The sequence below is a fragment of the Apodemus sylvaticus genome, chromosome 5 (assembly GCF_947179515.1).
Source record: "Apodemus sylvaticus chromosome 5, mApoSyl1.1, whole genome shotgun sequence".
In the NCBI taxonomy this organism is placed as follows: domain Eukaryota; kingdom Metazoa; phylum Chordata; class Mammalia; order Rodentia; family Muridae; genus Apodemus; species Apodemus sylvaticus.
The window spans coordinates 45544167-45688345 of NC_067476.1; the positions used below are offsets into that span (position 1 = coordinate 45544167).

At 38.7% G+C, this 144179-nt stretch overlaps 1 protein-coding gene across 6 annotated transcripts; it reads right to left on the minus strand.

The window, feature by feature from the left end:
- Nucleotides 1–31231: 31231 nt before the first annotated feature.
- LOC127685410 (sodium channel protein type 3 subunit alpha) lies at nucleotides 31232–110823 on the minus strand. 6 transcript variants are annotated; one of them, XM_052182596.1, is made up of 26 exons: nucleotides 110560–110823; nucleotides 104631–104749; nucleotides 103245–103334; nucleotides 100834–100962; nucleotides 100028–100119; nucleotides 98940–99212; nucleotides 98465–98528; nucleotides 94866–95007; nucleotides 93904–94110; nucleotides 88112–88402; nucleotides 81478–81678; nucleotides 80177–80309; nucleotides 79085–79323; nucleotides 72577–72750; nucleotides 71123–71479; nucleotides 68740–69210; nucleotides 57875–57995; nucleotides 56579–56733; nucleotides 55662–55835; nucleotides 45246–45368; nucleotides 40294–40566; nucleotides 38910–38963; nucleotides 37953–38090; nucleotides 36804–36908; nucleotides 34424–34694; nucleotides 31232–32427 (listed from the first exon to the last, which is right to left on the minus strand). In XM_052182596.1, exons 1-26 carry the CDS (start codon nucleotides 110821–110823, stop codon nucleotides 31232–31234), a joined length of 5856 nt encoding a protein of 1951 aa, XP_052038556.1. The 6 variants fall into 6 exon arrangements, with proteins under 6 accessions (XP_052038556.1, XP_052038554.1, XP_052038552.1 ...); XM_052182594.1 differs by having other exon boundaries at nucleotides 81331–81678; XM_052182592.1 differs by having other exon boundaries at nucleotides 81331–81678; nucleotides 88112–88398; nucleotides 93897–94110.
- Nucleotides 110824–144179: the final 33356 nt, after the last annotated feature.

A 144179-nucleotide genomic window follows, 5' to 3' on the forward strand; every position in this document is an offset into this window, starting at 1 on the left:
GAGAACCCTGTGAGGCACAATGCCAACTTGCCATGCTGCTTTCTAATTGGATTTAAGGCCTCATGTCTGATCAAAATGCTAAGAAGGTCACAGACAATCCAGGGGAACCTAATACTGTTGCTTTGCTTTGCTAAAGGCACACAGTATCAACTTACCTTCTAAATATGTCTGTTAATACCCATGCATTAGTGCTGCTATCAGCCTTGGTCAGAGAAACATCTGTCTGCAGCTGGTGATGGTTAATGCAGGTGTTCATAACTTGCCCAAATGCTCCAGATTCCGTGACTGTTCAGTGTTCAGCCTTAAATGGGACATCTTATAGCCACCCCCTTCAAGGCTCAGGGAAGATCATGAAAGAGTAGTTAGAAAGAATATAAGAACCAGAAGATGGAAAGACTGCTGTGAGATGCTATCTTCTGGATGTGATGAGGTTATAGTACCCATGAACTCACATCACAGTAATGGCTAGCTGAACAAGATAGGGGTGGCGGGGATCAACTTTTCATCATGGGTAAGGAGATAGCTTGTAAGTCCTCATCCATCTCTGAGAAGTTGTAAGCAGTTAGTTGTTGCTGATAGACTGAAAGTCACATTCCTCAATGATGTACCCACAGGTAAATTGTCCTTATTCAAGAAAACACCCCTCCATACATACAAACGCTGACAACCCTAATTAAATGCAGTGGGCTAAACTTATTATTTAAATGGAATTTGCAGCAATTGAAGGCATCTTCTTTAGAAGGGCATCCATATCAACGCTGGTTCTGAAGCAGTCTGTCTTTGTTAAATCTGTTTGCTGAGAATTTGTTTCCATGAGAGAGACACCTCATTTATCTGTGCTTTAGTTTATTGGTATGTAAAGAGAGAGAAATTGTAGTACCTATTTCATAGGATAAGGATTCTAAAAGAAAATAGATATAGGTCTTTGCATTGATCTTTCCAGACAATAAAATGACACAACAGGCTATATGTCATTATTGTGTGAAAATCATAGTAAAAAGAATTAGACAGCCAAAACTTCTCTAGTGTAAACAGAACACAGTCAACTGGTTGAGAATATAGATTAGACAGGCTGAATTCTCTTTCTCCTTTCCTATAGCGTAAATTTGGAAAAGTACTGAATCTCTTTTACATTATAAAATGAAAAAAAAAACACACAAAATATTCAATACACTAGTAGGATGCTCCTCTGTTCTCCTTTATTTTACCCATTTAAAGTTTTCATGCTGAAAGTCCTGGGCCTCAACAACTCCCTAGTCAGAGACTGATAATTACCACTGACTATCCTGTAACAGAGATCAGAATAGCTCACAAGTGCCTAACATATGACGTGAACACCTGTGTTTTAAGATATTGCACTGTTTATATTTTGGTGATAAGCCTTCCAAAATCAGTCTGTAAACTAACAAGATGTTCCAGTTTTGATAATCACATTTCAAGTACAAAAGAACCACTGTTGCCTCTTGACCATGTTATCGGGCAGGGCCGATCGAGAGCCATGCATGCTTCCCTGGAAGAGGAATGGAGAGTAGAGTCTTCCTTATTCTCTCTCTAAATGGTGACCATTTCTCATCTTTGTTGTTTCACGTACTCACTCAAAACTTCCAAATCCAGGAATTCTGTGACGTCAGATTTATACTATCATTTCATGTTGTAAAAAATGTGTTGTTGTATCTCACGCTTTAGATTAAGTGATTAAAAAACCAAAAACCAAAACCAAACCAAACCAAAACAACAACAACAACAACAAATCCTTGATCAATGCAGTTTTGCTCATTGGCTTTCCTAAGAGAAATCATGCAATAGTGGACGGTGGTATTAGGAAACCTACAGTTTAAACCATTAAACCATTCATTCTATTGCTCACTTACTTTTTCAAGTAGTTCAAACTCAGTCATGCTCAGAAGCTGTCCTGAGCTTGAGAGCCACCTGGAACTTTTGATTCCTCTAACAGTAATGTTTACCAGAAGTGATTATTGAACTCATCATGAAATACAAAGCCATGGCAACCAGAATTTAGTGCTTTTAGATACTTGTGTTGGTTATTTATACCCTGCATGGCTATGATTAGGCCATGAAGTATTTCTTATGGGATCTTAATGGACGTCAGAAGTCCTTTCTGAATTATTGCTAAATATTAGGCATCAGAATTTTGATTTATGGACTTATGACTGATTACGTACTTAGTAATCTACATAAAGAAGAGAATAAAGTGGTACTTTTAAAAATGCTTTTAATGCTTAATCCAGGTTTGAACATGAAAAGAAAATAGTCTTTTAACTTGAAAAATATATTATTCCCTCTAATTATATCCATTTAGTAAAAACAGGAAAACTAACTCAAGATAGATGATATTTTCTACCTATCTGTAGGCTTATTACATGTTCTATGGTAATAGAAAATCTGGTTTCTGATTATTTTCGGGTTATTTTAGATGAAAGGTACAAGAGGCAGACACTCTGGCTCAGAACGGCAGGTGCCATCTGGAATGCCAATGCTAATTGATTATTAGTGGCTGCAGGATGGTTTTTACCAGGGAGAACTGTGAGCTATGGAGTAGTTCTCCAGGAAGGATCAACTGCAGATGTCAGTAAGAGTCACGGAGAGTGTGGGTGCCAATGAACACCCTAACCTCTCATTAAGCTCAAGCCCCACAAAAGTGAGGGCGGCAGAGTCATTATTTCCACAAACTGTCTGGAGCTTCAGGCAGAAGTTTAGATGAAAAAAGGAAAAACCCAACCTATTCAGGTCTTAGCCTAGAGGAACAGAATTCTGTTGGAATTCTGAAAAACATGGTGGAACCTCGGTCGATAAGCTCACATGTTAATAAGTGCCACTGCTGGGGGAGGCACTTTGCCTGGGCAGCCTATAACACTGTGCATTTGGGGCACTTTTTGAGTGTGGAATGATGGTGTTAGGGAAAGTCAACTTTGAAAACCAAAAATTTCAGAAAATAACAATTATGCATAAGAGAATACGAAAATATTCAAAATTCATTTTTACCAGTATATTAGAGGAGGTCAGTTATATTGGGGTCATTTTACTAAAAGACAATATTTGAAATATAAGCTACAAGTGACTTATTCAATTTAATGTCATCATTTATTAGATAGATGGAGCTGGGGATACAGCTGGCCTCGCATGCATAAAACAGGGTTTTACACCAGCTCTGAAACAGGCAAGCAAAATCAAACAGCTAAACAAAAGCAACAATGACAACAGAAAACCGAATAGATAAAACGTCTAAAGAGTGAAGTTCAAGGTTCGAGAGTGTGTGCACAGTAGAATTGTGTGCCGAGTCAGAATCAGAGGTGGCTATTTATACCAGGCTATTTGAGAAGGTATTTTCTCTTACAGTTTGTGTAAAGAACTTTCCTCTCCTCTCTTCCATCCCCTCTGCTCCCTTCTCCTCCCCTTCCCCTTCATTTCCCTCCTCCCTCCCTCTCTCTTTCTCTCTCTCTCTTTCTCGCTCTATCTTCTTCCTTCCTTTTTTTGTTTTATTTAGTTTGAGACAGGATGTTTCTTTGTAACAGCTCTGGATGTCCTGGAACTCACCCTGTAGATCAGGCTGCCCTCGAACTCAGAGATCCACCAGCCTCTGCCTTCCAAGTGCTGAGATTTAAGACCTGTGCTATCATGCCCTGGCTTGTGTAGGGAAACTACTTTGGACAGTTTCCTATTGACTTGAAAGAGCCCTGACAATGTCCTTCTGTTGCTATTGTTTATATTTGAAAGTAGTTACCTTCCTCTCCCACTTTTGTTTTGTTTATCCCCTGAAGCTCTGTATTTGATTCTGAAATTGTGACATCAAACCTGAGAAAAACATTAAGTGAAAGGAGCTTTGTTTGGGTTCCTGGTTTCAGAGCCTTTAGCTTGTCAGCAGGATCCATTGTCTACAGAGGCCCATGGGAAGAGAGGAGCCTCACGGTAGAAGAGTGTGGTGAATGAATGCTGCTGAGTTCATAAAACCCAGGGAGCAGTGAAAGGGAGGCACTGAAAACAAGGTGACCTGCATGACCTGATTTCTTTAAATAGACCCACTTCCCAGATTCCAGCACCTAATAGTGCCACTGACTTATGAATTCATCGATTAAAGTATGTTGGACAATTTATAGTCCGAGAACTTCTTTCAAAGCATTATATCTTAAAACAAAACATTACATTTGGGGACCAAGCCCTTCCTTAGCACATGAATTTGTATTTTTTTTAAATTAGGTTTTCAATGGGGAGTATTATTTTGTACGCAAACGCTAACATTTTTTTCAATAGAGTCAAACCATTATCTTTTGCATATTACTTAATCTCTTTATTTAGAAGCAATTTCAGCATAGCCATATTTTGGATGAGGAAGATCCTTAATCAGTCCAAATGACCTTGTTGTACTATGTAATTTAGTATTCATTTTGCTCTATTGTTTTTTACAGTTCTGTGATTGGATGATTCACTGGGGACAAGACTGCATATAATTACACACAAAATGTCAATCACTTTGGGAGAATGTTTTAAAATATACTTTTAGTCAGAAGTTGATAGTTTTTTATTCTGCATTTTTTTAAAAAAAATTCTGACACTATGGATATGGACACTGAAGAATTGAACTAGAAAGCAAAAAACCCATGAATGCTATACTAATATATTAGTTATGTAGCTAATTATGTCATTATATATTTTGATATAATTATAATATTTTATATATTCATAGTTTTATATAATTATATTAGTATAATTAGTCACATAGCTAATTACATTAATTATATATAACTAATATCTTAGTTATATAAATAATATGGATAAAGTCCTTTTGGAATGTGGGAACCCCTCATTGAATAAGATCTGAAGAAGCTCCCCTACCTGCTTCACTGGCCTGCTTGCTTCTCTGTCAGGCTTGCCAGGCAGGCGCCCAGAGAAAGCCTGATGGGGGGGGGGGGGGTTGCAGAATAACAAGATGAGTGTGGAAGAACGTTGGAGGAGGTGATCTGTTCTTTGTGATCCAAAGATCTTCCCTCTTTGCATGGCCAAATGTTTTGTTCTAATTCAAGCTGAAGTTAATAGTTACTTCCTTGATGGATGATTCCTTAAGTAGATTTTTCTCAAAACACTAATGCACCTTAGAAAGACTGTTGATGCCTTTTCTATCCCACAAGGCTGCACAGCACCTGCTGACACGATGAAAGGTAGCCAGTTGTTCATTTCAAGCTTGATTTCTTTATAACTTGCAACAAAGGTGTATGGAGTCTTCAGAAATTCAGCCTTAACAACTACTTCCAACAAAGAAGAATGGCAAGAGTCTGTATTGCCTTGCAGATCTTGGAGGTGTCCATGAATGATTCATAAGGATGTATCTTTATAAGACATTAGGATTTTTTCTTTAATAACCTATGGATTTTAGAAATAGCATTCTTTAGACAACTCTGATGTATCCACTGTGCATAATGGCATTGTTGTTATGTGTACAACCAATTGCTCTCTGATTACCTTTGGGAAGGAATTCATACTCTGAACTGTAAACCCAGTTTTAAAAAAAGTGTTTAAAGAGAGGTTGTAAGCCCTTGAGGTGTGGACACATACTATTGCTATTAACTAAATTGGCATTGCATCAAATTGCCTTCTAGATATTTATGTTTGTAAGCATAGACAAGTGTTATTCTCATCCTTAATTAGAGAAGCCTTTCCTAGCAAAGGTTGAATGCAGAAGTGCATGGTTGTTCAAGATCTGAGAAAGGATGATAATACTCAGTCATAAACAAGACATATATACTGCCCCCTCTAAGGCACAGAGAATATTATGGAAGAAGAGACAGAAAAAAAATATAAGAGCCAAAGATAGGAAGAAGATGCTGTGAAATGCCGTCTTCTGAGCAAGACACAGAAATTGTAATTGTAATTTCATAGCTGAAGCCACCTGCATGTACAAGACGACCTCCAGACATTTAATCCCATATTTGGAGAGGAGTCCAGGGTGTCCTACCAGTCCCTGTTGAACTATTAGCCACTGATGGATTCTGGGGAAAGACAGCCATTGTCTTTAGTTGCATACCCGCTGGTGAGCTTACCAGGTTCCAAATGATAGGAACAAACCCATGGTCACATAAAGAACCCTGGTTCAACTCAGCAAGTCACAAAACAAAAGTTTGTAAATGTGGGAAAAGATCTTGTGCTAAGGAGAGGATGATGACAGGGTGGGAAGGGAAAAAGAGGATGGGGTGAAAAATAATCACAATGTATTAAATATGTGAGTAATGTTTCCAAAGAGCTAATTTAATTAACCCATTAATACATACACATAGCACCACAGTCTTTTTGCATCCTTTTATGATACTCTTCATTATTTTAAGGTCACAAAAAATTGAAAACCCTGAATTAGCCTTTTGAAACAGTTACACACACAGCTCTCTGTTGTAACTCTCCTTCATCAGAAAATATATTGGACTATATGCTATGTTATTCATTGCTTTAGGCATTTTGAGAATATTATGAATAAGCTACATGATTATCTGTGTATGAGATACATTGCTTTATAGTTTAGTATCAACTAAACATAGTTACATATATGCATGTCTGTGCTTGTACATATGTGTGTTTAGGTATGTAGGATATTGGGTGGTTCTGAGTGAGTGTTTGGTCACTCTTGTATTATGTTTCTTAATAAAGGATACCTTATATAATGTATCAGGTATATATATATATATATATATATATATATATATATATATATACATATATACACACAGGATAAGTAATGAGGTAAGTGGATCTCGGAAATTAAAGATTATACAGATGGAGAATGACTGACCAGGCAAAAATATGGGTCTTAAAGCTGTTGGGACTATATCCAGTGACTCCCTGAGAGTCCAGGCTAGAAGGCTGTCATTTAAAATTTCAATTGAGTATGTTAATAGAAAGACACTTTCAGGCAAGCAAGATGGTTTAGTGGGTAAAGGTACTTGCTTCCAAGCCTGATGACTTGGATTTCATCCTAAGATCCACACATGGAAGCAGGAAGCCATTTTTGCAATCTGCCTTCTGACTTTCACATGGGCTCTGCTCTGTGGCACAGAAGCCACTCCCTGAAAATAAATAGAAAATAAAATAATATACTGGAGCCCATATCAAAAGAAAAGAAAGTTAGTTTTTGTATAATCAGGTCATATAGTTTTCATTTCTATAATTATCCATTGTAGACTCAAATACCTTGAAATTCTGAAGGAGATGCTGATCTACGGTATGGAGGTGAATACCAATATTCTGTGTACCTCTGTGTTGAGTTGTTGGACAAATTACCTGTTTCCAGTGGCTGGACTGCCCACCTTCCCCACAGTAGTATACAGATTTGTACTTTTGTGTGGATTTTCTACCTTGGACCTTTTCTAATGGCAAAGGCTTTATTTCTATGTGTTTGTTCGATGACACATAGTTTGCATTTTTCTAAAAATGTGTATAATACTGAAGCTGCCAGAAGCAAGGTTAAGTTAGTGGATGATGAGATAATAACAGAAAGACAGGAAGGACTTCAAAGTCAGTGGCCTGCATTGCACTTAGGTAAGAGCTCAGACAGAACTGTCAGGGGTGAAATACACACTAGAAGAGGCTGTGACCAGCTCCTGATTTCACTTTGGCTGTTTAACAATTTATCAGTGGCTGTTATTTATCAGTTTCATAACTGAAAACTCTTAGTTACAGTGTTGCAGCTATGCAAGAGCAGATCTAAAGGACATGAAAAGATGATGACATCAGACAGCTAATGAGTTCAAGATAATGAAAGAAGCAAGGATTAGTATGTTAAAAATGCCATTAAACTTCAAAAAAACAATCAAATGAGCATACGTCAGTGTGGTGGCGGTGATTCATTTTCTGTCTTCACTGGTGAATAGAGATTTGCTTCTCATGGGAGAATACTTCCCAAGCTTGTGAGAGTTAATTGCATTGAGCTGTTTTGGATTGTGAGCTTAACACACACCGAATGTTAAGCTGTCCATACTACAATCTTTTGTTGAAACTGGAAGGCAGAGAAACCATTCCCATGTTCATTTAAAATTTAATTGCATTTTGAAGAAGCTCAGAAGTTTCTAGCCAAGATTCACAGATATTAGAATCTAGGTCATGAGTCTAGTCATATGAATTACGCATGCAGGGTTGCTCTCCAATAGTTTATAAGAAATAATATAAATAACTCTCCCCTAAAGCTTAGCAAACCTGTAACAATATTAAGAGAATTATACTAGGCAAGAACGTGTGTTAATCCGGATCATCTTGTTCCACGAATTCTGTATGGTGTGTTCCAGGGAGCAGGTGGCTTTAAAAAGCATGTTTCCTCAAGAACTGCTCTAGCTGTAGTGCAAAAGGGAGACTCTAGACTCTTAATATTATTTCGCAGAAGACAGCCACCTCCAGCTGTATGTCAAGCCAGTCCAGTTAGGCAATTAATTGCTTCTTCTTCCTCCTCCTCCTCCTCTTCTTCCTCTTCTTCATAATTATCCTAGAAGTAAGAAAAGAATAAAGTAAATCAAGTTCCTTTCTGTTTTAGATGTATGTCACACCGAATTTGACATGGCATATTATTTTAATCAATTTCTTATTCTTACTTAATCTTATCTGAGTGCCAAATCAAAAAAGGACTATGAGTTTCCTTGAATTTATTGGGCACGCCATTTTCGATGTGGTTTTTGAGGTTTTCAGAGAGAATTCCAATAAGTAGAGAGAGGCATACAATGCATCCTCTTTTTCCTTTCTCCATTCCCCTTGGTCCTTTTTGGTGTGTGTATCATATTTATGTGACAACAATAACCTGATGAAGTGTATAGAGCAAATAGTAAGCAACAGCTAATGTAAATTTTGATGGTTCTGTTGCTTCATCAAGATGTAATGACAATTAGTGGCACTGTTTATGTGTCACATTGAGGGACTGGGCACGTTTCTCTACTCCCAGATGGAAAACTTCACACATTAGCAAGATAAGAAGAAATTGCTAAGTATTTTTCCTTATATTAAGAGAATAATAGAGTGTAAAGTAGCAGGATCAAAGGCAGAATATCAAAACCTTTACAAAAGCTTAGTAGTGTTTCAGAGTCAATTACAAAAGGGGGACAATGAAAAACAGAGAGAGAGAGAGAGAGAGAGAGAGAGAGAGAGAGAGAGAGAGAGAGAGAGAGAAAGGAAGAAGAGGAAGAAGGAAGATAATGAAGAGGAGGAGGAGAAAGAGGAGGAAGAGGAAGAGGAGGAGAAAGAGGAGAAGGAAGAGGAGGAGGAAGAGAAGCAGAAATAGGAGGAGGAGGAGGAGGAGGAGGACGGGGAGGAGGAGGAGGAGGAGGAGGAGGAGAGATTTGGGTTTTTTCTTCCCTAGAGATGGGGTTCCACTATGTAACTCTAGCTGGCTAGGAACTCTCCATGTAGACCAGACTGGCCTTGAACTCACAGAGCTTCACCAACCTCTACCTTCTTCACCTTAGAGATAAAGGTGTGTGCAACCACAGCAATATGTTTAGAAGGCTTAAAAAAAAGCTTTTCTGATTTACATTTGTAATTTAATAATAGAAATTACTAAGCCCATACTGTGTGGTGGCACGTGTAGCACCGGTATCAGCACTGTGAGTAGCAGCACAAAAGCTGAAGAGTGAAAGATAGGCTTTAGTTCCAGTTCAGAGTAGTCACAAATCGATAATTCCATTTTAAATCTTTTGGTGTATGTATGTGTATGTATATGATGTACTTGTGTTCGTGTACATGCATGTATTTATGTATGTATGCATGTGTTTGTGATTGTGTATGTATATGTATGTATGTGTATGTATGACATATAAGTATATAAATGTATATGGTATACATGAATATATCTATGTATTTGTACATATTTGTATGTATATATGTATTTATGTATGTATAGGTATATAAGTATATATGCATGTGTTTTAGAAAGCTTAAAGTGGTAGTTCCATATGGAATTTTTTTTCTTAAGAAATTTGAGATTTCATAGGAAGACACCCAGAAGCCTGCCTGCCGTGTGGCCAGCCTACTGAAGGAGCTAGTGCCTTGTGCAAGTGTGTGGTAGAGAGGTGGGAGAGAAAGTAAAGCAGAATGGCTTTAGCACTATGAAATGAGTCAGAACTAGAGACTTGAGAAGGTGAAGAACAGCCTGGTGAGAAGACCTTGCACTGCCATCTGAGGCCATGGAGAAGTCCTGGCCCGTGCTGTCGCTCTGGGCCATGTCTGGGTCTGAGCCATGCAGAAGCAGGGGTCTGTGTCGATGTCTGTGGCCTATGTTACCACCAAAGGCTATGTGGACATCTCTAGTCTGGGCCCCCATCTGGGTCCATGGTGATGTCCAAGGGTTGTTCAGAGCTAGCCCAAGCCCTCACTGACTGCAGCATTTGAGAGAACACCATGGACCTTGTCTGGGTAGTACAGTAGAGCTGGTCCTGGTGACAAGGCACAGGTGAGTCAGCCCAAACTCTCTATGGAGAACCGGCCCTGGATGAGCTAGCCTTGGCAGTGATGGAGAGCTCATCCTGGTGCTATAGGTACAGGAAAGCTGGCAAGGTAACTTACTTCACTGCCATCCAGGCCCAGTTCCAGGGCATTGAGTTGGCCAACCCCAACATCTACCCCATCGATGAGCTACTGAAGCACGTGAAGGGACCAGTCCTGCCAATCAAAAGCTTCAGGATCTCCACAACACAGGGCAACAAAAGAATATCTGAGAGGAGTCTGGGTGAGGATCCAGAATTGATAGTGAGGCAGAAGCCAGAGGTCTAGAACCAGACCAATGACTCATTGCAATGAACATTTGCAGGGAACGATGTTTGGACAAAAGGGCATATTGTGTGATACACTACGACACACTGCAGCTTTCACAGTAAGATTTTTTCATTTATTTGTTTATTTTTAATTTTCTTTGGGAAGGAGGGAAGATACATAGGAATGGAGAGATGAATGGGATTGGGGTACATGGTGTGAAATTCTCAAAGGACCCATAAAAAGCTTTTTTAAAAAGTTTGAGATTTATTTATTTTTATCATATGTATCTGGGTGTTATGCCTGCATGTATATCTGTGTACCATGGCCAGAATGGCTGGCCAGAGAAGGTATCTGACCAACTAAAATTATAGTTAACTGGTGATTGTTATTATAAAATCAAACCAAGAACAATATACTTTGCAGGTTAAAGTTTCATTTTGTAGTTAAAGAATAAGTTTCTGCTTGTCCTGTGCTAAGGCCTTGCAAGTTAAGGTTTCTATTTGTAATTAGAAATAAACTGATGCAAACCGCAGAACATGTTTTCAACTTACACTAAACTTGAAATCCCATTCCCATGATGTTTCTCTCCTTGCATCAATCTTACAATGGGTAGCAGACACCTTCTCACCGCTGTAAACACTTTAAATCTCCTATAAAGAAGACTTCAAGAGGCTGTCAGGAGCTGCTCTCTAGAATCCTGACTTAGGGTGAGGCAGCCTGATTTACCAGTCCTTGTGTACCCCAAAATAAAACAATTGAACAGTTGTGGGTTTGGTCTTTCTCCTCCTAAGTCTCAGATTAACAGTTACCTGCCATGCGGGTGCTAGGAATCGAACCAAGGCCTCTGGGAGAGCAGCCAGTGCTCTTAACTCCTTCTGTGTAAGTGCATCAGATGACAGTGATGAAGGGCCTTGTATGACAGTTATGCTTCTTGACCCTGTCCTCCCGGCCCCACCCCATTTAATCTTTCTTTATTCATTTTTCTTTTTCCTCCTTTATATCACTGTATTTTCTTCCTTTCCCATGGGAAGATTCTCTTTCTCCCACAGCGGGCTCTGACCAGTGTCCTTCTCTGAGTATTCCAAACGAAATTGACATATCTAATGATTTGCAGTGACCATCTTCATATGGGAGAGCACATGTAATGTTTATCTTTTTGGCTCTGTGCTACCTCACTCATGGTGATTGTCCAGTTCCATTCTTTGACCCGAGAACGCTTTAACTTCATTTTTTAAAAAGAGCTGAAAGCTTACGACATGCTCATTCCATTCCATCAGTTAGTTAATGGACATCTAGACTTCTCCAGCTCCTTCTTATTGTGAATGGAGCATCAGACGAACTGGAAAAGGCAAGCATCCCTACAGGACCCTGGTAGCACAGACAGTTATGCTGATAATTGACAAATGGGACCACAGGAAAATAGAAAGCTTCTGTATAGTAAAGGACACCATCATTCGAGTGAAGAGATAGCGTATGGCATGGGAATGAAACCTTTACCAGATATACATCTCACAGAGGTTTATGTGTCTGGAATATGAAAAAAAAAGCTATAAGTCAAGAAAATAAACAACCCTTAAAAAACAAACAAACTAGAACACAGAACTTAAATGTCCAGCATCTTTACCCACCAGGGAAATTCAACTTGAAATTACTTTGAGGTTTCATTGTATCCCAATCAGAATGGATAAGATAAGATATATACAAACAAACAAACACCCAGTGTCAGCATTTGCTGGTGTGGCTCTGAGGAAAGGGGACCATTCCCTTCACTGCTGGTGAGAGTGCAGACCAGTACAGCTATTATGGAAATGAGTGTGGAGGGTTTCTCAAAAAGGCGGATATAGATCTACCGCATGATTCAGCTATTCCACCATTGGGAATGTACTCCACAGGACTCTACCTCTTACCACAGAGATACTTGTCCTGAGGTTTGTGCTTGTTTCTGTTGTTTTATGCTTATTGTTTGCTGTTGTGCCTCCCCTCCGCCCCCGGGGAGATTAGACGTGCTTAACTAACTTGAGCCACCTCTAGGTCTTCATATAGAAGAGGAGGGAAATACCAATTGTATCCCCTCTAACTACCCTGTTCCACCTAAAGGGGAAGATTGGAAATTATGAGGTATGTAATGTAAGCGTAAAACTTAGGTTCACTTACATAAAGGCTGAGACCTGATTCAACACTGGTGATCTGCTCCTCACCATCTTTGACTAGGACTGGAGCCTGAAGGGTGTTTACCACAATCTGAATGCCTCTTGCCTCTCCCCAACGTCCCCCCTCATTATTGCATTACTGAAGGCCAGTTTGTCAGTCCTCAAGTTCAGCCAACTATGTCTGTCCTTTAACAAAAAAATTAAGTCAACTACTGGAAATTAAAACAAACAAACAATCAATCCAGTGTGAAGAGAAAGGAGGAAACAGTACACACAGAGGTAGATATGCAGGATGTAGCAATCATCACACTCATATCTTTAACTAAGAAAAGCTATGCAATCATCACTCTAGTAACTTTAACCAAGAACACCTAAGCAAACATCACACTCATAACTTTAATTGAGAACATTTATGCAATCAATATACTACTAACTTTGACTAAGAACACCCATGCTACAATCACTCCAGTAACTTTAAGAACACCTATGCAATCATCACTCTAGTAACTTTAAGAACATCTATGCTTAGGAGTTATGGGAACAAAACTGGACACACAGAAGGACACGAGGGTAATGTAATCAGGGACACAGACATTTTGAAATAGAACAGAAAAGATACTGGTAGGCAGAGGCAACCTATAGAATACAAAAGCCTTTGGTAAACATATCGGTGGACTGCATATAGCTGTAGATTCCATGAGCTTGAGAACATTGCGATAAAAACTACCAAAATTAAAAGAAAAAAAAAAGATTAAAAGAAAAATAGGAGAATGAAGTGGAACTATCTTTCTTGAAAAAACCTGAGCAGAAAAAACAAACAAACAAAAACAAAAAAACCTTAAGCACATCTCTCTGTCCCCTTTAACACAAATTCTTAAATTCTATTAAAACACCTTCTAAATAAACCACAACTTCACTTCATTAAAAAATGGAGCACATATCCAGGTCAGTATATGTGGAGGAGGTATGAAAATGAAGCATAGGTATACAGTGAGAATATTATATGGGAACGTGAGGGAGACTGAAAAGGCATGTCTGAAACAAAATATGGTTGGGAGGTTCCCTCATGTTAAAAATATATGAGGTGAGAAATTTGAATGGAAATTATGTACTGAAACACGTCAATCTGAAATGTGTCTGGAGAAGACAAAAGGATAGAGCTGCTTAGAGGCTCAGTGGTGGGAAGAATGGTTGGGCTGAGCACAGAGGACCCGTCAGAGTTGCACAGGGTTGCCATGGAGGCACAGGCATTGCCTCTGTCTGAGGCCGTAGGATACACAGAAGCAAGAGTGAACCCTAATGTTCCTGGGGACTCAGGAGGCTAACAACATGTCGCCATAGCCTCCTTCAAGCGACAAGTATGCATCCCATGCTTTTGGCTCAGTTTTCTTCTGAACATTTAACCGGTTCCCCAAAATCAAATTCATTTTTCTTTAAATTTTCTGGGGTAAAAGCTGATACTCTTTATTCAGTCAGGAAAAAAAATGTGATTGGACAAAATTTCTTGTATCTTCTCAGAGAAGGGAGCCAGCCTTCCTCTTCTTCTTCTTCTTTTTTTATTCTGTGTATCATTTTTTTATTTAGATATTTTCTTTATTTACATTTCAAATGTTATCCCCTTTCTTTCCTGGTTTCCTCTCTAAAAACACCCTATCCCCTCCTCTCCTCCTTGTGCTCACTAACCCATCCACTCTACTTCCCTGTCCTGCTATTCCCCTATACTGGGGCATCAAGCCTTCTCAAGGTCAAGGGCCTCTCCCTTTGATGTCCAACAAGGCCGTCCTCTGCTACATATGTGGTTGGAGCCATGGGTCTCTCCATGTGTACTCTTTGGTTAGTAGTTTAGTCCCTCGGAGCTCTGGGGGTACTGGTTGGTTCATATTGTTGTTCCTCCTATGGGGCTGCAAACCCCTTCAGCTCCTCAGGGTCCTTTCTCTACCTTAGGAGCGAGCCTTCTTTAACTAGCAGCCCTCAGTTTGTATTGACAGAGCTGTATACACTCCAAGTGTGAAGTATGTTCTCAGATTCACACAGCTAGACACTGGATCCACTCGCCATGGCCAACCTTGTCTTGATAAAATGCGGAGCCTTATCCAAGTGAGTCATGCTTCTGGTGACCACAAAGCGAGTCTCTTCCCTGACCTCTGCAGCAACAAATTTTTGTGCGAGGAAAGACGGAATGTTTCATGAGTGTGTGGGTTGTAAACAGAACAAAGGGGTTATCTGCTATTCCAGCTAAAAATAAATTGTAGTTAGCAACAGCATTCACATGAAGGCTCAGTTCCAGGGATGCTTCAGATAATAAATTGTTTAGAAATTTTTCTAAAGATGAATTCAAGCATAATAGAAAATTAGAGCCTTTCCTTCCCTAAGATCTTCACTCAGGTTGTGAGTTTTTCCATGTATCCTACTAATTGTAGACTTACTGTATCTCCTCATGCAATAATATGATTGTAACATTTCCTCAGATCTTGTTACGGAATATTAAGTGCCCCTCAAGGATTTAAATCCACTTTCCAGCCAGGAACTAATAGTAATGCTTTGAGTGCCGTCCGCCCAAGGTTATTGCTGTACACGTCAAGCAGGGATTTATTATTTAGCTCTCTTGCTTAGTGAATTCAGGACACAGTGTAGAAAAAAACAACAAAACAAAAACAAAAACAACAAAAACAAAAAACAATTCTGTGGTAACATTTGGAAATAAATCCATGGTGTAATACTGAGAATCTTTATTTTGTCAATATGCATGGGGATGTCTTTATACAGTTGGTATGAAGAGGTTGTCATTTATGTATGAATTTTGAAATGAGAACAGAAGCATTATTGCAATGATTTCTCTAACAGGCAACCAGTGGGCCACAGGACACTGAGTACATGTGTGATGTCATTCATGATGTCTGTAGAAGGTTGTTTGTAGGTTTTCTTCTGGCTGTTGGCATGCTTATGTGTTATGTATGTATAATATAGAACATATAGAAATATGCATATGTCTGTGTATATTAGTGGACCATATGATTTCTTACCTCATAATCAAAGTACATTCATCAAGTCTGTGTACATGGAACATGTAGACTGATATTTTATTTCTCAACAGTCTTAAAGGCTTTTATCAGGACTCTGCTATATTCTTAACAAATAAAATTTCAAGAACTCCCCTGTGTTTGTGTTTACATTTATTGCTGTTTGCTTAGTCAAGATATTAAAACTCAGAAAAATTAAAGTTGGTGCATTTATTGATTTAATTTAAAATAATAAACCTACTAAATAGCCTTGCAGGTGACAATGTTTGTGTGTCTAAGAAAGAACTCCACACTTTAAAAGAAAGAAAATGTGTTAAGAAGAGCTGTTGGACATTCTTACATCATCTCCTCAGTGTGTGATTTAATAGGAATGAGCTGCATTCCTATATCTCCTTTTATTCTATCAATATATTGATTTGGTTGAAGCTTATGAAGAACAGGGAGAAGAGGGAGAAATTTCATAGTCTTCCAGATACCTGTCAATATTGTTCTTTGTAGCTACCCTAAGATGTGGCAAGTATGTGCTCATTGAAAGCTCTTATTATTATCAAACTTTTATTTCTCCATCACACATACAACCTACTGAAAAAAACTGCCATTTGTTTTTGAGGCCATCTTGCTGGCCTTGAACTTACAATCCAGCTCACACTAGCACTGACTTTGGGCCTTCTGCTTCTGCTGCCCACATGCTGTGATTAAAGCCATATTCCAGCCTCCCTTCCTTTCCTTTTGCTTTGCCATTGGAAAGCTTCTTGAGTCACAGATGATTTATATTTTTCTTAAAAGTACAGTCTTGCCCTGGTCAACAGGTAGACAGCTTCAGTGATTTTTTTTCCAGATTTTCCAAGAATGATGCATTTTATTATGCAATACCAAATCCACCTTTGCCAGTATCATCATTGGATTTGTGAGAAAAGTTGACCCGGAAGCTGTCGAGCTCATGACAGCAAATACGAGTATCCAAAATCTTTATTTTTGCTTTAAGGTTTGAGTTTTATCATTAGTTGAGAAAAATAGTGTCATCTGTTCCCCTTGAAGTGACACCTTACTTCATTCTCTTTCATGAAAACACCTGTCAAGTAGCAGAGTCTGAATAAGCCTGCCTTGTCTCTCAGGGCTTTCAAGTAAAATGCTGTTCTGTGGCAAATGCAGCTGGCTGGCTTTGCAGCTCATACACAACCGCTTTTCCTCAGGTGACACATGCCACAGAAAGCTCCTCCTGGACTCACCATTTTGTGGCACAATTATTTCACATTTCAAGTGTGTGTGTGTGTGGGGGGGGTAAAATCTTGAAAGAAAAGAAAATCAGTGGCCAAATTCATGAAACAATTTTTTTGTGGCTGCATCTGGCCCGGTTTTAAATCAAATAGGAGTGAAAAAAATATTAAATGAGCAGCACACACATCACTAGCCCTGTGTGCCCATCATGGATTATACTGTCTTGACTCAAACGTGGGAAGCTAGCAGCTCTGCACATCAAAGTTTCTATGCAAATGTCAACAGCAGTGAAGGAAAATAGCTTTGACTCTGGTGACCTCTTAGAGAAGTGTTAGGGATCTCTAGGGGTCCAGGCTACAAGGTCTGAGGGTTGCTGCTCTACTGGGGTATCTACAGTGGTAGTCATCGTCAAAGATTTCATGTGTCATTCCTTTTCATACTTCTGTGAGGTGACAAGGCTCAAAGGGAGAGATATGCAGTCAGAAGCCAGGGACTTAGTCACTGACGGTCTTCCTTACTCTTCATATCTATCTGCCTAGAGTGTGACAGGGAAACAACAGTCCAGAACTGTCTCTAAATCCCTTCTTCCCCGAGACCTTTCCATGTGGGGCTAACTTCTTCATGTGCAGGTCTACGGATGCTTAATTTTCATGGAACAAGGCTGCTCTCTTTGGCTACATTCAGAATTTCTCAAAATACCCAACTCTTGAAATCTTTTGCTTAGGGACGTCACAGAACACAGAAGCATTCTGTGGAGAACATAGCCTTACTTCTCATTTGGAGGAGCAGAACTAGATGTTGAACATCTGACTAAACAAACAGTGTAATCTGGGATGGGCCCCTCCTCAGACTTCCCCAAATTCTAGATTTGATTTCTTTGTCTGTAAGATAGGAATTATTGTAGATCTTACTTTTTTATTCTAAAATACTTTTAGTTTCTGATAGTGATGTATTACCCAATATTGCCTATAGTTTCAGTTCAGTGTATATTTTACATTTAAAAAAAATTTTTTTTTGGTGTGTATTTCCAAAGACGGGGGAGGGGGAGAGAGTTTGCATGATGTATATGTGTAAGTGAGTGTGCCATAGCTCGTGTGGAGATTAGAGGCTGTTGTGGAGTGGGCTCGCTCCTCCCACTTTTATGTGAATTCTGGGGATCACACTCAGCTCACCGGGATGGCTTGGCAAGGTATGCTAAGCCAGCCCACAGACCCGGTGCATTCTTTCAGAATTCTACCAAAGTCAGAATCTTTGGATTTGACTTTTCTTCATTCCCTCATTGTTTTTCTCTCATTCCCTCATTCGTTTTCTCTTCCAGTTGCTCCATTGGAAATTCAGAGGAGTGCTACTGACTGTGATTCTTCCCACCACTGCCAATACATCCACTGCTATTTAATACTGAGTGCATCTCAACTCAGTCATTGCTAACGAGTTTGGATGTCACGGTCAATCAGGACAGGATCCATAGACTCTGGAAGGGAACAATTTAAGACATAAGGCAATGATGACCAATACATTGTGCTGACATAAAAATAGATAGTGATGATAGAGTTAACCTGTTAACCATTAAGCAACCCTATTCCTCCAACTCCAACCTTGACATATGTGGTTGAATGCTAGTTAGTTTTCAAGTTGACATAAGCTTTGAGAAGAGAGAATCTCAATGGAAAAAAAAATGCCCCAACAAGATTGGCCTATGGGCAAGTACAGGAGGCATTTTCTTGATCAATCATTGAAGTAAAAGGCCCAGCTTACTTTCCACGGTGACACCTCTTCAATGGTGGTCCTGGAGTCTTAGAAGACAGAGAAAGCCATGAGGAGCAAGCCAGGAGTTAGCATTCCTCCACTGTCTCTGCGTCACTCCCTGACTCCAGGTTGTACCTTAAGCCCCTGGACTAGCTTCTCTAGATGACAGACTACAAGCTGAGAGATGAAATAAACTCTTTCCTCCCCAAGTTACTTTTGGTCACAGTGTTTTATCACAGCAACAGAAACCTAACTAAGAAATGCGCTTTGAATGGAAATATCTCCCATAGTCTTACATAGTTGAACATTTGGTCTAGGGTTGGTGGCATCATTGGGGAAGGTTTAGGAGGTGCATCCGTGTGGGAGGATCTGTGCCACCCGAGGTGAGGTGGGATCTGAGAGTTTGAAGATTCATGCCATTTGCAGTTTGATCTTCGCGTCACAGTTCACACTTAAGGTTGAAATGTGAGCTCTTAGCTTCCTGCTCCTGCCACCATTCCTGCTACCCCCACCTCCACTCTGCAATCATGGTCTTTAACCCTTTGGGACCGTCTATGTAAAAATATACCTGATGGATGTGAAGTAACATTAAACATGATGTCATTGAAAATGTTGACTGAAAAAATATTACTGCTCTAGTTGGCATGTCTGCTAGCTTTAGAGATTATACCCAAACTGGCTTGAGTTTGGGCAGATTTTGGCAGAAACGCAAGCTGCATTTGAACGTTGTCTTTCCTAATGGCTTTGTGATGCTGAAACTCCATTCTTGCATATATATAAATATGGTTTATAAGACTTACTTCAGCGGGGTTATATAAGAGATAGAATAAATTTTATGAACATTAGACATAGAGTTTCCTGGTCTATAGTAGCTATTTGCTATTTTTCTATTGACAAATGTATAACCATTGGTAAGGTAAAGGAGGAGACATTTTACATTTATATGTTACCACTGCTGAGCCATTAGGTCTATTTACAAAACCACACATGTAGAAACTTCTGCTTTTCACAATTGTGGAGCAAATAATGACACATTCTAGTGCAACATCCTGAGGCAGAAAAATCTGGAACCCTCTGCATAGAGACTGTTTCCAGTTGGAAGATCAATTCTTCAATGCATTCTAGAAAACACATCTGAAGTGTAGGAGGATTGATCTTTTAAAACTGGCCTATGGGATCCATTATCCTATTTCATCAATGATTACTGCCCCTTACGTGCTATCTAAGGCACAGCACTTTGGGTTGAAAGTGAATTTTATTTTATTTTTTTAAGAAGAGTTGCAATCATGTTACTAGGAATAGAGAATAAAATAGAAGACTAGAGCCCAGTGGTCCCACCACCATACATGTAAAGACTACATGTAAAGAATAAAGGAACTTGGAAATGTGTTACCCTGAAATCTACTGCAATCTTGAAATCTACCATCTATACACACAGATGAGAATTATATCTGCAAATAATTTTGCATCTAGTACACATAAAGACGAATCCTAATTCCAGTGTTCAGACATCTATGACATTCTTTGTTTTGGAATTACTTAAAAATAGTATCGGGGAAGCTGAATAGCTTCTGCTCTCTTAGCTTTCATATGAAAAGTACAAATTAAGAGATCATTGAGTATTTAACGTTAAGAGCAGAGTGTTGGAGTAAAATTTGGAAGTAGGAGAGGGGAAATGTGCACAAACCTATTGTGACTGGGGGAAGCCAAGCTGCCTGGAGGAGGAACAGACAGCTTAACCTGTTGAGTTGCCCACAGGTTGTGTAGTATGCTAGAGGTTGCCAACTTTCCTGGGCTCTCAACCATGCTGGTGTGGGCTTTTGGTGATGAAGCTATCTTTGAGTCCTTTCTGCTCCAGGAATGAACCCCAAATAGTATTCCTTTAAGTAACCCCAATAAAGCTTACGGTTTTACCAAGATGGATTTCGAAGGCATCCTTCCTTTGGTCTGCCATCAGTTCCTTGTATAGGGCCAGTAGATAATTGTTCATGTCTCCTCAGAAATAGTGTCATGTAACCGATATAGGTGTTGTGTTTAGAGCTCAGTCCTATGCAGTCTCTTATTGTTTTCATGTTGACCAACTGTATATGTTAATTGTCATATACTGGTAAAAGAAGCTTCTCTGGGGAAGATTGAGAGATGTGCTAATCTATGGGTGTAAATATAATAATTAGAGGTAGTTTATTACTATGTCCATTTATTAGACTAATAATAGTATTAAGTTATGTCTTAAGATTTATGGCCTAGTCAGGAAAGACTGGTTTTGGCTCAGTTAACAGTACCATAGAATAACTTCTATCTTGTGGAGCAGGTTTTGAATTCAACCAGAAACAAGCTATTACTTTCAAAACATTCATGCTACTATTGCACCAGTGGTCATATCTTGCCAAGCCAGTCACTATTCTAGTTCACATAGGCTTCACTTGTAAGTCAGACTCTTGATAAATTTGCCCTCTTGGTAGTGTGTGTAGTACTTTTCAACAATGTGAAACCTAGCTAATGGGAGCGAAGCTTCCAGGTTGGTAGCAGCTTCGCTTTGAATTATGAGTCCAGTATGTGGCGCCTTCAGCAATAGTACCTTATCATCAGGTTCTGGAGAGTAACAACGTAGTGAAAATAGTACTGTCTGGTAGGGGTGTCTATGTGCCTTCAATAGACAGCCACTCCAAATGAGTCAACTCAAATAAAAAGAGGTTTTTAATTGGTAGCCTCTGGTGTCTGCATGAAGCATTATGAACCTGTTACAGGATAACTTTTAAAATCCCCCATATCTATGTAAAGTATATATTTTAGGCAACTTCTACAGTAGTAAGTTTCTATATGACACTCATGGAGGACTTTAATATTAATTATATTTGCCACACTTCCTCCCATCCCCTTCACTACAATCTGCATCTCATTTAACCCAGCTGTTTCTCCCCTTCCCCCTCCATACCACCTGCCTTCTATCTTTCTTGCTTTGAAATACCATTGGAGGACCCTGTGGTCATTTGAATGGAAGTGGCCCCCATAAACTCATAGGAGTTGTCATTATTAGGAAGTGTAACCATATTGGAATAGGTGTGGCCTTGTTGGAGGAAGTGTGTCATTTGGGGTGGGCTTTGAAGACTCAGATGTAGAACTCCCAGCTCCTTCTCCAGCACCACATCTGCCTGCATGCCACCATTCTTCCCACCATGATGATAAAGGACTAAATCTCGGAACCTGCAAGCCACCCTCAATTCGATGTTTTTCTGTATAAGAGTTGTAGAGGTCATGGTGTCTCCTCACAGCAATATAAACCCTAATTGAGACAGACCCTCACTAGACTCTCAACTTTAACGGCTACTCCAATTTAAAAACACACATATCTAATATTAAAAGCTAATATTTACATGTGAGAGAGAACTTGTGACATTTGTCTTCCTGACTCAGAGTTACCTCATTCAGAATGATTATTTCTGCCCCCATCCATTTACTTATGTGTCTACAAAGAGGAATTAGTGTGCAGAGGCCCAGTCAGGCTGCCCTCCTGGTGCAGGAGGCTTCCATTCTACGTAGGTGGGCCTAATTAGGGGAAAACAGGTTCTTATTTTTTGTGGCACACAGTTGATTGAATAATGTATAAACTAAGAAATCTATCTATCTATCTATCTATCTATCTATCTATCTATCTATCTATCTATCTATCTATCTATTTATCTAGTATCCAGGAAAAAAGATTTTGTGAATTTTCTTGTGGAATTAGTTTCAAGAGAAGTAGTTGGCCACACTCAGATAGTTTGCATGAAAGAAGTTTTACATTTATATGCCCATAATTTTATACTTGTATTTTCATTGAAGGATACAGGGTAGCATAATAAACATTGAAGATATTCCAGCAAGCTTTCTAACTAAAAGTATCTGTGTTTAGAATTTGACATGACTATACACAAAAAGAGGAACTATGATTTGTACTACTAGTCTAAACAGTTGATTATGGCCTTAATTATTTGCTCATATTTTTGCTTTTAATTACAACTATTGGGTTTTATATGGAGAGATTAAATTATTTCAGATAGGTAGTAGCTTTTCTCTTATTGGGGCTTAGAAGAAATAAATGTCTTTTCTAATGATAGCACTTTGATCTATTTAAATTTTATCTAGGTACAGAGATGTAAGGAGTTTCATTTTTGTTCCTAATTATGTTGTATGTGTGTGTGTGTGTGTGTGTGTGTGCGCGCGTGTGTAAATGTATGTTCTTGTGTTTATGTGTTTGTATGTCTATACCATGCATGCACATCTGTGTGTTTTTGTGTGCACATGTGAATGATTGTGTTTTTTTCTCTTCTCTTTCAGTACACTAGGTTACTGATTGCCTTTTCACTGCCAGCACCAAAAAGGCTGACTGTTGTGTTCCCATATTGCTTCCAAACCAGCCGTGCTGGTTTCAGCTCAGAGGGTAGAGGAGGAGGGCCTTCCTTGTCTCCTTGACAACCATGTGTCCTCTAGGGAAGCTGCTTGGAGTTACACATCTTCTAAGAGCTAAGGAGAGGCCATTTTGGGGAATGATATCACCTTAATTCCCTGCTTTTAAAGCAATTTGCCAAATTATGTGCACATTTACACAATGCTGTATATTTTTTGCAAAATTCTATTACCCCAAATCCATGCCACAGGAACCTTACTTCACCAGCAAGAAAGCTGCATTCCAGGTCTCTTTTTCTAGCATCTGGTGTGGATTTTCACACCCCTCCACCTCCTGTGCTAAGTTTAACTGGGTTTCCAGTCCTCTAATGCACTGTGCTGATTCAAATATTAATGGACCTTAGAAAGCCAAATGTTCCCTTAGATGAATACTTGAAAGAAAAAAGCATCCAGATTTTTTTTTTTTTGCTTAAACAAAATTTTGTGGGCAATTTGAAATGATGGTACTAAAAAGTGTCTGTTGATGCAATCTTATGTCAGCACCTACATCCCAAAATGCTTATTAACCACGAAAGCCATAAGAGACCATGGCACTGTCTGTGTGATGCTGGTTCTTGCAATGTCTTTGGCATTTGCTTACCATATAATAAATTTATTATACCACATAAAAATAAATTTATTATACCATATAATAAATTTAAAAAATAAGACCGGTACATTTCTAAGCATTACTAGACTTTCATAAATACTGTTGTCTTCCTTCAGTGTCTAATAGATGAGGTGTTAATTGTGATGTTCAAAAACTACACACACGTTTAGGTTTCTCTGTCTGCTTGAGTTATGAAAACTATTTGTATAAAGTACTTGTCTGTTTCATCCTATGACTTGTTAAATTTCTCTTCACATTTTCCTAATTCATTTTCACTATCAATTTGACACCATTTACACTCTCTTTAGGGAAGAAAACATTGATTGAGGAATTGTCTAGATAAGATCAGTCTGTGGAACATTGTCATCAATATTGATTGACTCAGGAGGGCTCAGTCCACTGTGGGCAGTACTAATCCCTAGGCAGGGATTTGGATTAATTAGAAAGTTATCTAAACCAGAGCCTGTGACTGAGCCAGCAGCTGACATACATACACATTTTCTGTTTCAAGTTCCTGCTTGAGTTCCTGTCCTGATTTCCCTCAATGATAGACTGTAACAAATAAGGTGAAGCAAACCATTTCTTCCCCTAAATTACTTTTGGTCCTCACTCGGATAACAGGCATCACTGCCTTGCAGGTTAATACTCAGAAGCTACAGTCCAAGCAAGCCAAGGATACACCTTAAGCTGGTAGCCGAACTTGTCAATTTAAGAGTGATTCACATGGTATTGATTTGGGAGGCATGGAAGATATGGGAGTAGGGGTGCGGGGAACATAAAGTAGCTTATGTTTGGCACCTTTAACAGGTTTGGAATCTATAGAGATGGAGAGGCTCTTAAAGGTCATTTTTGAAGGAGAAGCAGCCATTGCAGGAGCTGACCCAGAGCTTTGGGACATCTAACAAGGAGAGCAGTTGATGGGAAGTGGTGCCAGCTTAAACCTGGGAGACAAGCTGAGATGCCACAGATAAGATGGCAGAGCATCAGTATTGAGGCTGCCCAAACCTCTTCGAGCTCGGAAGACTGCACACGCATATATTTTAAAGTTTAATGTATTACACTTAGGGCTTTTAGAAGTCATACAACAATTTTTCTTTTAATAATGCAAACACACTGTTTTTAACTTTGCTGGCATTTTCTGGTAATTTTTTCTATTATATTAGTTATCATTTCATAGCTGTGCCTAAATCACCCATGAAACAACCTAAGGAGCAAATGATTTGTCTCACCGTTTCAGATAGTTTCTTTGTTATGCTACAACCTGCAGGCCCTAACCACCTAGCTGAAATACACACCCCACCCCATGTGTGCTTAGTAATCCCCTAGGCGTTTTAGTTCAATTAAAATTAACCATTGCAGCAGGTCATCCAAAGCAAGCAGTCTCTTGAGAGCAAGAACTTCAGATCCCTCTCACCTTGTTCCCCTAGCTTGAGAGACTTTCTCTGGAATGATTGTGAGTTCATCCACGCATGACTGCAGCATATTTAAAACCTTTTTATCTCTCTCCTTAAATATCTGATGGCCCCAAGGCTTTAGGGTAGTTGTCTCATCACTATGCTAAATCCTGAAATTATCCTCACCCTGCCAGTGTACCTGTGAATTATTAAAATGAAGATCTACTTAAGTGATAGCTATTATTTCTAATCCATAGATATGAGGTATACAGTATTTTTCTTGTGTGTGTGTGTGTGTGTGTTTATCATTTTTTCACCTGATTATAGGATGGGCTGTGTGAATGTAGGTGATAATAAGATGAAGAGTTATTTTCATAAAATATTTAAAAACTATTATTTTCATTCACATTTCTCAAATAATTGGTTCTACTACTTGTGTATCTAAATACTGACAGTAATATACTCCACTGATCATAGTCGAAGAAAGAGATAGAGGAGAGGAAATTAACAACTTGTATTCCATATCTTGTGTACACTATGACCTATTAACAGAGTTAAATGAAAAAGGAAGTGGTGATAACACGGGTTCATAAACGCCAGCGCACATGCGCAGTACAACCATTGGAGAAGGATCGCTCTCCATTGGTTAAAGTCCGAGTTTTCTTAAAGGCTGATAACATTTGATATGGCCTTAGGACAGAGGGTTATGATTTGTCCAGAAAAAAAAAAAAACGTAAAAAGAGACGGGGAGGAAAGTACATACAGGTGAAGAAGTAGCAACTACAGATGGAGATAGGGCAGAGCATTGGGATATTGGCACAGTTTGAGGGCTGGTGGGGCATGGGCTTGCAGTGTTTGAAAGACGGTGGTGGTGGAGCATCTGCAGAGGACATTATACAGTTAATTCTTACTCCACCACAAGGCGAATTGATTTTCTAGGTGTTTGAGTCCTGCTTAGTTTTTAGGGTTTTAGATATGTCCTTCAATAGGTCTTTAGAATTATGGAGGACAGAAAGGCTCTGGGGAGAGCGAAAAGATATACTGCAAACAGAAGGACCATAGGATGTGATGGATGCATCAAAATATTACCTACCTTGGCTACAGGAAAATATTGATATGGGTTCCGTTAGAATGACATACATGTAATTACGTGATCCATAATTCTTTTGTAATAAAAGTTATAGTTGAAAACATGAATTAATTCAACCTCTTGGAGTGGTATGTTAAATGTTTTTTAATGACAACCAAGTTTATCCCTCTGGGACAATTTTCCAAATGACTATTGGTTTACTAGCTTTGATACATTCTATTGTAGACCAGATGCTGTCTGCTAGAATTTTGTAATATACAAAAGAAACAGTAAACCTTCTTTCAATTATTTAGAGTGTCCTTCAACTCTAAGAAGACATTTTTAATCATTTGATTAATGTCAGATTAAATGGTATGTTTCTGACTACCATTTGTTTTCTGAGTAATTTTTTAAAGGCAGATTGACAATATACATTTTTCTTTGTTTTGTTTTTTTGTTTTTGTTTTTGTATTTTTTCTGAGACAGGGTTTCTCTGTATAGCCCTGGCTGCCCTGGAACTCACTCTGTAGACCAGGCTGGCCTCGAACTCAGAAATCCGCCTGCCTCTGCCTCCCAGAGTGCTGGGATTACAGGTGCATGCGCCACCACTGCCCGGGCTAATACACATTTTTCTAGGTAAATGTTATGTCTTTAAAGAACACAATTCACTTTCGATATGCAATTTGAATTTGAACAGAAAAATTGAAGACGTGATCATGACAGAAAAATACAGACTATAAACTGAAATATCAACAGCAATAACAACAATAATAAGATAACTTGCAGAGGAAGTTTGGAAGTTGACCTCTACTTGAAGTTTATATAATGAACAGAAGAGGCGTAGGAAAGCCCAATATACAAACTTGGAAGAGGTAGGTGTTATGTAAATGTTAAGTCAAGGGCTATACATCTTGTGGCCCAATGCCTGGGATTCTTCCCTCCGCTGTCCCTTTGTCTTGGGAAAAGGGGGGCTTGCCTGGATCTGTGGTACTTCTTTTTCTCTAATTTTGCCCCCCCCCCCCCCATACTGACCCAAAGTCAACGCATACTTTTCTCTGACACTCTTGGCTTTCTTCATTTCTCTGACTCTCACACAGAACTTTCTGTCTCCCCAACTCTACCTCCTTCCTCCAGAAGCTATTTAGAATTACAGATTGCCCAGACCATTGTTTGTCTTTCAGACTGCAGTAAAAATTGTTGTCAACCTTCCTTCTGAGTATTTTTCTAGTTTTTATATTATTGTTGTTATTATTATCGTTTATTATGAGATTAAAAAGTCAAATGGGACCTTTTGACTATCTGGTAACAACATATAGAGAACCGGCTCAATTCAAGGTCACCGTGTTATGAGAGAAGGAGAGAGAGAGAGAGAGAGAGAGAGAGAGAGAGAGAGAGAGAGAGAGAGAGAGCTGAAATTCTACTGAATTATAGCTTTAATCTGATACCAAAAATGGAGCTGAAGACAAGGTCAGACTTCTGGCCCTGATCACATCACATTTTTATAAAATGACATCGTTGACTTCCTCAACAATTAATCTGAGAGGGCACACGCACAGACGTGGTTTTCATGGTGCTTATCACAGCCTATTTACTTGAAATGTCAGTCAGAGGCATTATTTTACATCGTTCAGTATCCTTGGCTACAATTATTGAAAATCAGAATGCCCATTTCCTTCACATTTCCCCAAAACAAAACAAAACAAAACAAAAAATCCCTAGCTATTTATACTGATATCCCTTGTTACTAAAACTAAAGTTTTCTTCTTGTCATAGTATTGTTGCTTCTGGGAGGAAGGATTTGATTGAGCCACCATTATTTTTCACATGAAATTCCAAAATAAAACAAAAAAATTTAGCTGGAATGATTCTTTTTATGTACAAAAGCAGTTATTTTAAAAGTCTATCAAATTATATCTATGCCTCTATGGATATATATATATTGGATATATATAATGGATAATAACATTTTTCTAGGAAGGTATCATTCAGAGGTGTTCTCTTCTCAACTGAAGCCATTACACACTATTTTCAATGACAGTGACTCTGATGTAATGCATATTAATTGGTTGCTTCCAAAGGTTTGGTTACTGATTATATATGACGATGCTTTAAAATACTTAGGATTTTACAAATCAGTATTTGACTTCTCTGGTATTGGTCAAACTTGTAAATTGACTTGACTAGGAAGAAGCCAATAAATGAATACCATTAGTCACGTTATGGAATTTATTTTGGGGGCAATTATGAAATACATATTTAGATCTAAGTTTTTGTGAAAGTATTCATTACAACTTGAGTTTTCTGTTGAGATAAAGGTTCTGTACTGAAGTGACAAAAATGTAAGAAACCCTGAAAAGCTAACATAAATTCTTAATCCCTGTGTCCCTAATACTTGACAGGCTACATGGTGTGTTAGGAAATGAACCATGAATGTCCACCATGTTAGGACACAACATGATGGATACCAGAAGCATCGAGATTAGATTCTTAGTAATTGAACAAATTAACTGAAATTGACAGTCAGTGGTGAGGGTTACTGCCAGTATTGTCAATCCCGAAGGTTTGATCATATGGGCTACTTCTTTGATGAAGGAATAGTTCACAAAACTGCTTTTAACTAGTCTTTATTTTGACAAACTTCTCAGTAGATAATGTAGCAGGGTGTTACAAAACTCATGTGAACTTCTATGAGTACAAATGTTGAATCAAATACAAGTTTTCTTGAGTTGTGTGAATTTTTACCTGTGGATAACTTAAAAAAAAAGAAAAAGAAAAAACAAACTCAGTCCACAAATGAGATACAGTAAAAAATGAAATATTTATTCTTTTGGCTCAATAATGAAGTAGCTCACCATTCTTTTAGTAGTAGCAATTCCCTGCATGCAGTTCATCGGTACACTATAGTAAATAGTTTGTAAAAGGAATGAACATTAAACTTTTGGTTTGTGAAAAAAGAAGAAAAAGAAGAAAAGAGTTGTATCATGTTAGGCAATTGTACAACTTTCCGACTTTGTTCCTGGTTAAAAAGGACAGAGCCTGTGTTATATCCATGATAGCTTCGGTGCAGCAGGATTTAAAAAAATAAGCCTGGTCTGCATATGCAAATACTACAAAAGTTGAGTTAAAAAAAAACAAACTTCCGTGAGTGAAGGATTCTCTGCAGGCAACCAGAGTTGGTAGAAAATGGTCAGGGTTTGAGATTTTGACCAACATATCTCTTATTAGAATGGTAGAAAATATATAACAAAGAAATCCATAAAACCATTGTCTAACTTTTATTTTAGGAAATTATCTGCTGAAAAGTCTTTTGGATGCAAAAGTTTGGAGTTTTGATTTAAAAATAAGAAGCAAAAGGATAAGGTAAAATAAGTTGCCATGTCATTGACCTGAAAATAATTTTCTTATGTACAAATGCTGACAAAGAAAAAACTGATTATATTTTACATTATTTATATTTAAACAAATTTTGGACTTTTTTTTTCTTTTAAGCAAACTATGAAGTATAGGATTTGGTAATAGGCCCTATACAGTGTGTCTCCTTTAAATTAATAAAGACACATTGTGATTCTCAAGTTCAATAAACAATGCAAAAATAAAGGTGTTTTAAAGTAATATCCGTGAGAATTTTTGACATGTAGACAGAGAGCAGATTGAATTCATTCTACCACCAACATGTGACTCTTCTTACCAAAACTGTGATAAATGGGTTGATTAAACTAGAGCAGCATAGGCAATATTATCATGCATTAGTGATAGCCACCCAACTATTTCTGTGTAATGAATGGTACAGGATACCTCCCTGTTGGAAGCTTGCAAAAGACACATATACTGTGGTACATATTTGATTTAATAGAATTTGTGTATTAGGCTATATATACGTTTATATATATTTGCCCAAACATGCACCACAGGATAAAATAACTATTTACATAACAGAGGGTGTTTAATTGACATAAATTGTCAGTTTTGCTGAGAGCAGAAGATGACAAAGAAATACTACCACATGAAGTGGAACAACTATTCTAAAGTGATACTTTGGATAGATTTTTTTTTTCAGAACAGAAATATTAGGTAAGTTTTTTTTTTTGAGGGAGGACATTTAACTAAAATTAAATATAGAACTCTGAAACTTAGAATAAAATTTGCACTTGTTGAAAGAAAATATTTTGCATAAAAATAATCCTTTAAATATTAGAGGAGTCTTTACAGGCACATAACTGCTCAGATATAAACAAACATAAGAGGCTAAAATACTCGTAAGCTAACACCATCCAGAAAGTGGAAGTATTTGAAACCGTTAACATTAGAATTAGAATTTTTCCTTATTTTTGAGCAATAGTTTTGTCTCTCAGGCAAAATATTTTTTTTATGATTACTGGAGAAACTTGTGGACTTAGCAACACGGGATTCTTATATATATATTTTTTCCCTTAACGTAAACTTCATTTACAAAAATAGTGACATAGTATTATGAACAGACTATGAAGTGGGGACCAGGAAGATACACCGGGGACAGATTTTGTAAAAATATGGCAAATGTGAATGTTAAAAATAGATGACAGGAGCGCTGTACTAATGGTGTTTGGTGGCGTGATGACGGTCACTTTCACAATGGAGTTCCCCTCAGCAGTGTCAGCTGGTAATGAAAGCAGCAACCTCATGTCAATGTTGATACCCTGTCTCACAGAGTGGCAGTGACAGAGGTCACTGTCTGGTATAGGCACTGACCTTGAGTATTTGTTGAAACAGTCAGTTTGGCATGGACCTCTCCTTAGAGTCCAGTTGACACAGACACTTTACCTTCAGAGGCTGTAAACAATTGATTGCAAAGACATTTCTTTGTTTCTTTTTTTTTTTTTTTTTTATTTTTACTTTTGATTCTCTCTGACCTCTTTCCCTTTGCTTTCTTTCTCTGGTTTGTCTTTCTCAAACTTTTCCTTATCTGGTTTTGTTACACTGTCATAGGAAGGAGGAGAGGTGGTAGAGGAACTCCCATCTGTCTTTTCTGGGGTGGAATTCCCATTTAATTTGTCAATAACCATATCTCCTTTTATAGGCAAGTCAATCCTCCCCTTGATTGTCTCTTTGTCATATTTACTTGATATGTTTTTTAACCTTTGCTTTAAAAGATAACATCTGTAATTACGTTGAATGATAGCAGCAGACACCTCCTCTTGTTTGCGTTTCAGAGTGGTGGTAATGGGCTCATAAGAGACCTTGGAGGGGTTGGAAGCCATGAACCGATCTTCCATCTGGATTCTAAGGGCGTCCATCTCTCCACTCTCGCCCAGGACCCGCTTTGTAAAAGCAAATAAGATGTCCAGGCAGTGGATGCGGTCTCCACTCACCATGGGCAGGTCCATGGCTATGAGCTGGACTTTGTTTGGCTTTGCGATGAGGAGGGGAGGATCCAGGGCAGCTGCAAAGTCAGAGAGCTTGCAGAACTCTATGAACTGAGTGGCGTCAGGGTCGAACTTCTCCCAGACCTCGTAGAACATCTCAAAGTCGTCCTCACTCAGGGGCTCTGCACTTTCTTCTGTGGCAACGCTGAAATTCTCCAGGATGACAGCGATGTACATGTTCACCACAACCAGGAAGGATATGATAATGTAGCTGACAAAAAAGAAAATCCCCACAGATGGGTTCCCACAGTCCCCCTTCACCGAGCTTCCAGGGTGAATTGCATCTGGGTCACAGTCCGGAGGTGCACTGTTGAGGATGGGGGCCAGCAGTCCATCCCAGCCCGCAGAGGTGGTGATTTGGAACAGGCAGATCATGCTGTTGCCGAAGGTCTCAAAATTGAACATGTCATCAATTCCAGCCTCCTTTTTAACATAGGCAAAGTTGGACATGCCAAAGATGGCGTAGATGAACATGACCAGGAAAAGCAGGAGGCCGATGTTGAACAGCGCTGGAAGAGACATCATGAGAGCAAAGAGCAGAGTGCGGATCCCCTTGGCGCCTTTGATCAGGCGTAGGATTCGTCCAATCCTGGCCAGGCGGATGACTCGGAACAGGGTAGGGGACACGAAATACTTCTCTATCAGCTCAGCAAGGAACATTCCTGTGGAGAATTAGAGAATCCAGATGAACAGTGAGTAATAGTGATGTTTATAGGAACGTTGTATGTGTGTTCCTCCTTTCAAAAAATAAACTTACAAAAACCTGAACCACACATTTGAATCCGTTCTAACATTGACATTTAAATATTTAAGAGTTTTACTAAAACGATTCTATAACACGATTTTATAAAGAAATATGATTTTTAAATAAAATCCAAAATAATCTATTTATTACTATTCCGATTCAAGGTTATTCTTATTATACTTCACTACTATACATAAAATGTGGCAATGAAAATAAAAATTATATCTGAAATAAGTTAATTCACTGTTCTCAATGAGAGTGACATTCTTTAGTTTGAGAAAGTATACCACATCTAAGCTAAGAAGTTTTTCCATTTGGAGCATTATAATATTCTCATTCTCCTTTTCTTCTTGTTTAAATCCCATCCATCTTATAAGAGCCCTGGTAAATGCCTTTGCTCTTTGTTATGAAAGACTGTTGAGTGCTTTGGGCAGTCTGGGCTATCTCCTCTTGATTTTCTTTGAATGAGACTGGTTCTCATAGGCTCATATACGTGAATGCTTGTTGTCCAGTTACGGGAACTGTTTTGGAAGGGTTAAGGGTTATGGTCTTGGTGGAGTAGCTTGGCTTTGTTGGAGTGTTAAATGTGGCCTTGTTGGAGGTGCAGCTTTGTTGAGTAGGTGTGGCTTTGTTGAATGGGTGTGGCCTTGTCGTGGCTTTTGGAGTAGCTGTAGGTTTGTTAGAGTTGGTACATTCCTTTGAGGGTTTTTTTTTTTTTTAAATAGATAATTTCTTTATATCTCTCTGATGGGAACTGGAGAGATGGGTCAGCAGTTAAGAACACTGACTGCTCTTCCAGAGGACCAAAGTTCAATTCCTCATGGCACTTCACAATTGTCTGTATTTCCAAATTCTGACACCCTCATATAGACAGACATACAGGCAAAGAAAAATGCATATAAAATAAAAATAATTATTTTTTATAAAGTCTCTCTGATGATGATTGTGTTAGATTCCAGTCTATGGTATAGTAGAATATTATCAGGAATCATTCATTGACTTTATTTTGCCAGTCCTGTCTAGGGATTTGAGGTTTCTAAAGTCCATACCAGGCCCAATCTCTCTCTCTCTCTCTCTCTCTCTCTCTCTCTCTCTCTCTCTCTCTCTCTCTCTCTCTCCTTCCTGTGCATCAGGCTGTAAAGCCTTCAGCTAATGCCCCAGTGCTATGCCTTTCTTCTCCTGCCATGACGATCACAAGCTAACCCTCTAAAACTCTAAGCAAGTCCCTAAGTAAATACTTTCTCTTATAAGCATAGTGCCATAGTGCCTTCGCAACACTAAGACAGTGACCAAGACAAGTACTAACATTGCTGTGTTACCGTGATGTGTTTTAACAGCATGTGCTCCACCCCTAAACTGACTCTGTTTACCACTAGCAAAACATTGTGGTTTGAGTAGAAACCATTCCAATGGGCTCAAGTGTTTGGACCCTTGCTATATAGCTGGGTATTATGGAAAATTGTAGAATATTCAGGAGGTAAAGTTTTATTGGGACAAATGGGTTTGGGGGGAACAGGGCTTGGTGTTTTATATGACATCACATTTTCCTGTTCTTACTTTCATTCCCAAATGTAGGTAGCTGTACCTTGGGCCCCATGCCAGGCTTTCCACATCAAGATGGAGTGCATCCCAACTACTGTGAGCCAGAGTATTTCCTTCCTTTGTTAAGTTGCTTCTTGTTGGTTATCATATCACAGCAAGGAGAAAGCTTCCCCAATCCAATATTGATAATTTAACTCTAGTTTTATGAACAGTACAAGTTTTAGAATTTCATTGAAATATGTTAGCATTGAAAATTTCACTCTGCACACCCTACTGTTCTCCAACTGCATCTCTATGTCAAGCTACAGGCAGGACGTGGGGCAAATTTCTCTAGAAGGGCATGTCTCTGTAACTGAAAGGACTGTTCTTACCTACAATTGAGAGAATCACCACGACAAAGTCAAAGATGTTCCACCCTATTGTGAAGTAGTAGTATCTGAGAGAGATGAGCTTCAACAGAAACTCCCCAGTGAAGAGGACAATGAACACCAGGTTGATTCGGGACAAAACCAGGGTCATGTACTTGCTCTGGTCGTCCGTTTCCACCATCATGGTCACCATGTTGAGGCAGATGAGGATCATGATGCTGATGTCAAACACTTGTCTTGTTACAAAATCAAAGACCATCCCTTGAAATTTGTTCTAGAAAGAGAAGAGATAAGGTTAGTGCGCACATTGCACAATCAGTGGTCTAGTTACACTGCAAATAAGGTCTTTCCGCACGTGGCCCTGGGGTACACTAAATAACCTGTAAGCTCATTTTTTACTTCCTTGTTTTATTAAATGAGAGACACCACACCACATGCCAGTTTATTTGGGTCTCATAGGAAAAGAGAGCAAAATAATCCAGAAACTGGTGGCAACTGGCTGAATACTTAAAGGTCATTTGATTAATTATAATCATTTTTATAAAAATGATTTCAATTAGTAGTGAAGATTTAAGAAAAGGTAAATATAGACTTTCAGATGAATAATTTTAATTTATTAATGTTTTAAAAATTTTCTATTATTCTTTATTTTACCCCTCAAATAATGATAGTTAAATTTATTTAGTTCTACCATTTCTAGTTCTGTATGCTTGGGGGTTTGTTAATTTATCTGTTTTCCTTTTTTATCTTTCCCTATTTATGTTTCAATAAAAGTGCATGATAAGAGGAGAGAGATGGCTCAGTGGCTAAGAACACTGCCTGGTTTTCCAGAGGACCAAGGTTCAATTCTCAGCACCCTCATGATTGCTCACAACTTTTGGTAATTTTAGTTCCATGGGCCTGGACTCCATCCTCTACAGTCCATGGGTACAGGCATGTACACAGATCACAGACATATCCATAAGCAAATTATCAGCCCCCACATATCTTTAAAAAAATGCCTGAGAAACACTTATATAATTAATACCCATTTCAGAAAATATATGATTTTAAAGTCCTGTGTGAATACAAATGTTATATGTGGTTTTGTTAGCTAATTAAAATAATTTATAATAAAGGCACAAAATCCCATGGCTTATGAAAAAATCCAAGGTCATAAACTGACCATGTTTCCAGATATCAGTGACCTTTGGTGAAGCAGGTTCATCCATTCCCTTTCTGTGTGAGGTACCTTCCCATCCTTTCTCCCTACCTTACATCTCTCAGTTTTAATTACTTTTAAATATATAGTGAGGTGGAGTCACTGATAGGGTTCATGACCCTTTCGGTTATGAATTTTGCTGATCACAGGCTTCATGAACAGGGGGTACAGTTATGTTATGGGCCTCAGCTGCCTTACTATTTTCCCCGATCTGAGAAGGTAGGTGAGTTAGGGTACAGTTCTGTGAACATGACCTACCATCATCATGCCATTTCACATTAGGAAGCAATATAGACTATGCATTTGAGTGACCTTTATTCTTTTTCAGTGAAACATAATTCTTGAGCCGGTTTTCCTTTCTAAGAAAATTTGGGAATATTTTCTAGCCTCAAGAATGAGGAAACCGAGAAAAATAAATGGTTTTCTCATGTGTAGAACATAAACTTATTATATTTTAAGTTATAGATAATACAAAGAGAAAGAATGTCATGAATCTAGATAGATAGGGGAGCGTAGAAAAGAGAAATGATATAAGGGATTGCAGAGAGAGCTGTGGAGTATGTGTGATATGAGGTGAAATAGGAGGTTACTATTTACAGGGAGGGAGGCACCTAGACTGAAGGATAGATACATAGATCTAAGGAGAGGGCAGAAGGAGATAGAAGTTATAACAAAGCCTAATGATACATATTATGAAAATGCTATAAAATACTGTTTACTTTGTATGGTACCATAAATGGTAATAAAAGAAAGAATAGCTAAAATGAGCTTTATTACAGGGAGGGAAAGAAAGGAAAGGAAGAAGCCAGAACGTGGAGGAAAGATGTGGGGACGGGAAGGGCCATCTGGGAGCCTGCATCCTCTTAAAAAGGACACGTCAATATGGTAAGAGGGGCAGTACCACACGTGTCAGCAGCAGGGGGTGACTCTTGCTTGGGTGCCAGTTCTTTGGAACTCTTGAGTTGGAGATCTCAGCTCACCAACTATCAAGAACGTCCCAGTATGTTAGGAACTGGACACCTGCCACCAGGCATTGCAGCAGCTGTAGAGTCTGCTGCACAATATGGGATTCGTGATTAGATTGGTATGATAGATTGCTGCATCACCCAATATGCTCAGATCCAGATACTAGAACGGAAACACTGTCTTAGAATTTTAATGAGTACAAAATAGCCTTCTTACTGCAGGTCGAGGGATGGGCTTCTGAGGTTTTTTGGAGCCCAGTTTCTTCATTGCATTGTAGTATTTTTTCTGTTCTTCTGTCATAAAGATGTCTTGACCTCCGAAGTAAACACACAGAATAGTATGGTTACAATCCCAACCTGTGTTACAACAGTATTTTAACTGAAGTAATTCTGGGCCTTCCTTTAGTCTTGTCTCAATTTTAACTGGAAATTATCTTGCTAAATATAGATTTATTTTTCTGCTTTTCCCATTTATGTGAAAAGCCGAAGACTTTAATATTATGCAAAGCCTATAAGCACATAAAATTCCTATTAGTCCAGCATCCTAATTGGATCATATTATGTTCACAATGAATTTTAAGGTCCTTAAATATATTTTCAGGGAGCCAAATATGTTTTCTTCCTCTCTTGCTGTTTATAGTTTTACTGCTGTAATTAACCTTTTTTCTAAAAAACTAATTTTGTGTGCCAAACAATGTGATAGGCGTAAGAATTACATAGATATATAACATGGTATCATGCTCTTTAAGGGGGCAGGTAGAAAAAATGTAAAATACTGTGCAAAGGGGGTTGAGGTTAAAAATAAATGAAGCAAATGAACAGGAGGAAGGAAGGAAAGTCATTGTAAACACAGCAAACATTGAGAGAGCCAGGCTTAAGCTTAAGACTTTAATGTACAATAAAGAGTTTGCTTGGTAATGCATCTCAGGAAGAGAAAATATCACTTATAAAGCCACGGGGAAACCATTGTGTGGCTGAGTTCAGAAAAGGTCAGGAAGTCTTGTGTAGGTGCCTTGTAACAAGTGCTGTTGGTGATGTGGGTGGCTGAGGGGATGGGATAAAAATGAGGTGTGAGAGATGAGAAATTGGGGAGGGTCATTCCTGCAAGACCCCATACACCATGCTAAGCATGGATAATCTGTGATGTACTGAGGTAATGGTTATATTACAGAATCAGAAAGACAGCTGTAACCACGGAAGAAAAGAAAGAGGCCCACTGGGAAGGGCCAGCAGATTACTGGCCATGGAGTAAGACTGAAAAATCATATACACACAATCTAAGTATGTCATGACCCCAGTGGTCTGGTTGGCTATATGACAGACTGGCTCTTTGTGTATGGAAGGGTGGGAGGTAGGAAATACTCATCTTCTTCTTTTGCTGGTTGAAGTTGTCTATGATGACACCGATGAATAGATTTAGAGTGAAGAAGGACCCAAAGATAATGAAGATGACAAAGTACAGATACATGTACAGATTTTCTTCATACACAGGCTGCAGCTTGACCTAAACAATGGTGAAAATATTTAATATCATTAGCAAAGAGGACTCTTGGACTAAATACTGTAGTGAGTGCTGTTACTTAATATGAACTTATCAAGTCTTTAGATATCATTTTACAAAAATGATTGTTTTCTCACACTATCATGAAATTTGAAACTTTTACTTTCGAAATCTAATATGGTTTTCCATTGTAGCCTGCCTGACAAATATTTCCCAGCACAAGTAAAACTGATACAAATTCAGCTAACAATTTGGGCCTCTTATTTTATTATTATTATCACCATCATCATTATTATTTTAACATTTTTGGTAATACCTTCACTTTGTCTTTGGAAAAACTTTAATAGCAGAAAATCATCTAAGAGAAAAATACAAGATAAGCAGACATGTTTTAGCTGCTTTTTATTTTTTTCTTTGTATTTCTGAGTTTGACTTTCCTTGAAGTCTGCTGGCTTGTCTGTGCTCTAATGTTCCCAGAAGCTGTCTCATAGGCTGGCTGATCATGATCTCCAAAGAAACAGAGAAGCAAATGATTCCTTCACACTGAGCTACCTTCCTACTCTGAATAGTTCTATTTGTAGGGCTAATATGATGTCTTATACTTCATGTAATTTGAGAATTTTTCACAGTAGACATGTTATCTATTACTCATCATACCTACAGCAACCAAGCTACTATCCACACTGTGAACACTCTGCCAATCATATCTTATGTATTGGTAAATATATATGCAATGTAGATTCTGAGTCTCTCGGTTCACTTCTCACCAGTGTTTACCATGGACAACCTAGTAACTGTAAAGAGCGCCCAAGAGCTACTTACATCTCGCGAATCAACAGCTGCATACATAATATCCATCCAGCCTTTGAACGTGGCCTGTATTCAATATACAGTAGAATTATTTATGAATATCTCACTCAAACTCACTGCATTTACCAGACATTAATACAACAGCATTTTTATAAGTATCTTGTCATACAATACCATGACATTTTCTACACAGGTGTTCAAATGAGTTGAATGATGTGTTACCAAGGATATTCCTACTACTAAGTAACAAAATTTGTATTTAGGATTTAGGATTTCTTTTCTCTTCTTTTCTTGGGAACTATTCTATGATATTCTTTTTCTACAGTAAAACATAATGGAGGCTTGACTAATGAAAATCTCATCTTAATTTTATCTTAAAACCTTCCAATAAGAAAATAATATCTGTGGTTGAAAGCTATAGTTGTATCCAAGCACAATTCATTTTCACTAATAACTGGTCAGCAAATATGCTATCATGATGTTAAAAAAATTAAGCATTACATATTTTGAAAAGAATCTGTTGAGATTTGCATAGCTGCATATAATATCATCACATTATTTTAGACACTACTATGGAAAGTCTGTGGCTAAAAAGTCATACACATAGTTCATTCATATAATATATAATTGATATTTCGATATACACAATTTTTTACAGAAAATTAAAAATCAAAACAGTGATTAACAATATCACAAGAAAACTATAGGAAGAAGAAATAAATCCTGTGAAGACATTAAAAATTGCATTCCTAGAGAAATAAAACAACAGCAACGTCTTCCTAAGAGCCAAATAACTAACTTGAGGGGTTATCAAATACCTTTCTACTGTTTTTTTCTATATTCTTTGTTTACATTCCAAATGCTTTCCCCTTTCCCAGTCCCCTCCTCCCCATATGTCCCATAAGCCCTCTTCTCTCCACCCATTCCCCAATCACTCCCTCCCATTTCTCTGTCCTGGTATTCCCCTACAATGGTGGATCAAGCCTTTCCAGGACCTGGGCCCTCTCCTTCCTTCTTCTTGGGAATCATTTGATATGCTAATTGTGTCTTGAGAATTCAGAGATTCTGGGCTAATTAATATCCACTTATCAGTGATTGCATTCCATGTGTATTCTTTTGTGATTGGGTTACCTCACTTAGGATATTTTCCAATTCCATCCATTTGCCTAAAAATTTCATGAATTTATTGTTTTTAATTGCTGAGTAGTATTCCATTGTGTAAATATATCACATTTTCTGTATCCATTCCTCCATTGAGGGACATGTGAGTTCTTTCCAGCTTCTGGCTATTATAAATAAGGCTGCTATGAACATAGTGGAACATGTGTCCTACTACACGAGGGGTTTTAGGTATTATGCTTTGAAATGTTTTTAGGTTATCACAATGGCCACTTACCACTTGCAGCAATGCTAGGTAGCCAGCCCCAACATTGTCAAAGTTGACTTTCACATTCTTCCAGCGGGCTTGCTTGCCGAGAGCCTGACAGTCGCTGAAATTGTTGACTTTGCTCATGTCGATCCTTTCGCCCGTTGTCATGTTAACACAGTGATAGAACTTTCCAGCAAACAGATTCACACCCATGATACTAAAGATCAACCAGAAGATGAGGCACACCAGTAGCACATTCATGATGGAAGGGATTGCGCCAACCAGGGCGTTCACGACCACCTGTGGGAGGACAGGAGAGCAATCACGTGGTAAGGTGGAAGCCACTGCAGATGTGCGTGCACTTGGCGTGAAGACACATTTGGATAGGGTTAAATGGGTATCACTGTAGATTTCTAGCCCTAAAATATCCTTTCTAGTATTTTATACTACGTATTGATAAAAGTAGACAAACAGCAGTACAGCTAAAGAGTTAAGCAAGAAAGGAAAGCAAAATGCAACAAACATTGAAAGGAAACAAATACAACCTGATACAGTAAGATCTTCAAAAATGTATATGTTGTGGGGGGCAAGGAGAGGGGGAAATATGCCTTAAATGAAATAATCATTTGCTGTAACACATATTAAGTCTTGTGAACATGTGTGAAGTATTGACTATCTGGAAGAGGAATTATGCAACCCCTTTACAAATAAAACATGACAAATACAGTAAATTCGTATCCTCTGGTCAGGTATAATCATATGACTATTAAGGTGAGGGTTAAAGGTTTCTAAGTTTTTTGTTTCAGACTAGAAAAGTCTCAGTCTTTTAGAAATAGAATGAATTATCAGATTTAACTTCAAATGTATGAGTATCAAATTATATCTCATTATTATTACTTGGAAATGTCCCAAATGTCCTTCTTGAGCCTATACTATTTGTTTTTATAAGGATGACATACTTATAGTGAAGAAAAAGACCCTTCCCTCTTTTTTTCCCCTGAATTCAGGGAAGATGAAGATGTGTTTTAAGAGCTCAAGGATAGCAAGAGAAGCTTTTCTAACACCACGTATTCTAATTCACAGTGGACTAGATGGTTAAGTGCTTATAGCCATTGAAACTATTGTTTTATTTAAAAATATAATAAACATTATTTTAGAAATCAACAGGAAAAATACAAACCAGCATGGAAATTGGAAATTCAAAATTCTAGTGATTTCCTAGATTAATTGAATCTTATTTCCTTTAGAAATTGTCACATTTATTACAGTTGTTAGTTTTCTTTATGAATTAAAATTATATAGTTTTTTCATACCTCTACAAATGTCTCTTTTATCTTCAAATAGATGTTTAGCTGAAATCTTAAGTATTCCACATGCACTAAAATACTAATAGTATATTTACTATTATACTAAAATACTAGCATATTTTTCAGATTAGAGGAAAATCATAAGTTTCCAGACTTGTTCATTTGATATTTTTTCTCTGATATAAGCTATAAATAAGAGGTCCCATGTGAGCCCTCAAACAACCCAGCCTGTTGCCAAGACTGTAAGTTGCTCTCAGACTGATGGCAAAGCCCAGTGGCTGAGGACAACGCCTACACATCGATCATGGAGTAGTCAAGCTGATTCCTACAAAGAGCCATCACACCCATGTGCTAGTGTCTTTGGTACAGGAAGGTCCTCTGCAGCATACCAAAAGAAATGCAAAGCAACCCAGTTACGCAGCCTTTGACATACAACAGTGTTCTGCCAGCAAGTTACGCAGAAATTTTATGGGAGTAACCAACCAAAATCTGATTTGACTTAAGGCCCACTCTACAAGATGGATCCCACACTTGATACTGCTTGAGTGACCAAGATCTTGTAACTTAGTCCAGGGACCTAGATTAAAACCAAATGGCATTCAAATGACATTTAGCTCGACTCAGATCAGTGTCTGGCTCAGCCCTCATCAGAGAAGCTTCCTCCTGCTATAAATGGGAATAAAAACAGAAACCTACAGCTGCACATTATCCAGAGAGTAAGAGACCTTGGAACACACTCCCAGCTCTAAGTGGGATTTTTCCATTAACTCCCTCCTCCCAGGGTTCAGGGAACTTTGTAGCTGAGTAGGCGGAAAGAGTATAACAGCCAGAGGGAATGGGAGACAGCAAAGCAAGCAAATCAAGACCCTCGAAATCAACAGCTTCAATGGACTTGTAAACTCGTAGAGACTGGGGCAGCATGCACGGGCCTGGACAGGTCTGCAGTAGAAGAGGCCCTAAGGATGAAAGAAGTCATCCCTCGTTTTTAGCCCCAAAGCTATCTCCAATCGATAACTACTTGAAAATGAAAATCAATGGAGTCTCACTGGGGAAACAAGCTATCTTCAGGGTAGGCTGCATGCCCAGCAGTCAATGGCCAACACAAAATAAAATCAGTGTCATCTTTAGAGACTCCTTGTCTCACAATGTCATGTCAGGGATTTATTTTCTTTAAGCTTTATTTTTATTTTAATAACGCCTGATGTTATATATTCTCTTTCTCTCTTGCTTTTACTCTATAGGTCATTTGCACTATGGCTTCCTGTTTAGTGTTTTTATGGAGTTCTGAGTGTTAGGATTCTGTCTAAGCTCCACCCCAGAGTTACCTGGCAACTGCCAGGTATGCCCCGCCCCACAGTTACCTGGCAACAGCCAGATAGGTCTGGCCCACTATAAAAGGGACTGTTCACCCCCCCTCTCTTACTCTTGCCTCTCTCTCTTGTCCCTTGCCCTCTTGCTCTCCCTCTCCCCCATTCCCTCTCCCCCACCTCCACGTGATCATGGCCGGCCTCTACTTCTCTACTCTCTCCTTCTTTCTGCCTTTCTCTGCAGCTACTACTCTCTTAACTCCCCTTCCCATGCCCTAAATAAACTCTGTTCTCTACTATACTGTCCTGTGGCTGGTCCCTTAGAGGGAAGAGATGCCTTGGCATGGGCCCGTGGAGGCACCCCCGCCCCCACACCTCTATAGAGCATATTCTTATGTATTCTGAGCTTCTGGGTTAATATCCGCTTATCAGTGAGTGCATACCATGTGTGTTCTTTTGTGATTAGGTCACCTCACTCAGGATGACATTCTCCAGTTCCACCCACTTGCCTAAGAATTTCATGAATTCATTGTTTTTAATAGCTGAGTAGTATTCCATAGTGTAAATATACCACATTTTCTGTATCCATTCCTCTGTTGAGGGGCATCTGGGTTCTTTCCAGTTTCTGGCTATTATAAATAGAGCTTCTATGAATGTAGTGGAGCATGTATCCTTACTACATGCTGGGGAATCCTCTGGGTATACGCTCAAGAGTGGTATAATGGGGTCCTCCGGTAGTATCACACCCAGTTTTCTAAGGAACTGCCAGATTTCCAGAGTGGTTTTGCCAGTCTGCAACCCCACCAGCAGTAGAGGAGTGTTCCTCTTTCTCTACATCCTCACCTGCACCTGTTTTCTTCTGAATTTTTGATCTTAGCCATTCTGACCAAGAAACAATTCACATATCGAATGATGCCCAAGAAGAAGCAAGGAGAGGCCCTTGGTCCTGGAAAGGCTCAATGCAGCAGTGTAGGGGAATACCAGGACAGGGAAGCAGGAAGGGGTGGATGGGGGAATAGGGGGAGGGAAGAGGACTTCTGTGGCTTTCAGGGAGGGGGGATTCAGGAAAGGGGAAATCATTTGAAATGTAAATAAAGAATATATCAAATAAAAAAAGAAGAACATATTCTTACACCTCTCTGTCTTTACCAATGAGTGGCTCTCTGCACGTATATCTGTTTCTTGAGCTTTTTTTCCTATTGTTTGTTTATCCCTATTTCAATATTTTAGGTTTTCTTCTATCTTATTTTATTATTGCCCCTTAGAAGCCTGTTTGTTTACCAGTGAGAGACAGAAAGGGGGTGGATCCAGATGGGAGGGGAGGTGGAGAGGGACTGGGAGGAGAGGGAGGGAGGCGAAGCTGTAATCAGGATATAGTATAATGAGAAAAATGATCTATCTTTGATTTTAAAAAAGTAAAACTAAATAAACTATCACTATGAAGTCACGAAGCATGGCGTAGGCTCAGATGATGTCATCACTGAATGAAGATTGTTATTTCCAGCATATTTTTTATGAATTCGTTAACACAGGCAATCAAATGGAATTTACACCAGGCAAGCCAAGCGTGTCCCTCTGCTCAGTGCTTCAAGAGCAGCTGGAGGGTGGTTTCATTTTCCATGATGAGTAAATTCTGCAGTCAAGGCTGACGGGGTTTATTGCCCCAAACAAACCACCTCCTAATATAAAAACCCCATGGCCTTGAAGAAATTCAATATCCGTGTGCATTTGCAAAGCAGAGTAAACAAAGCCGGCCTTTGTGCAAAGCAGTTCTGAAGGCGTGGCAGCATGCATTGTATACTGTGAGACAAGATACACTTGCTAAGGGAGAGAGCAGGGGAGGACAAGGCTGGGGCTTGGGAAAAAGCAAGCATCACTCAGAACGGTGTTTAAAAGACCCATGAAGTGAAGTCAGTGTTGTTAGAACTATGAGCTAATTATCCTAGCCAACTTGCTTTGGATGCCTGAGATGTACCGGCTCTGTTGAATTCTATGATTTACATTAATTCAAGAAATAAAGCATTCTGGAATTGCTTTGCCTTTAATAATAACCTGAAACCTTTTGAGGACCTCAACTTATCTCAATAGGATGTATACTGTCAACAGTCATTTCAAAGTACCCAAACAATAAAAATAATAGCATGTGGAGGGTGTGTGTGTGTGTGTGTGTGTAACTCTGTCTCAGTTCCTGAGTGTGTATTTAAATAAACTATAGTTTCCAGAAGAAGGGCTTTCTGCTCTCTTTGTATTAATATACAACATTAAATAACATATCTAATTTCTTGAAGAGACTACCATGGCTCTGAGTCCCTAGCAGCACATCACTCTGACTTGAGTTACGGAAAGCGCCATTGAATCTTCTTACCCTCATGCCTTCAAAGCGGGATAAGGCTCGGAGTGGTCTCAGGGCTCTCAGTGTCCTTAGGGATTTGATGGCACCAAGTTCCGAGTAACCAAGAGCATTGGCTACCAGGCTAACCAATGAAACCTGTAGATGGAAAATAAACCATTAATCTACTACAAAATAAACTTTTAGATAGAGGTACAGCATGTACTGGCCATTCTTTTATGAAAGCCAATAACATATGACTATAACCCTTCCTTATTTATCTTCTACATAGTTGTACCATGTGATGCTGCCCGCGTCATCCTGACCTGTCCTTTCCTTACCTGTAAAATGTGATAGTTGGTCATACGTACTGATACGTATAGGTATGCCATGCCACAGAACTCTTTGCAAAGTATGTATGTATATATATTTACCCACAGGTAACAATTCAGGGCTTAATTCAAAAGCCTTATTTATCATAGACTTCTGCTTAACACTGCCAAATAAAATTTAGACTCTCTTGAAGTTTATGATATTAAGGTAGTGAATCCTAGAGATATTTGCCAGGTACCAGAACTGGTCAACTGACTAGGTGTTTAATTTCTCTTTCTGTATCATACAAGCATTTTATTAGCTGGGTTGAAACTGTTTTTAATATACCCAGTATGGTCTGGATAGATATACATTAGTGGATCCATTTGCTCCCCACTGAATAATTTAGCATATCACTTATAAAATTCAAAACAACAGTGCATAGGACTAACAAGACATTTATCTTGCTTTTTTAATAAGAATACAAATGTTTCTTTACAGTAATCATGGCACTCATCTTTCTGATACTTATATATGTGTTGAATGTAATTACATTTAATATACAACATTAAATAACACATATCTTTGGGGTTAGGGGATCTATGTTTTGATTTCCTTTCTATATACATTGATGCTACAGCACAAGGCTGAAGAAATCTGAACTGCTATTATGTCCTATGCATTGGTGAGGAAGTTGAGCATTCCTCCAAACACACATATTCTAACAAAAAAAACATAAAAAGTAAAATAAGGGAAGGAAGAAAGGATGGAAAAAAAGAAAGGAAGGAGGAGAGACAGAAAAGGGGGGAACAACGGGCTGGAGAGATGGCTCAGCAGTTCAGAGCGCTGGCTGTTCTTCCAAAGGATAAGGAGCAATTCCCGGCACCCACGTTTTGTGGCTCATAGTCACCTGTAACTTCAGATCCAAGTGCTCCAATGCTCTCTTCTGGCCTTCTGAGGGCACTGGGCACTGGCCTGGTATACAGACAGGCATGCAGGCAGAACACCCATTCACCTAAAACTTAAATACTTTTTAGAAACTAAATGAAAGAAAGATTAAAGTGTGCCTTTGATCCCAGTACTCAGGAGGCAGAGACATGGCAGATCTCTTGGAGTTTGAGGCCAGCCTAGTGTACAAAGGGAGGTCCAGGACAGCCATGGATGTTACACAGAGAAACCTTGTCTAGGAGATATAAAAACAAAAACAAAATAAAGTAAAAAGGAAAGGAAAAGAAAGAAGAACAAAATTCACAGCTAGGAAGGGGTGAAGTTGGAGACTAGACCCAAAATCATCTGACTTCAAATCATATTTTAACCTTTACATCTTCTTAAAAAAAAATGTGTTCCTCATCAGAGTCACAGAGCACATAGATTGATCCCTGTGACTTTCTCATTCTTTGGATGGGTAACACATCAAAATTTTTTCTCTATTTTTTTTGAGAAACATTAATTCATTATATTAGGGGCACGAGAGCTTAATTTTCTGTGTGAAAAGCAATTGGGAGACTAAGGAAAATCCCCCTTGATACTCTGAGGCAAGATGGTGTCATTGATCTACTGAAGCAAACATGGCATTGACGGGGAAACAGGGCTTTAAAAGCAAATGCAGCCCCCGTCCCTTTCTGGACTGATTAAGCATTAACTCACACATAAAGTCTAACAGAGTAAGCTACTTGAATGTTGAATGTCATCAGTGCCACAATAATTTATGTAGTTCTTTATTTGAGGCTTGGGTCTGCTGCCACGGAGGACCAGGGAGATTGGAATGGCTATTAGTGAAATCACAGGTTTCTACATTTTGGGCTCCTTCTCTCAGGAGACATTAACAAGTATTTAATTTTTTTCTGGAGTCATCAAAAAATGCCTACTTCTTGTTCTTGTTCTTGTTTTCCTCTTCTTCCTCCTCTTCTTCCTCCCTTCTTCCTCCCTTCCTCTCCTCTATTTCCTTATCCTTCTGTACTCCTCCTCTCCCTGCTTTTCTCCCCTGTGTACCCTGGCTGTCCTGGAACTTCCCCTGTATACCAGGGGCCTCAAACTTATATATCCACCTGCCTTTTGAGTGTTGGCATTTAAGACATGTGCCACCATCATCTGATAATCTGAAGACTTCTTACCCTCCCAGCCAAGCCCTTTATTTAAGACTAGAGCTTTAAATGGAAATGGCTGCTCATGTCTCAAGACCATAAAAGATATCAGCTCGTACTTTAAAAAGAAAGGAATAGCCTTTCTCCTCATATATAGACCCAGCGACTTCTGAACCATAAGAATTCTTGGCTTTAATTCACCGGCATTTATTCACCCAGATCTGGAATGTCAATATTGTTTGAGAAGCTGTTAATAAAACTGAGCTTCTAATGGAACTTAGAGGTCAGAGGACAAAATATCAGGCCTTCTCTAAGTCACAATGAGAGCTGTGAAACATTACTTTTCATATATGTGTATATGTATTTCACATATATTTAATTTCATACATATATATCTCATATACATACACATGAACACACACATGCACACACACACACATATATATTATGTATACATACATACATACATTCATACATATACACATATATACTGTGTATGCATGTGTGGTGTCTAAACCAGAGATTGGCAACAGTGCTTTCTTCAGTCACTCTTTCTTATTTATAGAGACAGGGTCTCACTGAAGTTGAAGCTTACTACTTCAGCTACACTGACCACCCAGTGAGTTTCAGGAGTCTCTGGTCTCCACTTCTCCAGCATCAGGCTTATGGATGCATGTAATTACACTTGGCTTTTTGCATGAGTATTGGCATTCAGAACAAAGTTCTTCCTGCTGCTGCAAATAGCTCTCTGCCCAAGGTGGTTCTTTAGCCCTTTATTTTTATAATATGAATGTTTCAGAGCAGATCATCAAAAATTGGCTGACCTAGTGGGTATTTGTAATGAATTTGACTTATTTAGGAAAATAAAGGTTGTTTTTTTTTTTTTTAATTTTTTTGGGGTGGAGAGTTGGTTGTAGATTGTTTAATCAAGCAATTTAAAATAATTTTTTCATGCAAATATCTCTAAGATTATCACAATTTTAATAGTCAATACTTGCATGCTTTACATTTGACCCAAGCAGGCCTGATTCTTAGTGGGCAGACAGGAGAACTGTTAGCAGGTAAACGCAAGACTATATACAACATTCCTTAGAAACCTCAGAATGCTGGATGCAGGACAGGAAGTGTGATCTTCCACTGCTTCTGCATCTGCATCTGCATCTGCATTTGCATTCTGCCTCCAGCCTCCTACTTTAAGTTCTTACCTTGGCCTCCCTCGTTAGCCATACAATAACACATGCAGAGTCTTTTTAAACTCAAATGTTAATCTATCTTTTGAGTAATGATTTACTTCTGCTCCCTATTTGGATGAAATTTGCAAAAGAGAAGGAAGGCAAAAGAATACAGAAAATGGAACAGAAGAGAAAATGAAGGGATTAATTTTAAAACATGCTGTATCATAGCAAGCGCAGAAATGATGAGTTTCTCTTTAAAGAAAAAGTGACAGAGACCCCCACATCTACAGGCGTGAGAAAGCAGTTTAAAGAACGCGCGAAAGGCTCTGGACCTGCGGTCACCAGGCTGCTTGCAAATAGGCTGGAGCACCACAGAAAAGTGATGGCTGAATTTTATCGCTTGCCTTCATCCACTCTGTGGAGGCTACCTGTGGGGCTGTGACTGAATCTCCAGTCCAGGCAGATATTAATTCCCTCTGGCAAACAATTTGGAAGTGGATATCTGAATTTTCATGTTAAAATGGGTGTGTGTGAGTGTGTGTGTATGTGTGTGTGTGTGCAATCATATATATTAATTTATTATAGATACCAAGTCAAAAACTTTTTAATTTATAATATATACAAAATTATGTTTTATAGTTTATTTTATATATGGTATATAATATATAGTTATATATATGATACCCCATACATATATATGATATATATTCAACCATCTCCTAAATTATTTTAGGGCCCACCCTCCTGTTTTTAATGTTAAAAAGTTTAATTTTAATTCTTGTTTTCTCTCTCTCTTCCCCATCCCAGCATTTAAATGAGTTCATTGAAAATAAAAGCTTTTTTTTTTTTTCCTAATGGAACTTTTCCCATGCTACTTTGAATAAAAAGGGAAAACGGCCCAACTTTTGTATTTTGGTCAGAAAAATAGCAAATGTAGAAAGTTCTGTAAGCAGTCTGTGCATCTTTTGAGATTCAGGTATATACCCTGGTATGGCTGGGGTCTCCGATCTTGAAGAGGAGAGTGTTACAGCAATTTTGGAGACCATTGAGGGTGGACAGCGGGGCTTTGTTGAAGCACATTAAGGTAAAGCTATTTGCTCCTAGGCAAAGGAATGGACTATTCCTCTGCTCCTGGGTGGAGAGCTAACATGCTCCAAAGACTAGAATATTACACACTACTGTTTTCTCCATTAAGAGCTAATCCAACAAGGACTGTCAATCTCCTGGCTGGAAGACTAGCTCTCATGACGACTGATCCACCTAAAGCCACATCAAGGAGATGAGAAGAATAATTATTCCTGTGATGAGATAGTATATTTATCTCCCCCAGAAACCTTTGCTCTACTCAGCCACTTGAAGAACTATTGGGCTGAGAGGTGGTTACTCTGTCAGGTGGCCTGTCTACGTTTTTGAGTCTCAATTAAAAAAAAAAAGTTTGTTTTGTTTTGGTTTTCTTCCCTTTCCTTCTCTTTCCTTTCCTTTCCCTTTTCTTCCTTTTCCCTTTTTCAGATGCTGATCACAGTCAGGGCATGTTTTCCCTGGCATTCTGGGCGATCTCATTGTTTTTGTAAAGCCTTCCCCATTCCCCTTCTATCATGTGACTTTTTGCAAATGACATGGCTTTCTCTCTTGTCCTCTTCTTTGCCTCCTTTCTCTGAGAAGGTGGCAGGATTTACAGTTGCTTGTGACATTCTGTGACTCTGAGACAGCAATAGAGCATTACAATAGAGCATTATTTTTAGTTTGTTTTTATTTTATTTTTTATTATTATTAATGAGACTGATAAAAGTTCCTCAGTTTGTCCTGTGACAATTAGGAGGAGCAAAAATAATAATAATTTTAAAAAATCTAGCTGACTTCTTAGCAAAGATTGACAGAAAAATCTTATAGCTGAATTAGAGCAAAAGAACACACCAACCACCTGTGACCATCTAGAAGCCAGAAACTCACCACTCTTTGCTTCGTTATAATAAATTCTTCATGTCATTAGCCTTGCGAAACTATCTACTCCCTTCATTCATATTAAATTATCAGAAAAAATAAAAGGGCAGAAAAATATGTCCTTGTCTGGTATAGTGATTTTTCCTCTGGGTACAACATAGCAGGGTTGGACTCCGCCCCTGGTAACCATGGCAATAGTGGACAAATATAGGGTAATGGTAATGACACTCCCCAGGATAAGGGAGGGTCAAAAACCCTCACCTGAGATTCCAAATATTATTTCTCTGTTCCTTCCCTCAGCTGTAAAGGGTTTGGCGGTTATATGAAAAGCAAGATTAGTTTCAAAGGGACACTGACACACAGTTTCCAAGATGTCACCACCTACGATGGATGGGTGGGACTGTGCTGTGGTGTGTGTGTGCTTGGTTAAAGCCACACACCTATACTCAGCGAGAAAATCCAGTAAACTCAGCAGGATTAAGTTGGGCTTTCTGCCTTTAGTGCCCAAGAAGGAAAGTGAACTGTGTCTGTGTCTCTCCCCAAAACATTTAAGACAACAAGGGAGTAACCTTATTGTGGGACATTCCCAACACATTCCTAGAATTCCATCTCTTCTCCTTGCTTTAACTGATAACTCTTTCCCATTAATGTTTGCCAAAAGGAGCTATCCAAATCTCTGTGACCCATCGCTCCCTCCTACCTCCCTCTGATTGAAGCCTCAGCAGCGCTGAGCCTCAGTGCTGAGCTAGTTAAGCACAGCCCAGCCTTGCAACCTTCTCTTCAAATACCCACAATCCCTTCTATGCTCCCTTAACTTGAGAACACTCCCCACTCCCTCACACACACTGTTCACCACCAGTAACAATGGGGAGACTATACCACAGGACATTTGAACTTCTTTGTTTCTTTACTCTTAGGCGTTTATAGAGTATTTGTTTGTCTTGATTAGAAAACTTACAAGGCAGTTATAAAAATAGTGGCATCCTGATCATCGCATTTACTCATCTCTGGGTAAAGGGTAAGTCCAGTGTCGCATCACTGGAGAGTACTATGTGGTACTTACAAGTCATAGCTTCCACAGGCATTTTCCTTAAACATTCTAAATACTAATTTTGTTCATTTAAAACTGTGCATTTTGAAACATGTGGTCTCTCCATATTTACTTCTTTAATCTTTTAAGGTGATTACAACAAAATCACACTGCATGTTATTTATGCTAAAAAAACCAAATCACAGTGTCTTTGTTAATGGATACATCATCTTTAATCAAGTGCAAGACTGGATTTGAAGTGTTGATTTGACTGTGAGAATGATTATGACTGTTTATGATGTCTCTAATTATAAGTGATGAGGATGAGTTTACTGATGGATGGGGCTATGCTTATGTAAAAACTCACAAGGACCATAACGATTCCAGTTGTTTTCAAAAAATGCCAGGTAAATATTAATCAGTAAAAATTAGTCTATCAGCATTGGTAAAAATAGTTTCTATAATCAGGAAATATTACAGCATATTGTGCAATTTATGAAGATATCATTTTGATAAGAAAAAGTTACACAAATGGAAAAGGTGATCTGTCTGGTACACTACTAGAGTAGAGACATGGGTTTGGATGACCTTCTTGATTCTAAGTTCAGTCATTGTGTTTGCTGTAGATCTCTTCATTCAGAACTTATTCTGATTTTTGTTGCTTTATTTATTTGTTTGTTTGTTGTTGTTGTCTTTTGCCCAACTTCTTAATGTTGAAGTTCAGACTTGACTCCTTTGTTAATTTTTATTCTCTGCCTAGGCATTAAAGCATATTTGTAGCTTCAGAGAGCATCTCTAGCCAGGTAGCCTCTAAATTCACACATGAGATTCTGGCTTCTCTCTTGAGCGAGAAAGACTTGTATAAAATTCACCATCTATTGCTGACTGTCTAATAAATACACCTCCTCCTCTCCTCCACCCACTGTGTCAAACTTGCTTTCCGATCGTCCTCTTCACAGTGGCTGGTTGTGTCAAAATTGTTTTCTGACACTTAGCATACAGTTGCTGGCTCTTGTGTTCAAGATGGAGGAATACCCACATGCTAGATCCACTCTACTTCCTCATTCCAGGTACACTGCTCGTCCATCAATCATGACCTTGGTCTGAGACAAAACCCCCTTTCCTGGATGACTAAAGCAACTTCATTGTCCATCTCCCTACTTCCATCATTTACCTTCCTTCCTCAAATATCATCTTTTAAAAGGTTAGTTACCCCTCAGCATGACTTGACTCCCCAAGTCTTCCTCTCATAATTCTGTATCATAAATTGTCACCATGTTCTATGTATATAATTACATGTCTGGGAAACCTTTGGTCCATGTCTGACTCAGTTTCCCTCTCTCTCCTCCCCCCACCCCCATGTTTCATCCCAGGCTACCGGAGCATTTTTCTTCCCTGTTTATTCCATTTCTATTTCTCATCCTCATGTTAGAGTCAAGAATTAGAACCACACGACTCTCCCCCCCCCCCCATTCTCTGAATGAAGGCTGCCTCCCTCTGACCACCTGTTAGGGACATCTACTTGGACAGCAACTAACAATGACTTTCTGCCTCCAATCCAGAGTCACATCCCATCCTAAGACTCTTTATTATTACACAGCAGTGAGCTTACATTTAGATTTAGTTGTTTTAATAATTGAAGCTTATTTAATCATATTTCCCATCCCATGGAGTACAGTCTCTGCTAGAAGTTTGCCTGTCTCCACCTTGTTTCTTTGACTATAATACTTTGTATCTTCTATAAGGGTTTCAAATAGATTTACAGAGTAAACAGACCTCATTTTAGGAGGTTAAAATGTGAGGAGACCACCACTGTGGTCACATTTAGTATGATTTTAAAGAAGTGATATTTTAAAAAACATAGATATATTCCTCAAATAGAGAATGTATTTTTCAAAGAGATGAAATATTCCTTGTTGCAAGTCCTACCTTTGTATGGCAGTTTGGTGCAGAGTCAGCAATTTGCTTTTAAGGTTTTTATTTAGGGTTTGGAGATATGGCTCAGAGGTTAAGAGCAGTAACTACTCTTCCAGAGGAGCTGGGTTTGATGCCCAGCATCTATGTGACAACTTATAACCATCTCCAACTCTAGTTCTACTGGATCTGATTCTTTTTCTGGATTGTGTGGGTACCCAGCACAGTGTGGTACACAGACATATGTGCCACTAAGGTACTCAGACATATCAAAAGAAAAATAATGGAAAATAAAAAGATATATTTTGTACTTTGAAAAGTGGTATTTTTCTAGTGTATACTTTAACACAACTCAGTTGATCCAGTTCTTTGAAGTTAACTTGTTATCATCAGTTAACATGAATTTATATATTTCAGATCTTGTTTGGGATTAGAAGATGAAAATCTAGAATAAAACAACTTGCCTAGAAGTAGAAGGGTTTTACTTATCAGTTGCAGTCTGGCAATTTTTTTTCTCACTAAAGGGCAAATAATTTTGGCATAATTGGATGCTCCTTTAAATATTATTCACTAGAAGATATCAAAATATCTATATAACATCATTTAAATATACATGTTGTATAATATATAAATATAATATATATGTAAAATTTTTGAGGTCTACCTCATTAGTAAATTGTTGTTATACATAACAAAAATAAAATATGAACAGTTAGACAGGGAATATAGAAGGGATGAAAGCAATCTAGTTGAGAATCAAGGAATTTGGAAACAAGTGTCAACTTTATGATTAGTAGTTATTTCAGGAAAATTATTTAATCTTCAGTTTCCTAATATCTAGATTAGAATGAAGGCCATATTTAAAGATCCATCCCAGCTCGTACTCAAGAACATTAACCTTTCCTTTATGGACAGCGTTTTCAGGTCAACCTACGATTAGTGTCTATTATTCATGAAAGACCAGCCGTGAAGATTGGAAGTCATTTATGGGGTATTAAATGAAACTTAGCAGACTTCTGGTGAACTCAGGCGGCTGAACACATTTTGGCTGTAGAACAATGAGTAAGTGTAGGTGAGAATGTCAGTAGTATTTGGACAGACATAAGCTTGCTGAAATTGCTAATGAATGAACACACACATATATAGAAATCACTGTTTCATATTCAAATGTAACAGCTAAAAATGGAGTGATTTTTGATTGCTCAGAAGGCAGGGCATGGAGAGCCTTGTTTCATTTGGGAGACTGTGTGTGGCCCTTTACAATGAGACATCTTAGACTACAGGGCACAAGCTGACCATTATTTCCCTAGTGTGTCTCCATTATTTAAATTAAAAAGATAAAATAGTCCTGAAGGCAGACAGATTCCATGTTACGATGTTCCTCTTGCCACTCACTTCAAGTCAGCCAAAGCAGACCTTTGTCTTATTCTTTGCATGGTAGTAAGTATCTCATTAGCTATAGGGATTCCCAACTACCTATTATAAAATTGAGAAGTACTTTAATGTCTCTACAGACATGTGACTGAAGGAATACAGAAAACACGTCAATTTATTATTATTTACTAACAAGTAATTTAGTTGGGAGTTAAAGTTAAAATCTCAAAATTCCTGACCCCTAATCAATTGTGACTCAGTCTCCTGAAGATTTTTAAATGGTCTGTTAATAAGCTAAATGCTTAGATCTAATCCATCAGCAAATTGGTTGTGTACTATTCTTGTGACAAAACCTCAAATGTCTGCCTGTGGTACAGAGAAGCCTCTGTGTGTTTTCTACACTTACCACTTCTACATTTGGGGTACTTCCTCTCTTCTTGCACGAAAGCCAGGATTCCCTGTGGAGTTTACTGCAGGCTTTGATGCTGTTGCTATTGTTTGATTCTTTTGTTTTGATATACACAGATACAGTAGTATGAATGAACCAAGATTCTCGGTGCTAAGGTCTCAATATATGGAAACTCATTCTTAAGAATTCCTAGAAATCATCTCTGATACTCACATCAACAATCAAGAAGTCCAACCAGCACCAGGCATTGGTGAAGTAGGTTTGAAATCCATAGGCCACCCATTTGAGGAGCATTTCCAGGATGAAGATGTAAGTGAAAACCTTGTCTGCATACTCCAGCATGGTTTTTATCGTCTTTCGTTGCTCTATGTATATATCTTCAAAGGCCTGTGAATCAAGAAAACTTTATTGACTTTAATGGTCTGCCGTTCCAAAACATTTACAAATATTTCTAGGGTAATATTGAGAAGCAAGCAACACTTAGAAGAGTATTGGCTTAAATCACTCAAATATTTTTCCATCAGGCAGAAGCTAAAGACCAAAGCTAGCTGGGGATATTGGCACAGGAATGTTGGCATCTATACTGATTTTATATATGCTGTTATCTTTACTTCTCACCCACAAGTAGCTACCTCAGTCACTGCCAAAAGCATGCTTACATTCATGGAAGATGAACTAAAGACATCTAGTTCATAAGAGATAGAACTGGCTTCTTCCAACAATATCTCTGTGCTTCCATCTCTTATTATCAAAGAATAAGTTCATTGTACATAAAGAAAGCAAGACTCACAGATAACCCATAAATACAATTATTAAGGCAGACTGGGTGACACTTGGCTGGGATGCTACCACAGCCAGGGGAATGGCTCTGCAAATGGTATAACAGCGAGCAAAACACCTGGTGGGCAAACCACAGATGTACAATTCCTTCTGGCTGCAGATGTGCAATTCCTTCTGGCTGCAGTTTCATGGTTTTGACTTATTTTGAACAAAAGTTTGCAGAGTTCTCAGCTCTGCATGGCACAGATACTCCTAGTTTTTGATTTCTAAACTGAGTGGGCACTTGCAGTATCCCTAGGGAGTTGGCTACTTCAGCAGAGCTTGGTTCCAGCCATTACACAATCACTTACCAAAGCACCACTACTGAGGAGAATCATGAACACAATGAATGTCTCAAACCAGTTGTGTTCTACAATGCTATAGCAGGTCTTCCTAAGATTCCACCAGATTTTTCCTTTACCTTCTTCCGTACTCACTTGGCAGAAGGGAAATTTTTTAATGCATCCTAAAAGGCAATATTAATATAATAAAATAGGGAAATAGACTTTGATCATGAATATAAAAAATAACATTTTTGTTTCTTCCTTACCCCAACTCCAGCTCATTTGATAGGTAGCTGGCTGCTTTACTGCCCAGTTTTGTTTCAACACTCTCCTATATAATAGCTTATGCTTAAACTTATAGATTTAGAATTTATGGAATTTCCATACATTTGCTTGAGTTACAAAATGGTTTTTATTTTTCAATACAGGTTAGAATCACTTTGCCTTGAAGTCCCTAAGGAAAATAGAGTCCCTTTTCATTACACTGGTTTGGGAGCAAAGCCAGATATGCAAGTTGTTTATTCATATTCCCATGTGACCCTGGGTACTCACTCCCTTCTTTTCAGGCAAAGAAAACCCCACTGGCTCCCTAGGTGTCAGCCACTGTCAGCTTTCTCAAGCTAATTTATATTCAGCCTCGCTTCTTTTCTTAGTCACACCTATGACTCATCTTGCAGTCCGCGCCTCTTATTCTGCTCTCTTCTCCTCTGCCTCCTAGACATCATATGATTTCCAATTTCTGTCTAATCTGTTGCTCTCTCTCAGCTACTACTTGTCACATCAAATCCAACCGCAATGAATCAATAAATCTTTATTGCAAGATGAGCTGGTCACTAGGAGAACTGCATGGCAGCATGCCAACACTCCACAGCACAGGGCCATTTCCAAACACAGCACAAATTAGACAAATTTGGAACTGGTGGGGGTGGGGAATGGGTATAATTACTGTAGCTTGTATAAATCCAGTTACCCTACTTCCTGTGCATTTTGAAGGAACTGTCATGTCAATGATGTGACAGGCCAGAATGATGTGCATCTCAAATGTTATTACATTCTGGAGGATAAGGGCAATAAGTACAAAGCAGAAGAAACAACAAAAACAACATATGGCGCTTAGCACACTTTCATTTGTTCAGACGCAGGGTCGGCTGTAGTTCAATCTGGAAATTTTAAGATCAGAAGCAACTTAACACATACAGGGTGGATGAAACAGGGCAAACGAAATGAACATGTCCTTGCTATTTCTTTTATATGTCTCTTTTGAATGAGGTTTATTCAGATTCTGTAGGGATGAATCATTTCAACACATTAGAGTTTCTTTACCTTCAGTAAAGCAAGCTTCTGGCTTAAGGTCCTCCTCAGGTTCAATTTCTGCTTGTTCACCTTCTCGGGGTGGAGCAACATCAACTGTGCTTCCTTCAGAAGAGCTGGTTGCATTTAATTTCTGGAAACAAAGCCCATGTCAAAGAAGTGAATCTCTCCCCTTCTTTACTCAAGTGATGAGGAAACACTCTGTCACGTGTGAAAAAATGGCAGTAAGCATGACTGCTTTAATTCTACTGATGGCCATACACTAGTAACATGAACAAGGTCTACTCTTTAGACAGAAAGGACAGTGGTTACTGTGGATACTTAGAAAGACAGACAAACTTGCTTTAGAATCTTCATTTGCACACTAATTCTATGTGAAAACATCTATGAATACTCCAGACACATCAAAAGGGTCTCATAAAGTTCAGGATGCTCTTATCTAATAATTATTCTTTTAATTAAATGCATCAAATCAGATCACAACTTCCACCTCTTCAGATGGAATTTTTCAGAAGGCAAAGAACACTGTCAGTTGCTTCTAAGCACTGTCCTGTTTCTGTAATTTTAGCAAGGCAGGGCTACAGGTTAACATCAATCACATTCATCATGGCTCAGCTTTGAGCTATATTTTTCTCTAGCTTACATAATTTTCTCCTTATTTTACTAGAAGAAAATGATGGATTACCCCCTCTCATTCTTTTTTGAACATCATAAATGAATTCAATACTTGCAAAGACTTCTAAATGAAATGGAAATTTCTCCATAAATGACATTGTCTGGAATTTTTATTAGGAGTTCATTCTCAATGCAATGTATGATCAGGCTGCAAATTTTTCCTTTAAATAAATCATTGTGACATGGTGTATGACAAGAATAGCCCCCTTAATGTTGCCAGAATCAATATCTAATAAATTTTCTAGGATCATGTGGAAAGACATCATGGATATGCAGTGTTTTATGGAAACTGAGGCAAAGACATGACATATAACAAGGTTCGGGGAAAGTAAAGCTTTTGTGACAGAAGAACACCTCAAGGACAGACCAAGGGCTTCAAAGCCATGTTAATTTCAGCAGCCAAGTGTTAGGGTCACACTGTCCTAGCTTTTGGAAAGAGTGGATGTGCTATTCTAAAAAGACCTAAATGCTTTCCTAAACAGAAGTTCTATTCAGAGAAATTTGGCTCATAATTCCTGACTTACCTTAAATCTCAGTGCTGATACGGTTTTAATATTTTTGGAACATGAACTGAAATCGAAGAGTAATTTTAGGATAGTGATTGTTTCCTGTGTGGTTATTTTGAGTTGATCATGCCAGACTAAATATTTAATAAAATATATAGTTATGTGTACTAATATATGTTTAATATAATCATCTCTTTTAGTGAAGCTATTTGATCATTTTGAGCTGATGGGTCTTAGGATTGTCATACAATATGAACTTTTACCTCAAAACCCTTTACATTGGGAAATGTGAGAAAGCTGAGACAGACTTTCTTCTCCCAAACTTTGGAGGTTCTCTCAGATAGGCTATTTTTATTCTTAAAAATGGAAAAGCCCAGGAAAGCTTCGACTGAGTAAAGTTGTAGCAGCTTCTGTGGTAACTCAGGGCATACTGGGTGATAGGTCCCAGCACTCAGCCTCACCTGTGGCTGGCGGGGTGAATGCTATGGATTTTGGTGAGTGGGCATGGTTATGCCACAGCAGAAATATCACTGATAAGAAACCAAAGTATTCAGAGATTAGTCATAAAAGAGGTTCGTGTTCATCTTCATCCTCTTGGGAAGCTATGCCCAATAATGTCTTCTGGGCATGGTCATAATCTACCTTCTCCATGAGTTCTATTTTACATGACTGCCTCCATCAAATGCTACCATCTGTTTAGCTTTTGCTACACTTGTTGCCTTTGGCCAAATATACTCATTTATACAGGTGTGTGCATGTTTATATATAGAAGAATGAACAGATATACATGTATACGTATACAAACATATACATATACATACATACCAAATACACAGTACACATACATATTATGTATGAAAATGTCAACTACATAACAAAATAGGGAGTAGACATTAAATCTTCATCTTGTTTTCATGAAGGGTGAATAGATGAATGTATTTTTATGTTACTCTTATAGAGAGAATTATAATGTTTAGATAATTTCATCTCTACTTTTTGATAAATTATGTGAATACATTGATTTGAAAAAAGTCTAGCAATATTAGAAAATATTTTTAATGAATATAAGTGCTTTAATATTAGAAACATATACTTACAAATGATTTTCTATAATACCAGACATTCAATAAAGAAGACTGAGGGGAGAATATTGCCATTTTTTAAATATACATGCATGTGTGCTTTCTCATGTGAATATTTTTAGAAAATATACTTACCCTCCAGTCCCATTAACTAATGGTATTATGTTTAGTTTTCAATCAAATTATCTTACCAATGCTATGCTGATATCTTATACTTAAATACAAATACTTATTTAACATACTTCTTCATAGTACAATTAATACTAGCTATTAATCTGGATGGCTAATTTTCCCAGTGTGGACCACTGGATGTAATTTTGCTATTGTGCTGCCATAAGATGATAAATGTACAGCTATAGCTAACACATTTGGATGTCATAATATCCATATCCAGTTGGCTCTGGAGATAATACATATACATCTTAAATAGAGAGGAAAATGTTTTATACCCCCGCCCCCATCTACCCAGGGCTCTGATATTTAGCATGTCTTAACAATAGGTGGGGAAAAGACCTTGTCTTTTTAGTCTTGTCTAAAGGGTAGAACCTGCTTATATGGAGAACAATTTTGCAGCCATCCAAGAGGTTTTCTGGTTATTAAGCATTTTAAACTTCAGCCATGGGAAGTTTCCCAATGAATGTTCAGAGGGCTTCTTATAAGTCCTTAGGACTTTCATGAACCAAAAGCTGAAAGATGGTATACTAGTTTCTGTCTTATAAGTGTTTTACAGGAGGCTTCTCCTCTCTGAGGGTTTAGAGTGAGCTTCCACAAATCAGAGCTCTCGTCCTACTGAGTTCTCTTTGGTGAGCAAGGCCACAACACTGTTTGTAACCCTCATGCCATAATTTGGTCATAGGAAAGTATGAATATTTTATCCTATGAAACTGAAAATCTTGTATAAACTATGTAAAGACATCATTTGACATAACAGCCATTTTACTAACATTAGTAAATGAAACCATGAGTTGAGTTCAGACTAAGTGACATAAACTGCCCAATATACTACCTGATATTCATGAGTCACTGGATACATGAAGAAATTCATATCTGCATTTTCAAATCACTATTTTACTTTCTAGAAAAATAAGCACTTACATTCTAGACATTGTTATAAGAACAATCTATACTAATTATATACATTGTTATACTACAAATAACTACATACTAAACATTATGGAATTCATACTGTAGCAGAGGGTAAAATTCTTATCACTATGCTAAAATGATTACCAGATTAATCGAAAAGCATATGACTTATTTAAAAGCAGTGACTGATGATAAACACAATTGAAAAACTTACTTTCATTTATATTGCCAGAGTTGTGATACTACAATGATATCAAAAGAGCAAAGAAACCAGAAATGAAATTTTCCATATTAAATTACATAAATACACTAAGTAACCAAAGTTAATGTTTGTTCTGAGGTAGTTAGAACAAATAAACAGATCTGGGAATATAGGCATAACAGCAGAAGGCTTCCAGATAAAACCACATAGTACAAGTTCTGTCTTGTTTCCTTGTACTGTTTTCTCCTTAGCCTGTCCAATACTACATGGCCCTTAAAAGTTAGAGTCTTCCATCCCTTGTAGAGACTGCTCAGTCTACAGAAGGATGATAGCTTATGCTCTATGAATGCACGCCGGAAGCAGGATTTAAGATGCAACATTCTCCAGGCCGAACTCAGCCATAGAACACATGCCTGGCTATAGCAGAAGCCTGGCGCAATGCTGTGGAAGTGCTTGCAGATCCAAGAACCATGCTCTCAAACATGGTACCTGATTATGATGCTTTCAAGGTCAGCTGCAACTACCACTCACTCAGAGGAATGGGTTATCTCAACAGAGGAATAACAGAATTAGCAACCAAACAGGCCATGAGGACATTTCCCCCCCAGATCACGTGACCTTATAGAGAAATTCCTCTCTAGAGCAAGAGCATGAAGGATAGTGCTCTTGACATTTTGTCCAATTAAATAATAGAATTTAACTTTCAGAGATGGAAGAGAATGTTAGCAACTGGCCTACTTCCACTGAAATGCGCTCACATTTCATTCGTGTTTCAATCAGTGCTCACATTGTTTGACTCTTACAAACTGCTATATGGTTCAAGAGACAAATAAAAGATTCAGCCATTACAGATTGCCTCAAAAAATCGAGCCATTACTCCTGAGAATTTCTCGATTTTGTCATACAGGTAGACAAAGTCTTTTTAGGGCCTTGGTGTGATAACTTGGATATGAAAATTCATACCCTTGTTAAAACATCTTACAAGAACAACAAACAACCGTACACTGGGGCCATTTGTTGCTTGTCCAAGTTGAGAAGTGACTAAAACCAATAACTCACTTGCCAACCTCTTACTGAGTGGTTAAAAATTATAAATTGTCACCATCTGGTTTCTCCTTGACAGATGTTAAATGTACAATACCCTCAGTGCTCCTTTTATGTAAAAATAGCCATATTTATAAAAGCATAGTATGTAAAATGGAAAAGTAATTATGTGTAGGTGAAGAGTAAGGCAAAGGGCATTAAGAAAGCAGGAGAGAAAGACCACTTATCCTGAGAAGGGAGACAAACATTGCCATTAGAACAAGACTTAATGGGGGTTTCCTCCACAGAAGAACACCAAGACAGTTCTTTAAAGGTCAAGATGGATTAAAGTGGCTATTTACATACCCATCTCTGCCTCTTGAAATGTTAGTTGAAAGACACAGTCAAGAAATCAAAAGCTAAAGTCATTTCCCATCATTCATCAATTTCTGAAAACAACACAGTGCATTTTCCAGTAGGTTGTAGGCTCAAGAACTCAAACAACTAGTCTTTAAATTTTTCATAAAAGCTTCAGAAATGAGTCTCCCTGCAAGGAAAGTGATGAGACCGACAACTTCCCAATACTATTTTATTCTATTCAGCTAAATCAACAGCAACAGTGTTTTTTCACTCGTTAAAAAATATCTTTGAATTGGTAGGACTCAACAATTAAGTCTCAATGCATCTATAGAAGAATGCATGTATAAATTAAACTCATAGACAAATGTAAGTTTAGATTTTAGCCTGTCAAAAACCCAACGTTTAGCAATGTTTGATTTCTGGTTAGTTTTTCCCCTAAAACTTGCACTTTGGCCGAAGTCAATAAGCCATGGCACCAACAGGAGACAGTCAAGTCCCTAGAGTAAAGACTCAGCTAACTCAGAGGATCACAGTATTTTCAGGAGAGGACTCTGCTCCTCAGAAAACTGTAACCAAACCATCAAAACCAGGAAATATTCCAAGTGTCATTTTTTTGCACACTCAGTCTAAGGTAGAACAATCAGGCAGAAATGAACATTCACAGGGAAATACCAAGTCAAAAGCAATTAAAATCAAACAAACAAAAACCAAAAGCAAGTACATTAGGGCAATGATTTAGTGTGCCACGTGTGTCACATGGCATATGTTTACAGCATGGAGTCATCCTTTGGACTACTTTACACTGATCATCATGGTTTTTTTTTTTTTTTTTCAGACACTTGACTGAAAGGTTCTCCTAAATGTTCAGAGATACCGGGTACTCAAATGCATATTCAGACTAATACCTGGCTTCATCAAGATCTCACAACTCTCCTGTTGCTTTTTATAGAGCCTCTCTGAAAGCATGAAAGCAAACATTTCCATCTGGAGCACGGGAACTGGTTCATTTGAAAGTGATATTCATTGATCTGAATATAATGGCTTGAAAATGGCAGTACTATCACACACACACACACACACACACACACACACACACACACACACCACTGCACTTGTGCACATGTACACACAAACACAAATCTCTTGAGGCTTATTTTGGTGGCACAGTTTACATATAAGGGCTGAATCATCAATAACAAAAAAAGCTATGGTCTTATTTTAATGAAATCAAAACAGAAAGTTAAAATATGCATGCTCTCTTAAGTCTTTGATTATATCGAATTGTAAGCATTTCTAGTGTGTTTTTGTGGTAAATCTTATCGGGCATGCAATTATTTCTGTTTTAATAACTAAAAGGCTAATGTGGAAAGCCCATCCGCAGAATTGACCATGATGTTGGGACTGCCCGTCTTGCCTGACCATGCTGGGATGTGTCACACGCTTCAGCAGAGAGGAGCTGGGCCAGCCTCACACTTCCTTACCACAGCAAGGGAAGGAACAGAGCGGCAGAGCATGCAGGCCAGTCAAAATTCACTTAGGAAGTGACTGTACAAGCACAACTTGCTTGGGTAACCTGGGTAAAAGTGGTGACTTGAGCCTCTGGCTGCTTAAAAAACACCAGAGCGGCATTCTTGATGGCGCCAGCTTGGTCTCACCCCTGTGAGAAGTAAGAATGGTCAGAAGTGAAGGTCATAGTAGGCTATTGCTAGGCTGAATTTGGAATTCTGCTAAGAACATGGTCATTGAAATCACTTATCCTAAATATTTCCTTAGGGAAGATAAGCCAGTAAACTTCTAAACATTAAATGAGAACGATGTATAGTTATCATGACTATGTGAACATTAAAACCATAAAAAACAGAACAGTACATTAGAGAATGCTACACTATTTGCAGAAATTCGAGTTGTCCTAAATTAAAAGTGTAAGTATTTTGAAATTCATGTCTTCAATTTTTCATGCAAAACTTTGAGTTTTTTCCATACCAGTCTGTTTATATAAGTGGCATATACATACACACATAATGAACACATTTATGAAGGACACTTTAGGTCATGTATATAATACTAGAGTTCACACATATATCAGGGATTTTTTTTTATCTCTGGCATCAGTTGCTAGTCATATTTTATTACAGAAATGAGTGGAAATAACTGGAGTATCTCGGGTTTTCAAATCATCTAATCTGATTGGTTTACTACCTAATGTAAAGGAAGACCATGTATACAATTTAGAAATGGTTTTTAGTTTTAAGTATAAGTGTAATAAAACTCTGTTGTGTTCAGCCTAATGACTGCTTACTCTGTGAGCAAACCCAAATAATATCACATGCTCTCCAAACTAGAACTCAATGCTTTATTTACTTCAGCCATTGTCCAGAAACTAGCAAAAAATACAAATGAAAATCTCACTTGTGTGTGTGTGTGTGTGTGTGTGTATTTGTGTGTGTGTGTGTGTGTGTGTGTCTGTGCATGGTGGTGCATATGTGAAGTATACTTAGATGGAATTTAGCTAAGTTTGTCCTGTAATGTTAGAGTATACTAATAATTGCTATTATTTTTTAAAGTTCTGTTATGTGATGTCTCTGAGCATATATGAGAATTTTCCTATTGCTTTTGGATAAGTTTTTGTGGTATTAAATATATCATCCCAGATAAAATTTAATGTTAAATAAATGAAAAAATTATTGTTTATTAAATATGAACATGATGTCAAAAAACATACATAATAATGTTTTGATTATTCTTTGAGAATTCAATACATTGAATTTTGACCCTATTCCTTCCCCTACCCCAGATACTCCCTCACCTCCAAACCACCCATCTTCATAACTATATATATAATTAATATTCTATATATGAGCATTCTTTTCTGTACTTATGGATGTGAGTCATGCAGTGCCTTTGGAATCCAGAGCAGTGTCAGATCCCTTGTAACTAAATTTACAGATGTTAATTATCACATGGGTGCTGGGAAAGAAAACTAGGTCTTCTGCAAGAGCAGCAGGTGCTCTTAATTTCTGAGGCATCTCATCAGCCCCATAGCACAAGCAATATCTAATATTGCCTTTGATGGTCATTTCAACCATTTTATGTGATTTTATATATATATATATGCTTACTTTGATGATGTTCCTACTAACATTTATATTTTAAAAATGTCAGTAACTTCTGATATTGGATTTCATCTATTCAAAATTAAGTTGAAAGGGTATAGAATTATAGAAATTACCCAATAATAATTTTTTGTTAGGGAAACAAATGTTTTCTAGGAATTGATGATGAATGACAAATTTCATCTTTCTTTCTTTTTCTTTTCTTTTTCTTTTTGTTTTTGTTTTTGGTTTTTTGTTTTGTTTTGTTTTTGGTTTTTCAAGACTGACTTTCTCTGTGTAGCCCTGGCTGTTCTGGAACTCACTCTGTAGACCAGGCTGGCCTCGAACTCAGAAATCTTCCTGCCTCTGACAAATTGCATCTTAATATTCCAAGTTTATAAAATATCTGTGAATCTTAAGTTGGCTTTGAAATATATTAAAAGAGATTTTTAGCAGACACAAATGGGGGTATTTATTCTTCCTAAGTTCACTGTCATCAGTCTCTGTTACTAATGCAATAGGAGTTCCTTTGCTTTGTCGTTTCTGTCTTTTCTTGACCTTACACCAGTCAGGCAATTCTGGCCTTAGCTTTACCCCATTTTTGCCTTATAATTATTTTTGACCTCTCCTATTTTCAGGGAACCAAATAATTTTAAGTCTTGCATTATTTAGTCTACTTTTAGCTCTGACCTCTGACTCTGACCAACACTGTTATTTTCAACCCAACCATCCCTTGTAATCCACAGAGGATCAGTTCCAGGACTCTACAAAAAGCCAAACCAACAGATGTACAAGTCCTGTATATAAACAGGCCTAGTATATAAATGTTATCATAGTACATGCATTAACTTACACAGTACTCTCATATCTAGATTATCTATAGTACAAAATTCAATGTAAATAATTATTACCCTTCATTCTTTTAGGGAACAATGAGAACACAATATGTGTCTATTCAGTAGGCATGTTTTTTATGTGATGTTTTTGATCAGAGTTTGACTAAACCCAGGTATGCAGAATCTATGGGTATGATGTGCAAAGCTTAAATCCCACAACTAACCCTTTCCATACAAACCTGGTGACCTCTCTCAGAAGACTGTATCAGACAGCAGAAATGCCACTTAGCTGGTTCCTTGGATTCTTGAGGTCTGTTGAACTGCCAGTTACTCTTGGTTCTCTATTATTTTAGCCCAGAATTTCAACATCTCATTGCTATAACAATGTGTTAAGTTAATTTCCATTATCTCTCGGTCTAATGTCCTTTGCTCTTTAATAACAAATGTTCCTGAGATGCCCCTTTCTAATTGCTTCCATTTCAGAGCACTCCTCATGACCAGTTGCAATCTCTGACGTCCTCTGAAAGGCTGCAGTCTGCAGCTTCCAGACACACCAACACATCCTTTCCATTGTCTCCCACTCTCCACTTACCTTAGCAATAGGAGCTCGTTATCAATCCCGGCTCTCTCTTTGTAGAACAGTATCTTTTCACCTTTTACTATGTGACCCAAATAGGAGGCCTATTTCAATCTTCTCTCATTTAACCTCCCTTCCCATTCTTAAATGCCTAAGTATTTAACACAGGCCTGTATGATGAATTAAAATGACTTTTAGAGCTTGTTGGGAACCACATAATAAATACTATCTTTGACCAAACAGGACAAAGTAACCAGTGAATTCCTGCTAGTCCTTTAGTGTTTTCTTTTAAGTCAATCCAGGTGATAGAAAATAAAGCCAGAACTGAATCTTAGTTACCAGGGCGAGCAATGGAAATTAGATGATGCACAATTTGTGTGCAACTCTGAAAATAAACATTGCTACTTCATTTTGTTCTTATTTTTTAGTTTTAAAACATATTCTAAAATTTTGAAAAAATCGGACCACCATGAGTTGTGGTGCCATAAACTTCTAATAAGCATTTTTAGAGCAAATTATCTTGGTATAACTGTTTTTTTGAAAGCTCCAAGAGAATTCACAAAATGAAACATCATTGGTCTAATTCCTAGGGTGTTGATGCTATCTCCTCCAGCTAAAGATCTTTTATAATACCATCTGTGCTAGATTAACTTCCAGCTGTTACATCCAAAGGCCATAAATAAATAATAATAAAATATTTTAATTGAAGTAACACCACTAAGCTATTGTCATTAGACCCAATGAACTCAAATCATAGCATATGAAAATTTTCCTTTTTTCATTCTATCAGCTACTTATATGAGAGTAAATTTCCCATCTATAGATGCAAGATAATCTTCAAATGTTATTCCTCTGTATTTTCAAGGTAACATAGAACATGCCATAGGTTTGCTCATCTTTAATAGGAAAAAATATCAGTATGGCTTGACCCTTCCTAGTAAACAAAGTACTTTCATCGATAATATACTCTCTTATGGTAAGTGAAATACTTAAGTGTGAATAAAGACCACATAAATTTTTCACAATGATGGCGCACCACCATTAAAATATAGTTCATTGAGTTTTCTAAAATGAATAACTACTAAGAGAAAAATGTGCTAAATAGTATCTCTTTTGTTTAGGGTTACATTTCAAATCAGGCTTTCAAGTTATCAAGAAAATAAACATTTTAATCGCTGAAATTGTGATTTCTCGTGGAAAGCTATAATTAAATGAACTTACCTATTTCTCATGATGTTCCAATATTATCGCACGATATTAATTTGTTTGGGGGTATGGAGTTGTGTACTAAAGGACCTCATGCATGCTAAGTATCCCCCTTGAGCTACACACCCAACCCATTAATTTCTGTTCATAAAGCACCTATAGGCAAAAACAGAGCAGCTGTACTGCATTGATAATGCAAAAAGTGGCAGCCCAAACTGAAAAGCATGCTTACCTCCTTGCTTTCTTCCAGTTCTGACTCACTGCTGAACTCTTCCGTGTTTAAATTTTCAAAGTCAGACTCTCCCACAGCAATGGGTACAGTCACAGTGAGGCTGGGGTTGTTGATGAATGACATGTAGTCATTTTCATCGATTACGTATTTCTCCACACTACTTCCGGTACCCACACCACTGGTGGTTCCATTACCATCTTTAAGGTAGTTAAGCTCTTTGCTTATTTCAACGCCCGTGTTATTGGACATACAGCTATCTATTTTGTTGCCTTCGTGGATTTCTATCACTTTGGGCTTTCTAAAAAAGGCTTTTCGGAAGCACTCCCGTATCTTATCTTTCACGTAATCAATCCCCTTCTGCATCCTTCCCACTGCGATCTGGAGGTTGTTCATTTCGTTATCATCGTCCGTAGCAGCAAGGTTGTCTGAACTAAAGGAACTCAACAGTAAGGCCAGAAAGAGGTTCAGAACCTAAAGATAAAAGAGTAAAAGGGTCTTGTTCAAACTGACGCATGGGTAAGAATAGTAAGTGGGTAGACAAGAAGTTCAGATCTTCGCTACAGTGGTTTTTTTGAAATGCTTTCGAATGATTAGTGTACACTAAGCTCCACACTAAAATCACACAATATTGGAAGGGCATGATCATTTCTACCTGTGGTCCAGGGGAATAGCCCCTCTCCGCTGCGAATAGCAGGGAAGAAAGAAACAACTAAATCAAGTCTACCCAGACTCACCAGTGAGAAGACATAAATCCCACTTTCAGTGGCTTTTGCCACGCCCACAAAAAATAGTATTTTCATTTTCATTGTCCAGATTGTCCATGGAGTATCTAGCTTCATGTATACAAATAATCAATTTATCTAATAATCTGCTAATTTGTACAAAACTAATATGTAGTAGAAACATAGATTTCTTTGGTCCAGTGACTACAAACTGTAATAGCAGAGGTAGCAAATTGCATAAGAGTTAATGTATTTCCCATCAAGAATGCTTAATGTTTGGGTGTTCAAATAGGGTAGGAAATGGAGAAAATTCTAAAACGTTCTAAAGTTCAGCTCCTCTACTCAGATTTGTGGAGTGTCATTGTGACTCACAGCAGTGGATACCTGATGGTCTGTGGCTATTACAGGGATAACTCATATTGACTCATGTAAAAGGATATTTACGCACAGGGATATTTTTAGCCTAAAATGTAATTACTGAGTTTCCTCAAGTAGGAGGACAAATCCAAACTGGAGTCTCTGGATTGTTTTCTATTTAAACATCATATTTTGTTCCGAATCTAGGGATATCTAATTTTCTACTTTAAGAAAATAACATGTATGCCCCGTTATCATTCTTTTGAGTATTGTTTGAAGTGTACCCCTCAAAAGGAAGACCTTATATGACTATATTGGTACTTTACTGATATGATTCAGGAATTTAAGTATGAAAACACATACCTTTATATTAGGGCTTTTAAAATAGTTTACATTTGTTCGGACAATTTCATTCATGTATACAATACACACTGACCATGATGCCCACCCAACCCCGCACCTGCTACACCTACCCATCCCCCCTCTCCCCACAAATCTCTATTTTGCATTCAAATCTATTCCTTTTATCCAATGGGATTAACTGGAGCATTGGTGTTACCATAGCTTTTTGGAGTTAAGGAGGCTTAGCCATGGGGAAGCAGCTAAAGTCATTTTGTCCATCCACCTCTAGGGTCTCAGGAATGGCTTAAAGTACTTTAAATCTGCTCTCTGTGTCTCTCTATCTTCATCTCTGTCTCTGTCTCTCTCTCTGTGTTGTGTGCCTGTCTCTTTCTGTGTACGCTTGTATATACATACATATATGTATGTATGTATATAATTATTCATCCTACAGTGTTATTTCCTTTTAATGAATCAAATGCAGATAACATATTCTCTACAGTACGGTAATTATAAACCACAGCTAAAGTAGGATACTTTATTTCTTTAAAGTTTGTCCTTAGAGTTTGTGTCTGATCTACACCTTTAAGTAAAACATTGTGAATTATGAACATTGTAAAGGGTAGTTGTATTTTTAGGGTTTAAAGAGATTATCATATCAAAATAATATTAAGAAACAGTTCAGATAAGAAAGTACATTTTTGACATGAAAAAAGTAAACAGTATTTTCAACCCCAAACATGCTTTAAATGCACCTTTCATCCTCATATCTCCATAGCATGTATATTTTAACCCAGGGTCACAGATAGGGACCTCAGAGAATTTAAATACAGTGATTGTCTGTAGGTGGATTTGACACTCAGCTGCTGGCAGTAAAATTGGCAAGATATCTATTGCTTGAGCCACTGTATTTCCCAAGGCCCAAACTCATTCTTATTCACAAAAGATCCGCAGTACATACGTACCACAAGGTTCCCAATCACCATGACCAACATGAACACAATGAGGCACATGGTCTGGCCGGCGACCTCCATGCAGTCCCACATGGTCTCTATCCACTCTCCACACAGCACACGGAACACGATCAGGAAGGAGTGGAAGAAGTCGTGCATGTGCCAGCGCGGCAGCTTGCAGTCCTCGCTGATCTTGCAGACACACTCCTTGTAGCTCTTTCCAAACAGCTGCATGCCGACCACAGCAAATATGAAGACGATGATGGCCAACACCAGGGTCAGGTTGCCCAGTGCGCCCACCGAGTTGCCGATGATCTTAATGAGCATATTCAGTGTGGGCCAGGATTTTGCCAACTTGAAGACTCGCAGCTGTAACGAAGTAAAAGGAAATGTAGTACTCTTGGACGCTAGACCATTATTTGATGAGTCGATCATAGAGCAGATTGAAAACAAAGGGGTAAAATAATAGTAGGGTTGTAAATCAGGTTGTATCATTTAAACACATTTTTTTCTTTCTAAATCTCATTTTAGATTTACTGATTCTCATTTTAGATTAACATCAAAAATTACTACTTTAATTACAGACACTGCTAATGCAGCCACCATCACTTCAGATTCTGCTCTAGAAACTGAAAGGGAATGTTGAAAATATGAATTATATTTTCCTCTTTAAAAGGTGTGAAATAAGATAATTCGATTTTTGAAAGCTTTTGTTCAATCTGAAATATATGTATACATATATATTTCAAAGAAAATGTAGATACTTTTAGCAATTATTTTTGCTATAATTCAAAGCATTTTGTGATATCATTATTTAATATACCAAATATATCAAACATTTTTATGCATTGGATTTATTTTGTTTTGTTTTGTTTTGTTTTTTTGTTTCGGAGACACAGTTTCATGTAGCCAAGGCTAGCCTCAAATATATAATTTATACATATTTATATATATAAATTTATTATATAAGTATATATATATTACAATATATCTGAGAGTAAATCTAGACTAGTTCTTCTGACTTTACCTCCCGAGTACTGGTGTTAGAGATATACACCACTATTCTGCATGCTTTCAGATACTTCCTCTAATAAGAACTGAGTTGATTAAAATCCTGACATTAACTAGGGCTTAACATTTTTTATTTGCATTTCTTTTTTTCCTTTTTCTTTCTTCACCTCAAAAAGATATAAAATGTAAACAATTTCAGAATATAAAACACACTTAGAAGGAACATATATGTTTTTTTAACATCTCCTACATATGGAATTGTGGAACATTTCAATCATTTTTATTATTCTAGAAAATATACTTATCTTGGCACCCTTAAATGGTTGTACATTTCCTGGGGATATTGACTTGTATAATTAAAAACGCTATTTCATGAGCTATGATAATTATATAAACACACATTTAAAAACAAATGCTACGCTAATGAGAGACGAGACATTAAGAGCAGAAGATACCAGTCTGAAGGACCGGAGCACGGACAGCCCCTCCACGTTTGCCAGGCCAAGCTCCATCAAGCTCAGGCTAACGATAATTCCATCAAAGATATTCCAGCCCTCTTGGAAATAATAATAGGGATCCATGGCAATGATTTTAAGGACCATTTCGGCTGTGAAGATCCCGGTGAAGACCTGGAGGGACACAGAGAGCAAACCTTGAGCAGCGCCAAGCACGGATGCTGCGGAACTGACCGAAGAGCGTCAAACCATAGCAAATCCAAACGACTGACTTCTAAACAAAACAAATCAATATCGACTTAGAAATTTCCCCACGGGCTGTCACTGTGCTAAATAGATTTATCTTACTTAACATATCAGCTGATTTCTTTGATTTCTCGGGAAAACAAACTTTAAAAACCTTTCACTGTGCATATTTTCCATCTGAGTCTGGATAATAGCTCTGGCATTACTGTCACTGTGGTACATTAAGCGTATACAAGAGAGTGCATTTACTTTTTGAAATAATATAAAAATGGTGCAAGACACGTTATTGGAAATAAATCCACATATTATTGTAAGTCTAAAAGTTATTTAAAATCGGTAAAGGTATACATTTAACTTGTAAATTTTGAAGTTTTTTTAAAAATGGGTTGCAGCTTGTTTCTGTATTTTACAAACATTCTTGAAACAAAAGATTGTCTGCCACAAATGTTTTGTAATAATGGTCTCTGGCTGCCTGCCTCAGAAGTAAGGTTAATAATTAATTAATAGAGAAAGGAACTGCAGACTTAATTGGAGTGAGCAGGAGAATCTTCTCAGCATTACACATCCATAATTAAGAATAACATGGTGAGAATGGAAGAAATGTGTATTTGACAATAGAAACAAATAAAACAGAACACATTAAACATTGATTTCAAACTTGAAACCACAAGCAATAAAAACATAAATGCATAAATGGGCTGGGAAATTATTCCTGCCAACATATTTTTAAATAGTCATCTTAACTCTTTATAGGTGAAGGGTCTATTTTATGATGGTAAGGTCAAAGTTACTAAAGTAAGTCAACATTTATCTTTAAGAAACTCTGTCAAAATAGATTTACTAGAATCATGTGGTATGTTAAAACATATTTCATTTTAAAAATCCAGACCCACTCTTATAAAAGTATGAATATAGCCAATATCTCATTTTACATTGTGCAAATATTTTAAATACCGATTTCAGAAACATACATTAACTGCTCTTAGTCATGTGTCATTCATAGAGAAATTAAATAAACTATAAGCAATGTGGAATGATGTTTTCATTTTGTAGGATAGTTCACCAGGGTTTTTTGTTTGTTTGCTCATTTGTTTGTTTTTACAAATATTTTCTACTTCAAGAATGAGTTCTTCTTCAAGCAAGTTCTTCAAATGAGTTCTAATTCAAATGAGTTCTAATTCAAACAAACTTGATTTCTGTAAAACTTTCAGAGGCAGATAGTACAGAGGCAGATAGTATTTAAAATAGGCTCCCTGGTAATAGAAATGCTTTAAAACAAGCTAGGAACACGTCAGCTAAAGGATAGCCTCAATATCTATTCTTACAAAAAATCAAAATTAATGTCTTCGGGTCTGCTGAGATGGCTAGCTCTCCCGCAGCGAGCAAATGCATAAGCCGGAGCCCAGCTTTCGTCAACTGTAATGCCACCATGAAACTTCTCCTTAAGAATATTTGAATGAACAATCTCATTTCAAAATTACAAGCATTTGCCCTAAATATTTCTAGTGTAGGACCCCAAAGCACTGGGAATGCTGCCATAATTTTCTGTAGTTTTAGTACTGTCAGGTAAATTGTTAAGGAATAGTTTTTCTAGCATAGTATGTTGCATAGACTGGCTTACAGGATCCCTATACGAGGAGCTTGAATTTTGAATTGGCCAGAAAATCTAGTAAACAAACAAACCAAAAGACAACATTATGTGAAAATATGGAGTAGCAGAGCGAGACTCAACAGAGATGTTGAGGTTTCCAGATACTTGAACTGAATCAATCCAGTCACCTGGGAAGAAATGTAATGTTTATGTATTGTAGAAACAAACTACAGAAAAGTGATCTCCTTGATCAAAGTCAAGCCAGAAGATTCCATAACCCTTTCCTGGTCTTTTGTTCTTAATCCCACTTACACGTTTACAGTTTCATATATAAATCACCACATAGTTATTTGAGAAACAGTAGGCTAGCCTATTGAAATTATCACACTTCAAGAGCTTCAATAAACTCCTAAAAAAGTGTAGCTATTTATCATCTATCATGTACAATTTAGGACAAGTGAACTCTTTCATTAAGACTCAGACTTGAGGTTCTTTTGACTTCTGCTTTTCTATCTGATTATCCTACCATCCAAATTGTATTATTCCTATACTTACATATGCAACCTGTTCCACATTGGAAGGCCATAAAAATCAATTTCCATCTATATTCTGGAAAATTTTGAAAATATTCCTCACTTATTCAATTTCCCCAACGTCCCAATATCCTGGAAAAAAATGTTAGGGCTAAGAGCAGAAAATATTTTTCCATCGACAATTCAGTGAAAGGTTTGAGAGGTGAATGGTGTGCTTGTGGGAGGAAGGAAGCTGTCTAGTGAGAGCGTGCTGGAGGCTAGGCACACTGCTAGATTCTTTCAGCTTACCTCATTTGACCTGCGCAGCAGCCTCAGAGATGGGTATCACAGCACCCATTTCAACAATAAAAGAGCAAAGCTCAGAGTGTTGTACATTTCCAGAGAGTATATTATTCATCTACAGTGACAGTTAAAATCTGGTCTTACTGGCTGTTGATGCTAAAGTGACTTATTTTGACAAAAGCCTGACTCCCAAAGCAGCCAATCAGTTGTTTATTGAGAATCTACAATGCAGACACAGTGGGAGACAACAAACCAAAAAGGGATGCAGGGTCTGCCACCAAGAAGTTCACATCAGATGGAAAAACCACAGCTTCTGGTGTAAGAAAGTTTATTAAGGTAAAGTTGTTCAACGTGGGCTGAATGCCATGGTAGAAGAGAAAGAGGAGTAAGAGAAACTGGGAAGAATATGATTTGCGATTCGAGAACATTCTAAATGTGGGACGTAGAAATCAATGAGCAGAGAGCTATTTAAATACATAAACTTCAGTGTGGCATTTGTGTGCTGTTGTGACAAGGCTTTTCTGATGTGGCTGAGGGGGGCTTATAAAGGAAATGAGACACGAGTGCCAGAAATATTTTTAAAGTTTTTAAGAGTACAAGATAAATACCCTGAAGGAAGAAATAATGGATTTTCATATCAAGTAGATATGGGAAATAAAGAAAACATTAAGTCCTGGTGGCTCTAACAATTCTACCTTTGGGGCTAGATGGCTCTGTTAAACATGGCACAAAACTGAAGCGAGAATGATAGCATTCTCATAAATAGTGGGAAGGCTGGCCATTCAGCTGTGACCATACAGTGCTTAAAGCAAGCCTTGGCCAATGACCCGTGCCAGCTGGGCACACAGAAAGGAATAAAGCTCATGCTTCAGACTGTATGATCCTTAAAGTGGCTGCTGGGATGTAAAAATATTGAGTGAAAAGCATCATAAATGATGTAAGGAGTGCAATAACCAGTAACAGAGGCCACAGAGTGAATCAGGAATGGAGTGATTGGCTTGATCAAAAAAAAAAAATCAAGAAAAATTCAGCATCACAGCATTATAGGTGTCAACATTGAAGAAAAGGTTGATGGTCACCTGCATCACACAGTACAGAGAAGATGAGGTGAGTTTTAAGTATGCATATTTATACCACTGTCTCCCCAACATCCCTTTCCATCCTTCAGGTGGGACTAATGTCTCCACTTGTGTGACTACTCAGGGACGGCCATGTTTTCAAATGGTCACACCTAGTCCTCCTTCCAAGGCTGGTGATACAGGAAGTGACTGTTAGTGAAAAATGCTCAACACGGTTCTATCTTGAAAACTTTGTGTTGGAATTCAAAAAGGAATTTATTTCTTTTTGATTGAATGATGTGAGAGATGTACCACCTGTAAGCTACTCTAGTTCTGAGAGATGCTACAAATGTTTGCACTGCCCCCAAGACTATTTCTGCATCCCGGCTGCATCATCACCCTTCATTAGGCTTGGTTCTTCATCTTTTGTGTTTGATGAGGCAACTCTATCCCCATCATTCAAGTGTTCTTCGGATAGTAAAAGGAAGATGTTAATTTAATAATATATGTAAGATCAACTATCAAGTTGAAACTTGAGGGAAGAGAAAATAGGAATGAAGTGGAATTGGGCAGAAGAACAAAAGTCTAATATTTTGGGGAATTGGGTATCTAACTTACAAACAATGAGTTAGCCTTTACAACCTTCACACTGAAGAGACTCATGAGGCTCAAGGTTTAACTTCCAAAATGCTTTTCAACTATCAAGAACCTTAGGACTTGTTTTCACCCACCTTCCCTCCCTATTTTCTTCTCTCCATCTCTCTTCCTTTTCTTTTGAATCAGCATCTTATTATGAAGTCCATGCTGGCCTAGGAATCATGGATCATTTGGATTTTTAGTGTGTTCCAGCATGCCTACTTCTGATAATCCTATTTTGAAGGCACAGTCATCATTAGGGACTTTATGTCCCTAAAGATTGGGGATTTCTAATGCAAACCTGATAGGAATAATAAGAAAAAACTGTTTCATAGAGTGCATTTGTTGGTCACAATTGGAGATCCTTGCAATTTAAAGCCCTGATTAGAGTTCTTTGATCAGAAAGAATAATGTGATCAGCTTCACCCCTTAACAAGCCAAGTAACACCCACTTTCATTTATGACTCCTCAAAGGAGAGTTATATGTTCCAGTTAGCAAGTGCTTCCCAGAAACAACAGTAAAGAATCATTTAGCCCAAATAGTTTGTGGGAACATTTCTGGGTCTTAGGCATTGAGGATTCATTGGAGGAAAAGGAGGAAACTCATAATGATTCTCTTTTTCTCTTCCATATAGTATAAGCATTAATTAGTACTAGATTCAATACATTCAATTATAATGACAAACTTATGTCTAAATGCAAAAGGTTAAAACATTAAATCTCTACTGAGTGACCACTACTGAATGTTTCAAAGAGGAGGCTAGCCAAAATCAAATAGATAAAAGTATTTATGCCTTTGGTGGTTTTCTTCCATGGACTTCTGTGGGCGACCAAAGAAAGCCCTGGGTATATGAAGGCTTGAATGATTATGTATTGTTGACATGAGCCACCAAGTCAAGAATCCTAGTCTCAGAACCATGGGGAAAATGAGCAAAGCCTTGAGAGTGAGGCTCCAAAGAAGGGCAAAGCCTTCCTCTGGTCCATGATGGATGTTGATAATGTGTCCAGAAAGCCTCTACCATAGTTTCTGTCTACCCGATGTGTACAACCTGAAGACTGGTTCTCAACAAAGACTGTTTCTACTGAGATTGACTAAACATGCCTCCTTGATTCAGCTGCGTATAATAACCCTGCCTCATTGTTTACCTGTGTATCAGAACCCTACCTCCTTGTCCAACCATATGCAACTGCTCCACCTCTCTTTTCAACTCTATATAATAAACACACTGAACCTCAGGGGCTAATGTTTCTCTATCCAAGAACCCAATCCACTGAACCCCAGCTAATCTGTGTCCATGTGTCTGTTTACTTTTCTTTTGTTCCTGACTGTTTCAATCAGGCCCATCCCTGGAGCCTTGCTGGGATGCAACAGCCTTCACAGCAAGATAAACCATCCAGGTGTTTGCTTACTGAAGATTAAATATCAAAATATCTATCAGTACTTTATAATTGGCAATGAACTCTACACTGAGTTATTTGTGAGTCACAGGCCTAAGGATGATGTTAAAGATATGTTATAAGCTGGTAAAATGATTTTGAATACTACAAAGTACCTAGAAATAAAATAGAATGTGTCAATGTTGTCAAAACCAAATTATAGGCATATTTGGGAAAGAACAGATTAACTGATGCCAGTTTTAAAGTCTGAAAAAAATGGGAATGTTACTTGTTTGAAAATACATCTTAGTATAATCTTCCTCATGATCACTTACCTTCCCATACTGAAAGTCCTACAAATGCATTTTACCAATTATTTTTTATGGGTTGATTATCACTGAAGGTACTTATTATTAGCCTATTCACTTCTAAATGATTATGCCTTTTAAAAGTAGAAATTGATTCTTTGGCCATTTTTTCAATGGGTGAAGAAGACCCTGTAAATTCCAAGCTTGTGGATCTCACGTTTCCTTTGGGCCTTCATTTCCAGTATGTAATCCTTCACAGCGTGAGGAGTTGTTAGTGATTAGACACCATGGTTAATCTGCTCAGATACGGTCCTACATAATCAGCCTCAACACAGATGAAATTCAGATTCTACCTGAGGGGCACTGTCATGTTCCTTTAGATGTTTCTTCTCGTGAAGAAAGGAGATACAGTTTTCCGTTTGGTACGGCACAGATGGCTTTTCTTTGCTGCACCGCTCCCTCCCCTAAGGCACTTACCAGGTTCCCCACAGTCAGCACACTGCTGAACTGGTCAGTCATGGGGTAGTGCTCCATAGCCATGAACAGTGTATTTAACACGATGCAAATCGTTATGGCAAGATCGACAAACGGATCCATCACGATCAGATTCACAAGATGCTTCACTTTCAGCCACGCATCGCAGCAGTCCCAGATCAAAAACACGTTGGCAAATCTATACCAGCATGGTGGGCACTTCTGTCTAGATTCCTCAAGTTCTGGTGGGTAACAAAGAAGAAAAACATTAAATAACAGTAAAAATTAATTACTGTTCCTCAGAAATGACATATTGTTTGATAAAACATGCTTATTCATGAGTTTAGAAATGCACAGTACTGGGATTAATAGACTATATAGAAAACAATCTTACATTATTACGTATGGATATCTATAAAATGTTTATTAAAATGCATGCTGATACTGACCTGCTTTCTCTTAATACAATCAAGTGCTTTAATTTAATATTTGACCTCAACATAAGTAATAATGAAGCAAAAATTGTAATGTATCACTATCAAATAATACTTGAAAAAGAAACTTTAAGGGGATTTTAAACAGTGAATAAAATCACCAAACGTTTGTGTCAAGTGTCCCTTAGAGGATTTTTACAATTATGAATACAGATGATAGACAAAGCACATTTTGGGGACCCTCATTTGAGTGGAACATAGGCTTGGCTTTGTCTGACTCATTGCTTCCTCTCGCTAACCCTGACATCATTGACCTTTATACACCCAGTTGAAAGAAGGAAGGGTTTACTCTGTTGGGTAATATAACACCAGAAAAAGTCTTCAATGATATGAAATCAAGGTGGAGAAATGCCACTCTATAGGCAAAGTAAAAATTCAAGTGAAAGAGAACTAGGTTAATACTCATTTTTATAAGCAATATGAAAGATGTACTCTCTCTCTTTCTCACACACATATACATATACATCATATTCATATACATATACATGTACATGTACATATATCACAATTTTAGACTTGAAAATCCATTAGACTGTTTGCAAAAAGAACCTGTGGTTTGGAGCAGCCAATGTAAAGTAGACGCGCACGGTCTGCATCTTACCCTCCATGGTGTTGGTCAGTATACTGGCTATGCTCATGGCTCTTTGTCTTCCAGAGGAATCCTCCAGCATTTCCATCGAAATCTGGTAAGAACTGAGCCTTCTCTTCCTGACTTCTGTTTCAGTGGTGGTACCCTGCAAACCAAATACTGATGGCTCAAACCACCCTTCTCCATTGACAACACAAGAATATATAGCATCTCTCTTGAAAAATCATGCTTCGTGCAAGTTTTTTTCAGGTAAGAATCTCAAGTAATAAGACATTAAGATACTGAATAGATTATCATATTCTATAAACATGTTTTTTTAGAAGACCACAGATCCTTTGACAAGAGTTCACTGGCTAGAAGCAATTTTATAAAGCAACTATTTTACGCAAGCATTTTAAACAACATAGCAACGTTTAGGGGGAAGGTTTTATAAGCATGCTGTAATTAGTTTTTCATTCAAATACAAATTATCTTCAACTTATAGCAGCGAGGAATAAGTCAATCTTTCCACAAAACTAAATAGAATTATATAGTCTCAAGGCTGGATTATTTTCTTTGAGGCTATATTGACATATTGACATATATGGGCCATTTTTCCATGCACAACCACAGATGTACAATGGAATGTGTGTGCTTTCCTGAGATTTATTTATTCCCATATGCCATTTCATCAACACATTTTATTTTGGAATATTTTTTCAAATAACACTATAATATCGACAGATGTCTAAAACTGTCCGTCCTCAATACATGAGTCATTACAATATTTAACTTTAAGAATGCAAACGTTTCAGAATAAGACCTGATGTATGATTATATAACTTAAGGGAAATATTAATAATGAAGATTTGATTGTGAAAGTGCTCATTATTTTGTATTTGTAATAAATCTACTGAAGTTGTAGATTTGTGCTGTATCTCAGATTTTGAGTACTTTTGACCTAAACAGCTAATAGTTTCACACAAGTCAAGTTTGGGGATTTTTGGTTTGTTTGTTTTGCTGTTTTGATTGTTTGTTTTTGTTTTGTTGTTTCATTCATTTAACCATGTTATGGTTAAGCACTTTCATTTGGAGGAATTAGGACAGAACAGGTTCATCTGCCCAGGCCTGGAGATTTTTTTCAACTGAAGTAAAGTGTCACTACTAGCTGGTTTATGTATTTTCACCTCTGGCGGAAGCTGTCCAGTAGGTGACATAAGAGCTGAGGATCCACCCACCAAGGAAACCACACCATTGCAATCCACTGTGCTGTGCATCTTCCCATTTGCTGGAAGCCCTGGCATCATCCTGGATGACATACTGGCCTGACTAACGTTACTGTTGCGTCGCTCTCCAGGTCTGTGCGGCACAAACAGTGAGTCTCTCCTGCTCTCGCTATCTTCAAAGGTGCTGTGCTCATCATCCGCGAAGTCATTCTCAGACCCCACGTCCTTCGCCCGACCTCTGAAGCTGAAAAGGCTTGTTTTGCTATTGCGTCTTGGGGAGAACAGGGAGCCACGGATACTCAAGAGAGACTGAGGAGAAAGCAAGGAAGGAAGAGATCGGGAACAGGGGCAGGGTGGGACATAATTGTTTAATAAAAAAAAAATCTTAAGATTTGCAGAAACTGTTTTGCTTTTGGGTTGCTGTCAACTTTTTTCTTAAATACAGGTAAATGGAATTCATAGGGACACATAGGTTTCCTTTTTTGATATTGAAGACCACAGTGCAAACATCAGGATACATTTCATTATAAATCATGCCACTCTAAGACTCCCAATTCACAACTGACTAAATTCACAAGCATTTCATCTAAGCTTAGCTCTGGAACTGTGAGATAGAGTGTGTTATCACAATTGGAGGGGAGAGGGCGGGGGTACACAAGTAAGAGGTAACTTTCACTGCTCAGTTCTGTGATCTGGAGGGCACACAACTTGGAAAAAAAGTTGCCTTGAGACTGTTAGTTCAGATTCTAAACATTTATATCAAATTCTAATAATAATTAAATTGTCACCTTGATAACTACAGTACTAAAAAAGATATCATTGTATCCATGTTCTCCTCTAACTTCTAGCTGGAAGGTCTCTAGACCCATTTGTCTCTACCCCCAGGGGAAGCAATGCCACAGAACTTATCTTCCAGATGATCCAACCATTTCCAACAGGACGATCAGCAATTCACTTGATCTGAGGGTCTGTGTGTCACAGCAAATGTAAGAGGACTTTCAATGCACTCTGTGGTACTACTCTGCCTACTAAAAATTTAGCCCTAGCTTAAAAAACCAAGGTATATAACAGGACTAACTGGAACAAAGAGGATGATTCTTATGTCTTCATGTTAATTCCAGTAACGAGAGCTAGGCTATTCACAATGAAGACACCTTGGGCTTTTTTTTTTATTTCCCTTCCTGTTCTGGGTAATGTAACCCTGCCTCACTCACTCAGCATTGGCTAGGAAAGCCTACCCCACTGGGCTACAAATACGTTTATCGTACACATTTACATATAAGGCAATAAACAATTCCCTAATACCAGAAAATAGGATGTAGCTTATATCCATCTTTGACTCTTTGAATGGGTTTTAAACTGCCTTGAATAACTCAGGATTAATTTTACTTTGGTGATAGTTTTTAAAAAATACTCCTGGTCAAGCAATGGAATATTTGTTTCCTCTCCCCATCATTAATAATGGTATTTCTTTTTGCTTCCTTTCTTGTTCCCTTATTTCTTGCCCCAACTCTCTTCATAACCACTACAACTATACACACACACACACACACACACACACATACACACACATAAACACACTTAAATGCACATGCACGCACCATGTAGCTATGTCTGAAACACTGCAGCAGGCACATGCTTACTGTACTAGCCCTTGGGAAGCAGAAGCAGAAAGATGGAGAACTGTAGGCCAGTCTCTATTGCACTGCAAGATTCTGTCTCAAAAACAAATCAAATCAAAACAGAAGAGATTGATATATATATATACTAATATATTGACATACAGTTAATCAAGCACTGTCAGCAACTGTTTTGCACTTCCATTTTCTCCTTCAATATAAAGTCAAATATAATCTTAGTGGAAAAAAACATAGGAAAAACAGATTCAGTTTGTTTTTGTTTTCCTTTCTTTTTTATTTCTCTGCCTAATTAGCCTAGACTGATTATCTTGGGTCTCATTTTGTTTTTTAAATTTTATTCGATATATTTTTTATTTACATTTCAAATGATTTCCCCTTATCTGGTTCCCCACTCCCCGAAAGTCACATAAGCCCCCTTCCCTCCCTCTGTTCTCCCACCCATCCCTTCCCACTTCCCTGTTCTGGTTTTGTCTTATAGTGCTACCCTGGATCTTTCCAGAACTAGGGGCCACTCCTCTGTTCTTCTTGTACTTCATTTGAAGTGTGGATTACATTTTGCATATTCCAGTTTTCCAAGCTAATATCCACTTATTAGTGAGTACATACCATGATTGATCTTTTGAGACTGGGTTACCTCACTTAGTATGAAGTTCTCCAGCTCCATCCATTTGCCTAAGAATTTCATGAATTCATTGTTTCTAATGGCTGAATAGTACTCCATTGTGTAGATATACCACTCCTGGGCATATAACCAGAGGATTCCCCAGCATGTAATAAGGATACATGTTCACTATGTTCATAGCAGCCCTATTTATAATAGCCAGAAGTTGGGTCTCATTTTTAACTCTATGTGTTAAACTTTTCCCAGATGACTGCCTTTGTCCTTTGGAACTTCTTAAAAGGAACTTTTCATTCTGAAATGTGTCTTTTGTTGCATAAATTCTCTACAGGACCCGGTAGCTGTAGGGTATGCTGAACTGTACTGTGTCTCCACAACAACCAGTTCAAACAAGAGCATGTATGGATCAGTGCCAGGCACAGGTTAGACTGATTTCTTACCCAAGGACTTAAAAGCAGTGTTCTTCACTTTAATACTGACATACTTAATTCCACTCTTGACATGTATAATAAAATGTTGGCTATAGGAGACTGAGTGCTTTGAAACTTCCCATACAAATCACTTTGTACATTGCAAGCAGTATTTTGAGGGGTAATTAAATTTGGAGTTTTGAGTACATTTACATATACCAAGAAGAATTTATTTGCTGGAAACAAAATTTCACGATGGGACAGTTTTTAGAAATAGAGCCCTCATGAATAGATGAATGCTTTTCTGAGTTGTACATCACAGAGTTTGTTCCCCTTTTATCTCTTCTGAATGAGGCCATTTGCCCTCCCACTCGTAAGGCTCTCTCAGAAACCAGGATGAAACCATCTTCATGTTATAGCCTTGAGATTATATGTCAAAATACAGATCTGTATAAACCACCCAGACTGCAGTGCTGGGTTACACACATGCGCGCATGCGCACACAAACACACACACATACACACACACACACACACACACACACACACACCCCACATGGTGATGACGTAGTAGATGTGATTATGTAACTTGGGTTTTCAGTCCACCTTCCAGCCAACTCTAAACTCTAAACATCCAGGTGGATCTCTATACCCAGAGAAGTATAAACTTACATTTCTCTCTGGTTCATCGTAAATTAATTTCCAGGAAGGTTAAGTATAATAATCTTATTATACCTGTGTTCTAAAACTGTCTCTGGAAGTGAGAATCTGCTTATGTCACAGTCCTTGGGGATATGTGGTATGGTTTTACATCTATAACATATCTGAACATGCCTTAAACTGGCATGCTTTTCTGTCTGGGTATTTTTCAGAGGCAGTCTAGATCTTTGAGTTTATTTGAACTTCTTTTCACTCTTTGGAAAGTATAATAATGGGTGTGGGCACAGCTTTCAAGGCAACAGAACCAGAAAAAGAAGATAACAAAAATAGTATTCAGAGAAAATAAACCAAAAATAACACCCTTGTAAGATGCGGCAGAGTTAAGGGAATACCCGCAGCTGTGGCAAGCTTTTTTCTAGAGAAAGCTTTTATGCTGAACTAAAGGACCATTTCTCCTTGCCTCATGCTTTTCAGAACATAAATTACAGGTGTTGGCTTCATTTTGTTTTCCTCTGTTCTAAAAAGATAAATGCGTGGACTTTTTCTCAAATTTCAATAATGAAAGAGAATGTGCAGGTACTGATTCTCGGTGACATAAACCGGTAAATAAGGTCCAAATTCAATATGGGTTGTGAACCATGAACAAGACACAGGGAATTTACAGGTGTTTTAGTAGACTTTGTAGAATGAGTATTTGTTGGAAACACTCATTTTGTGCCACATCTCAACTTAAATACATCACCACTGATATATATGGTTATAGCTATAAGGCCCTGATTTAAAAATACACAGTCCCAGTGTGTCCAAACATCAGGGATATAAGTCCTGAGGAAGAAGCTCTCCATTGTATATTTAACTAATTTCATGATGTACAACGACTGTGCTATGCCTATAAAGGTAAAGAATGCAATAAATGTAAAATAACATTCAAGTTCACATCAGTAGAGGAAAACAGGGTGCCCATAATTAATGGTTTCTCTGCTGTGATATTCTCAGGAGCTTTTACTTCAGGAGATCAATATTGTTTGGAAGAGTATGCCAAGTCTATTAGGGTTTGTGTTTGTTGTCCCTGTTGCCTTCCCAGACGCTCTTTTTTTTTTTTTTTTTTTTTTTTTTTTTTTTTTTTTTTTTTTTAGAAGAGAAAGCTTTTCTGACACTTACAAAGAAAACACTTTAAAGAGTTTCTGGCATGGTTCTGCTTGAGAGTACTGTATTAATGGCTTCTTTTGCAGCTAGATTTGGAGATTCGGCACTCATCAGTATTTCCTTTACGTTCGAAGGCCTATGCACTCAGCTATCTATCCAACTAACTCAGCATCATCTATAATCTTTCATCCATCTATCTACAGCTGCACAAGGACTTGTTCAAATGCACGCACTGCTTTTGCTTTTAGTGTTCAAATATTAACTACCAGCTACCTTCCTTCTGCTCTTCCCGCTCTGTGGTTCCCCCACCACCAGCTACCCACCCTCTGTGAGGGTTGTGATCGTATTCTCACATGAAAATTCTGCATCATCCCTTCCACCAAACCTGGAAGGGGATCCCATGGTATATCTTCTTCCCTTGACCCCTCCAAAATCTTAGAATGTCATTTCAAACCATCCAACTTAAACTTTTATCATCAATTATATTTATCATCATCCAACCTAGTATGCAACATGTCTGACATGATTACTACATCAACCTTTAGAATGGAGTTCCAGTATATCAGTGAATGGAATCTGGGTGTTCATTAAGGAATTTTCAACATCTAGGGAGCTTTCTGTCACATAAAAGGCAATTGTGATGATTAGTGCTAATTCTCAAATTAATAGAATCTTGATCACCTTGAGAATGGACCTCTGAATATTTGTGTAGAGGCTTATCTTAATTGAGTTGATCAAAGTGGAAAAAAAAAAAACCCAACAACAATCCTAAGTGCGAGTGGCACCATGCATGGCCTGAGTCCTCAACTGAAGGGAAAGAGAGAAAGGTAGCAAGCAAAAGAATCATGGCTCTGTTTCTCGACTATGGATGCCATAGAATCCTGCAGCTGTTTCCAGCTCCCGTTTGACTTCCCTGCAAGGATGCTATAACCTGGATCCGTAAGCCAGAATAAACCCATTCTCACTTACGGTACTTTTGTTATCACAGCTACTGGAAAAGAAACCAAGACAGTGCTTAATAAATATTTGCTGCTTGAAAAAGGTAATGTATACATTTTTTTTAGACAAGAAGGGAAATTATCTCACTTTCGAAGACATACAGTTGTCTTGCAAACATCAGCAATGTGCATGTGCCTTCATAAATGGTTGAAATCACTCAACACTTTTATAGCCTCTTTCATTAGATGTCATCAGTTTTAATTTTTCCTTAATTACATAGGATTCCTATATATTGCTTACATAGTTTTTTAAAACAGTGAGTTTGAGGATAGAGCTGTGAATTCAAGGACAGTTTGGGCTGTAGAGTGAGACCCTGTCTAAAAGTGAATGATATGAAAACTAGAAAATAACAAAGTATTCTGCTGTAATGAAATTTGTGATTGCCATTTTCTTTTTGTCAAAGTTTTATGACAGTCACTGCTAATTTCCTTGAAATATTGTTCCTTATTAAGAGGATGTTGTACTCTGTGCTTGACTTACAGATTTTCATTTGTTTGATTTTGCTTTAAATTGGTTCTTTAATATCCTCCTCAAGGCATTGATGATTGTGTATAGTTTTTTAGTAAAATTAATATAATTTCAAGAGTTTGTAGTTTATGGCACACAATGTACTAGCAGATAAACTCCAAAGTACAATGGCATTATCTCTATTTTCAGTACTACTTACTGTTTGAATTCTGTAACCCTTATTTAAGTTAAAAAAGTCAAAACTACTTTGTTGTCTCTGGCCCAAAAGATATGCTAAAACTGGTACTGTGAATTGGATGGTTGGCTTTAATTCCCACCACTAAATGGCTAACTTTAACGTTCCCTCTTCAAGAGCAGTTAGCTTGTAATTCTTCCTTCCTATGTAACATGTCATGATAATGGAGACTCCTAAGTTTTCATGCTAAAGAAAGATGCAGGTCTTGGGACACTCCTTTCCAGAACTCATATATATGTTATAATATTATCTCCTATCATCAAATAAGTTTCATAAAGAAGCCAAGTTTATCAGAGCACTTAAAAAGGGAAAACAGAATAGAGGCTTCCTGTATAATCCCAGTGGAATATCTGGAGAAACAGGATATACTTTAAAAAATTCAATGACATGCTCTCAAAATTGTAAAATGTTTGACAATCATCTTAAAGCTTTGCCTGAATCGACTTTTCAAAATTCCTAAGACAATTAATGACTCAATGGTGCCAGCACCCTGTCACGCAAAGGACACATGACAGAGATCTATCAAAACCCGATGCAGTGATTTACAGATCATCAGACCTCGATACCTGATGGGGAGAGCACAGCTTCTTGTCTCCGGTCAGCGGGTTCCCATCCAGGGAGAACAGGAAGCTTCTTCGCTTGACACTGTCTTCTGATTCAGACTTGGGAAACCTGTCTCCTTCGGTTCTGTGGTTTCCCTCCGAGTGTTCCCTTTGTCTTCTCTTCTTCCTCCGGTTCCTCCACTCCTTGGCACTCTTGGAGCTCAACTTGGAAGCTTCTGAAGAACTCTCCAGAAGTTCTCCTAACCCTCCGATCCCACTGAAGTCTCTGGATGCTGCGGAGGCTGCAGCCACTGCCTGTTGAGAATCAAGGCAAGAAGCTTATTAGAGTAAGCGCCCAGGGACAGGAATGCCGGCCAGCCTGCTGCGACCTATAATCAATAGGAGAGAGAATCCTGTATAAAGGTTAACTTAACAATAACCTTTACCTTTTAAAAAGGCGTAACACAATGTGCATTAAAGCAAGAACAGCCCAGTGTAGCCTCTGCTTTAATACTAAATTCTCTGGAGGTTAGTTCAGGAGACATTTGCTGACCTCAAAGAACTTGTCTACATTAAAAGCACCTGTTTCCTCCGAGGTAGATCCTCTTTGACCACTATCCCTCTTCTCTCCTCGGGGACTATTCCTCTTCTGTGTGACACTGAATAAGCTCATGGTCCTGTTTCATTTGTTTGCTTTTCTTTGAATTTTGTGACATTTAAAGCTTAGGGTGTGGTGGCATACATTTGTAAGCCTGGCATTTGGGAGGCAGAGAAAAGAGGACAGGGGGAGGACAGGGAATTTGAAGCCAGCCTGGGCTACATGGGCCACATCTCAAACACAACACAAGCCCAAACCTTCAGTCTGTGGTACTTTTACCTTACATAGAAGGGTCATCATGGTCTGGCCAGTTTTCATCTTTGGCTTGGGTTACACCTAGTCCTCTGCTTTAATGCAAGACAGTGCAGCATATCACTTTCGGTTGTAAAATTTTAAATGTTTACAAACTTCATGTTATAAGTGATAAGCATATCAGTAAACAATTCACTATTTTTTCCCTTAAAAGTATGAGAATATCCCATATATTTTCTTTGTATATCTCCGCATCATGCATTCTTATACATTTTTAATTTCTGGATTTATCAATGAAACAAAGCCAGATCTGTGGTTTATAAAAAAAAAACATGGGAAATGTTTTACATTTTTATTGTAAGAATAATAATTTTAGGCTGGAAATGGCTTAACCATGACTTATCAAGGACGTGCAACAAGACAACATGTATTGAGCCAAGTGCCCATTAAATATGTTCCTGTTTTTAAACAGGAGCTCAGAGTAGAAAAGGTTAAATTAGGAAAATATTGGTCATATTTTTTGCATGTGTCATTACCAAGTATAAATAACTCTAATGTATCTACCATTTTTTCTATCTTCCTCTTGGAAGTCACATGGACATTTCACTCTTTCCTTTACAGTGGCTGGTGTGACACAAGACTCAGTTCTCAGCAAATGTTTGGTGAGCAAAAATTTAAAAGGCATCATACAATCAATTGTGTAACAATGGTGTAGAGTGGGGGACAGCCTAGCCTTGGTTTTCAAGATCTCATGGATGGCTGTGTAAGAACGGTGTGTGTCGGGACGCTATGCTTTAGAAAAGGATACAAGTAAAACCTGTTTAATAAATTTTGCCATCACTGTGTGCTTTGTCCCTTCCTGAGAAGAAGCAAGCACCTCTTCAATAATTTTGTCTTTTAACTTGATGTCCACTAAAATAAAAGCCTTAAACTGAAACACACCATGTTGCAGCATCTCTGGGGTCAGCAGGATCTCAGTGGGTGTTGGATACTGAGTCCCATCTTGAATTTGGATATGTGTTAATATTAAACACTGAACCCATGAAGGGTCCCAGATTTAAACACTGATGTGAGGCAAGGCCTACATGTAGTAACTGAAACCTTTCCACAGTATTTAATTGTTTATAACATGGTATGATAGTAAGACAGTCAATATTCCTTTGGATTCTTGGTTGTCCATCATTTGTTAAATTTTGCAGACAGATGAGAAATAGTGAAGATGCTGCAAAATATAACCATTTCTGTGCAACAAAGCAAGCCAATAAAGCACTTGTTGCTAGCAAGTCACAGTACAGAGTGTGTTAGGGGTAAGAGGTGCATAATAAGTATTGCTGAGTGAATGAATACACAAGTATCTTTGCTCTAGCCAAATAAAGTCCTAGTTTTCCTTGCTTCCTTGAGGAGACGCAGACACAGAGATGCCAGAGCCGATCATTTATTGACTTGTTTGTCCCTGGAAATGTAGGAAGTAGTGCTAGTACCCTCTGGCCACGGTCCTGAAATGATCATTCACTGAAATCACTTCTGGAGTTTGTTTTGCATATGACACAATTTCCCTGCCTATTCTCAGGAACAGTTCAAACAATTTAAAACCAAAACAGACTTTTATTTTAAGGCAACAAAAGCAACCTCCGACACAACACATTTTCCATGTCACCCATCAGCTCACATCTGTCACTGGTTGTCACTGACTCTCAGAGCTTGGCCGACTCCCTCAAAGGCAGATGTTTCCTTTCGATGCTCATGTCCGTGCACCTGTTTATGCCCAACCTTGTGATGCTGCCAACTTCCTGCTTGCTTGGATTAATAGTCAATTGTTCACAACTAACATTCTAAATTCCTCTTATAACCAATAACAAGTTAGTGCTTAATGTTTGAGTAGGTGACATTTTTTTAGGTCAGTTCTTTATGACTCAGACTGTATAATTTATACTATAAGTTCTTAAAAATACAATCACATGACTAATCCTTTATTTTAAACATGGAATCAAGTTAAAAACCCATTCAAAGTCATAAGACATTAACTATACCTGAAGGTCTACCATTTTGTAGTAGATCAACTAAATATCATGATTTCAAATTGCATCCTATAGCTTTCTCTAATATTTTCCCAGTAGACCTAATGAGCCTAGAATAGGGTAAAGTGGTTAGTATTGAAGTTTAAAAGTCAGTAATTAAATACAGGATAGGATTATAGGGATTGAGGATAGAATACTTTGGTCTCATGTTAGCTTTTCCATTTTTAAAACTTGCATTTGATTTTGTGAATCCACTGAGCTGAGTACATTTCTCTTCTACAAAACAAGTAAGCTTACAGGACCCTTAACAAACATTAAATACAATGAAAGCAATGCTGTGTTTCATGAGGTCATTGGCTAGAGGGCATGTTCTAAAGGGTTCTAGGCAACGGAAAGGCCTGGGCTTCATTGAGGTACACACAGCCCCATGGTGTACCAAGTAACTTTCTGTCCCACTCCCCCCATCATTCACCAATCATTAGTAACCATGTTATCAGTAAAAAACTAAAATGGACTTGGTACTCTGATTTCCAATGCTGCCTCCTTTAAGCTATGTTTTAAGTGATGGAAAACTAACATTATATCCAATCATGATTTGGCCACTGCAATCCAATAATTGATAATTTAGTGGAGGATGGCACATTTTAGATTCTTTAAACATGAGGTAGACAACCAGCTCTTTTAAACTCTTATTATTTATAAAAGTCTAAACCTAGCTTAGCATTTCATTTCTCAAGTATAAAAGACTGTACATTTTAAATTCTAAATGTCATATTTTACCACAAAGTGGCTGTATTTCAGGGGAAACTAACTCTTTAAACTGCGTTATCAATGTAGCACCTACAAGTAACTCAGGATTGTGGAAAATTTAATTTTTGATTCTATAATTCCAATTATGCACTGTAATTCAAATGATCATGAAAAGATCCATGCCTATTCATCTGAAACAAATATAGAAGCTCTTAAAAAGCTGGTAGGTGAAACCATTTTACATGGACTTCTACTTCTGGTGCAGCTGGAATAGCAGGAGCTATATTTGCCCTCTCCTGAGATAATAAATAAGATGAAAAGGTAGGTAACATGATGGTTCTGAAGACACTAAAGCTCTAGTCAAGATGTTCTAAAACATTTCCCAGTCATTTGGTAAAGCACCAAAGCTCCATTAGAGCTGAAAGTTATAAAATCTTGGACTTGTAGGTGGAAATGCAGTGGAAGGGTAGGTAGAGCTAAGAAGGCAGGCTAACAGGAGTGGCTATTGTTCACAGAACAGGCACATAAGGAAAGGGCTAAAGAAGAAAGAACTGTAGAGCTTTTCTGAAGTCCACATTGAGTACTCAGCTCTCTCTCTCTCTCTCTCTCTCTCTCTCTCTCTCTCTCTCTCTCTCTCTCTCTCTCTGTGTGTGTGTGTGTGTGTGTGTGTTCCTGAGGTGAATATTAGAGAGAAGGCATTCTCCATGCACACTAAGCTATGTGTGTACTGACCACTTGCATTGGTAAGCATTTCATTTTAAAGAACAGTGAGTGGAGTATTTAGGAAGGGTTGTCATGCAGTTGTGGGTGACTAATCATCTTTACATTAAATACTACTCTGGTCCTATCTGCCAAAGCTTCAAATGTTAGAAGATATGAAATGGCAAATTGTTAATTCATGTTGGAACTGTCTCATCACAAGGACAAAGGATTTTTACATGAATACAAGAATATCTGGCAATCCCCAAATTGAACTTTCTAGAAATCAATTGAGGATTTTCAGAACTTTAAAAAGGAAAAAAATGAAACACATGATAAACACAGAAAAAAATTAAGCAAAGCATACCAAAACCAGAAACAGACAAGAGACAAAGACATTAAAGTGATGCTACAACTGCGCTATACATGTTTAAGAAACTAATCAGGGACAGCCATAATGTTTGATATGAAAAGTACACTAGATAAAATTAACGGCAAATTAGGCAATATAAAAAAGGTGGTCAAGTGGAAGATATTGAGATAGAAACTATCTAGTCGGAAATAGAGATGCTTAATTTAAAACTCAAATATCTTTGAAAAATATTAGTATAACACAGTCATCTATAAAACTATAAATCCACAACAGTCCAGAGAGTACAGCACTGGTGTAAGAGTCACTATAACAAATACATCAGCTAGCCAGATTAGAGTGTACAACCAGATACACATATGGGCACTGACTATTGACAAAATGCCAAGTCTGTTTAGCAGAGAAATGATATTGTTTCCCAAAATGGCTTTGAAATAATAATCTGCCTATGTATATAAAACAGAATATATACAACTAACATTTTACACCCCACATTCATTTAGAATGTGAATTGAGCACAAGGTAATGCAGAAATGTGTATACCTTTGGGAGACAATATAGGGACAAATTTGAGGTGCTTATTTTAAAACAGTTTAGATGCCATACGAAGAGCATTAAATCTAAAAGTAAAAATTCAAAGAAATGTAATAAACTCTGCTTAAAGAAAATAAAACCATTTGCTTTAAACCTATTATCAGAGGAATGGAAAAACCGCTCCAGCAAAGCATACATATGTCAAAGACTTGTGCCTATAGTGCATAATGACTGACCATGTCAGACTCAGTAAGAAAATAAACAACCTGAAAAATGAAAACAAAGCCAAACAAAAGAAAAAAGAAAGAAGATAAAATGTATGAAGGTTTCAGGACACATTTCAGAAAAGAAAGGCACAGAAGAAAAAGAAAAGCACAGAAAGCTTCGTTAGTTGTTAGAAAAGTACAAATTATAACTGTAACGAAATACTTGTAATCAAGGCCCACTGAAAGACTAGCTTGCCCGACCTTATCGGCGATGGGAGGGTTGGAGGGATGAATGGTCACCATAGCAGACACTGGTCAGGCTCAGCTACAGGCAAAGATATCGAGTAAGAAACTATAAGAGCAATAAAGACCCAGCCATAACTCAGTACCTGAGCCTCCTCCTGCTGCTTTTTCAATTGCTCCAACATCTGCTGAAACTCCGCCTCTTTCTGCTCAGCTTCCTCCAGCGTGGCCTGATTCTGTTCCTCATAGGCCATGGCCACCACAGCCAGGATCAAGTTCACCAAATAAAATGAGCCCAAGAAAATTACCAGGACAAAAAATATCATGTAGGTTTTCCCAGCTGCGCGTAATGTCTAGTGTAGAAAAGCAATGATTTTGTTAATGTTTTACTATAGTATTCCCACAATAAAAATTAGACTGCAATAGCTAAAAATCAGGAGATTGATGGTTTTTAATACCCAACTACTTTGACAAAATAGTTTTTGGTGTTTAAAATGAACAAATGTGTTCCCACAAACGTAGCACACAGTTTATCAGCAGCATGACTGCCATGTCACTTGACACAAATACACTTCAAAATATTACTTGTTTAATCTACATTAAAGGATCATTATTAGGGTTCTGAAAGCAGGACAACACTATAAATGCCATGCTTCCCCAGTCTATAGATTTAGTTAAATAGCCTTTATATAAGAAATTCTCCATACATGCATTTGCATAATGTATGTTTGTGTATGTATGTGAATATATATTCTTCATATAGGAAACTCCCCCATATGGTATTTCTGCATCTATTTTTAAATATCTGTACTTCCAGAGGGAAACCCATAGGCAGAGGGTCTTTTATCTATAAAACTTACTATATTGTATGTATATGTGAGTTTATGTTTAAGTGATATAGGAGTGAGGAAGAGGCAATGGGGGAGGGGAGGGCAGAGGAGAGAGAGGGAAGGGCAGGGGAGGGGAAGGGAGGGGAGAAGAGCAGTCTGGAGGACTCTAGGGTCATTCCCTCTAATACTGTAACCTCCTTAGTGTCCCTGAGTGTTATACTTAGCATTTTGTATGAGTTCATCACCACAAATCCCACTTGTGTAGATTTAGTCCCTACCAACTGGTAAAGATTCTCCCAGTAGTCTTGAGTCATGAGTCGAAACAGCGATAAGAAGGCCCAGCTAAATGTGTCAAAGCTTGTGTAGCCGTAGTTGGGGTTTCGTCCGGCCTTCACACAGATGTACCCTTCTGGACATTGTCTGGGAAAGAAAGAAGCAATGGTGGGGACAGTAGAGAAAGTGCAGCTATTCCTACCAATCACCCTGTATTTATGGGAATTGTCCAAAGCCAGAGTCATCATCTTTGATGAGGCTTATATTCCCAGAACACTTTAGCTGATTGCTCTCAGGTGAAATCTGTTAGAGACACCAGCCAAAAAAAAAAAAAAAAAAGAAGAAGAACAAGAACAAGAGAGTCAAATTTATGGCTATTTAGAAAAGCAAAGGGGAAGCAGCCAGACATTTCTGCTCTGATGTCATCGGCACTTACTCTTTACAAAGTGCTAAGAATCAATCATTTTACTTTAAGAAGGAGAAACAGGTGAGCGAGGTCACCTGTTAATCAGTTCTGTACAGCTGTCTGAAATAACCTCCCATCTTAGAACACGTGATCTTATGGGAGATGCTGAGGATGGTATTTTCTGTATCACGAAGATCTGGTTTTGATATCAATACATCATGGTTAAGCACGGTCTTTGCTGATATACTCAGTTTTCCCTTAGCACTCTTCTGTCCCAGATAGGTTTCTCCACTCTTGAGTTTATATTTTCCTCCCTTTCTAGACTCTACTCTTTGAAATAGAGTGAGAACATGCCATGAATATTTAACAGCTTAGATGCGGTGATCTCTTAGAAGTGGCAGGGTTTGTCCAAAATCTACCTGGGATTTTACTGTATGGGATGTTTGTCTGCAATCTCTAAGTTTTCATTGGTTTTTATTTTATAATTTGAATGATATTTTATTTCTTGCTAAAAATTGCCATATTTTATTGGATATTTTATTTATTTACATTTCAACTATTATCCCCTTTCCTGATCCCCCCCCCAGAAACCCTCTATCCCATTCTCCCTCCTCCTGTTTCTATGAGGGTATGGCCCCCATCTACCCACCCACTCCCACCTCCATGCCCTCATATTCCTCTACACTGGGGCGTCGAACTTTTAACAGGATCAAGGGCCTCTTCTCCCATTGATGCCCAACAAGGCCATCCTCTGCTACATGTGTGGCTAGAGCTATGGGTCCCTCCATGTGTACTCCTTGGTTGGTGGTTTAGACCCTGGGAGCTCTAGTTGGTTGATATTGTTATTTGTCCTATGAGGTTGCAAACTCCTTCAGCTTCTTCAGTCCTTTCTCTAACTTCTCCATTGGGGACCCCGTGATCAGTCCAATGGTTGGCTGTGAGCATCTGCCTCTGTATTTGTCAATCTCTGGCAGAGTCTCTCAGGAGACAGCAATATCAGGCTCCTGTCAGCAAACACTTCTTGTTATCCATGATAGCCTCCTAGTTTGGTGATTGTATATGGGATGGATCCCCAGGTGGGCAGTCTTTGGATGGCCTTTCTTTCCGTCTCTGCTCCATACTTTGTCTCTGTATTTGCTCCTGTGTTTTGTTCCCTTTCTAGAAGAACCGAAACATCCACACTTTGGTCTTCCTTCTTGAGCTTCATGTGATCAGTGAATTGTATCTTGTATATTCTGAGCATTGGGGCTAATATCAACTTATCAGTGAGTACATACCATGTGTGTTCTTTTGTGACTGGGTTACCTCACTCAGGATAATAATTTCTAGTTGCATCCATTTGCCTAAGAATTTATTAGGTTAAGAATTATTTATTTTTAATAGCTGAGTAGTACTCCACTGTATAAATGTACCACATTTTCTGTATCCATTCTTCTGTTGAAGGACATCTGGGTTCTTCCCAGCTTCTGGCTATTATAAACAAGACTGCTATGAACATAGTGGAGCATCTGTCCTTGTTATATGTTGGAGCATCTTTTGGGTTTATTATATGGGACACAATGAAAGCAGTGTTAAGAGGAAAACTCATAGCTCTAAGTGCCTACACAAAGAAACCAGAGGAAACTTAAACTAGCAGTTTGACAACACACTTGAAAGCTCTAGAACAAAAGGAAGCAAATACACCCAAGAGGAGTAGACAGCAGGAAATAATCAAACTCAGGGCAGAAATCAAACAAGTAGAAACAAAAAGAACTATACAAAGAGACAAAAATTGCCATCTTTGATTTCTGGGAACTGTTGGAATTTGTACTTGTAACAGACAACCTTCATGATTTCATACCTTGGTTTTCTTTTTACCCACTAGCACATTTTAACCTTATGTCTTCCAAACTAATATTGCTCTATTTCCTGAGGCAGTGCTAGACTCAGGCGCTCCTCTGCTAGTGCTAGTTCTTTTTATGGAGAATAGTATCAGAATCCAAGGTCTTGGTGGCATCTAGCATTTATTGCTAGTAAGCCCTTGGAACTTCTTTGTTCCTTCCTCAGCTGATGGAACAAGAAGGTCCCTGTGTACCTTTTGACTTGAGATGTGCATGCACATAAACACATAAATATGTCTACACGTAACCATTTGTTTATAGTGAGCTGCACTTGAAGAATCTCTTTTACTCCAAACTCTAACCCATCAGCACAAGGATCCTTCTAGACCTTTCCTGTTGCTTGTCTGTAACTTTTCACTCTTACAGTGAGTGACCATCTCTCTCCATTTTCTCAGCTGTTCGACACTTGTGTGTACATACAGGGGCGTCAGGATTGGTCCTCCACAATTCTGTGGGATGCACTTCATTACTAGGCAACTGTTCTTTCTCCTAGTGCCTCAGATTTTGCTCACCTCCTAAGGTACATTCAGGAAATTTTACCCCACTGCTCTTTACCTCACATGTTAGAGGTTGTTTTATATATCAATGCTATCTGTAAATTCTTTTTGTCATATACATTTTTTAAATTTCATTGTGGGACCTCCAATCCTACCTTCCAGAGCCCCAAAGCTTAATCAATTATTTTTTATGTTTGTTACATGACTTGATAATTGCTTTATGTATTTATGCTTACAGAATTATAGAATACTTTTCCTGCCTGACATACACTGTGCTTCATTGAGTTTGTCCCCCATCATGAGTCCCTTTAAACCCTGATCTTTGGTTCATCTCTGTTGTTTCATCCCTTTCAGACATCATGTGGTTAGGATTTTATAGTGAGTAGCTTTTTCAGGTTGAATTTTTCTTTCTCACATATGACCATGAGTTTCGGATTCATTTATCATTTAACAATGTTTCATTATATGTGTATAGAGCATGTTATGTGTTTATTTGCAGATGCACAGACATCTCACCTGTTTCCATTTGGGGCTGATTTATGTATACAGCTGAGGTCAGTGGTAGCATGCAGATTTCTGAGTAAATGTGTTTTCTAGTTAGCTGGCTCTCTATCTGGCAACATGGTGGTGTGACTATGTTTATTCTCTGAGAATTTTCCAAACTCTCTTTCCAGGGATCATCTATGGTTCAGAGACTATACTTCCTAGCGAGACAGCAATTCTTTACAACTTACACATATGGCATTTCTCCTACCTCTTTTACATTAGTATTATTATTTATCATCATAATCATCATTTACTATTTATTATTTCCTTCTTACCCTGCATCGGAGCCATTTCCACAGAGTAAAGGATCTTTTTGTCCATCCAAAACATAAAAGTGGCCTGTTAATATAGAAAATAACCAATTTGATTCCATAATAATTCTATTTACTTTAATGACACAGCAGAGTTTGGGGCTGGTGCGATGAGATGACTCACTGGGTAATGGTGCTTGCTTTTGACCTTGATGACCTGGAGTTGATCCCCAGGATACACACAGTAGAAGGATAGAAGTGACTCACACAAGCCTTCTGACCTTTTCATGTGTGCAGTTGTGCATGGGTGCATCAACCTTCCCCCAACCCCAGGATAAATTTTAAAAGTATCATCAGTGTTTAATTATTTCAGTCATTTCCCAAAAATTCATCAATAAAGTCTATCTAGAAAGTGGCTTCAAACACAGTCTGAATTATTTGTAGTTAAAAACTCACTCAGCAACACTAAGGCTACCATACAGTGGCAACAGAGTCTTACTGTCATCTGCGATATAATCCTTCCAGTTGAAGGTTGTCATTGTTATGTTAACAAATGTTCCGTTTGAATCCATTGTGCCATTGAAGTAGGAAGTAGTGTTGGTTTCAAAAGCAGAATCGCTCGGGGGCCACTGCAAGCATTTATTCCTCAGGTTGCCCATGAAGAGCTGCAGTCCGATTAGAGCAAAGACACTCAGACAGAACACAGTGAGGATCATGACGTCAGACAACTTCTTCACCGACTGGATCAGGGCCCCCACGATGGTCTTTAAACCTTTGAAGAGAGAACTATATGTCAGCTTAGGAGTGTGATATATGACAAGAGTTCTTCTTAATAGAGGCACACATCCCACACCCTTCACAAATGGTAGCTTGTTCTACATAGACATAAAAGCTTTATGTACAGTCAGTCTCATGACTTGCGAACAGATGGAAGGCTGACCACTTCTATATGAACACCATGCTGCCAGAAGGTTCTGAACCAATGTTCACAAATCTTTAGGAAGTTCTCTCTGTGTGATATCAAGTGTTTCCCCAAACACGTGGAATACTAATTTACTTTTCTTTTCAATTTTGTGTTTCACGAAGCTGTTTCTCTCAACTCATTCTTTCTGCCAGCCGCAAGTAGCAGTGAATTAAAAGGCCAAAAGAATTTTAAGATCCTAGAGATCCCATGCCACACACATGCTGCTCCATAGCCTTTCCTTCTTTACAATAATGATCTATTTTTGAAATAGATCTGGAGCGAATGGTAAAATACAAGGCAGTCAGTAGGGGCATGACATCGAAGCTTTATCAGAATGCAGGAGAGAAGACATACATCTTAAATGCAGGAGAGGGATTACAGAAACACTCATTGATGATATGTGGGTATCTCATGCAACTTTCTGTTAAACTCAGAGGCTGGCTTTCTGAATAAAGGTGAAATTATCAATGTTGTAAAGGAACTGAAGCAACACTGAAACACCGTCTGGCATTTTTGAATGTGACAGACTTGAACAAAAAGCCACAAGGCCAATGGTGAGGTTGCAATTCCAATATTATTACAGTATGATTAAAGTCAGCCTCAGTGTTTAACCTAGCTCTCACCTGGAATGACTGATATTGTTTTCAATGCTCGGAGAACTCTGAACGTTCTCAGCGCTGAGACATTGCCCAGGTCCACAAACTCTGTCACATATCTGTAATAGGGAGTTCACACACAAACACAATAACACACAAGAAAAGTTGGAGATATAAGGGCCTACCACCTTACACCGTTTTCTTCTTACCTGGAATTACAGAAATAGTTTTCAGAGCTCGCAAGACTCTGAAAGTTCGAAGAGCTGAAACATTGCCTAGGTTTACAAATTCTGTTACATACCTGTAGGATTAAATCAGAGTTACTGATAGTTTTGGCAAAGTTCATTTTAAGTGACTAAGTTGGATTGGCATCTAAAGCCCCTTGAGAAACACCACAGAATTGATAAAGCTCTAGATGACAAAGCTCTAGATGACAAAGGCTGAAATCTGCCTTTAAGGGAAAAAATGTAGCTGTATTTCAATGTAATTTTCATTTACATGTCGATGATTGTTTGCAGAATTTATCTTGGCACCGTAGTTTCTATTAAATTGTAGTTAATAAGTAACTTGACTTTGAAGATGGAAAAGATGGTGGGATATAAAGTAACTCCATTTATTGCTCAAAGGCTAAGGGACAATAAAGCAATTCTGTACGTTGCTGATTTGCTAGACTTATCTATCTTTTAATAGTCTATTCATATTATCATAATATGCATGGCATAGAGTAACAAGAAATCTGTGTATTCAAAACATGTCTTAAGTTGATTTATACAACAATTTTTTTCATTCCTTTGAATTTTCCACACTTTAAAAAAAAAAAGAAAATTACTCACGCCATCACAATGACACTGAAATCCAGCCAGTTCCATGGGTCACGAAGGAATGTGAAATCTTCTAAGCAAAATCCTCTGGCCAAGATCTTTATAAGTGACTCAAAGGTGTAGATCCCAGTAAATGTATACCTAGGAAAAGAACCGAAGCCAAGTTAGAAACTAGAGACAAGAAGTTAAAGAGATGGTTTTTTGAGCATGACAAATGCTAGGTTATTTTTTTTTTTAAGCTTTAAAAAAATGCAGTAAATTTTGTAAAAATTTGTACTTACCTAAGAATCTTAATTTAATTATTAGACTCAGTCAAGTATTGAGCTTAAGAGAAAATAATACATTTGTCATAAATGTGTTCTTCAAAATTGTTAAGCTGCTTACATTTTAGAACAATAGATTTTTGGAGGAGTTGGGGAGAGTGAATGTGATAACATACACTGTGTGAAAATCTCAAAGAATTAATAAAGATGTTCCTATAAAAATAGTTTCTCATCTTCTATATGCTTAAGGGCAGTGTTCTAACTGGTAGTGGGCAATTAAAAAGAGTTAGTCAAGTGTTAACTTTCAGTAAGCACATAGTTGGTGTCTTCTTTGAGAGGCCACATAGAGTGCATTCACTTATTTTAATTGAAATATTCCTATCCAAGTTTTCAAAGGCTAAGCTCATTTAAGGCTATTACAGTGAATTGGGAATCAGTTTTACTTCTTATTCTTAAGAGACAGGCATAGAATTATAAAACTGCCTCCCATCTGTCTCTTTGTCTCCTTCATGTATATGTTTATGATCATACAAAATATATCAGTTTTTAAGGATCTCATGTCCATATTTGCCTAAAATCCTCAGATCACAGATATACTAAATTCTTCAATTTAATTTTGTATTTAAATTTGCTTGAAATCAAGCTTCAGCCTTCAAGGGGGCAAACAGCTTTTGAGTTTATGGTCTATCGCTGTGTGTTCTAGCCCATTTCTCTGAGTGATGACAACTTAAGCTATTTCTGTTTCTTCCAAAAATAGCTGAGAGTACTTGTTTTTAAACACTACATCCTTTAAAAGCACAACTAGAGATTAGTTTTCAGAGTATGTCATCTAAGCCATAGAAACATTTGATTGTCTTATGGCAACTCATAGTGTTTTATAGTCTGAGTATGTGTGAAGTGTTAGGATAGGTGTTTCTGAAATGCTTCTGTGTGAGACATTCCCTCATAAGGAGGAACAAAAAAGTAGTTACAGAAATCATTACATTTAGTTTCCCAAGCACATTCTCTCTGCATCTCCCACCCCCACCCAGCTCCATAGGCTACAAGGGCAGAAAGTATAATTGGTCCTTAGCAAGGAGCTGAGTTTTAAGAAGAGAAGCATTTTACCATGTGATGCCTTCATGTGCTTGTATTTCAGTTTGGATGTCTGTGAACTACACAAAGCGACCTGTTTTCCTCTCAGAGCTGAGTTACCTTCCTATCGTCTCTTTTCCTTAGATTCCATGTGGATTCGATTCTGTTTGACTTCATTTGTTATATTTTATTTATTTATTTGAAGTGACAACCACAATTGTGCCTGTCTACAATGCAAAAGCCTACTAGATGTTGTTGGTTTGAAAAGTTACCTAACTGAAATGTGCAAGCCAAAAACTCTTGCAACACTCAAACTGTTTTAATAGCGTCTTTAACATCTCAAAGATACTACTTTTCCCTTAAAAAAAATTCAGGACTAGACAGATGGCTGGTCTCTCAAAGGACCCAGACTGCATTCTGTACTCCAGTCCAGGGTAACTAAAACCCTCTTTTAGTCTCTTTGAGCATTACATGCACATGTTGTATAGACATACATGTAGGCAAAACATTCATGCACGCACACACACACACACACAATAAAATAAAAAGGTTCATATCCAAATATTCCCTTTACTTAGCTTTTCATATTTTGTTATTAAAATTAAATGAAATTTATAGGTGTCTAAATGCCTCATTTAGTCTTACTGGAAAAGTTTTACAGTGTCAACTTTCATAGGTGTTTCAGTTTTGTTCACTGTAAGTCATAAATGGTATCTGGTATTTCAGTTGAAAGAGCTGCCTCAATCTGAGAGCAGGACCCACTAGGACAAATACATCTAGCAGAATGTATTTGCAAATATTCTAAATGACATTTTGCTAGATTATAAATTTTTGGCAAAGGGTGGCTTACAATGGTATAGAAAGTCTTTATGGCAATCTCCAAAAGCACTGAAAATAAAAATTGATGTTCTTTGCTTGTCTGCCATTCTCAAAACTATAAAGACAGAAGTGTTTAGCGTGACTTCAAAAAACGGAAGCCACAAGTCAGACCGTACCACAGATTGTCAGAAAAATCTGAGAGTGTATGTGTGTGTGTGTGTGTGTGTGTGTGTGTGTGTCTTCATTCCAAGAACATATTCTACTTACTCCACATTCTTTGTCCAGTCTGGAGGATTACTCAATGTCATAAATACACAGTTGGTCAAAATAGTGCACATGATAAGCATGCTGAATAAAGTAGATTGTAGTTAAGGAAAAAACGTCAATTCATTATAGACACCTAAGATCTATCCAACACAAAAGATCCAGAAGCATGATTTAACTGTGAAATTAATCTTTCGTGGCTGGGTTCAGTCCATGGTTAATAAGAAAGGTCAAAGCCTTCCTTATGGCCTAGGATTCTCTCTAAAAGGTTAGGAATTGATTAGGAATTCTCCTGTAAACAGATACTGAAGCAGCCCCATAGTGATGCAACTTTTTTCTTTACAGTTCGCAGCATGCTATAGGGGGGGATGTTTTGTGCTGACAAGGTAGTATCATTAGCTGTTCTGGTAGGAACATTGTTCTTGCTGTTTCAATACAGATTTCTCTACACAGAACTTCATGTGACAAATAATTTTATTTTAAAATATAAACACCTTCTAATATCAAGCTTGAGAATGAGAGAATTCATATGGATTTCAAAGGGTTATCTCCTGTTTCCTGGTCCATATGATAATGTATTTTACTTTATATAAGCCTGTTTTGAAGTTGCTTATAGAAAATGCCCACTACGGAACACTATTTTAAATGTATCTTGTCATTGCTTCAGGATCTATTATAATCTATGTTTGCTCTTCCCATCACGTGAGTGTTTTACTATTATAGTTCGCACCTGTGTATGCCATACTGGGAGCCAACTTTGTCCCCTTGAACATGCTGGGCTAGTTTGTCCCACTGAGTCACATCACAGACTCATAAAGAATTTCAAGGTTGGTGACTTTGTGATACATTATTATCCAAGTACAGAGGCACATAGCAGTTTCATGAATGTTTCCAGAAGGAAGAAAATAAAAAGAAATGGAGGATATAGAGGAGGGCAGCAGAAGAATGGAGGAGAAAAAGGGTAAATTTCCCAGGAATAGGCAGCCAATTAAGGTATGAGTGTCAGAGTATTTGGTAGTCCATATAGTGATGCTAACTATATATACTATATAGTATAATGCACTGTATTGACTGCAGTAGGCTAGACTTCTTCAGCAATGATAAATGATTTAGTTGAAGATGAGACTGGGAAAGAGGATTTGCTCTTATTTCTGCTATACAGTATGGATAGTTCATTGACAAACTTGCTAGCATGTTTCATATTTGCTTCTAGAACCAGGAAAATACTTTTATGATAAACTCTATATACTTTATAAACAACAGAAGGCCAATCAATTGTTTAAGCTCGCAACATTACCATTTGCTGTAAAGAATTCTTATAAAAAGTATGAGAAGGTCTTTCATTGAAAACCAACTGTTAGAAACGGCATTTTTGCATGAAAAGGATATGAGTGTACCAAAATCTTAATAGCAATTTTCCTAAGAGGGTTTAGTGGAGTTAAAATATACAAGGCGGAGGTGGCGCTGAATCGAAAAATTGCCTTCCCTTTATTCAACACTACAAAAGTCTGAAAAAGAAAACATGAGAGAGAGAGAGAGAGATTACTGAATTAGACATGCAGGCTCATTTGAAGGATTTACAACCCACATTGAGAACTTTTACCTGATTTTTTTTGTAAAAACATGTTCATTTAGACCAGTTGGAGCATAACCAATATCTTGTTTACTAGACACAGGACACGTGTTTTTCTTTTACACAGATAGACACATAAAGGCCCGGTGGACTACTACCTCATCTGCCTCCAGGCCCCCAAGCTTGTTGATACAAACTGATAGCCTTACCCATTTTTTAAAATTATATTAAAGAACTTTACAAGGTTCACTTCTATTTGAGGCTTGCCATCTGTCTCCAGCTCTGGTAACTTTTTAGATCATTCAGTATGTATAAGTGTTAAAATAATCTTTTATGAATATCACTATTTAATTATTGAATTTATGGAAGTGAATAACTTCAAACCTTCCAACCCTAGTTTTGTGGTGGCCTTGCATCGTTTTATAGCAGCTGAATTGATCTAAGACATTTAAATAAGTTATAGAACCTGATTTTGTGAACTAAGAATGATCTGCTTCATAGCTCATACTGAAGAAAGACAGCTGCATTAAAAATTAATTTTAAATACATGACTTCAAAGGCCAAGCCACAGTTAAAAGTCTATGCTCTGAAACATACAACGTCATCTTAGCATTTAAGTTATGCAGACTCACGACTACCTTTCAAGGCTCCCAGGTTGGATCATCCTTTATTTTTTACTACTAGAGTCATCTCTGTTCCAGCCATTTAATCCACTTGTCAGTCCCACTCAGAACCTGTCAATCTCTCCCTCCAGCTGTGATGGGCGTGGTCATAGACTCAGTGAAGATGGCTCTACCTGTAGAAAGGTCTATGCAAGCTTGTCCTACCTCTCATGAAATTCATGCTAGAATGTCCTAGAAGTTCCTCAAAATTGTCAATATTTAAGTTTGGGGGTATAAATAGCTATTTAGGTGTTTTCAACATCCTCTTCAGGTAACTCTAATATGCAGCCAACGTTATTATTCAATCTCTTTTTCCATTCTCAGTACCCAAATCACTCCCTCCTCTCCATTTTCCCAGCTAAATAACATTGCCTTCTGATCATTCCTTAGCTGTTTCTCCTGCCACTAACTCTTAGTATATTACTTTGTACTCTCTCACACGTTGTTGGTAATCATCATCATCACGTAGCAATTTCCACACAGGGTTCATTTGTGGGAGAACCTGGTTAGATACTTTTATAAATGACTGAGCACAAAGAACCTGCAGTTTATGGCTTCATTTCCCCCATGGTTTTTAATAGCGTGCTTTGCCAATAAATGCTTGTTCTAATTAAATATGGGTTTACCTTTAAGGCACTGTTCACCTTCACGACATCTGTTGTATGTACTGATTTACTTAATGATATGTTTGCACCCTTTTACTAAGGCTATATCCCATACATTCTCAGTAACTCGCAACTCCTCTGTTTGAAGAGGCAGGCAGGGATGTTTATACTGTGAGCAGAAAGGGCGGTGAGAACAAGCAACCCTTGCACCGCCCTTCTGGGTTTAAGACCATAGAGCCAACTGTTTCTTAACTAACCATTTTTCAGTGAGCTGAGCTCTATAAATTCTAGGAAGAGGGCAAATAAACTATCCCTTACTAGCATCAAGATTACTGGCAAGTGACAACGAGCCTCGCTAGCTAAGCCTGCCCTTGAACTACAGACACATTAGTGGGCTGTCACGAACTCACGGTACAGCAATCAAGATCCATTTAGGAGTCAGCGGCAGCAATGGTGTGTAAAAGTTCACAGTGATTTAAAGTGCATTAACTCATGCTCTTTGAAACAATTTCCCTGAAAAAGCAATTTCTGCTTGCCACGTTAGAAGGGGCGTGTATTTTGAAATATCTCCCAAAATAGACTACGCAAGAATGAATTGTCCTTTAAACATGAAACCCTCTGCTTCTTAGCAAAGTTAGCCAGTGGGTGCTAGTGGCTCCTACACTGGTGAATGTGGTGCATTTTCCCTGAATGGATAACAGTGCATACCCCGAGAGCTGAGAAACAAGGAGTAAAAGTCTAATGATTTATGTAGTGAAAGAATTACAAGGCGATGTTTGAAGTCTGGGGTTCTGATGTTATCGAATGATGTACCTATACCATAAACTACTCGAAAATATAAGAGATGACTGGAAAACTAAAGTCAGGTTTCTAAGTGTGGCTGAAGTTTGTTCACAATGGTTATTATCTGGAATGCTAATTACTACCCCCCCATCAGTACAAATAAGTTCATTGAAATTCTTAGTTTTGTGAAAGAAGCAGCAGATTTATACCCCAATGGAATATTTCAAGCACCAAATTTTAAAGATGGAACAGCCCAGCGCCACAAGAGGATACCTGAGAGGACCCAGTATTGATGATGTAGCAGAGTCCAGTAAGTTTGCAAGTCAGGCTGTTTGGGCAAAAGTGTACTGTGTGATCACCATGACACACTGCAGCTTCCATGGTTAGGCACTTTTGTGCTTGGTTGGTTGGTTTTGTCTTTGTATGTTGGGTTTGTCTTTGTATGTTGTAAGGGCAAAGGGTATATGCAAAGGGACAGGGAGATGAGTGGGATTGTGGTACATGATGTGGAATTCACAAAGAATCAGTACAAAGTGTTTCAAAAGGTGGTGCAACCAACTTTTGACCATCTTTGTTTTTCTGTCATATAAAGGAAAGGTTTTTTAATTTTTTGTTAGATATTTGCTTTATTTACATTTCAAATGTTATCCCCTTTCCCCATTCCCCCTCAAAAAAACCCTATCCCATCCCCTCACCCCCTGCTCACCAACCCCCACCCCCCCCACTTTCCTGAACTGGCATTCCCCTATTCTGGGGAATCGAGCCTTCACAGGACCAAGGGCCTTTCCTCTCACTGATGTCTGAAAAGGCCATCCTCTGCTACATATGTAGTTGGAGCCATGGGTCCCTCCCTCTTTGGTTGGTGGATTATTCCCTGGGAGCTCTGGGGTACTGGTTGGTACATATTATTGTTCCTCCTATAGGGCTGCAAACCTCTTCAGCTCCTTGGGTCCTTTCTCTAGCTCCTCCATTGGGGACCCTGTGCTCAGTCCATTGGTTGGCTGTGAGCCATGGGTATTTTGATCCCCCTTCTAAGCAGGACCAAAGTATCTACACTTTGACCACCTTATTTTACATTTATTGTTACTGCAGAGAGTTTGACCAGCGGTCAAGAGCCCAGAAGCTGGCCAGACGGGGCTCAAACCCTTGATCTATCATTGATGGAGCGTGACTTTGATAAGTGAAGGAGTTGGCCTTGGCTTTACTTTCCAATCTGGAAACTGAGACTACAAGAGCAACTGCTTCACTGGCTCACTGGTATGAAATGAACTAGAGTATTCAAGTGGCTCCTGACATAGGGTGAGCCCAACAAATGTTAGCTATTATTATCATGCCACTATTTTTAAGCTGTTAACCTGGCCAACTTAAATGCTATTAAAATATATTGTGGTCTTACTCATCTAGTTATATTAGGCTCTAAGATACATCACCAATCAGCAACAGCAAACCATTACATGAAGCTCTGGAGCTCTATGTTGTCTTTTACACAAATTGTCATGTAGCAACATGGCTTTGTACTATGGTGAAATTCTATGAATTCATACGGTGTCTTCTCCCTTTAACTTTTAAGAGTCACACATTACGTTTCTGCAAGTAGTACCTGAATCCTCATCCTCAGAGGTATTTATTTCATAAATGCAGGCAGGGCTTCTCTCTTGAGAGAGTTTAGAATCACTGTCAATGAATTATGATTCAAGTCTGGTTTCCAGTTTAGAGTGGGCAATGCCTATCCTTCCCCATGCACAGAGAACAACTCTGTTTTCTAGTAGAAAACTGGAAAATTAACCAAACTTGAAAGCCTGACCTGTAAAATCAGATGCCAATCAATTAACATTAAAATGTGTATGTTATATTCTCGTGTAGAAAAAGAATTACAGTGACACTTTGCCTCAGGAAATCCGTGGGAAAACAGGACAGGAGAATCCAAACAGCTTATTTAATCAAATGGTGGGGTTAGACTAGGGTATCCCTTTCATAAAGAGATGATATTATTGTCATTGGAAAGGAAATGCTTTTAATGCAAGAAAATATGGCTCTCCTTCCATTGAGTCGTATCTCCATTTCTTCCCTTTCTACCCTGATAAGCCGATCAAACTGTTGGCTTCTTCATTTTGTTTTGTTTGTGTTTTTAAATGAATAATACCAATTTCATATCAAAGTACAACAAACTCCCATGTCTTGAAAATAATTTTTAAAACATACTTTGGGGTTTGTGGCTCAAGCTGTTCTCTGTAGTTTAGGCTGGCCTTGAGCTCCTGACTCTTCAGGCTCTGTCTTCCAAGTGCTGGGCTTACAAGTAGGAGACAACACACATTGGCTGCAAATGTTGAGACATTTTTTTTTTCTCAAATGGGGTCTATTTTTCTAGTGTCTGGGAGAATTATCTTATTGTTAACCATCCTTTATAACATCAGAGGTTCTAAATTTCAAATAGTTCTTGATCATCTCTGTAGTAAATCACAGTTTATTTTAGAAGCATCTGAATGTGTATTTCATGCCTTCCTTTGTTAAACTTAGTAAAAATAACATAATGTTTGTAAAGCTTTGTTTTATTTTTATCTGTGTGTATGCCTTTGTATATGTGTGGACACACGTGTGAGAGTATCCACACAGAGAAAGTCAGATCTGCTGGAGTTGTTACAGACAATCCTGAGCCACCTGATGTGGGTGCTGTGACCCAAACCCCAGTCTGTTGTAAGAACCGCAAATGTTCTGAACCACTGAGCTATCTCCCATCCCCAGGACTTAAAAGTTCTTATCATATACTACTTAAAGAATGCCGTGTCTTCAACTATTGCTTTTGTGAAGTTCTACTTTGACAAGTAAGGGTGTTCTGTTTAGTTGTCAATCCAGAAATCACCAACTTGGAATGGTGTTAATTTGTCTTTACAATAAACTATTTTCTTGTGGTTAAGGTAAGCTATACATTGTGATTAAAATAGTCATCTAGGTATTAAAACAATGTTCTCTATGGGTCTCACAAAGCTGGTTTAAGTATTGAAACTAATCCTGGCAGAACTGTGTAGTTATTTTAAATATCAGAAAAACATAGTCATAGTTGCTCCATTAAATTACATGGAGACTCTTGCTATTATTACTATCACTACATTTTCTCTCCTAACTTTGATTTCTTTCATTGTGGTAATGCTTTAATTATTTGTAGATAGTCTAGACGTTCTCCTATCACAATCTCAATGAAGCCTATAGAAGTTCCCAATCATCCGCCAAGTTGGAGAGAAAGGACTATGAATGTACGTCTGGGTAACGATGCTTCTCCATGAATTACCTGCCTTTAGGAAGAGATAAGTAAATTGCTGTCTTATAGGACACTCATGATTGTAAGAAATATCAAGCCAAGTATGAACTAAAAAATAACTCTAGCATCCACCTTTTAACTACAATTTGGCTGTCTATCAAACAGTTAAGTGGATTAGCAATAGCAGATGCTTATCTTTGCTGGCAAATTTAAGTTTTCCCATTTCTCTCAATACTGTGAGATGGTAGAGATCTTTTATGCTTATTCCTCTGTAGCAGAGATTTCATATCTTATCCATGTTTCTGTTCTCCAAGATGTGTAGCAGTAAAGAGTGCCATGAACTATTTCACAGATGACAATGGCCATCTTCTTATGCACACAAGCCCCTGGTTTACACACCTAATTGGGAAGGTATCAGCCATATAAAGTAAGCACTCACTTTCTTACTGACGTAGTAGGGGTCCAGGTCCTCCAGGGGCTCCGACACCATCTCTGGAGGAATGTCTCCATAGATAAATGGAAGGTTCTTCCCAGCTTCCAAGTCACTGTTTGGCTTTGGTTTGTTCTCATCATCAATGTCTTGTTCTTTCTTGGGTTTCTTGGCTTTCTCTTCTGCAGCACGCTTTTCGATAGCAGCAAGAGATTCTCGAGTGAAAAGGCGGAAGCTCTCAGGTCCCGGGGGTACCAGCAGTGCCTGGGCCATCTTTTCATCCTGCACATTTAATTACGTTTAGCTTCTTGCATAAGAATTGCCTAAGTGGATGGAAAACATGCATGATTGTTAAGAGAGCAAGAGGCAGAGAGGGAATAAGAAAGAAAACCCCGCAGTCGTTGGCTTTGGGGAATAAAAATATTGTCCCATTTTGGTGATTAGCCACAAATTTTTACAGTGAAATAACATTCAATATGATTTCCTGTTATTTCAATATGTTTCAGTAATTTTAAATGATAAATTTCATAAACAGAGCAGAAGCCTGTTTTGAACATTTATTAGCTTAATTTAGCCATTTGCAATGTATGCGTGTTTCAAATTATACACAATACATACGGTATATTGGTTGAATAGAAAAACATAAAACATTTAAAGATGGTCTTTTCTAGCACCTTGGAACCAAATGTATTATAGTACACTTTTGTTAAAACAGTAAGGATGGTAATGCTTGTCAGTTTGTTTTAAGGGCCATTTCTCACCACACTTCCTGCATCACAATATATTAACTCTCCAAATAAAGAAGTGCTGATAATGATGTAGTTATTGTGATACATGCCTAATTCATTGCATTGCAAGACAGGGAATAAATTTTGTCTAACCCAACCGTGTTTTAGTTGTCAGCATCATTAACTGAGTCACTGGAAAACACCTCAGTAGCAGCAGCATCACAGAAGCCAGTGCTTCTAGTTAAAGAGACCCATCTTTTCAAAATACATATATGCCTTCTGTTATTTATGTAAGGGCAAATCTATACCTGTTCATGTATATGCAGATGTCCATGTGTGTGTGGACGCTCAGGAACCTACAACTGTACACGCACTTGTATGCCTGGGTGGGGGTGGGGGTGCATGAGAACCTTTGAAGCAGTACGTCATTGGCTGAGTGATCACTGGTTAGGATAGACTGTCCAGCCAGTGAGCCCCAGGGAACTACCAGTTTTTGCCTCTGCATCACTAATATTACAATTGTGTGCCCCTGTGCCTGATATTTTTATGTGGGTTCTGGGAATTGAACTCAGATCCTCTTGCTTGTAGGGCTAGCACTTTAACAACTGAGGTATAGCCTCTCCCCAAGTCCTCCTACTTCCTTCATTTAACTACATCAAAACGTTTTGCCTTTTTAATTCTTTTTTCCTCCTTGGACCCTTTGGCAGCATTTTCCGAGCAAGTCAAATTCTATTTAGTTCCTCTTTGGGTTTACTGCCTTTCAAGTACTCAGACAACTTTGATGTTGTGCTGGACTTTGCAGGTAGAGTAAGGCTCTGAAGAATGGATTCTGCGACCACCTTCCCTGGGTTATGCACTGTGACTCTGTTGCTTATGGGTTGTATGATATTGGATACTGTGGTGCCTTATTGCCTCAGTCTTCATCTATAAAAAGGGAATAATTAGGACATTTGACCTCCTGGTATTTCTGGAAATAAATGAGTCAATTTACAGTGTTTCTAAGGATTGTTCGTTCCTTGGAGTAAAAATCACTCAGATCTACCAACCATTTTCCTTGCTGTGTTATTAGGACTCCTCACAAGTTAACCATTTTCCTTTAAAGACATGCTTGCTGTACTGGGGCCACTAGTGTCTTTAGAAGAGCACGGAGAGTTACAGAGCCCAGGGACACAAGACTCTCACCTGGCTGGAGACAGGTGGACAGAAGGCAAGGGGATGGAGGAGCCTGGCTCGATTTCTCAAGGAAGGTAAAATAATTACTTCTGCAGGAAGGGTGACAAACTGTTCAAACTACAAGAACGTTGAAATAGAAGTAGCAGTCCCTTTATTTATGTCATCCACAAAAGTCCCATCTTTGAATTCCAGGGAGAAAAGTAGAAACTAAGACAATAACAAAACATGATGCACCTACCAGTCACCTTGGAGAGAGATCTGCGACTGTGGCACAGAATTAATCATCAAAGTCGCTTTGACATTTCCTCCACTCCCTGCCCCCTCCAGCCCCCACATCCATTCTAGTCTTGGAGCAGTTTCCTCCTGAGCTACCCTCTAATGCTTGGCAATTGTCTGTGTGGAAATACTGAGCACACAGACAATGAAAAAATCTGGACTGTTTAGTAAAGAGAAAAGATCATATTGCTTTGTGTTTTTTGAATTTGTACTGGAATTACTAGTCCCCTGATGCCTTCCGGGGGGGGGGAGATAGTTTTCAATCCAAGATGTCTATGATGTCTTTAAGTTAGCATTTATAACATCCTACCATTATATTGATCCCCATCAAAATGTTAAATTATTCTTTCACTAATTTTGTAAGAAGAGGTCCTGTTTTGTGACTCTGGGTGTTTTGCTTGTTTTGTTTTATTTTTTGCTAGATCAAGTAGCACATGGGTCAGAAAGGGAGATAACAGTTCCAGTTTACTTAGAAGTGAATGAACCATTTCCTTTGTGCTCTTTACTGGTGGCAGGCTGTACAAAACCCAGCTAAGGCTTCCAGTTATCTCTGGTCCATTTTGAGTCCTCTCTTAGTTATATGTTTCTAAATAGAGATGAAGTCGGTGTTTTCTGCTAGTTTCTAATACCCAGAGTCAAAACATACCTGTTTCATGTCTCTGGTCATGAGCTTGGTGCCTATGGGTTATCCCAGTCACTAAAATGTGAAGGCAGCACAGGGGCAAATCCTAGTGAGATAAAGTTGCTTTTATATTTTATCATCATGTTGAACTGATGTTGCCTTCCTCACTGGCACTGAGAGAAAATGATGTTGAATATTTGCTGGGCATTTCAGGATCTTGCAGAGTCAGTCTCAGAGATCCTGTGTGTACTATTTAGCCTTGTCAAAGCCATAGCAGTAAAGAAGCTCGAGAAGGCTTAGTGGATAAAGGCTTCTGTGGCAAAGTCTCACAGCCTGGACTCTATTCCCAGAATACACATGGTGGAGGGGAGAACCAGTGATCATAAGTCTGTTTTCCACATGTGTACAGTGTTATGGGTGCCTCCACACACAGCCACACAGGCACAAACACACACACACACACACACACACACACACACACACACACACGGGGGGGGGGAGAGAAAGAGAGAGAGAGAGAGAGAGAGAGAGAGAGAGAGAGAGAGAGAGTAAATGTAAGAGAATCACACAGTTTAGGTACCAATACTTGGTCATAGAAAACTGGCTGTTTGTACATTGATTTCATTTCATTTCCTTGAAAACTTCTAAATCTTCAGTTTCCAAAATAAAATTATATGTTAAATGTCACATGTGAAAAAAATCTCTCAAAACTCTCCATGGTTCATTCTGATTTTTATAAAACGATATGGAGCACGATACTGTCACAAAAATCATAAATATTTACTTACAAAGAAATAATTTGCTGTTCTTGCTTACAAGGGTACATAGTGAAGAATCTGGTTTTTGGGCAAAATGAATTATAAATGTGTGTGAAATTCTCAGACATCCATCTAAACCCTGAGCAGACAGATCAGTACCCTCTTCTCAGCTTTCCCATGACTAGAGGAATTAAAGAATGGCCAATATTTGGACAGGCTTCCATATTCAGTGCCCAGGAGCTGTTAACTTCTCTTACCACTTTTCTGTAGAGTAATATCCCATCAGTTTTCAAGGGATCTCTTTAAATTTTTTCCCCACCTCATTCTAGTTCATTGTGAGCTTATTACAGAACTCTTACATAAGTTCATATCCAGATTAGAACAGATATTTAAATTTTAATTTTTGTTGAAGCCTTGATGTGGAACATATATTATTAATGAGTATATGTGCATTATAATTTATTAAAATCCATCCATTTAATATACCCTGTTGTCTCCAGAGCTATCTTTTGAGTTCAGAAACGAAAAAAGAAATCCAAAGAGTTGATCCTCTTGGTTAAAAAGCAAAGAGCCTGCGTGTACGTACATATATGCAAAGCAAACATAGCCCTCTGCCAGTTGACAGGAAGATTGCCATTCACTGTTTCCTATCATGGAACTGAGTCATAGAATTTGATACCCAGAAGGAACCCTGGGGCTATTTATTCAGGGAATATTCATCACAAAAATAATACGTGCCAGAAACTTTCCATGGACTATCGAGGAAGATATCAGCACACTCATCAGTGCTTTCCTTGAAGAGATTTCAACGCAGCTCAAGATACAGATGCTAATAGATGTTAATATAGATATCTAAAATATAATCCATACACAACTGGCTATCTGAAGTTCACAAATTGGATCACCTTATTCTGACCAGGGAAGAGAGGAAAGAAGTATGGCTCATAAAATGTTCCAGAGGAAGTGATAGGTTTTATAAACTAAACAGGATTTGACAGGTGATGGTAGTGGTGGTGGCACTATGGGAAAGGTTGACCAGAAGATATATGTCACAAGAGACACCGAGCATGTATGTGTGTGTGTGTGTGTGTGTGTGTGTGTGTGTGCGCGCACACGCGCGCACATGTATGTGTACAAAGACGAGAGGGCAAGGAGATATTGGTAGGAAGTTTCAGTAGCTCATTAAGGCTGACACCAACCTACATAAAAGATAGGTATGAGGTAAACCTGGAAGGTTAGGCAAGCTATAGAGCACCAAGGGTCTTAAACAGCACGTTCAGATAAGCATTGAGATTGAGAGACACAATCAACTTGAAGACTAGCAAGTCAGAGGTAGTATGAAGTATAAACCATGTTGTCTCCAGAGCTATCTTTTCAATATAAAAATGATAAAAGGAATCTAAGGGGATGAGCCTCTTGATCAAAGAACAAAGAGCTTGCTTCTAGGTACCTGTGAGCAAAGCAAACATAGCCCTCTGACAGTTAATAGAAAGAAGCCATTCAATGTTTCCTATTGTGGAACTGGGTCATAGAATTTGATATCTAAAATTTGATACTCGAAAGGAGCAGAGAGAGAGAGAGATCGCAGAGCACTGTTTTCCATATGATTGAGTTTCCGGAACCTTTTCTATCCCTTCACTGGTTTATCTACAACCAGACAATTGCCTTTCTAGGGTACTGAGAACATTTTTCTCTGTTATCAAGTCAAGGCTGTACAAATGATAATTCATTACACTGGTTACTTGGTGAAATTGGAAACAGTCTCTACACACTTTTGACCAATCTAGTCTTTTGAAAGTATCTTTTGCATAATTATGCATGTGTTTATGCCATCATAAATGACTTACTCAGATTTATCAGCACATTGTTATGCAAATCTTCCAAATTTTGATGACTTTCATTATATGACATTTGTAAAGCAACATTCTTTAATGTTGCCAGAGAGTGCATGAGAAAAGTCACCAGAGAGTGCATGAGAAAAGTCACAGTGTATTGAGGGTTGTCAGGCTCTGAGTGGCAGGTGAGAGCTTTCTAAAATTCCAATTGCACTTGAGAGCTCCAGTTTCAACACTGACAACAAATGCTGTCATTTGCTTTTTCTGAGCGACAGGCTTTCCTTTTCTTACTTTTTTTGAATACATGAGACAAATACACAAGTGTGAATATCATTGTTTGTCAGTGATCTTTTCAAGTGAAAATGGTGTTCCATGAAAGACACACATTCATACACACACATACACACACACACACACTCATACACACACACTCATACATACACATTCACACACATACTCAATACGCTCACACACACACTCATAGACACACTCATACACATACACTCATATACACACACTCACACACATACTCAATACACTCACACATACATACTCATATATACACTCATACACACACACACACTCACACATACACATACTCACACACTTATAACCCCTAGTGCACACTCAATACACTCACACTCACACACACACACACACACACACACATGAGAGAAAGACAGGCAGAGAGAAGACAGAAACAGAAATAGATACAGACAAGGAGAGACAGAGAGAAGAACCAACTTCTCACTCCAAAAATCCCCTGGGCTTTTCTAGAAACAATCTGGTGGCCTTAGTGCACAGCAGAAATACTTTGGGTATTTCTTCTGTTTTATTATATAGAACATTAAAAAATGTGACTTTTTAAAAAAGGATTGTGATTGATTGCTTCACTGGACGTTTCTCTTGTGATCCTACCTTTATTTTTTTTCTTACTGACAGTATGTGGCAGTAAAAACCTGGACAGCTCAGGTCAATGCAGTTGCCTCCGCAGGCACTGAACCCTTGCAACCACTGAATGACCAATGCAAAGGCTAACTTACAAGAGAGGGCAAATGGGATCTTGATGTGATTATAAAAACAGAGTGGCTTCACAGTCTTCCCCACAGAGGGTCCTCAAGACCTCCATCATGTCCTTGAAAACAGTTGTCTAGAAGGAAGTAGTTATCAAACGTGGAGGAAAGGGTACGGCCACAGCCTATATGAGCCGGCATGGATTTGGCAATCACAAATGGACTCTGGCCATTCTGCTGCATTAGAGCATGTTGTTATCCTTTCTAAGCTCCACATCCCCTCACCCTGTAATAGAAAGAGTTACAGCAAGGACAGCACACACTTCCTGGGCTGAATGTGACATTAACATATGAAAATCCACCTAAAGGGTGAGCACAGTGGCCCATAGAGAGAGGGGCCAGTCAGCTGGGGAGAAAAATAAAAACATGGCCAATGTGTCTCATCAAGGCACAACTACAGGACACAGAGAGTCAGTGAGCTCTCCTGACTGACTTGAGGTAAGCTGTACCTCATCCTCCGGTCTCTGGAGTAAGGCACACTGACAATAACCCAGGAGAGCAGTGGAGGAGGTTCTCAAAGCATAATAAATTCCCTTCAGCACCTACTGAGTCGGAGGTGCCTGGGGGACATCTGGTACATAATTAAAATCTGTGTCTGAGATGCAGAAAAGCTGTCGAAGCTGAGAAAATGTTGATTAAGAGACCCCATGTGACATCCTTTAAGAGCAATGGGCAAAGACTAAAAAGTAGACATCACTGCGGGTACATTTACCATCTTTGATGATGAAAAGTTGCTTTGTGCCCAGAACTTGAAATATCACAAAAAAGTTCACAGTGTATTTTTATGTACTTGATGATGAATGAGTTAACAAGAAAGCTTGGGCCGGTTGCCCAAGAAAATATGTGCTGTTGGTATCAACAAAGGAGATTTTTATAGGAAAGGCAGTCTGAGAGATAGGTTGAGCTAATTAAATAGCCACTGCTAAAGAAACTGTTTATTTTTGTTGTGCTGAGGATCTGACGCCGTCCTTATGAATCCCAGGAACCACTCCACCTCTAAGCTAGATCCTTCTCAACCTGAAAAAAGAGGTTGCACTTCTCCGTTTGAGTACACGGGGGGGGGGGGGGGGGGGGGGAGATTTGCATGCCTGCTGGGGATTGAATCTAGGCTCACAGGTAGTAAGCACACGTTCAGTAAGTGCTTGACCACTGAGTGATACCTGCACCTGTTTTTCCCAACAGGACTCTCATTTAGACCCACTGGTTGCTTTATAATTGTTGATTCTGTTAGTATCATGAAAAACAGCATGATGATTTAGTGAACATATACATTGACCATTCGGTACACTTTCAATAGCTACTAGATATTCACAAGTCCAGTTACATACAACTTTCAACATTTTAAGAGAGCTTTGAAATAGTTTCTGACTGGTATAACTTCCTAGCCAGACGACTTTGAGATTCTATGATAATAATGTAACTCTGTTAAATGATTTGTATATCTCAGATACACACACGTAATTTATGTTTATAAACTTAGTCACATGGCAAATGTACCACTTTGACTACAGTTTTGCCCTATTGATATAATTTTTGTTCTTACTTTACAGATTGATAACTGTAGGTTTGTGTAAACTATATACCTTGTCTAAATTTCAGAGTCAGTAAGTTGAGAAACCAGTATTCAAATCTGGATAGTTCAGATAAAAAGCCACATTTCTAGTACTGAGATGACCAGATTCTTAAATCATAGTTGCTGACATAGAATTAGGATGCTAGTTATCTCACTATGGATTTGGTATGTGTAGAATCTGTCCTGGCAATAGAGTGATCTCACATAGAAAATATTTAAAACAGAAAAGCATTGATAATAAACATTAGACATTTTTGCAAGTAGATACACGATAAAAATACTTGCCGCATATGTAACTAATACATGTTTACGTATATTCGGGGGAAGTCTGAGTTGTATAAAATCAAATTAAGGCCCTAGGATTACTCTTCTAAGTCATGTGCCTTTTAGTGTCTAATAAAGGACTCTGGTAACCCTATTAAAATGACTAAAGCCATCAAGAAATTTAGTCTGTGGCCAGGGTACCATACCATTGCCAAAGCCAAATGCAATTCTTTTCTTTTGTTTTGTTTTTGTTTTTTGTTTTTTGTTTATTAGATATATTCTTTTTTATTCTATATATTTTTATTTACACTTCAAATGATTTCCCCTTTCCTGGTCCCCTGCCTTCCCTGTCCTGGTATTCCCCTACACTGTTGCATCCAGTCTTTCCAGGACAAGGGGCCTCTCTTCCCTTTGATGTCCAACAAGGCCATCCTCTGCTGCCTACGCATCTGGAGCCATGGGTAACTCCATGTGTTCTATCTGGTTGATGTTTTTGTCCCTGGGAGCTCTGGGAGTACTGGGTGGCTCATATTGTTGTTCCTCCTATGGCGCTGCAAACCCCTTCAGCTCCTTGGGTCCTTTCTCTAGCTCCCCCATTGGGGACCCTGTACTCAGTTCAATGGCTGGCTGAGAGTGTCCCCCTCTGTATTTGTCATGCACTAGTAGAGCCTCCTCTGGCTCCAGTCAGCAAGTACTTGTGGGCATCCATAATAGTGTCTGGGTTCTGTCTATGGGATGGATCACTAGGTGGGGCAGTCTCTGGATGGTCTTTCCCTCAGACTCTGATCCATACTTTGTCTCTGTATCTCCTTCTGTGGGTATTTTGTTCCCTCTTCTAAGAAGGACCAGAATATCCATACTTTGTTCTTCCTTCTTTTTGGGCAACATTTCATATGTGAATTGTGTCTTGGGTATTCCAAGCTTCTGGGCTAATATCTACTTATCAGTGAGTGTATACCATGTGTGTTCTTTTGTGATTGGGTTACCTCACTTAGGTTGATGTCATCCAGTTCCATCCATTTTTCTAAGAATTTCATGAATTCATTGTTTTTAATAGCTGAATAGTACTCCATTGTGTATATATACCACATTTTCTGTATCCATTCCTCTGTTGAGGGACATCTGGGTTCTTTCCAGCTTCTGGCTATTATAAATAGGGCTGCTATGAACATAGTGGAGCATGCAATTCTAACTTTCTTTTGCTAATGGTCCCTCACTATCTAATGATTGTCAACATGTGAGCACTAGTTACTAATTTCCTGTTGCACAAGTGGATTTGTTATTGTCTTTTGCTTCCATTAACTCGTATCATGGGGAGGGGGGGATTTGCCAGAGGAACAAAGCCCAAGTTCAACCTGTCTTTGGAACAATCATCTAGAAACTAATAATTAGCTTACAGAGGCTGGTGTTCTCTGTGACTTTGTCCTTATCAGATCACTTATAAGCTGAGGAGACAAGAGCCAACTAATGACAACAATTAAGCCAACCTTGTTATACAGGAATCAGCCTTCCTGGCTCTAATAGCCCTTGACATTTCTCGCAGAATGTTTGCAAACTGAAGTAGGTTTTGTGTGAGCCCCAGTGTGCTCTCCGCCCTGGATACCTCCTCTAAGCTCTCCTGCAATCAGTGCTTAAGGAAATGATACGTGACCCCATTCTGGCCAGTGAACCGCGAGGACGGTTTGTCAGGAGGCTGTTAAGAGCTGTGGCTAGAAAGTAAATGGTGGGTGGGTGTGTGGATCCTCTGTGTCTTGCACCTTTCTGCATCCCAGTTGCATCTGTAGCACTGTCTCAGTCAGCTTCCAAACAGAGCGGATGCCACTTTGAGGGCAGAGCTGACACAGTGAGTGTGGCCGATCACAGAGACATGTTTACCCCTGGGCTCTTGACGGACGGCTCAGCTCTTGGACCCAAACAACCTCTGCACTGCTTGTTATGTCCAATAAACATCCTTTCTGATGACAATCCATTCAGACAGTTTTCCTAGTTAGTTGCTGCTGATATACCAAATAAACAAGTACTCACTGGTCGGTTCAAAACTTAACCAGCGCAGGAGCCAGCTCAAATCAAATACCAACCACCCATGTGGATGGCCTTTATCCAGTAGAGACAGGTAAGCTCTGGCTCCAATTACCAAATAAATATAATAAAATGGAAAGTAAACACAATTTTAGACACTTTATAAAATGTACAAAACAAATGTCCCTGTTACAGGCAAAAGAAATAGAGCTAGGTTAATTTCTCTTTCTGGCTTTCCCTGTTTTTCCTCACCCGCCCTAGGCCACGCCTGCCACACCTCATCTCTTTGTTTATCTATTTGGGGAAACACACAGATGGGGGTGCAGGGAGAAACGACACTTTCCTGCCTTCTTTTTGTTTGGGTGCAGCTGTCCTGTTAGCAATAAAAATTTCAGTTTGCCTTCCACAAACACAAATTTTCTTCTAAAGTAATAGGTTAGGTACCTTTGGGAGTCTCGGCACCTCTGTCTGGAAAAGCTCCAGGCCCCTTTCGGGGATTATCTCATTTGTTCTTACAATATCCCTAGAAGGGATTCTCTCTCTCTCTCTCTCTCTCTCTCTCTCTCTCTCTCTCTGTGTGTGTGTGTGTGTGTGTGTGTGTTTCCCCAGGAAGTCATTCTGCCACGAATCCTTGACAGATATGTCATTGTTGACTAACTCTGGGGTGCTTGACTTCAGCTCTCTTGCTTCATCATAATCTGTGTAAAAAGAGAGCACAGTGAAGTTAGCCAGGTATGCTGGCCACTGGCAGTGTGGGGGTGTCTGGCTCTGGATCCTGGGTTTGAGACCTGGTTTACCTGGGGCTTTTGGTCGGAAAACCAGACCAGATGCAAAGGCGGCTATTTGATCCTTGTAGACAGCACCCCCTGGCATGCTCTAGTAAACAGGGTCCAGGAACCACTGTCAAGACCCTAGGGTGAGGGTGGGACTGTCTCTTCCAGCTGCTTTGACTCACTCAGTCTTGTGGCATGTGGCAGGTGAAGGGATCTGTCCTGCCTCCTGCTTCCTTGTCTCCTCTCTGCTTTTACTCCCGCCCATTTTGCTTATTTTCCTCCAGTTTCTCCAAGAGCACAGAGTGAGCTAAGATGTTCCCATTCCTTCTCTAGCTTCTCTCACTTTTTCTCTCCATCTGAAAAGCTGTTTCATTGACTCATTATGACATTCACAAAAGAACACACATGGAATGCAGTCACTGATAAGTGGATATTAGCCCAGAGGCTCTGAATACCCAAGACACAACTCACAAATCAAATCATTCCCAATAAGAAGGTAGGGAGAGGCACAGAGAAGTGGGAGGGGTTGGGAGGGGTTGATTGGGGAACGGGTGGAGGGAGGAGAGCTTATGGGACTTATGGGGAGGGGGAAACCAGGAAAGGGAAAATCACTTGGAATGTAAACAATGAATATATACACACACACACACACACACACACACACACACACACACAAAGTGAATTCAATGGCTTCTAAAGGTAACTTTTAGACAAGCACTTTAAACCGGAGCACTATAGAAACCTAAAATAACCATCTGATCTTGCTCTCTTTCTGTTAGTCATGGTTTATCACAGGCTAGCTCAATAAACACAACTCTACCAAACAAGGTACAAGTCTACACTCAGAAGTTGATATCTAAAACATTGCCTGACTTAGTTCACTTACACCACATTCACCAAGCCTACTAGGAAATTCCCATTTTCTACTTTCTGGCAAAAAATTTAAATCCTTGTTTTAAAATTTCATAAAAATCTATTAAAATTTCTGTCTCTAGATGTATGCTCTCCAAAGCTACCAGTCTTCTTTAGCTCTATCCTGTCACCAGACACAGAATATTATTAAACCCTGTCAGACTCTCAGTGACTTTAAAGACTCACTTTAGCCAAGACTGGAGATGCCTTTGTGACCCGACTTGTACTTTCCTCTCTAGCCTCTTATTTTGTGGTAACAACAGTGTTGCTTTTCTGTTCTCTGGGTGTTGGACATTATGAGTCACCTCACCAATCCAGCTGATAGGTTCAAATATGTAAATGAGGATTTTATCTAGAAACTTTGTTTTTTAGAATGGTGTTAAATTTTATATATACATATATATATATATGTATATATATATATACACATACACACATGCACACACACATATGTGTGTGTGAATTTATGTAAATTGGGTTTTCCATAAAAGGTGGGAGTTTTTAGCAGCGCTGGTTTTATTAATAGTATCACAAATATTATTATTTTTCTCAGTGATACCCATGTGACTAGATATGGAGTATCCACCAAAGGCCCACTGATGGAAAACTTGGACAGGCCTACCAGGAAGAGCTTTGACTACTGGAGTCATAGCTTTGAAGGAGATATTGGCAGCCTGGTCTTCCCTCTTCCTGTCTCTGTTTTTGACCATGATGAGGTGAACAAGCTTTTCCTCCAGAATTTGGACATGCTGAACTCTGCCATCACAGGCCTAAAGCCACTGACAGGGTTGTACAAACATGGACTCCACAAATGAGCCCAAATTAAACATGTGATCTTTTAAATCGATTTTTCTCAGGGATCATGTCCCAGTGTCAGAAGCATAACATACACTACCAGACAGCAGCATGCATAACGAGACTTACACTTTATACTGAATTTATAGGCCATCCAGTAATTGCTAATGTTTCCTCCTTCCCAGACACACTGTTGCTGAACATTGCTTCCCTTGACTTCACAGCTCACAGGTAATTAGATTTTAAATACTCTGGCCTCTAGCTTGACATATAATGACTTTCAATAACTAAAGCATTTGCTTAGTCATATTTCTCAAGTCTTTGAAAGGTCTTCACCGAGGACATGACAGAGGTGGGTGGGAGCAGAGAAGAGACAAGTCTCAGTGCACCCCCAAACCCCAGCCCAGAAGGCTCTGGCTCGCCTCTGGTCTTCCCTCATTCTTAGGAAACTGTATTTACAAACTGGAAGAGATGTAGCTGCTGGCTTTGACTTCAAGTGGGAGGACAATTTTTCTAATCTCAAGTACCCACCAGAAAGAGCAGCAATTGTTACACGTGGCCTCCCACTCGGATCTGCCTTGCACCTTTTTTTTTCTTAATTTAGTATTTTAAGACAAGGTCTCATCTAACCCTGTTTCAAACTCCCTGTGTAGCTGAATCAAACTTAGCAATCCAGATAGGCTGCCTCCCAGCTCTTGCTATTCTGTGTTAATATATGTATGTGGCCACGCCCATCTCTGTTTTACTTCGGGAGACAAAGTGTCACTCAATGAGTACCAGATCAGATTGTCTTGAATGCCACTGTTTAGCTCAGGCTGGCCTTGTAATTGCTATTTGGTTTCAGCCTCCCAAGTGTTCGGGTTACAGATCTGTTACACCAAGCCTGGCTACATTATATCATAATATGACTTCTATCTCACATATTTTCAAAAGGGAGCCATGGTTTACAGACTGGGATATAAAATTAGACACATGAATTTCAATATAGGAGTCAATTAGGCCAATATTTATTTTTTAAAAACACTTTAGCTACTTGTGCACATGTGCACATAAAAGAGGGTGCTAGCCACCAAAAGAACAAGGTACAATAATTAAAAATCAAATTGATTCAAGTATTTCCTTTAAAAGTTTTATTCTTTACTCTTGCTGGGCAGGGGTGGTGCATACCTTTAAACCCAGCACTCAGGAGGCTGAACAGGCAGATCTCAAAGAGTTCAAGGCCAACCTAGTCTCCAGAGTGAGTATCAGGACTGCCATGGCTACACAGAGAAACCGTGTCTTGGAAAACAAAAACTGAGTGCAGGGTCCCCAGTGGAGGAGTTAGAGAAAAACTGAAGGAGCTGAAGGGGTTTGCAACCACATAGGAAGAACAATATCAACCAATCAGACCCCCCCAGAGTTCCCAGGGACTAAGCCATCAACCAAGGAGTACACATGGCTCCAGCTGCCTATGTAGCAGAGGATTGCCCTGCCAGGCATCAATGGGAGGAGAGGTCCTTGGTCCTATGAAGGCTCAATAGATGCCCCCAGAGTAGGGGAATTGAGGGCGGAGAGGTGGGAGTAGGGTCTGTGGAGGAACACCCTCAAACAAGCATGGGGAGGGAGAATGGAATAGGGGGTTTCTGGGAGGAGGGTAACCAGGAAAGGGGATAACATCTGAAAATATAAATAAAGAAAATATCCAATAAAAAACATTAAAAAAGAAAAACAAAAACCAAAAACAAACAAAATGTTTACTCAATCATAAGCATGAATCTACACTCCTTGTGAATAACTGGTTTTTTCCTATAGAGCTATCCTTAATTATATACCAAAAATAAAAATTGACTATTGAGCTAATCAATAAAACAACTTCAAATGGGAAAGGATCTTTCAAGCCATCTTGTTGGTCTAATCTAGTTTATAACAGGGCTCTTGAAACACAGCATCAAAATCACATTGAGGGCTTATTGTTGAAGCCAGGCTTGCCCGGCCCCTCCCCGAAGCTGCTGCAGCAGCTGGGCTGGGCGAGCTCTGCTCTGAATTTCTCACTCACACACGACTGATGCTGGCACTCGTGGTCAGAAGCCACAAGTACCATGGCCGTTCCTAGTTCATAGAATCAGTATGAAAAAGAAGACAAAGCAAAGAGAGGGGACCATGGTGGGGGAGGGGAGCAAAGAGAAATAAGAACACCACTATTTTATTATAATTAAAATGCACAAAAAAAAGTAAGCAAAATGTGCGCAGAGGCACACATTTGCTGTGTTAAAAAAATGATCTCATATAGCCCAGGCTGGTTTCTTGCATAGCTGAGGATGACCTTGAACTCTTGATCCTCCTGCCTCTTCCCAAGTATTGGAGCTACAGACATGCACCAATACACAGTCGGCAATATTTTGACTTTATTGCTTAAAGTTAGAAACACACACACACACACACACACACACACACACACACACTCACAAAATGTCCCGTGTATGTATGTAATATGAGTCTCGTTTTAGTGACTTCTCAGAAATGACAAGCACAGCTTCCTCTGTCTCATTTATCCACTTAATGTCATGCAGTGTGATTCCACTGAACCTGGAGCCTTGAAGTGATTGATGGCAGTGCTTCACAGAAGCCACCAATGGCTTTCAGTCTCCCTGCCTCCAGCCTGATTGCCACACAGCCTATTTTAATCCCACCAGCCAGAGTGATCTTGGGAGAACAGAAATTCAATCATGTCATTCTGCACAGAACCCTCCAGCAGCTGCATAGAAAAAAAAAGAAGAAAGTTACCTTCCCTCATGTTGCCTGCAAACTAGCTTCTGGCTCTCCCTTATGCCTAGGAGCACATAGACTGTGTTTTCCTGAAATGATTCTCCTTTAGGAAGCTGGAAATTCTGGTCTTACTTGCAAGTACTGACCAAATTTGCCTTGGTAAAGAGACCTGCTTACCTCATCAATTCCCAGTCCTGCTTAACTGTTTCCAAAGGACAGGTCCCCTTAGCCTGCGCTGCATATCTTACTTGTAATGTTGATTAGTCATTTGCTGCCTCTCTCTCTCTGGTGGTGTGTATGCCTCGCAGAAGCCTGGTCTATACTCTACTATTTGCCCTCGTGTGGGGATCTCTGTTTACCATCCTTCCCACATTCCTGGAGCAGTGTATAGCACTTGGTAAATGCTCAATGCATTTTATTTAGATCACTCAAGATTTAAGAATTTTTTTTCCACCACACATTTCACGGCTCTGCATTTAGAGTTAGTAATAGGAAATTCACCCCACAATTTTCAAAGTCATGTTTCCTATGCATGCAGACGTTTTTATAACACCACGAATAGAAAAACGGAAGTGCACGGTGTTGTAGAGTCAGCTAAGTAAATAAGGCAGTTTGTCCACCTATTAGGATGAGAGAAAAAACAGGAAAAAGGATTCACGGCAATAACAAAGCCACATTCCCTCTAGGTACAGTATGTTCTCATTATGTAGTCCCATTCAGTCCAGATCAAACATGCATTATAATACTGTGTACCCCAAAGATAAACCTATAACTCTGCTGCTGACTGGATTCTCAGCCCAATAAAGCAACCTGAGGGCTGAATACTTCATTCTAAGTTTCTCACTCCAAAATGCCTTAGAGAAACAATAATGATGGGGAGAGAACACTGCTTGAGCACTTACTGTATACCAGGCAATAATGAGTTCAAAACAATCATACAAGATATATGTGACTAGTGCCCTCATATTTAAGGTGTGCAAATAATCTTGAGCAAGGTGGGGCTGTAACTGGCCACAGGCCACAAAGGCCAATGGCCTTTTATTGCGAAAAATAACCAAGTTCTCTGTAAACATCCAACCTATCTACTTTAAAGGTAAAAGTGATCTACTGTCCATTCCCTACAAAGCCCCTGGATTCTGGCAAGGGGTTCAAATATGCTCATTCTGCTTGGTTTAAGTCATTCTTTAGGGTACCAAGGTACAGTGCACAGAAATTCTGAACCACAAGTCACTCTTGCCTTCTTCAGGTCTCTCAAAGTACACTCATGCTGTGTTCAAATTCATACAGTAATTAAAACTCAGTAATTAAACCTTCTGTTTCCTTGAAAGGGTACATTTCTGTCTTTCTGTCTACTAGCACATTCTTTAAGGGTAAAAGGATTCTGACTACTTATAGTAACTAGAAAACTGTTCAACGAGTAAATAGCTGCTGAACACCATTGCCTAATTTGAATTCTGAAAGTGTCTGTCTAATATAAATCCACTGATCACACATAAGGGCTCAGCACTGAAATTGTGGTGCCAAATTTTGAAATAGTATTAATATATTGGATATGCAATCATGTCATCCATACACATTATTTTGACTTTTCTTCCATTTTCAATTTTGGTGTTAGCATCTAGAAAATTTAAAGGCACACGTGTGGGCCTTGTTAAATTTCCATGGGGAAGTGGCTGCCTTATAAAGAGGACTCCCTTACTCCGTCACCTTCCTGCAAACAGCCATCCATCCCATAGTCCTGAAACAGTACCTGGAACATGCTAAGTGCTCTGAAAATGTATTACTTCAGGAAGGGCTAGTCCAAGTTCTGAGAAGGCCTGAAAGAGAGGGTCTTTGTCTATGAATTGACAATTTTCTATTTCCTTTAGTCAGATTGTTGTCCTTCGGGCACGAGATTTTTGTATGAAGAAATACTCTAGTGAACAAACTGGCTTTGCCTGAAGCGAACATTCTTGGTGTGAGTGCACTGGAGCAAACCCTACATTTCCATCTGAGTAAAACAGAATTATGGGAAGCTTTCCTTTTTGAAATAAATTGGCAATGCTTCGAATAGAAAGCAAACAACACAGACAAATGACCAGTCCCCAATCCCTACACTCACTGTAACATCAGCCATATTGACAGCCCTGTGAGTTGCCCTTAGCAGCGCTGCTACAGCATGCTGGTACTGTGTGCTTTAGGCAGTTTCTTTCCAGGCAAACACAGACTGTTTACTGACTAAATCAAAATGACAGCACACTGTTTTCACAAGGAAGCTCTGAGAGTCGATTGCCTTTTCTACTTGGCAACCTGAGGAAACTTTAGATCTGGGATCTGGAAGTACAACTTGCTTGTATCACTTCAAGATGGCGGCGTCGGCTTTCCTTACAGGTATTCAGTCATCCCTCCCACTTGAAGTTTAAAATAGAGAAGCTGGAGGTTTATCTTCTCCAATCAGGGAGGCTTTGATCACTTCCTTCAGATCAGTGCAAGGGACAAAACCCAATGAAGGATGGGATGATTTGAGAAGTTCTGAATTGTATGTTGTGTGATTCTTCATCAGCTCAAGGCCAAGCACATGGTGAGGCCTTCTCTGACAAGAATGTCCTGAGAGAAAACGGTTCTCATAACATAGGTCCAGGTCACCTAGTGGTGGTATAGAGACAGTACAACATCATGGAGTATGTGCCACTGACTCCTCCATTTCAGAAACAAAACTTCAATGAGAGAGAGAGAGAGAGAGAGAGAGAGAGAGAGAGAGAGAGAGAGAGAGAGAGAAAGAGAGAGAGAGAGAGAAAGAAAGAGAGAGAGAGAGATTCACACAGAGAGACAGAGACAGACAGAGACAGACAATCAGACACAGACAGACAGACACAGAGAAAGAAAGGCAGATGGGGGGCAGACTGAGATAAGAGATACAGTGAGAAAAACAAGGTATAGAACATATATAGGTTATATAATTCAAGCCACCTATGTTCTAGACTATTAGACTATTCTCTGTTCTCACTTGTTAGTGTATATAGTGAGCATCCAAGATCACGTGTATTTAGTGTCTATACCCAGAGACAAGGAAGAAAAAGGAGAGAAAAAAAATGGCTTATTTTTTTTCAAATCTGGGAAAGTCTAGGTCTGTGCCCAGACTTTGGGACTTTGGAACTCTGCATGACATACTGCATGTTCATCTCTTCTAAGATTAGAATTGGAGGGTTTAACAGTATTTGGTGTTCTCAACAAAGGTCACTGAACCCTGCTTTAAAAACTTCCTGGAGACAAGAGGGTTATGCCTAGTAGAGTGTGCCCTGATTTGTGGAAGATTTTAGTGAACTGAGCACTTGAGAAGTCCTCTTCATCTCTCATTAAATCTGCTTGCTCGTGAAGAGATACTATGAAACCTGTTTGGAAATATAGACTTGAACCCTTCCTAGATGTCGGCGTTAAATGTCTGACTATGGTTATTCAATACTGTACATGAAATCACCTCATCAAATCTTTTTCTGAGGATCTTTATACAAATCCCAGGTTTGTTTTTTATTTAAAATCTTGTGCACATTTTGGGTCAAATATTAATAATTGTTTGGCTAAAGCTCCTTAAAACAGTAGCCTTTTATACTAAAGAAAATGTAAAAATGGCATATCTTCCCAAGAATCTGAATTCAGGACCAAAAGCATCTGCACTTTTATTTTTCTTCTCACAAGTCAAGAGCAGTGGCACTAAAATAGAGCAAAGAGACTGTGTGCCCTGGCCTGATTTAGGTGTGGGTGATGCCACATACCGCAGTGGGGAAGCCAGACAGGAAGGGCTCCGCATGGAAACACAGGAGGGATGCTGGGCACTGAGCAAGTCTTTTGCAGACAAAGCAGAACCATTAAACCACAGGTAAGTGAGATTTTCATCCTAGATAGGAATTACAGTGGCAGTGTGCTCAGGAGAGCCAAGGACCTTAGCATGGTCTCTCTATCCCCACTCTTCTGAAGACAAAGAATCCAGTAAGTAGGAAGCAGGCTGGAGCAGGCAGGGAGAATGGGGGGAAACCTCACGAGGGCAGAAGAGAAGGGAGATATTTTCCTGGCACCAGGTAGCTCGTCGAAGTGATTCAGAATTCTGATTCTAAACGGGACTGTGTAGTCACTTGTTCTTCAAGTGACCATCCCTACTCCACATTTTAAAAATGTATAGGTTCTCTCTTAGAGCTATTTCAGGTTTGTAGAAAATTGATAGGAAAGGACAGAAAGTTCCCACATCAAGCACGCCTTCCTGGCTCTTAAATATTTAGTGCTCAGGGTTCTTAATCAGAAGAAATTGAGGAAAACAATCAGCTGTAATTTCTTCATGCATAAAACTTCCCAGATAGGTTTCTTGTGTGGTGTTGACTATTCAAAATATTTTTTTCTCTTTCTTATTAGCTTGATCTCATATTGTCTGGCACCAGCCCCATTACTGTGCATGTAGAGAAATGCATATTACAATGTTACAACTTTGAGGTATAAAGTAAAAATGTATGTTACAGATACATAAGAAGTAGCCCTAGTTATTCTGGTGATATATCTTGATCTCTCTCTGTTAGCTTGTGTGAATATCTATATCATAATTTACATATGTCCTGCCTCTTTCCATTGACTCCTGAACATTACTCTTTCCTTTTCACAATGTACAAAAGGTATTGAATAGAAAGTCAAAATGCTTCCCCCCACCCAAATCAAATCCATTCTTATAACTGTTGCCATGTTGGTAGAGGGGAATGGATAAATCAACAGTAAATTTATTTTCTACACTGTCAAGTTTAAGGGAGCCCTCCTCTGATATTTCATTATTAATAAAACTTTGCTGACTTACTATTCATATTTCCACTGTGGATAACACAACTATTGTATATGTATTAGTAAGATACACCTTTTAAAATAAGTAATTCATCCAGTGTATGAATCCAAGTACTGGTTCACAGACTTCATAAATCTGACTTTGAACATCAGCTAATACATTCTTTGTACTTTTCCTAAAAGCACCAACTACCTGCCTCAAAATATAGATGTTCTCAACCTAAGATTTAGCAGATCTTCTTTATATACTGAACACTTTATTGACTTGATCAATAGAATGTTAGAAGCTGGACATGTAGCCCAGTTAAGTAGTAGTATTGAATGATGAGAACCTTGTAAGGGAAAGGCCAGGATATAAACTGCTCTAAAAGGCAGAGCGTGTTCTTTACCTCAAAGAAGACTGTGACAAACCAACACAGAAAAGCACCTAAGGTGTTAACCAGGAAGTGTCTCTTTAAGGGGCTAAAAAGCTGACTCACCTGAAGAATGGAAGGCCTTTTTAAAAATGCATTTAATTATTAACCTACTTAACGATTAGGTTAACGCATTTCCTTCTCAGAAACACTACTCTCTAAAAATACATTTAACAAAGAGTTTTGGCTTTGGGTTTGTTGTTGTTCTGCAAAAACCTGGCTTCCTTTTAAACCTTCCAAGAATCACAGTCTCAAAATATTGGAAATCAAAGTGTCTCATTTTGAGCTGGATGGCCTGGGTATTCAAAACGTGGTCAATAGACACACTCCTTTTTGGATTATTTAAGACTTCATTCTCAAGACATCATTTCATAAAGAACAGAATAATGAGACTGGGGAATCTGTGGCCGAGTCAGCTGAGGTTTACTGACACTGACTACCCAGTGAGTTCAACTGTCTAGGTGGTTACTTCAAAAAGTATTCAGTAACCACCACTTAGGTGAGGTCAACTATCAGAGGTAAGGATAAGAAGTTGCCTATCTGGAAACGATATCAGCTCGTTCATTCCCCTTTAGAAATGGATATAAGTGCATTGTTTGCTGGTTTTCTAAGTTATTTCTAATGCCTTTATGTAACACACACCAAGTCATTAGCATCTTAGCATGGTTTTGAAAGCCATGGCTTTTAGCTCTCTTTAACTTCTCTCAGTCTGAAGTTTCTTAGTTTTGCTTAATTTTCTCTGCCTTTTTTAGGTTAACTGATGGTAAAATCTGGTTGCACATTTAAACTATGTTCACAGGGCTTTTAAACATACTTTGAAACCCACACTCAGTCCCAGAAAAGTCAATCAGATTAGCCGTAGGAGAAGCCAGCCCTTGCTCTTATGTCTATTGGTCAGGTGCAGTCAATGTGTGGGCCAGGATGGGTGAGCCCCTGGCACACAGCATGTTTCAGTATCTTTTTCCTTTCAGGCTGTTGTTGTTGTTGGTATTTCGACTAATAAGGTTTCACAAATCCATACTTTATTTTTTCTCATTTTTCATTTATAGCTAAGCTCTCATTTTAAATACATGCACTGCAATTCAATATTACCTGGGCTTTGTCATAAATTAGGTGATTATGAATTTTACTTTTGCATTTTCCTGCAATGCTGATATAATATATATTAATTTTAGTATTAATATGTAAAGATGGATGGTAGAACCTAATACACAAGCTGAAGATACAGAAGGATATACAGATATCTTGGGCTAGCATGGAGCCAAGTGGTAACACATATACCTAGCTGGCGGGAGGCAATAGATTCAAGCCTCAGTAATAGATACACTCACATGAACACGCACATATGCACATATGCACACACACACATACATGCATACATGCTCATACACACATACACTCATACACATATACACATATATACATGTACATATACACACATACATGCACGCACACATGTATACTCATATACACACATACATACACAAACATACACACATGTATACACAAATATACACACACATGCACATATAACACACATACATACATGCATATATACATACACACATACACACATATACACAGGAGGGATTTATCTTATATAAATAGTTAAATACATTAAATAATGACTAACATGTTAAAGATACTTATAGGACTTGGAGAATATATAGGATTCAGGACATGTAAAGAAACCATCAGTTTCATTGTAAAATTCACCGCTGAAAAAAAGGAAGGTCTGTACATTCTCTGTATGTAAAACTGTAAAAGACACAACTCAATACCTTTAGCACAAAGTAGAAATGAGTTCATTACATAGCACCAACTAGCAAGATGTCAACCTCAAAGGAACCATGAACACAACCAAAGGGAAACGAGGTGTCCATGAGTCTCACTGAAGTGCCACGGTGGTGTAAGTATCAGTTAGAGAAGCACAAACCCATGGAACACTAATGGGCTATGCTGAGCCTGGAGCTGCCCATAAGAAACCTGGGACCAATGTGACAGTGTTTTTACACATGCTCAAATTATTTCTTCTCCATCGGGGTTGTTTTGTCTCTGGCAATAACACAGGTTTGATTGGGAAAAGGGACAGGGAATACAATGACCAGATTCTTTCTACAAAATGGGTCTCTTATTATATGTAAATTGAAGTTTACATCACATATTAAAAGAGGAATTAGTCCGAAGCAGAGGCAGGTAGATCTTTATAAGTTCAAGGCTGATCTGGTCTACAGAGTGAGTTCCACGACATAGAGGGCTACACAGAGAATCCCTGTCTTGGAAAACCAAAAACAAAAAGAGAAAGGGAGGAAGGGAGGGAGGGAGAGAAGGAGGGAAGGAAAGAAGGAGGAAAGGAAGGAGAGAGAGGGAGTAGAAGAAGGAAGAGAAGGAAGAGGAGGAGAAGAGGAGGAAGAGAAAGAGGAAGAGGAGAAAAGGAAGAGGAAGAGGGAGAGGAGGAGGAGGAAGAGGAGGAGGAAGAAGAGGAAGAGGAGGAGGAGGAGGAGGAGGAGGAGGAGGAGGAGACAGAGAGAATAGAGAGGAATTCTATTAAAACTCTGGAATTGTAAGCTTTTCCGAGAAAGCACTCCATCCACCAGTCTCCTAGCGGGACATGGTGCTCTCTTGTTCTAGAATGGCTTGGAATGGACTTCCTGGCTCTTAGTCTCAGCATGAGCAGCTTCACTCCTTCCCCAAACTCGCATTGTCTGTACAGAAGTTCGGATTCCTTTCCTTGGGCTTTGCTTTTTAAGGTCATTCCCACCATAGTTCCAACAAAAAGAAGATTCCTAGGATACTTTGGAACAGCTTAAGTTACAGAGAAGAAACTTCATAAAAGTAATGTCACACACAGTCATGTAGAAGGCAGAAAAACTAACAAACAAGTGACCAGTTCTCAAACAGAGGCCTCAGCCCACAACCTGCGCACTGTTGAGCCTTATGCAAGATCGTGTCAGTCACACAGCCACAAGTAATAGGAATTGTGATTTAATAAATTACTCCAAACTCCTGGGAAAGCACAAGTACAAAATGTTCTGCACAACTCAGAATAAAGTATATTCTGACTACCGGGAGATTAAAATTCCCCAAAGAGAATTTCTTGGCAGAAAATGGCCAAAGTTATTTAAAGAGTGACTTTTCGTCTTTGAAGTCACCCACTGACTAAAACAATATTAAATCACTCTTTAATAATGTAGGGGCCATCATTTCTCTTCCATCGCTCCTGCATGGCGCTAGATCACATGGAGGCCTTCCTGTATGTAATCTCCAAAAGGATGAAACTCTAATTCAATCATTACAGAAATAACAGAGACATTTAAAGGAATTTTTGAACTTTGGCAACCCTTGAAAATGCCCATATAGATGACTTCCGTGTTTATCTGTAACCATTTTAATAATTTTTGTAACTCTTTTTCATTCATATATTTTAGGCAATTTTTTCCTTCTATAAGCTTCTTCCATTTCAAAGCCAGAATTTCAAATAACAGACGTGGGGACCTAAGAAAACAATGTCTCAACAGCTGTCCCATTGAAACTTAATGTGTCCGGTTGAAAAGGTAAAATTAAATTAAATCAAATTTCTAAGTTAAATGTGAAAAATTCTATTGAGGCTAATTATATATTCAGATAAAAATTCAAGCTCCAGGGACCCAGAGAGCCCCAGTGGGTGTGGCAGCTCATAGAACAAAGCATTTCTTTGCTTTGCAAGTCAGAGAACTTTATTATTGTCTCACAGTTAACAAAGTGAAAATCGGTATTATTTTGCCCTGAATCTAGTGGCTACCATTTGTTACATCACATTAAAGGCCAACCAACGAATGTGCTAACTTCACCCCAAAGCAAAACACATGTCAGGTAAAGGTGAGAGATGAAAGTTGCCTCAGGATCCAATAGAGGCGCAAGATGCAATAACCGTGGGCCTGACTCTTTTCCTTCCCAAAATTTCTGGACACCAAATATATAGGAACTCGGATGCTGTGTTTCATACCAGTTGGATGTGAAAATTGTTCATGGGACAGCATTCATATGAAGGTAAATACCAATCAAATTGAAGTTACTACCACAGAACCTGAAAGTTCCTAAATTAATAGTTTCTGATCTTAATTATATTCCCAGAGCAGGCGAGCAATTGATCCTTATTCTGTAAAATGAATAAAACGACCGATTATGTGAGTACAGAAATGAATAATATATATTTTCAATGACAAGCAAGACATTGCCGCAAAGTTAATTCTACAAAGTTTCTGTGCAAGAAAGACCAGAAATTGCAATGTGTATAACCATTGGAGGCAAGAAATGTCACCATTTCATTCTATGTCACCTTCTCATTCTATGCTCATTCTTTGTTGGAAAAAAGAAGACATCATTACTTACTTGCACTTACAGATAGATGGTTTCTGATAAACTTCACCCTGCAATTAAGGGCTCACAGGAGCTGAGAGGAAGCTGGAGCCAAGCGTAATGACCAGCAACAGATTCCAAGCTCAGTGCCTGTCCTGCTGAGAAATGTTACCCTCCAGTTGCTAAGCCTCTCCTGCTCTCAGCGTCCTCTCTATGCTATCCTGAGTCCATTAAGTCATCCCGACTGCCATGAAGATGAAGCTGACAGCACAGTTACTGGAGTCAGTTTAAAGAGGCCCAGGGTGGTTAAAGGAAGGGATTAGGGAGCCTGGGGTGCTCAAAGGTCACCCCAGCTCTAGCTCGCAGAGATCCCGATAGCACACAGCTGTCAGAAGCACCAAGCAGCACTTAGAGAGTCTTTAGGGAGAAACGGGGCCTTCATAGCACGTCAACAATTTCATCAGGCTCATTTTGCCTTCCCACATTTAAATATGACCTTAACAGGATTTAAGCCCGAGAGTTTAGGGCTCAGTCAGAGCTAAGACATTTCTTAGGTTTAGGTGCTGTAGTCTGATTATCATAGTATTATAGAAGTTACTTTAAAAATATGTGATTTCTCTCAAAACATAGATATGCCTCTGTGAATCTTTCCAGAGGCCTTTTGTCTCAAAGGCAAGTCCTCTGTAAGGTAAGAGGAAGTAATGATAAAACTCTTGCCTTTGACTTTTGCTAAAGGGAAAAATGAAACAGACAAATAAGAACAAAACACCATTAGACAGGAAGAACCATCTAGAAGTTCCACAGACTCTCCAGAAAGGGCCTGCGATCTCTCCACTAACCGACATTGTCATGGGTAGCACATTGGTCTAGCAGATGTCCAGCCAAAGCCCTCTTCCAAGATGACACTTACCTATAGCTAAAATCAATCCCCCTCCACCCTTTGCTGTCATGGCAGAAGGTGCTTCACCACTGGCACTAATAATAGCAACCATACCTGTTCCTTTCTTGGGTGCTGGGTGGCTGTTGAGAGAGGGAGGTGACAGTCACTAAGCCCCGAACAGAAAAGATTTCATTTCCACAGTTTCCTAAGTAGGCACATCACTGTCTTATGGACAGCATGCTTGAGGCCACAGAACTTTAATTATTTGTTAGGAAACAGTGGAGCTGCTTCCACCTGCCAAGCTCTTCACCAGTTTTCCATTCACTGCTTGGTGTTTCTACCAAAGAAGGAACTGGCCCAAAACCACCAAAATGTCTCCACTTCTCTGCCCTCACGCCTAGGGAACCTTTCACTGTCATACTCAGTCGGGAGAGCTGGGGATGTCCCTCATAGAGATGAGCTCAGAAACCAACAGAAGAAGTCAAAGGAATTAGAATCCGGCTTTGACTCGACTTCTCAGCCAGCACAGGCAAGGAGAATGCACTTCTGTGGTAGTTGCTGTGCTTTTGGAGCCTACAAAGCTCTCAAGTGGCAGAACCTGAACCATGTCCCCATTGCCAGCTCTGAGCTGAACTCTACCTGAAAAAAAAAAAAGAAAAGAAAAGAAAGAATAACGTGTGCCTGGCTAATCCAGATGAAATCTCCACCGCATTTTTCACTAAAGAGTGAAATACTCTCTTTTGCTTCAGATGCCATGTAATCTGAACATTTCGTTTCTGAAGAGTTCAAAGGGCACGCTGTGCAAGGTGGGGATGTGTGCACACATTGGCTTTTCACAGTATGACCATATGTATGGAAGAGTAACTAGGCAAGGCAAGCAAGCAAGCAAGAGAAGTGAGCCTCTAAGCCAGATGAATCGCTAAGGAGGCATGGCAACTTTGAAAACAAAACCAAAAAAAAAAAAAAAAAAAAAAAAGGTAGCATTCAGGGTCCAAATAGAAACATCCATTCATAAACACAAACTAGTCCAATCAGCTGGCTCTGGCATTTACAAAGAACAAAGTTACTCACTTCCACTCACCTGCAGGCATGCCGTGTACTGTATAATACATCTGAGCCAATTAGCATTTATTTCTGAAAGCCCTTTCCAAGGGAAACACTTTTCTTTGCATCCTATAGTCAGAGTTCTTCTGAAATACACGAGACAAGGGCTTTCCGATGAAGCAGACTCTATTTTGAAATGTTTTAAGGGGCAGTATATTGCCACCGATGTAATTTACTTAGCAACATTGTTTGTTCACCACACGAGGAGAAAAAATACTTCAGGTACACCAAGGTTTTTGTTTTGGTTCATTTTGGTTTTTAGGCCCTTTGTTTGGTACTGACCAAAGCCTGGGTTGAAATCACAGGTCTTTATTTCTTACAGGACATACTACCCAGAATAGATTAGATGTAATATTTCCTTGCAGATTCTCACAAACACCAAAGCCTTCATCTTTGTCCTCACAAGAGAAATTGCACGACGTATCGTACACACACACACACACACACACACACACACACCACAGCTCTGTAATCTTAAAAACTTGTCTTTCCACTGCTGCCTGTAGGTTTTCTGCTAATGTAGCAGTGTGATTGCTGAATGAAACCTTAGGAGTGTGGTGTAAAACATTTTAGTGACAGGCACAGACTCTACACAATGTACATTATTCTCATTTGGTCTCAAGTGAGTTTTCCTGGTGATTGGTAGTAATAGTACTAATCATAAAAACCCACCATGAGATGTTCCAAACCTACCCAGTTATCAAGCTCATGTGATATTGAAAGGTAACAAAACAGGAGGATATGAACATAGAGGAATCTTTGGATCAATTCATTTTGAGCAAATCAAATGTGTTTCAATGTTACTCTTGGTGATCTTTTTCCTCCTTATGCTGATAAATTTCCAAGAAAAATGAGAATGTCTAAATAGTCAAACATCTTTATATTGATATTACTGTCTGGCTATATGACCTCTCCAGAGCTTCTAAATAAAGAAAATTATATTTAAAAAAAAAACCTACAGCACAGAAAAGATAATTCTAATTTCACTGAGCATTTATGATTTAAAGATGCCGAATAGGCGGTGTCGTCCTGAAATCTAGTAGGTTGACATTAAGTCTAACAAAACAGATGTTCTCTCCATACAATGAACCCCAAACATCTGCTTGTTTCAAAGACACACACTCCTTAATTCCTAGTCTGTATTGTAAGTCACCATTTCCAGACAGAAGCTGTTCCCTTTGAAAGATAAAGGAATAGTAAGCAGTTTGCAAATCAAATGATGCCTTTAGTTCTTATAATTTACATTTAAGCATTAGGTTTATAAAATGGCAGCACGGAGAGGATTTTAAAATGAGAAGATGACCTGGTGGCTAGATTCTGCGGTGCAAATAATTAAATGTTTTGTCAGCTTACCTGATGGAGAGCCTTAGGAATCACAGCTCAACAAAGGACAGCATCCAAGATGGTTAGAATGGACCGTGCCACCCCCTGTAGTTCTTCAGATTTGGGCCACAGGGATTTGCAAATTACATTCAATTTTTTTTCTTGCTTTCTCTGTGGACATGAAAACAAAGAGACCTTTCCAGAATCCTCTCTGCTTATGCCTCCGCTTCCTGTTCTGAGATTCACTCTATGGTACCCAACATATATCAGAAAACGGCCCTGGAAGGGGAAAAAAAAAAGAAAGAAAGAAAAAAAAAAAAAAAAAAAGAGCTGGCAGCACTCAACGTGTTACTGCCATCTACTGGCAGACACACGACATTGCGCAAACGACAAAACACTATTATTCCCCATCTCTTTGGAAGGCAGGAGGTAAACCTGTATGGAAACATTATGAGTCATGTAAGGGCCCCACGGTGACAGCAGAGAGATGATGGAGGCGGGGGTAACCTAGCTACCACCTGAGTGTGCACAGTTCACCTTTCACGCCTGTTTATTTATTTTTTAATTTTCTACTTGTTTGATTAGAAAGCATAGGTTTTCATAAAATCTCTAAGCCTGCTCTTCCGAGATGAGTTTGTTTTCCCCAAGGTGGAAAATCTGGCTTCTTAGATGTCAGTATAACACATAATTTTTTCATTTTTTTATTTCTTTGTTTTGTTTTGGTTTTGAAGATAACCTCTGATCTGAATAGCTTTTTTATTTTTATTTATTTTTTAATGTGTGTGTAGCATATATATGTACTCATTTAGGGGGTGTGTATGTGTTCATGAAGGGGCAGGCTATGTGGGGGTGTTGGCCTTAGGGGGTCTTCATGATCTGCCTCCAGCTCAGCTTTTGAGACAGTAGGGAAGCAAATGTTTGAGACATGGAAACACAGAATGACGTAGTCAAAGTGAAAATAGCTTTTGTGAGTTGAGGGGGCTCTTAACAGCTGCTTTAGGTTTTACTTTTCACATTTGAAGAAAAATTATCTCATTGAACCTGGACTTAGACTGAACCAGCAAGCTCCCTGCCTCTGTGCCCACTGCTGGGGTTATATAGAATCAGCACTGTGGCAGGCCTTGTCTTTGGTGGTGAGGATTCTTTTAAATTTTGTATTGATTCTTTGTGAATTCCACATCATTAGCCCCAATCCCACTCATCTCCCCAACCCTTTGTATCAGCCCTCTGCCTTTGCAACATCTCTCAAAAGAAAGAAAAAAAAATCTCGCCTTGGAAGCTGAGGTGTGTCACAGTGTCTAGCAGGAACTCTTTTGTCCACATATCTTTGCTTGCAAATGTTCATTGCAATGAGTCATCAATCTGGTTCGAGGCCTCTGGCTTCTGCTACACTCATTACTGGATCCTTATACCGGGACTCCTCTCAAAAATATCCTGCTGTTGCCCTATGTCCTGGAGATCCTGCAGCTTGGGTTTGCAGGACCATCAAGTCCTGCTACAGCTGTTCATAGATAGGGTAGATGCTGGAGTGGGACCACTCAAAGCCCTGGATCTGGGCCTGGGTGGCAGCTGAGGTGGTCAGCCCGCCATCTCTCCTGCATCCCGGCCATCAAGGCTCACTGCTCTCAAACTTTTGGAGCCAGCTCTCCTATGTTGCCTAGGATAGGGCCGAGGACTTTAGAGGAGGAGGTCCTCGTGCTTGTAGGGCAGATAATTTACCAACCAGCTACTTTAGACATCCCTGGCTTACCTTCTTCAAAATGTATTTCAGCTATTCCTGTTGTCATCCACACGCTCATATATATATATATATGCTTGTGTGTGTGTGTGTGTGTGTGTGCCAAAATAAGCTTGCTTCTTTGAGAGCACATAGTGATGCAACACGTGTACATTTATATGCAACTACATGGTCGATATATCAGCCTTAAAGCCAAGGTTAAACCACAATTGCCTATCAGGAAGGAGCTTACTCATAAAAAACACAGGAAAATACATTGGACACCATAGTTTTAGCCAAGTGTTCAAGAAATATTTATTTTATCTTTAAATTATAGTCCCCATTTTGCCAGATGGTAGAAAAGGGATGTACTCATGTCAGTCAACATTTGTCTCTGGGAACGACCTCCTTACATCCTTTAGTCAGAGTTCTGTAATTCAAAGAACAGGGCTCTCCTCTGAGGGAAATACTATTCTGAGATGTTTTAAGGGGGAGTTCAGATTCAGATAAACTGAGTCGCCGAAGGCCTTTCTGTACAATTTCAGGTTTATGTTAAATGAGTGTATGGTTTCCTGGGGTACCTCCCTATCTCACAAAGGGGTAAGCGCCAGGGAACATGCATGTGGAGAAAGCAGAAGATGGTCCTGAGCTATGCCTTTCTTGTGTAAGTAGACTGCCAGACCTGTCTGCTGACGTCTAGAAGCTTCCCCGACTCATAGATGTCACCTCCCCACGCTGGCTCATGGGCCCCGTCACCTGTGCCTTGCTTATTAAGGCAGCGGCCCATGCTTAGGACATTGTCCACCCAGTGTGTCTTCAGCTCTGCTGACCAAGTCATACATCCCTGTGACTTGTTTTCCTGCCCTTGGGAAAGAAGGAAGACCTGAGTGAACTCTTCCTAGCACTTGTCTGGGTTGGCATAAGTGCTCTCCAACCCAAGTATCCATCTAGTCCCCATTGTTTTCATCACACCCGAGGTTAAGTGCTCTGTGGTTATTAGCCCAGTCGGGCACAATATCTTGCACCTTTAAATGCTCTAACTTTTCTTTCCCGTGTTCAGATAATCCTACTTGGATCTCTCATTCTATGCCTGAGTATTCTGGATCCATATGTTTTCCTCTCAAATCCTTCCATCTTAGATCTAAGTTATCGGTTATCTGGTACACTATAACAAATCATTGTGCTGAATGGCTCAGACCCAACTGTGGATACCACAACTGACAATTGGGTTTGTTAAAAACCTGTCAATCATAACAGGTTTATGAGCACACAGGGACAAAATACAAATTCAAACCCAGTATATGACAGACTCTGGGAGTTTCTGGTAGTGCTCCCTGACCTTGCATCCTGAGACTTCATCACAGTCTTCTGAGTACACAGAATGCACACCACCCATGCCATTATGCCACAGTGGTAATACTGCTCAAGTCACCTCAGCCCTGGCATGAGGCTAATCTATGCTATGAACTGCAGTGATTTCACTGTATATGCAAAGTGTTCTGCTCATATAAAAGCATAATAACCTAATTATTAAACAAAGACTGTAATATTTTCCTACTGCCATTCTTCAGCAGGTACCAATTTAGGAACCTGTGGATTGTGTGGTGTTCAAATGTTTAATATTTAAAGTTGCTACATGCATTGTTGATTTGAGGTTCATAAAAATCATTGGGTGGATAGAATCTGGAATTAGGGCAGAATATCCAACCATTTCTGAAATGCCCATAGAAACCCATCTACCATTTTGATTACAAAGGTATATACTTGACACATATACAAAGGTATATGTTGTCCCCACATCAACACCTGTAAAGTCAAATCATAGACCAACTCAATAAAACTTTGAAGCTTATCAGTATGCCAGGTTCAGAAAAGTATACAACCAAGGTTGCCAATCTCACCTGGTAAATGCATCCTAGACAAATCAGAGAGGTTCTGAGCAGAGGAGACCGACTGCCTCTCGTTACCTCCTTGGGGCTCACCTCCTCATCCTTAGATTTCTGCAGCCTCGAGATCTGCAAGAACAATGTGTAAGAGCTTTAATTTTTGTTGACTCTGATTTTTAAGTGCTTTATAGCCATATCATATTTTGTTTTAGTGCCTATAGACTCTGCAAGGATCCCAGGATTTTGCCCACATTTCATATGTTCTACAACATGGTGTCTCCCAAGAAGTTTTTAGAAGGAAGCCACTGTTATGCCAAACAATGATACCCTGTTACTTAAAAAATGGAATGGCTAAAATTTATATTGCTCATCATTTTATTTATAAGGCTTTACAGAGACACTTGTGGAAATGGAAATTGGTGAAATCATTTGTTTTGTTTTGTTGTTTTACTTTTTTAAACAGTGTGGAATTAGCTCCAGCTGAACATGAGTGTACCTTAAGAGCGAGTGATGCTGCTGGCCTGTATATGTTGGAAATTGTGTGCAGACAAGAATGCTCATGACTGCATGACTACAAACCAAACAAATGGGATGCCACCTAAGAATTCCCCAACAGGACAGGACAGGACAGGACAGGAATTCAGCTGCCAAGATGTCTTTCATGAATTCACAGCTGAGGAGAAAGAAGGTTGGCACTTATAGACATAACACCAGGATTTCATTATTAAATTTAAAAGAGGGGTAAATGGATTACAGTGGCTGGAGTAAAGAACAGTGGTTTGTCTCATGCTGAGACAGACAAGCATGGTTGAGAAAGGTCATGATGATGACTGTGTTTCCAGTTGCCCGCACATACTGACATTTGACTGTTGTCACCTCTAGAGAGGGAAAGGCAGATGAAGGGGAGATGAATGGGACCCTCAGGAGTTCCTACTTATGTTTCTCTTTTACTTGAAGTCCCACATTTACAGTTCTATTCATGTTTTCTAGAGCTGCGTGTTGCTATGCTATCCAGACTGGACTAGAACTCATATCCTTTTGCTTTAGCCTACTGAGGCACGTAATAACACACTTCCCTCATATTGATGACATTTCAAGGATAAATGTAAAATGCCCAAAAAATGATAAAGTTTTGTCCCACCTATTTTCATTTATGGGAAATAAGCACAGTCTAACTTATGTCTTGGTGCTCACGGCTTTGCAGCTCTGGAGTCAACATTATGTTGTAGTATTCTGATGTATATATGACAGTAGCTTAGCTAGCTCAGTGCCTAATATATACTGTGTAAAGAGGAAAGGAGTGGTCCTCTGCTGGAAAGACAATAAAATACTTTCTTGGTTATAACATACCTTGGTCTAGGAATTGTCTTTAAAAATTAGGGGATATAGATGAGATTCACCTCTTTCTGTTAGAAAAATTGATGTGGAGAACAAATATTACATGGTGGTAGAATTGGTTTAAGAATCTTAATATCTGTTAACATAAAATCTTCCTAGAAGAGATAGTTCATTCAGTGAAGTAAGTGCCTGAGAGCTGGCATGGGGTCTTGAGTTCATAGCCCTAGAACCCACATAAGAAGCCAGGCAGGAGGCACTGGCCTCTAACATGACTCTGTGTGGTGGGA

Bases quoted from the DNA above. Each gene is read 5' to 3' on its own strand.
- LOC127685410 (XM_052182592.1), bottom strand. From the start codon at position 110,823: ATGGCCCAGGCACTGCTGGTACCCCCGGGACCTGAGAGCTTCCGCCTT. The intron at 57,996-68,739 runs GTAAGCATGCTT...CTTTGTTTCCAG, and splicing joins AACTGGAAGAAAGCAAGGAG to AAATTAAATGCAACCAGCTC. The intron at 34,695-36,803 runs GTAAGAAGGCTA...TTCTCTTTCTAG, and splicing joins AGCCCATCCCTCGACCTGCA to AACAAATTTCAAGGGATGGT.